Below are 144,179 nucleotides of genomic sequence, written 5' to 3'. Positions count from 1 at the left end.
TTTTGTGCCTCTATTGAATGTGCTTTGGAATTAGGGTCATTTCGATGAGTGTTCTTTTGATTATGTTATCATGTCTTGTGATTTGATCTACTTATGTTTTGATGATTCCTAATTTCTACGCTACAATTTCTTTCTTCTAAATTGAGAACTTGAAATCAGAAAAACAATTAATTGAATTATTATTTGCTTTCTCTAAAATTGGAACTCCCAGCTTTTGAGAAAAAAGAAGTTCAATTGCATTGAAAAGACTCTTTTCTTGAATAAATCAAAGAATTATCTATTTTTATCACAAATGCAGTGAATTAATTAATTCTTATTTCTAATGCAACTTGAATTTCTTATCTAAATGCATTTCAATTAAACTATAATTGGAATCTATCTTAAAGTTAATTGAACCTGATTTCTCAATTATTTCAATTAATTCTAAATTGTGCTTTTTCTTGATCCCTCCTATGAATTTATATAAATTCAGCCTTCAACTCTCATTCAAATCACCCCAGAGATACTTGAGAAACACCTTGGAGATTATTATTATGCTGATTTTACTCTAGAGTCATTGAAGATATTGTGCTCGCTTTTTGAGATTATTTGCATCTTAGTTTAGCCTTTTTCCATACTTAGTTTATTCCATTATTGCTTGAATCACTATTGCTTGAATTATTCATCCATATTGCATCCATTTAGCTTAAATATCATGCTCATATAGATTAAATCCTTTGTCTTGGTGTAGTCTAGTCACTCGTATTACTTATAAAAATTTGAGAGCAATCTTATACTCGCATCTTTTAGAAGGTAATTCGCTTTGTTATGGTTTATTATTTATTGATTATTGATTTACTAACCATACATGTAATGAATTAATTGAAGTGTTATACTTGCAGCTATCATACCTTATTTCACTTTTCACACACACATTGTAGGCAGCCACCATGGGGCTGAAGACTACCTTTTTTGGCCTCCAAGACTACCTATTTTTTTTTGTTTTTTTTTGGATTTTTTGACTTTTTAGATTTTCATCCATACAGTTTTTGTGAATTGTCGAACGACATTTCCCATATGCCTGAATGATAAACTACAGATGTCGTACGATCTGGCATAGTTTATCATATGATCTAGTAAAAATTGTTGTACGATTCTGTATTTTCCTGGTTAAAAAGCAAATTTCAATCTTCTAATTTTTCTATCCAAATTGATTATATTGATGCTGACCCTGGCTAGTTATCTATTTATCTGAGAAATTTTCACAACCTAATCAGTTTTTGCAGAATGCTTGTCAAAGAATATGCTTGTCGCACAAAGACAATATGACTACTGATTCGTTGTCTTTGCAAGTTGCTTGAGGAGATTCGAGCAAACATCATGTATTCTTTAAATTCATTTTTAGGCACCTAACTTTCTATCTGGTTAAAGAACAAATCTATATTTCATATTTTAAGTAAATTCTGAGAGGTAGGAGAGTATGCTCTTGTCTGTATAGACAATCAGAAATCTAGACCCTTGAGGCATTTTCTTTAAGTTTGAGATTTGTACATCTTTAGCGGGCCTACTCTCCCGAGGAGCTAATAACTCTTAAAGCCATTATGACCGGTGAGAGGGGAATGACCCAAGTGGGAATGGCTAAATGCCAAGTACTCCAACCCACTATAAAATAAACATGATTTGATGAAAATCAAGTCAACGATAGTGCTCGGGAATAGCTCTCCTCTGCACCTTCGGGTATATTAAACCTTGGTTTTTCAGGGCTAGGAGACCTCTTAATTGAGTTTATACCTCGATGCACTGAACAGACCCCTTACTAGTTCTAGTTCAAATTAGAAGCTACCAGGTTCACCTCTGAAAGGGGGAGATAATATTTGTGCAAGAGAGATAGTAACTCTCCCAAGATACTTGTCATTCCATGCCCCCATTAGCGTTTAGAGTCAATTAATACAACATTGAGAATCCATTGCATGAGACTCAGTGGCTATATTCTGATTAGCTATTGGGTGTGTACCTAAGTCTACAATCAAATGTTTTCTTCTCTCACCAAATTCCATAGGGTTTGCATGTTGTGATTGGAGTTATTATTCATATTACATGTTTTCTGTGTTTTTCCCTGAAAGTAAAACTAAAATACCAAAACTAGAGAAAATAAGAAACAACTCAGTGATCAAAAACTCTATCCAAAACTAGTCTATCCTAGTCAAAAATATGTCCAAAACTAGTCTATCATAGTCAAAACTATGTCCATGTCACAAACTAGTATACCTTAGCTGTCAGAAACTTAGTCCACCTCTAAACTGCTCATCGTCAATCAACGAACAAAAACTTAGTCCATCTCAAATCTGGTCATACTCAGTCATTGAAAACTTAGAATTTTGCCTTTGTCCAGTAAACAATCATATGAGTCTTCTGGTTTATCATTCTATTTCATATTATGTGTTGTACAAAATTCCATCAGTCCTAACAGTTTGTCGTTTGAGCCTGCATCCTATGTCGTACAAATCCTGATTGTCTATCATTTGGTTCTAAGAATTATCATTTTATATTGAATCATGTGTCGTATAATAAACCTTTGCATTGATCAGTCTATCATTCTAGACATACCCATCTTTTGTACGGTACTAGGTACCAAATCGTACAACCACTATTGTTGTCATCCTGAAACTATTGAATTGTCGTCTAGTCCTGAGAAACTTGTTGTATGAATCTCTAATTTTGTCAGTCCAGAATAGTCAAACTTGCCTAAAATAGTCTACAACGAGCATAAAACTAGTTATCATCATCTTGAGCATAAATAGATCAAAATAGTGTACCTTTTCCATTTGTGTTGCACGATTTGTCGATCATCTTTCAACTAGTTCAATTAACTACATATCAAACCTAAGTCACTTAAATAAACATCTTATACAGGATAGATCTTTCTTGAAACCAAATTGAGTCTTAGTCACTTCTCTCAGATCAACTTAGATAAACATCTTATACAAGATAGATCATTCCTAAAACTAGATTAAATCTTAGTTGCTCCTATCAAACAATATGTTAATTGAACAACTAGATCTGAATTTGATCTTGACTTCTGCATCACAAACAACTTTAGGTCACCCCAATCAATAAAACTACCTATTGAACTAGGAGTTTGCATAGGAAAGATGCCAAAGGAAAAGGGCAACCCTTTTCATATAAAGATAATCCATTTCACGAAGAGTATCGCCTGACTGATAAATCTTCATCATCAAAGATACCAGTTTACGATCAACCTTTATCTCCCACTATACCTAGAATAGAAAAAAATGATGAAGACAACCTCAGTATTCATGAAACCGATAATGATTGATCATCAAGTGAAGCTAAAGATTTTGAACCTCCAGAAAAAGATATTCATAAATGTCAAAAGGATAAAGATTTTTGAAAAATGATGAAGGCTATCATGGCTAGAGAAAAAGAAGACTATTTTCTAGAACTAGCAAAACAAGGTGCCAAACTTCCTACTGGATATGATGTTCACTCTCATCACTAAAAAGGAAAAATCACCTATAATAATGGTCTACACACAAATACAATCTTTATGGACTGAGATCACAGAACTAAAAAACCTATACATGCCTCCATTCCCTTGACGGGTTGAGATTCCAAAATTTGACAAATATGATGGTAACTTAGATCCTCAAGATCATGTCAGAGAATTTTGTGTTGCCTACATGGAGTTCATGTACGATCAAATGTATCTCATGTGCCTTTTTTCGAGGAGTTTGGGAGGACAAGCTATGGAATGGTTCTCATGTCTACCTAAGGGGATAAAAACTTTTGAAGAACTAATCCAACTATTTTTACAACAATACTTCTACAAAATTTGACATCCTGTTACTATGATCAAACTTTGCAATACCAAATGTAAAACAGGGGAGCCTTTTATCACTTTCCTCCAACGTTGGAGAAAGATGTTCTCTAGGTATTCGTGGCCTATCCCAGATGTTGACAAAATAGATATATTCATCAACAATCTAATCCCTGAATTGAAATATAGTATCCAAATGCAAGTACACCCATCATTTAACAAAATGGTAGATAATGCTATCTGAATCGAAGATGTGCTTATAAAGAAAGGAGATATCATGCCTTGGAAAGAAACACAACCAGGATCTAGCTCTAAAAATAAGAACAAGTATTGGAAGTATGGCAAAGACAACAATAAGAACGTTATTAATGATGGAGTTGTATACATTGTTAAAACCAACTCAAAGCCCATGATATTCAACTTGGCTAGTGGCACACAAGCACTCAAAGCAACTGAAACCGCAACAGAAAATCCTCCAAAGAAAGAAAAATAGTGGTTCAAAGAGAAACCTTGGCTTTCAAAACCTAGATGTGAATTCACTCCTCTGGAAGAATCATACGAATCCACTTTCAAAACTCTATTGGCAAACAACCTAATAATGTTACCAAATAATTCTAGGCCATATGATCTAGAAGTCAAACCAAAATGGTGGAGAGAAAATGAATATTACGACTACCATCAGAATAAAGGTCATAACACAAACAACTACATGAAGCTCAAGTATGAGATCCAAGATCTCATAGACATTGGTAAAATTGTTGTCGCGAATCACTTGACAAATGTTGATCATAAAGCTTTTAAAGACAAGGTGATTCCTCAAAGACCAAAGGAGGTGCCAAAGTAAATTATACTTATACCAGCAATGACAACGTTATCAACATGATTGAGCCTTCCCAATTTGAATATTGCAATGTGATCATAATCCAAGATAAACAAAGTGAATCATGATATGCAAAGGCTATGATCGGTTCTCAAAAGAAAGTAACTCTCCAAGGAGCTAGTTCTTCAACTTCTACTCCAACAACGTCAAACCTACCAGCATTATCAAACAATAAAAAAGAATCAACATTTGATAAATTTAAAAGGCTAACTTCATCATCATCCTCTAGTTATAGCATTGTTGAACAGTTGAAAAAGACAAATGCTCAAATTTCCATCTTTGAATTACTAAAAATCTCTTCATCTCACAAAGAGATCTTGGATAATGCCTTGCTCACCACTAATGTTCCAAAAGATTTAGACATTGATCATTTTTAGTCTATAATGGGTCATCTGACTTCACCTCACTATTTAACCTTCTCTGAAGAAGATGACAACTTGATAAATCATCCACATAACTAGCCATTGCACATTGAAGCCATGATCCATAAACATAGAGTCAAACATGTTTTGATAGATGGAGGCATGGGGTTGAATATCTGTACTTACAATCTGTTACACAACTAGGATTTTTTGAAAATGTCATTGATCCAGTCAAGAAAATAACAATTAAAGCATATGATGAAGAGGAAAGGACCTCTAAAGGTTTGGTATCATTACCTATTAGGGTGGGACCTATAGAAAGAGATGTCATTTTCCATGTACTTGATCTTCCTTTGTCATACAATATCTTATTGGGCGGCCATGGATTCATGAAATGAAGGCAGTTCCATCTACATATCATCAATGCTTGAAATTTCCTTATAATGGAGTTGAGGTTAGTATTCCTACTAATACAAATGTGATGGTCTTTTTGTACAATCTTCTACTTCCCTAGCAGATGAAATAGAAGAGGATGTTGTTCTAAAATGGATTTTTAAGGAAGATAGTGAAAACAAAGAAATACGAAATTGTGAGATTTCCTCAACGCAATATGGTCTAGGCTACAAAATGATTCAACACATGGGATATTTAGGTACGGGTCCCCTGGGCAAACATCATGAGGGTATTATTGAACTGATTCAGCTACAAACAAAATAAACAAATGATAAGGTTGGACTGGGGTACAATCCAAAAAAGACATCAGAACAAAAACATGCTTCTAAGTCAAAGTGGCAGAAAAGGATATCACCTTCAACATTACAAGAAACAAACACTCAACAAACTCAAGAAGAGTGTGTAAGAGAAAAAGAGGAACCAACAATCAAGAGAGAAGAAATAGTCAGCACTCAAGTTCCGATGGTGTCAGCTACAACAATACAAGGAGTTGAAGTCCCAAAGGATATAAGAGATGAAGTAGAAAGAATTAGAGAATTGTTTGCACCACTGAAACTTCCAGTCACATACACTGGTAGGCAACAAGTAGATTATTTAGAGACTGACTCAAACGAGTATGAATGGGGTCCAGACCACCTCTGAGATACATTCAGTACAGAAACTCTAGAAGAGTCTAGTGGTATCATAGATGATACTCAAGAGCTGATGCACTTAAAGCTAGAAAAGGAGATATAGGAAATTAGACTAAAAAGACAAGCATACTATGAACAAGGGCTAAAGGAAGGAAGAATACCAAAAAGTTTTTCATCTATTATACACCCCTCTAAAAAGATAGAACAAATTAGGTATGGGATTACACAAGAAGAATTGGAAGCTATAGAAGCATAATAGGTCATCAGTCAAGAGGAAGCTGAATGGAGTAGACGACAGGGAGTCGCAGAACCATCAAGATCATGTCAATAGGTGTGTCAGATACAAATGTTAAATGAGACAAATTTTGAAGGAACTTGAAGAATTAAAGATGTTGGTGTGGATACCATACATACATTCACTCAACCACTTGAAGAAGACTTGAAAACTTCATCCAATGACTTTGAGGACTCTAACAATAGTCATGTTTATGATAATATCTACTCAACATCAAACTTTGAATCCTATGATATAAATGGCAAGAATATGTCTATTGATCTTGTTACTGTCGAACCTCGATATGAAGTTCAGCCTGGCGTAGAGAACGATGTTACAAGTAGGTCTATTGGATTAGGTTGACTAAATATTAATGTGCACTTTAATAATCATGTTCTAACTTTTCCTAGTCTCGAGATATTTATGCAAGGTATCCTTCTGGAACTTGACTTTTCGATCTGCAGTTGTGATGACAATACTATGAACTCCCTCGAACTTGTCCACACTCTATCCTTGGTACATCTTGAATTAATTGACTGTAGTCTACAAGACCAACCCATGAATGTACCTACTTTTGCCATTGACTACACACTAGCCTATTACCTAAACGCGGTTGAACCCATGTACTCTTCCGCCAACGAATAGAGTGAAAACATGACTGAAATAGATATCAAGTATCTTAGTCACAAAAATCAAAAAAATCAAAAATAAAAGATTTGATGGCGAAAACCACATTGTGGTGGTGTCAGAATCTAAAAAAGAGAAAATAAAGGACGTACCTAAAGGTGAAAACCTCTCTGAGGCACTTGAAGGTGAGATACTTGATATACTGCCAAGTCACTTCCAGGAGAGATCTTCTATATTGATTGAGCCAACTGAGCTAGTGAACATTGGGAGTCAAGAGACACCACACATCATTCATGTAGCTCAATCACTATCAGCAGAAGAATTGAAAGATTTCACTCATCTCTTTTCAGAAAAGAAGATCAATTTTGCATGGACATAGTCTAATATGCTAGGTCTGGATCCTAATCTTATCATGCATCATCTTTCTATCACACCAAGAGTTAAACCAGTCAAGAAAAAACTCCGTAAGATGTACCCTCATGTGGCACTACTAGTCAAAGATGAGTTAGAAAAACTGCTAAAAGCTAGATTTATCAGAGCTATAGACTATGCGGAATGGATTTCAAACATAGTACCTATGTCAAAGGCAAACAAATCTGTTAGGGTTTGCAAAGACTTCAGAGATCTCAACAAAGCTTGTACGAAGGATGACTTTCCATTGCCAGACATTGATATGATAGTCGATATGACTACAGGGTATGAGATGTACTCACTAATGGATGGATTATCTAGTTATAATCAGAGCAGAATAGCTCATGGAGATCAAGAAAAGACAACTTTCACTTGTGCATGGGGAACCTTTTGCTAGAATGTCATGCCATTCGGGCTGAAGAACGCAGGAGCAACTTACCAAAGAGCGGTGACTACTATCTTTCACGACATGATGCATAAGAATATGGAATATGATATTGATGACACTTTAGTAAAGACTATGAAGAGATCCATGCATATTCAAGAGCTAGGCCCTATACTAGATAGAATGGAAAAATTCAAACTCTGACTAAATCCAAAAAATTGTGCATTCAGAGTGACATCTAGTAAACTACTTGGCTACATCATTTCAAAGAAGGTAATAAAGGTTGATCCTGAGAAGGTCCAAGTTATAATGGAAATGCCACCTCCGAAGAACATCAGTCAAATGAGAAGTTTACAGGGATGTCTCCAATCAATCAGATGCTTCATTTCTCAGCTGGCAGACAAAGCTCAACCTTTCACAAAAGTATTAAGGAAAGGAGTAATATACAACTGGGATCAAGATTGTGAACAACACCTTTAATAGATCAAAGAGTGCCTGTCCAATCCACCAATACCGATCCCACCAATTTAGGGGAAACCATTGATCTTATACATATCAGCCTCTAATTCATCATTGGGGGCACTTCTAGCACAACAAGATGAAAATAAAAGAGAGAGAGCTATATACTACATTAGCATAACATTGGTGTCTTATGAAATGAACTACACTATAATAGAAAAAGCATGCTTGGCATTAGTCTTTGCATCACAAAAATTGAGACACTACATGTTGGCACATTCCATCAAGCTAGTAGCTAAGATTGATCCGCTCAAGTATCTTCTCAACAAAGCAACACTCATCAGAAGATTGGCAAAATGGGTCATGGTACTTACAGAGTTTGATATTGAATATGTGGAATGCAAAGCCATCAAAGGATGGGTAATTGTAGATCAGCTCGCTAAAGCTCCACTTGAAGACACTCAACCGCTGCATATAGAGTTTCTAGATGAATCAATAATACACCTTACTCAACAATCATGGAAGATGTTCTTTGATGGATCTTTCACCCAAAATGGTTCCGATGCTGGAATACTATTTGTTACTCCTCAAAAATATTCAATCCCAAAGGCTTACAAGATTATTTTCCCTTGCATAAACAATATTGTAGAGTATGAAGCTTTGGTAAATTGTATCAAGCTGGCTATCGAATGGAAGGTTCTTGAGTTACATATCTATGGAGATTCTCAACTAATTATCAATCAAATCAATGATACATATAAGACTTGAGATGAGAAACTGATGCCTTATAAGAGAATGGTTGATGATCTCAAAAAAGTATTTTACGTTTGTATCATTCCAGCAGATTCCCAGATCAACAAACAGAGCAGTGGATGTTATGGCCACCTTGGCATCTATACCTGAGTTACAAGAATCTAATTTTCACTTTGAATTCATGGTGGAAGAGTTACATTACCCTGCCTATGATTCTCCTAATTCCCAAATAGTCTATTCTATTATTGGACATGACTCATCTCAATATCACCACATTTACTCTTATCTACGTGACCAAATTATCCTTGAAAATCATACTCGTAATGAGAAAAGGAACTTAACCCGAAACGCTTCACGGTATGTCATCATTGCTAACGGTTTGTTTAGGCGAGGTTTAGATGGTACATTGCTTAGGTGTCTAGAAACTAAAGAGTCTAAATGTGCATTATCAGAAGTCCATGAAGGTATTTGTGGATCTCATTCAAATGGTCTTACTTTAGCTTGGAAACTACTAAGGGTTGGCTACTACTGGCTAGACATGGAGAAGGACGCAATAAAGTTTTTTAAAACTTGTGAGAAGTGTCAACTACATGGAAATCTCATACATGCTCCAACAAAGGATCCCATACCCTTCATCACACATTGGCCTATTCAATAATGGGCCTTTGATCTCATAGGTTAGATCTATCCCCCATCATCCAATAGACACAAGTTTATCATAACTGCCACTGAGTACTTCACTAAGTGGGTAGAAGTGGTTCCACTCATCAAAGCAACCGATAAACAAGTAGCTCTGTTCATTTTAAACCATATCATTTGTAGGTATGGGATACCTTCATCCCTCATGACTGAAAATGGAGGATAATTCAAGCTTAAAGATCTAGATGAGCTCTATGAGAAATTCAAAATTAAACAACACTAGTCATCTGTATATTACCCTCAAGGTGATGGACAAGCTGAGGCATCTAACAAAAACCTGTTGACTATCTTACATAGAAAAATAAATAAATCTAGGAAGGATTAGCATCTGCAACTCAATCCTGCATTATGGGCTTACAGAACAAGTATCAGAACACCTACTAGGGCTACACCTTTATCTTTGGTGTATGGGTCCAAAGCAGTATTACCCATTGAAGTAGAAATACCATCTCTAAGAGTTTCTTTGCAAGGTCCTGTTACTGATGAATACTATAGGATATCTAGATTGCAAAAGCTCAAATTGTTGGATGAACATAGGCAAGTAGTGTTTGATCATCTTAGAGTATATCAAAAGAGAATGTCTAGAGGATATAACAAGAAGGTTTGACAAAGATAATTTCAGGTTGGTGACCTAGTTCTGAGAGAAAATCCCAAAAATCAACAGTTTCGAGACAACAAAGGGAATTTTGAACCCAACTGGCTGGGTCCCTACATCGTTACTGTAGTATTTGGCTCTGGTACCTATCATCTCTCAACATCGGAAGGAGAACAACTCCGTGAACTGATTAACACCATCCATTTGAAGAAATTCTTCACTTAGCATTCCCTTCTCTAGCAATCTGTATAGCTGAAAAAAGTCTTGAAAAATACCATAAAAATCATAAAAACCTCTGCCAAGTAGGTGAAAACTTGGCAAACATGCGCCTCTTGTACTCAATGCTCCATCTATCAATGCAACATTGGCATTTCCCACTTTCATGCATCTTTATTATCGCTTGTACATATATTTCAGTCACGTTTGTGACATTCTGGTTCGTTAGAACCCCCATGGCTTGAAACTGATTAATGTCCTAGTCTTAGGGTAATTAACTAAGAAATTTACATGTCGTAAGTATCAACTAAGTCATCTTTCCATTAGTGAAACCTAGCCGTCCACTCTGATTCAGTCACCTGTCTTCTAACTACCGAAGAGTTTTATCACTGAGTACAAAAGGAAAACAACATAACGAAAAACAATCACTAAACAGTTTGAGCTATGCATGAAAATTTTTCTTTGTATGTTGTCTTTTATATTGGTTTTCGATTATTATTCCCTCTAAGTAACTCGAGGAAGTCTATCTTGACTAAGAGAGCAAGGATTGGGGGCATAATATTTTCTTTGTTTTCTTCTTGTAGGAATGATTCTGATGATCTGGAAACATCTAATCTGTTGGGTGTCTATGATAAGAGCCTTCACATCAAGGTGAAATCGCCACACATACCTCGACTCCACTTATTTGTATGCTACAGAGAGGTTCCCATCATTTCTTTGTCTATTTTGAGGGAATTTCTTTATCATGCAATATGGGTCCCTACATAATCTATCTAAGGATATGAACAAAAAAAGGGTCATTGCAGATAAGATAATTAATATTGCACATGAAAAGAAAGGAACTCTAATCTGCCTGCTATGTTTGTTATGCTCAGTGATGAAACTTAAGCATTTTAAATCCAGTGACTAGGTTTAGGTTGCATCTCATTTTGCATTTCATTCTGTATTTTGTGAATTTAGAGTGATTTCATTATGGTAATAATCTCTTTATCTTCTGAATGAGAGTTGAATGCATCATCATTTCTTAGCTAATTGGTCTCTTCTTCATCATTTCTCTGATCGAGTATTTGTGTATTGAGATGTTAGCTGCATACATAAGCATCTTATATAGATTCATACATTTCATTATCACTCATTTGTATTCATCTTATTGCATGGAAAAAAGGAAAATAAAAAAATTTGCATTACTCATTACTCATTTTCATCATTTATTTGCATATAAAAAGAAACAAAAACAAGAATTCATATTCATTTGCATTTACATACATCCATAATTTAAAAAATATGCATACATATAGAATAAAGCATATAGAAGACATCTCATAATCGATCGACACAAGTACTATGTAGTCCAATTAGATCTCGTATATATATAATCATCAATGTCTTGGGGTACAAATAATGTCAACTGACATGTACAAAACTCCCATCAGAGAAAGAATTGTAAGGGCTATAAAAAATGAGTGTGTCTACAAAATATCTCAGAGCTACAAAAAGAATATCTAGCTCTCAACCTCTCCCTCATCACCTGGTGGAGGAGGTGGAGCCTACTGACTTGGATCTTGACAAGGTGCCTGAGCTCCCTCTGATCGAGCCATATACTGTGAATATGGTACAACCTGCTGCACTACTAGAATTGCTATACTATAAGCCGCAACATAATAGGCTTCCCAACTCATCTAATGAAGGACCTCCTATTGCAAAGAGTCTCACTTTGCTCTCATCTCTGTGAACTAACAATCTTGCTCCAACAGTTGAGTCTATGCCACTGTCAGCTATGACTGTAACCTTGCTAGGCATTCTCTCATCGACCGTGCTGTGTCGGCCCCCTCATCCCTCGCAGGCTCTCTGCCTCCATCTCCTCCTCTATCTCTTCCTCCATCTCCTCCTCCATCTCTGCCCCTTGCTCCCTCCTGCTCCTCTCTCCTTTTCTTGACCTGTCTCGGCACTACTCTCTCCTCCTCTCCTTCACCCTCTGACACTCTCACTCTACCAAGTCTCCCTCCAACCATCCCTAGGGATCCAACCTCTCCTCTTTACTACCTAGCACCAGCTGGTACCCTGCTACTGCTAGCACTAGGATCACCACCTACCCACCTTAGAGCCTCAACTCTCTATCCCTACCTCTGTCCATGTCCCTATCCCTATGCGGGGGCATCATCCTCTACCTCCTCTAAGCAAGGTGTCTGCTTAGCCGGATCCATAAATCTTGGGAATGGATGCTACTGGAACCGATCCTTCCTTATACTAGGACAAGACCCCTGCATCTGCAACATCATCCATATAGTCCCATCAGAGACGCTTTAACCCAGTTATCTCCTGCATGCTCAAGGCATAAGATAATATTGGTGCCCATCCCTACCTCTCCTCATTTGCATAACATGCATATATAGTGAACTCCTGTGAGATTCCCTAAGGTCTACCATACTGCCTCATCACTTGGGAAACAATGAATTTCTCAACTACTATTTGTGATCTGTCAATGTGTGGTTGAGTCATGAACAAATCCCTACAAACAATCCTTCAATCGTCCCATGGCTCTAGACCCTTGTGCGGTCTCTATATCACGACTATCATGTCATCCAGCTATTGTCTCCAAAAAATTATCTTGCCCAGATGGGGCTGGGTAACATATCCTAAATATCTATATACAATAGGTTGACCAGGATCCTTGTCATCATTTACAATCGGCCTACAAACTGGGAGGTGCTTCCAGGCCCATACTTGTAAAATCAAAACTCTTGCATCCATACTCTTCCCCTCCCTATATAAAATCTCATGCATATCACGATACATGTGTGCTAATATACAAGAACCCTAGCCTAATCTTTGAGGCCTCTCAATAAGCCTCTCTAACATCCTACCCCATCCACACAAAAATCCCTGTTGTCCCCTATCCAGCATTAGAAAATAGTCGATAAAACCTGCCAAGATGCAAGCAAGTGGAAAGTCCTCATTGTACTTGCCCATCATCACATCCCAACTAATAGAATGTGTCAGAATATCAGGATCCCTAAAAACATGTCTAACAGCTAGTAACCCAGGAAGCTGCACTGCATCATAATCAACCTTATCCCCAGAAAAAGGGATATAGAGAATCTTGTACACATCCTCGGGAGTGATGGTCATCTCCCCAAATGGAAAATAAAATGTGTTATGCTCTAAGTGGAATCTCTCAACAAATGTCATGAGCATACCATGATTCACATGGATATCAGGTAAATCAAGAAGGTGGGTCAATCCACACAAATCAATATGTGCCTGGTCAACCTCTGACAATTGACGCACTAAGGTCATCATCGGTGGATATACACATCTAAATAACACATGGGGCAATCAAACCTGCAAAAATCAAACAATGGAGCATCAGAAAACATTTCAAATTAGCCTATAAGAGAAGCAAAACATCACACAAATCCAACTACATAAATTGCACAATCAAAATTTCAAGTTTGCACCTTCAAAAATGCTCACTGTTTTCCAAATGACAAAACATCACAGGGGCAGAACTCGTACGAGTCAAGAATAGGCCTAGTATGACAAAAGACTCTCATATGACACAAGACTAGCTGTAGGATGACAAAATGGGCTATTTTTAATGTTATCGTATGACACAAAGGTAGTTTTAGTACGACAAAACTAGTGGACTTAATGATAAAATGGACTTAATCAGTTTGTCGTATGAGACAGGATCCTGTCTCACATGACAAAATGAGAAAGCTTGACTTCAACGTGCTAAAAATTAAAAAATTCAATAAAAATATTCAAAATTGAAATGATTAACATGCTTAAGATCGATCTCTTACCGCTGGCTCATAGTCTCGAGGTCAATTATGTCATCTCTGGTGTTCGTATCGATGCATATGAGTGGGAACCACCATTTTTCTTCATAGAAGGCTTTTTGAATTTTCAAACTTGGAGGGTTAAAATGATTTGAAAATGACACTTTTACCCCATATAGCCAAAACCCTAATTTTTCAACTTGCTTCGATGGACATGAAAATCGTACCCTTAGCTAATTTGCCCGTTCTAATTCCATTTTTAGGATCAAAATCAAAATATGAGATCATTTTCCTATTCAATTTCACAATTTAGACCACTTAGCACTTTTTTTGTCAAATGCTCATTCTCGCTTCAATTTGCGCTCATCAATCAAAACTGAATCTCAATTCAATTCTCATCAATCAATGCTAAATCTACAAAATAATTATCATCGCTAAACAATTGCCTAATCATCATGTACCCTCACTATCTTTTGATTTCGCTCCCGAGGGGGCATACTCATTACCTTATGACCTCACATCTTAAAAGTTGAGAAAATTTTCAAATCTTCATCAAAGTCGAGCAAAAAAATCTTTTTTTCAACTAAAAATTAAATTCTTATTGCTAAGGGGCATCTCAGCTTCATCACTTCACATAAAGTTGAGATCTCTTGATCATCCGAATTGAATCAATCACTAGGGCCATATCAGTTTCATCGCTTCAAATCAAGCTGATATTGTCTTCATCTAAATTGGTCTCTTAACGTTAATCAGTTTCATCACTTTTCATCAAGCTGATTATTCATTTAAACTCAATCAAGGGTTTAAAGAGTATCTTCAATCACATGCTCAATCTAAACAGGTGTTCAGTTTCATCACATCAAATCAATATGGACAGTTTATCTTCAATCATCGTATCTTGATCCATCAAGTTCAAGATCGATTTTATCTTTTCTCGCTGTGTCTAGTTCAATCAAGTTCTAGATTAGTAAGATCCGCTTCTTGATCAATCAAGTTCAAGTTCGGTATCTTTGATCTCTATCATTCCTAGTTCAATCAAGTTCAGGATTGGTATTGCTTTAATCAACTTTGTTCAGCTTCATTTCTTCAAATCAAGCTAAACACCTTGCTTTTCATCTAGTTCGTGATCAATCAAGTTCTGAATTGGCATCTCCTAGACATCAACTATTCATTGAACCAATGCGTTGCTCGCACATTTATTCAAAGAGGGGAAAATGTAATACCCTAAAAATAGTCATCTAAACCATGGGCCCCTAATCTCGATAACATCACCAAGGTCCTAACCAAAGGCAATTAAATCAATCTTGAGCACATTAATTAATTTTGTAATCATCAAATATCACATGGCAAGTGAATTACTCAATATTAATTATATATTTATTTAATTAATTGAATCATTCCAATAAAATCATTTTGATGAATTATCCTGTTTAACTTATTAAATATCCTAGCATATTTAATTAATTAATAAATTTGTCATTTAATCATGCAAAAAAGGAATTAATTTATTACAAAAGAGGAATTAATCACAAAGAAAGAGTTAAATTGAAAATAAAATAAAATAATTAAATTGAGAAAGAAATAAAACTTGAGATATTATTTCTTTCTTCTAAATTGAGAACTTGAAATCAGAAAAAGAATTAATTGAATTATTAATTGCTTTCTCTAAAATTGGAACTCCAAGCTTTTGAGAAAAAGAAGTTCAGTTGCATTGAAAAAACTCTTTTCTTGATTAAATCAAAGAAATATCTATTTTTATCACAAATGCATGGAATTAATTAATTGTTATTTCTAATGCAACTTGAACTTCTTATCTAAATGAATTTCAATTAAACTATAATTGGAATCTATCTCAAAGTTAACTGAACCTGCTTTCTCAATTATTTCAATTAATTCTAAATTGTGCTTTTTCTTGATCTCTCTTGTGAATTTCTATAAATTCAGCCTTCATGTCTCATTCAAACCACCCTAGAAATACTTGAGAAACACCTTGGAGATTATTATTATGCTGATTTTGTTGTGGAGTCATTGAATATATTGTGCTCACTTTTTGAGATTATTTGCATCTTAGTTTAGCCTTTTTCCATATTTATTTTATTCCATTATTGCTTGAATTCATTATTGATTGAATTGCTATTTCTTGAATTATTCATCCATCTTGCATCCATTTAGCTTAAATATCATGCTCATATAGATTAAATCCTTCGCCTTGGTGTAGTCTAGTCACTGGTATTGCTTATAAAAATATGAGAGCAATCTTATACTCTCATCTTTTAGAAGGAAATTAGTCGCTTTGTTATGGTTTATTATTGTTGATTATTGATTTACTAACCATACATGTAATGACTTAATTGAAGTGTTGTGCCTATAGCTATCATACCTTATTTCACTTTTTCACACACATAGGTTCCTTTAGGGTTCCTTTTCTAGTTCCTATAGCAGGTTTTAGGTGGAATGAGAAAAGTGTAAAGTCCCCTTGCAGAGCAAAATAGAATGAGTCATGTGTCTTAGCTTTTGCAGGTTCTTGAAGGAATCAGATGTAAATTGTTTTATGATAGAAATAGAAAATCTATTCAATAGAAATACAATTCTGGTCTATTTCTCTCTAGTGTACAATTATATTATCTTTTGAAAGAAGTAAATCAAGGGTTTCTTTCATTCAGTACATTGTTGTGATATATGTGATTTTTGTTTATGCTTTGATCCAAGGGATCAATTAAATGCTAAAACAAGATTGCAGAGTGGTAGGGATTGTTAAGGAATTTGATAAGTAGTCTAGGTTAGGATTGTAGATAAGAAATATTATAAGGAAATACTTTCTTAGATCTGAATGCTATTAGATATAATTTTGTTATAAATCATTTCATATCTTATGAATTCAAGCACTTAATGGAATAAGGCACTAATCCTAGCTTGTTTTAAGTCTTTACAGTCAACCTATGGTTCATTCATCTATATTTGTTACAAATTATTGATTATCATAATACTTTTCAATTTATGTTTTTTATTGTGTGTTCTATCCATATCATTCTCCAATTAGGTTGAGGATCACTGAAGGATTTGCCATCCTTGAGCATTCTCCCTATTGTTGAGCCTGCATATGAGATCATCTACTTTGTTTTAGTGAATCTTTGAGTATGGTGTAGAGGTCATAAAACTCACTAAGGTATCACCCTCCCAGGTTTTACAGAGCCCAAAGTGTAGAAGAATTTGTCTGAATCCTTGTCAGTTAGTCCAAGTTCTTGAGGATTTTAATAGTTGGAGTTGGCTTATCCATAGAAATTTGAAGAATCAACTTGGTTTTTGCCTCTCACTATGTAAACCCATTTGGGAACCAACAGGTTGTTTAGAAGAGGAAGAAATGGGAATATCTTCTGAAGTTGGAGAGGGAAAGAAGAGAAGATGACCCCAACTTCCAGGGATTCTGCTATAACATACAAAATGATTTTGCTAGGATGCTATGAAAAATAAGGTCTTTTGAAGAGATCATTACCTTAGAGTGAAAAAGAAAGAAAATAGGGTAGTCAGGAGAGATCCTTGAGGAAAGACCTACTTATGAGCCACCTACCTCTTCAAGGTAAAGTGTGCGGCAATTTTGACTAAGGGATCTTCTCAAGATGCCCCTACATAGCCTCTTTCTTAGGAGAACCATCCTGCAATAGTTTACATAAGGAGAATTGAAAAAGGTAAGGCTAAGATCTCAGATTTTGTAGATGTAACTGAAAGTAAGATTGACACAAGTGTGCAACCCCCTTCTCCTCCCAGAGAAACATTTAGAAATGGTGAAGTTGTTAAAGTCCTTATGGATTTAGACAGGACCACCCTTACTAATGTTATCCCAGAGGAAGATGCCAATGATGAGAGAATAATTGCATCAATTCAATTCATGGCAAATGATAATTTTGTAAATACCCTAGAGTTTAAATCTTTTTGGATGAGAGAGAAGCTAAAGGATTTATCTAAAGAGGAGATTCAAAATTTTGATAAGTGTAGCATCCATTGTGCCCACATGGGGCGAAGGAGCTTGTAAATAAAAGTGATATGATTCTCATCCTAGTGTGGGACTTGGAGAAGACTTTTGTATTAGATCAAGTGATGAGTCCGAAAGACCCTATTTATGCTCAATAATTTGGGGAGCATGGGTCTAGATTCAACCCTAGTGTGAAAGCATTTTCTTTGTGGACCAAGGCCAAAAATATTGATAACCCTATTATTTTGTATGGAGTCGATAAAAAGGTTGGAGATGCCATTGTCAGGACACTGATAGATACAAATACATTAGATGTTGCCACCATAACTAAGCACACTACACAATTTGCAAGGGAAGAAGAAGAAGATTTGGGAAAGAAGAATGAAAGACTTAAGAGGATGCATGTAGATTTACAGGTCGATCATGACAAAATATATATTGAAAATGTCAATATGAAGAAGGTAATAACTACATGAGAAGCCACAAAATTAACAAAGAAGCAATTGGAATAAATGCAGAGGATGTTGGATGAGTTGCAAAAGCTCAAGGAATCAACAAATAGATATCTAGAGATAAAGAAAGAAACAATCTTACAATTAGAAAATAAAGTTAGTTCCAAATTAAATGATGTGCATTCTTCCTATTCTTTTGTGGTCCAATTCAAGGCCTAGTTGGATGAAATTCTTTCATTATTTTGTCCTTTGAGGGTCACATGGTTCCCTAAAGGTCCAATACTAAAGGAAAATATTTTAATACTTAAGGAAATTCTTTTAGCAATAAAAAATATGCCAAATGCTTCTCCAGTCATGAGTGCCACATGGAAAAATTATAATTGATTGATTAAGGAGTTGCCTCATGTTGAGGAGGAGAATAAAAAAATGTAAGAGAAATTGGACTCCTTTAAGGGTCTACAAAAGGATTGCATTCCTTGAATTTTGACATGTGAAGGATAGATGAAGGATCTTGATAGGTGGTGGGGTGATTTTTAAGAATCGCTTGATGTAAAATTTAAGTTGCTTTTTGGGGATCCCAACAAGCAAAATTCATATCATTTAATCGTTGATAAGATTCTTGATATTATTTCATTGTAGAGGCCACATTAGTACCTGCCACCAAAACCAAAGATGCCATGAATAAAATTCAAAGTTGGAAATGTTTTGTCTAGCCGACAGATGAAGTGGATGGGTGGCACAAGAAATACTACTCATTAGAAGAAGAGCAACTAGAGGAAGAAGAGGAGTAAATGTTATGCCTTTTTTGTGCCCCCTTACACTTTTGGAAATAGTTGTGCTCACACAAACATCATTAACATGATATAAAAAAGTACAATTTCCAGTGTCAGAGTTTGAAAGTGATAGGTGATACATCTAGAAAGTGTCCCAGTTGCACTCCTTCAAGACTGGCGCTTAAGTTTCAAGAAGTTAGTTATGGCAGCCACCCCTAGCCCCCTTTTCTAGGGTTATTTTTAATGTACATGCAAATGACACCTTTTCGCATATTCTATTTTATGAAGCAAAAAAATTTTGACAAGTGTCTTACTCGGCCTAAGGCTTGTTTTTGCTCCCTTGTCTTATAAAAGGGAAATCAGGGGCAATAAGGATGATTTTGAAAATTTTCTTAGTATGTATTAGGAGCCTGAATAAATAGAAAAGGAGGAGTTCTCTCTACAAGTCTTGTGAGAATAGTTTCATCTAATGTATCTTATACTTTTCTGAATATCAATACAAGATCGATGTTGTTTTCTCCTACCTTTTGTGTATATGTTGTATGGATTGTAGTATTAATGATGCTATAGTTTGTCTTCTTTAATGGATAATTTATGTTCTTGGTGATGGGTTTCATTTCAACTAAATGAATTAAAATCTATATTAAGAATACTACATCATATGTATGCATTGGTATGAGAGAATATCTTGTGATTTCTATTGAATGTTGTATGCAAGGCATATGAGGTTCAATGAGTGAATGAAACGCTAAGATAGTATATTTTTTGTTCATAACTAGTTTGTGGTCTGACTTTGTTTTCCTAGGATAGGCACTGATCATATCTTCACATTCAGAATCATTCTTATTTTACTTTTTTTATTCTGCAATAGGAGTAGTGTTAGTTTAGAAACTAGTCTCAATGTATGCATGAATGATAGAAACTAAGGTTATAGCCATAAATAGGAGTTTATCCATCTTTCCTTGGTATATCTACATTAAGATAATTTATTGAAGCATGCAATGTTTGAGTATAAAGTTATTGTAGGTCATTAGGACATTGTAAGAGATACCCACCTTGGTTTTACAGAGCCTAAAGTGTAGAAGATTTTAGTCTTTGACTGAATCTTGTTTGTTGACCAAGTCCTATTCTAAGTTTGTTGACAAGTTATTGGCTCTTTATTTAGATATTAGAATCTATTGATTTGTGAACCAATAGATTGGTGAATCTGTTGGGGAGTTTAGAAGAAAGTATGAAATATTACCTTAGATTCCTTGGTTAAGACCTACTTGATCAGGAAGAATCCTCAAAAGAAAGTTTAGTAAAGGAAATCTAAGTGACTCTACTGTTGAATCTGAACCTAGAAGTATTGAATATTGTTCCTCTACAAGGAGGTGGCATCTCTGATAAAAGAAAAGACAAGTAGTTTCATTTTGGGAGTGAAAATATCTCATGAGTAGTGAGAGAAGTTAGGACACTGCTGCAAGAAGTGTGAGGGTCCAAAAACAAAGATCTTCAAGGAGCTTGTAGGACCAGAATCAAGAAGTAGGCAAAACAAGAAGTGTTGATCATCTCTTTAGCAAAGAAACCACAAGAAAGTGGTGGACTATTAAAAACAAACGTACCCCTAGATCTTTATCAACTTTAGACTTGGTAAATAGTATCTCTATGATTCCTATATCAAGTTTAGGGGCTAGTTTGTATTTGAAAAATAATCAAGGAGAAAAGGGGATTATTTTAGTGACTTATGTTTCTGCTTGTTATTTTTAAAGTACCAGTAGTGATGATTTATCTCCTAGACAGACCCCTTCTTTTTCTCAAATACCCCCAATAGCGTGGGAAAATCATCTTAACTCATTCTTTGAGGACCCTATTCAAGATAAAATAACCCAAGATAAGATATATCAAAGTTTTAAGCAGGATAGTATTGAAGCAAAACGTGAGGCTATGTATGCCCAATAGCTTGCAAATGATCAGGGAATGCATAATCCTGATGTGTCTATCATTGTACCTATGTCAACAAGTCACCCCAATAATCATGTTCCCCATCAAGCTAGGTTCATAGATGCTAATGCTTTCTCTACCTCTGGTACCATTCATGAGAATCCCACTAAGCAAGATTTGTAGTTAGAATTAGAACAAATGAGGGCTGAGAAAAATAGATAATAGCTTCTGAGAGAAAGAGAAAGAATGGCATGGGATATTCTAAACTTAGCATTACAAACAACTGTTTCTTTTCCTACCCCTTCCAGTGGGTGTAATGTTTTGGGAACAAGTCAGATACATGGTGTTTCAAATACTATAACTTTCCCTTTAACATTATCTATCCCATTTTCAAATATTCTTCTTGTCTCGATCTCCATTATTGTGGGTACTAGTGCAAGAGCTCCTATAGTCAGTGCTATTTTGAGACAATCTATGAGTGGCTCCCAAACTAATACTTTGATGAATATGTCAAGTGTTGTTATGAGCTCATTGTCCATGTCGGTGCCTTATACCACTAGAATGCCTAACATGTCATCATTTCTACTACTATGAGCTTGCCCCAGATAAATGTTCAACACAGTGTTGTTGGCCAAGAAGGAATTAGCTAACAAAAAGATATCTAACAACAGCAACAAAATTTGCAACAAAATTGGTCATGGATTTTATCCTCCTCCCCCAAATTTTCCCCCAAACAATTCTATGTGAGGGAATAGTGCATATCAGCAATACCTACAGTATTTGCAAAACCAACAAATAAAAATTCAATGACAATAGTTCAATCAGGTCCCATATCATTTTCTAAATAAAGGTAATCTACAACTGTGAGATTCTGCAAGAAGCAAGAATCGAGCCAAGATCTGATGTCGGTTGTAGATCACATGCAACTCTTCACACAACGGATGATCGAAGATCAAAATAGCTGAATGAAGATAATTTCAATATGAGAGAGAAATAGAGACAAAGAGGAGAATTTGGAGAAGACTCTCACTGAGCTATCACTCCACTTGTGAAGGTGAGAGTATAGTGCTTATTATATAGAAAAATATAAGCATATACATCCAAGGGGTGCATTAACTCCTATTCCCCATGAAAAGTGGGAGGTTTTACCTTCTTGGTAAATGCCAAAACATGTGGCATAAGCTCCTTACATGAAGACAAAAAATGAGTTGAGAAAGTTGGCACATAAGGCCAAAAGAGGGTGTGAAACCCAACTACCCCATAACCCACTTAGGAAATGACAAAATAGTGGTTATGAGAGGTGGCACAACAAGCCAAAAAAGGGTGTGTAACTCAACTACCCATGTGAGGTGGAGAGTTACACATGTAGATGAAGTATTTCACCACGTGTCCTCATATAAACCACTCCTATTAACCTAAGCAAGCTTAAATAATATATGTGTAGGAAAAATAAATACCCCCTAACATAAGGAAAACAAAAAACCTACACTAACACCCCCCCTTAAGCGTAGCTTAGGTGGGTGAAAATATGGGTCCTGGCAAATGCAACCATGTTAGGTACCCATGTACATAGATAGCCCACCCAAAAGAAGAAGCCCCCCATAAGAGGAATAACCCCCACCTAAATAAGGAGAGAAAGAAAGAAGGACTAAGAAGTCCCTCCTGAAGTAGACACCTATCGTATCCCAAGCAGAGATTGCAAATGAAAGAACTTGCTTTCGGTGAAGGGTTTGGTGAAGATATCCACAGTTTTCTCCATTGTAGAACAATACTTAAGATCAATGATGCCTTCCTGAATGAGATCCCAAATATAGTGCATATGTATCTCAATGTGTTTCATCCTCTGGTGATGAACTGGATTTCTTGAGATCTGTATAGCACTTTGATTATCACAAAAGATGATAGTAGGCTTCCTAACTAGAATACCAAACTCAGTGAGAATATTCTGAAGCCAAATAGCCTCAGTGGTGGCATTAACTACCCCTCGATACTCAGCCTCTATTGATGAAAGAGAAATTGCAGACTACTTCTTACTTGACCAACAAACTGGACTAGAACCAAGTAAGAAGCAATACCCTGAAGTGGACTTGCGATCCTGAGAATCACCCACCCAATCCGAATCTGTATATCCCACCAAGTCAATATCCATGCCTGTTGCATACTGAATTCCATAATTGTGAGTACCCTGAATGTAGTGGAGAATTTGCTTAGCTGCTTTCCAATGCAACTCATGTGGCTGCTGCATGAATCTAGAGACCATGCCCACCGCATATGAAATGTCAAGTCTCGTATGAGTCAAGTAGATGAGGCTACCAACAATTTTTTGATATAAAGTGCTATCAACCAAGGGTGAAGAGCACTTAGCCTCAAGTTTTACCCTAGACAAAAAAGGAGTAGGTGTAGGCTTACAATCAACCATGCGAAATCTAGAGAGCATATCGAGTGCATACTTGGGTTGTCCAAGGAAGATGCCTGAAGAAGATTGAGTAATCTCAATTCCAAAGAAGTAATATAGAAGACCCAAGTCTGACATCATAAATGTATCATGTAGAGTAGTTTTCACTTCCTTGATGGTGGATGAGTGATTTCCTGTGATCAACAAGTCATCAACATAGAGAACTAGAAATGTGAGAGTATCATCCTGGTGCCGAATGTAGATGGTCGGATCAGAATGGCATCGAGTAAAACCAACTGTCAGAAGGAAGGAGTCCATCTGGGCATACCAAGCTTGAGGAGATTGTTTTAGGCCATAGAGAGACTTTCAAAGTCGACACACAAGTGAAGGATCTTGAACAAACCCTTATGACTGCTCCATGTAGATTTCCTCCTGAAGGTCACCATGAAGAAATGCACTCTTGACATCCATCTGATGAACTTCCCAATGATGGGTTGCAACAATAGCAAGGACAAGCTGGATGGAATTCATCTTAGTAACTGGAGCAAAAGTCTCAGAATAATCAACCCCCAGAACTTGGGAAAAGCCTTTTGCTACCAAGTGAGCCTTATACTTATCAACCGACCCATCTGCTGCAAATTTTGTTCGATAGATCCACTTGCATCGAACAAGTTTCCTTTCCTTAGGAAGAGGAACTAAATCCCATGTGTGATTCCTTTCCAAGGAATTAAACTCTTCTTGCATTGCAGCATCCCATTCGGGAACACCTATAGCTTCTTGAAAAGACTGTGGATCAGAAGCTGAAGCAATGAAGAGATGTGGAGCTTGCTGAAATTGTGACCTAGTTCTTCTAGTATCTGATGGATCACCAAGATAATCTCCTACTGACTCAAAAGTTTGTCGAGCCCAAAGAGGCACTGAAGTTGGAGAGTCTGGGGGAGAATCATCAACCTCTGAAGGATGACTATGAGAAGAATGTGAATCGTCACCATCACTGTCACCATCTAAAGTGGAGGAAGAAGACTCCTCATCCGGATTAGGAGGATTAAGATCCTCAGAAGAACTGTCATCATCATGCAATGTCTCCAATGTGATAGTGGATGGAGAAGCGGTATGAGAAGAAATAGAAGAACTCTCCTCAAAATGAACACTCCTCTTAATGAACAACTCATGTGTAGAGGGATGGAGAAGTCTATACCCTTTGACATCATCTGGATACCCAAAAAATATGCAAGGCTTGCTCTATGGATCCATAGCCTTGTGTTTCTCTATTGGAATGTGGGCCCATGCAAGAGAACCAAACACTTTGAAATGCTTAACTATAGGTTTTCGACCGGTCCAAGCTTGAAAAGGAGTTACCCCCTTCACAACTTTATGAGGAACTCAGTTCTGGATGTAACATGCACAATTGATGGCCTCTACCCAATACTGAGGTGCCAAAGACTTGGAGTGAATCATACAATTTCCCATCTCCTTCAAGAACCTATTCTTCCATTCTGTGACACCATTCTACTAAGGACTGTATGGAACTGTGTGCTGCATGTTGATACCTTCTGAAGCACAAAATTGTTCAAACTGATTATTAACATATTCACCCCATTATCTATATGAAGAATCTTGATGAACTTCCCAGATTGTTTCTTTGCAAAAACTTTGAAATCTAGAAAATTCTCAAATACCTCAGACTTTTGTTTAAGAAAGTAAACCCATGTAAATCTAGAAAAGTCATCAATAAATGTTAAGACATATCTAGCCCTGCTGAAAGATGGTTGTGGAAATGGTCCTGCCAAGTCACCATGTACCAACTCCAATAGTTGTGTAACTCTCCATGCTTTGCCTTTATCATACTTCTCCTCAAGATGCTTACCAAGAATACATCCCTGGTAAACTCCATCAAAAAATCGAATAGAAGGCAACCCTGAAACCATGTCTTGTTGACTGAGTTGTTGCAAGTAACGATAGTTCAAGTGGCCAAATCATTGATGCCACAAACAACTAATCTCATCTGCATGAGTGAGTAAAACTATCAAAGGAGATTCAAGAACAAAGTGAGAAAACTGATATGATCTGGATTGATGATTTGCTTTTCCCACAATAATAGTAGACCCATTATGCATTTCACTGATTACCACTGTATCTGGTGTGAACTCAACTCACTTGCTAGAACTAGTGTGAGTGATCTGATAAATAGATAGGAGATTAGTTGATAAAGATGGAACATAAAGGACATCCTTAAATGTTCCTTTTCCCATATCAATAGACCCTCTCCCATGCACTTGAACAGAAGTGTCATCACCCATTAGTATGGAAGGCATAAAACATGGCTCTAAAGAGGTGAAATCATCTTTTGAAGAAGCCATGTGGTGCAAAGCACCCGAGTCAATTATCCAAGAATTGGGTTGTGAAGTAACAACAACTAGGGCCTTACCTTTTCCTTTCCCTTTACTCTTATTTGTATCCTTAGAAGATCCTTCTGATGAACTCTGTTTCATTGAATCAAGCACCTTGATATTATTCTTTTCAAGAAGATTTGAAAGGTGATCAATTTGTTTTGTTAAACACTTATGTTCATCATGACCAGGCCTCTTACAATAAGAACACTTGACCTTCTCCTTCTTAGGTTGTTCACCTCTTGATGAAGAGATCTGATTTTCTGCTTTTGAAGTAGCAGATTTTTGATCTTTTTTCTTCTCTCCTTGGTTCTTTTGTTTCTTATCTTGCTTACTAGACCCTTTTTGTTCTTATGTGCCTTCATTTACAACTAAGGCATGTGACTTAGAGGGTTTTATTATACCCATTTGAACCAATTTGTCTTTCTCCCTAGTGAGTTCTACAACAAATTCATCCAGAGAAGGCATTTTGAATGTGGTACCTAGGGCACATTTTGTAGCATAGAATGTAGAAACAAACACTAAATAGTTAGGACCAAGCTTAGAAAGAATACTCAAGATCAGTTTTTTATCATCTTTCTTAGTTCCACACCATTCCAACTGCAATCTTATAGACTTAAGTTTAGTGAAGAAGTCTTGTATAGTATCAAAATTGGTTGGATTCAACCCTATGAGTTCATTCTCTAACTGATGACTTCTTAGCTCATCCTACTTACCAAAGAGGTTTTCCAAAGTGGTCCACGCTGTATTTGGTGTAGTGGCAAATTCAATGTGAAAAAGAAGGTCTGGAGAGACTGACATACATAGAGTACCAAAAGCTTCATCACATTTATTAAACCATTTAATCTTTTCTGCAGCATCTTGAGGTTCAGTTTCAAGTCCCATAGTAGCACGATGATATCCATGTCTTTTCAGATATATTATCATCTTAGATTTCCATTCAAAATAATTATATGGTGTTAAAAGTGGAACTATAGATGCATCCATGATAGTGGAAAAGAAGATTGCAAAGAATCAGGAAAAATGCAAGAAAGAAGGCACAAGAGACACCCCCCCTTTTCACTAATCTCAGAAATCACTCCCCCCAAATATTACAAGGTTGGCACTTTATAATTAGTGCATTTACAAGGATTTTTATCAGATTACAACTCTTTTAAGAAACTAATAGAGATTTTAAATACAAATGATTTGAGACAAGATCTGAAATAAATTAGCCTTATAACTGCTTAATTTATCTCAATACCTTTTCCAACAACATTAGTTTTTGAAAAACAGAGTTGTGAGGAGAAAGATATGACTAATTGAAGAGAAAAAGAAGCAGCTGATACAACCTTTAATATCTAATAGAAAAAGGCAAAAAATTTCAGTTAGACCTACAATAATGGAGATTTCTCATTTCCATCTTTCCATCAAGTATTTGTTTGCAAAAATTTGACACCCAAGGCAAAAGTTGTGCAACTTTTAAGAAAGGTTGTTGAATTTCCCTGATAGAAAAACGGCTTAAGAACTATTCAAGCTCGATTTCTGAAAATTTTATTAATTTTCTAGAAATGCCATCCAAAACCCAAAATTTTTTTGATGCTGGAAAGAAAACCCAGAAATCATTTTTTGTGAAAGTGAACAGAAGTTGGAACACTAAAGCCAAAATGAAAACAGCTCCAGTAAAAAGATTTTACTCTGATTTTTTACTGTGTCCTCCAAACTCAGATTTTGGTGAAGTAAAAGTCACTTTTGACTTTGTCAAGCCTTATGGACACTCTAGAAATTCTTATTAAGCTTCCAATATTACCACAAAGCTGCAATCACCCAGATCTTACAAGAACACATACATGTAAACCAGATTTAACTAGAAGATATTTTCCTTTAAACTGTTCTGTTTCTCCAGATCACATGAGAATGCAGGAGAAGAGAATAATTAGTTTTTAAGGAAAATATTAGCTATATAAAAGTCTCAAAACCCTCAAATAAATCAAAAAAAGAAATGAGCTATACCAGACAATAAGCTTTGATACCATGTGAGATTCTGCGAGAAGCGAGAATCGAGCCAAGATCTGATGTCGGTTGTAGATCACATGCAACTCTTCACACAATGGATGATCGAAGATCAAAATAGCTGAATGAAAATGATTTCAATATGAGAGAGAAATAGAGACAAAGAGGAGAATTTGGAGAAGACTCTCACCGAGCTATCACTCCACTTGTGAAGGTGAGAGTATAGTGCTTATTATATAGAAAAATATAAGCATATACATCCAAGGGGTGCATTAACTCCTATTCCCCATAAAAAGTGGGAGGTTTTACCTTCTTGGTAAATGCCAAAACATGTGGCATAACCTCCTTACATGAAGACAAAAAATGACTTGAGAAAATTGGCACATAAGGTCAAAAGAGGGTGTGAAACCCAACTACCCCATAACCCACTTAGGAAATGACAAAATAGTGGTTATGAGAGGTGGCACAACAAGCCAAAAAAGGGTGTGTAACTCAACTACCCATGTCAGGTGGAGAGTTACACATGTAGCTAAAGTATTCTGCCCCATGTCCTCATATAAACCACTCCTATTAACCTAAGCAAGCTTAAATAATATATGTGTAGGAAAAATAAATACCCCCTAACATAAGGAAAATAAAAAACCTACACTAACAACAACAACAACAACAAATCCCAAACCAACCTTATAATCCATTTGCTAGAAGACCAATGTAACTGGATAGATATAGACAGATTGACTTCACTGGGATTCAAGGTTTCCCCAATGCCATTAGCAATGAATTGAGAAATTATTTTCCAAAATTCTTTGGGAACAAAGCAATCACTGGTGAAGAACACAGTAGGGAATTTCAAAATGTCATGGATAACTTTGAAGTATAAAATGAAAATGTATTCATGAAGCTTTTTATACAATCCCTCAATGATGATGCCCGTAAATGGTATAGGAGTTTGCCTGATTTATTAATAAGATTCTTTGTTGATTTAAAAATGATGTTCAAGGATTAGTATGGAGACCATTTAGATCCTAAATTCACGCTACATGAGTTTACTAATATTAAGAAGAATCAGAATGAGGTGGAATTCTTCAACAACCAATTCATCAAAGTATTTAATAAGATCCCTCCCTAATTGAAGCCTACTGATCACATGTGTTTGGTGTTTTACCATGATGCTTTTGACCTGGAAGTTGGATATGAGTTGAGGTCTATAGGCATTCCTACTCTTAGTGAGGCATTCAAGGCTACACTTACTATAGAAAACACCAGAAAGGCTTCTGGTAAGGCAACGAGAAGAGATTATGTTAGAATTATGTAGAACCCTAGAGGGCATCATAACAAGCAACCCAAGGAAGAATACAAAATGGATAAGGTCATGACTACCCTTAAGGAGTTAAATTACAAGATTGTAAAGAATGAGAAGGGTTTACCTCATGATAGGCCCAGTTATTAGAGGAATTGGCATTTGATGTTGTTTCAGTGATTCTCTAGTGAAGATTGGTGATATCTTATGCATGTAGATTCTTAGGAGTTGTCATTGATGGAAACTCATCTTTCTGATCTTATCCGGTATGGAGTTTTGGTTAACCGGATTCCTTGAGTAACTTTTCTGGTATCAAGTCTACCCGATGAAGCTTGGTGTACAGTTTTGTGGGCATTTCTCATTTTTGGTGAAGCTGATTTTGGTTTCAGTGATCAAGGTTAGTTGATCAAATATTAGAAGAATATTATCATGCAAATCCACCCTTCAATATTTCTTCCTAAGCATTTATGAAGATCCAATATCTGATAGAGCAATAAAATAGTGTTATCTTCATTATTACTAGTATAACGTGTGGTCTAGATTTCTTGGATAGATTTTGATGATTGGTGAGACCTATAGGAAGTGTGTGAACATGTATTTTGGGTCCAAAATATGTTTTGGAAAGGATTTGAGTTGACTTGCAGCATTACATGTTTCATATTTTGATATTTTGTGAAGCCGACTTATGAGAAATCAATTTTGTTTGTGTGGGTATATAAGATTGACTTGGCTAGTATTTTTATGAGATGTTATGGTATGTGCAATGGTTGTAGGAGAAATTGCACATAGTTTCATGTGTGCATCCTAAGTTGTGTTGATCCAATAAGCACAATGGAGTAGAACGGAGCATTTTAGCATATCACTCATAGCGGATCACTTTGTGCCTAAATGGAACTGATATTTGGAATAGTTAGATGTTGTTTTCCAGTTCATTGTTCATTGAATCATTTTGTAATTATTAGTAAGGTAGTGAGCCTTCCTCCAGGGTTGTAGCCCTATTTTTGTAACTGATCAGTGAACTTTAGGAAATGTGCCTGAATGCTTTGTAATATTGTTTTGCTACTAGCCATAGTGGAATAATAATGTGGGTTCAAATCCCACCATGGTTTTTCCCTTTTGGGTTTCCACATAAAAATCGTGGTGTTATGGTTGCATTTTTTTTTTTTATGTTGTTGCACCTTACTTTCTTTCTTATGCATCTAGTGGTTAAAGAATCAGTATAATAAGTTTGAAATTTGTAGAAAATTGATTCACCCCCCCTCTCAGTGTTCATTGATTCTAACAATTGGTATCAGAGCCTAGTTCCTCTAAGGAAGACTAACATCTTGAGGAAGATCCAGAAGATTGAATTAATAATTTTTGGTTTGCAAAGATAGCTTGATGTGGCACTTGATGATCTTGATGTAGCAATGAAGGAAAAGAGTAGCTTGAAAAGAAATCTGAATGTAGCTAAGGACTTCATTGAAACCTTAAAAGATCAATTAAACACTTCTTGGGAAAAGAGAAAGGAGCTGATGGACAAGCTGAAGGAAAAAGAAGAACAAAGTGTTGACAATCAAATTATACAAGACAAGATAGATGAATGTGAGAAGTTGGCTAGGGAAAATGTAGTTTTGAAGGATGAGATGCAATCTATTGTTATGAAGCTGAGTAAGAAGATTGAAGACCAAAATAAGAATGAAGAAAGATTGACTTAATCTTTGAAGGATAGATCTAATGAATGTTGCAGATTGGCATATGAGAATGATCAGTTGAAACTTGAATTAGGGAAGACAAAGAATGATGGACAACTTGAAAGGCATATCATAATTCTGAGAGATGAGCTTACTACTGCTAATGAGTACAAAGAAAAGTTCAAATCTACTTCATCCCAGTTGGATGAGATGTTGGATAGTCAGAAATATGGAAAAGATAAAAGAGGACTTGGAATTGAGAAAGGATAATCCTTTGGTTTTGGAAAAAGAAATTCAAAACCTAATCATCAGAAGAGAAAGAAACCTCCGGTAAGACAACCTAATGCCCATAAATTTAATGGTAGATGCTTTAATTGCATTAAATTTAGTCATATGAAAAATCAATGCACAAGTAGGATGAATAATGGGATGATTAATACTGTGATGAACAATGGTCCTAGCTTTACCATTCAATGTTTCATATGCAACAATTTTGGTCACAAGTCAAACATGTGCAGAGCAGTAATGAATAATTTTCAAAATAAGAGATTCAATTCTTGTAGAATATTTGGACACATCTCTAACCAATGCAGGATGAGACCAAGCCAAATGAATTTTAGACGTATGCAGAGAAATGTTGTCTGCCATACATGCAACAAAATAGGTCACACTACAAAATATTGTAGAAGCAAGAATAATGGTTTGGAAAACAAAAGCAAATTAGATGAGAAAGGAAAAGCAAAAATAGATGAAATCAGATATCAACATAAGAAGATTTGGGTTAAGAAAGAAGATTCCAATATGCAAAATGGCTCCATGCTTGAATCTGGTGATGGAACCTCATTCAGTAACTAGGGCTTTTTGGCCTTAGGGGGAGTTTTTCATGCAAGTCAATAGAACCCTCTCTTTGGAGATCTGTAACTAGTTGTAGAAGGTTGCAGAAGATTAAGATCGAGCATGCAATTGATATCTGAAATATCTTGTAGCAGTTTGGCAATTGGGTGAAAGAATTGATGAAAAACAAGGCAACCAGAAGCTTAAAGGTTGAAGCATTTATTACAACTTAAAATTAGGTTTTCAGATGTTAAAAAGGTATTTCAAAAGTTCATTCTTCATAATGCGAACGAGAGAATAGAGTAGACCAGCATGAAAAGGTGATTTGCAAGCTTAAATCGAGCTAGTGGCGATCAATGAGCGATTTCTTACACCTATTTAAGAATCAAAGGTGTCGTGCTCTATGAAGTGTACCCGTTCCTACAAACACAATGCACTCAATAAATCATTACAAGCAATGGTTAGTGAATTAAAACAATGAAATGTAAAACCATAGCTAATCGACTTATTGCCTCCTAGTAAATGCAAGTATAAAAAATGCTCTCAGATCTGATTATGCATATTCTAGTGACTTGACTACACTTAGATGGAGGATTTGAATGATGAAAATGCATGATCTAGTAAGAATGGCATGATTAAGCTATATGAGTTCATGATTATTCTAGAAAATAAGCTAGAATGAAGATGCAATTAAGCTAAAATTGAGCATGATAACATTGCTAAAGAATGATAAGCTATAAACTAGATGCCTATAGTAACAATGCATAAGATGAGAATGAGATGGGATCAATAGGGATGCAAAAATGATATGAAATTGGGACCCTTTTGTGCTCCAGAATGAGGTCTATTTATAGGATTTCCAAGGCTAAGGATGATGTGGCATGAATCAATGGTCAAGATTGATTTGAAAATATCAATGGTTAAATTGGAGGAGGATGGCAAAGGGGATTGGATTAAAGGGAACATCTGTCATCTCTATGGTGACAAGTGTTAAGAGGCTTCTAGAAGAGGTAGGATGAAAGGTAACACTTAGTGACAAGTGTCACAAAGGTTCTAGAAGATGTTGGATGAAAGGGGACATGGTGGTAGGTATAATGGGTTAGGTTTAAGAATGGTTAGGTTTAGGAGTTGTAGAAGTTAGGAGAATTTGAATTTTAAAAAAAATAAAATAATGGGAAAAGGCTAATTAATCTCAACAACTCATGAATTTGATTTGTTTTAATTAATTAGGGGATTTAGAAGAAATGATTTTGATGGGAGGAATTAATTAGTTTGAATTAATTAATCAAAGGGTTGAAATGAACCTATTAAATAATTCCTTAGATTTATTAATAAGTAGATGAAAAGGGGAATTTAATCAAATTTCTTAGTGAATTCAATTAAATTGGGGAGGGAGATTAATTAAATAATTGCTTATTTAATTAATTATCTTCAGACCATTTTTAGGTGTATACATTTTGCCCCTCTTTGAAGCGAGGTGTGATGACATGTTGATTCAAAGAATAATCTCATTTTGATTATGATATTGGTTTGATAGGATGCCCCAGCTTTTGATTGCTAAATTCTGGTACGATGATGCCCCCTCGGGAGATCAATCAAGATAATTGATCTTTGGAGTTTTTGCAAGATTGATATCCCAATAGATTTGATTTGATTTCTACAACTATGGTTTGATGAAAGTGCGAGTTCTTTGATTAGCTTGATTGCTTAGATTGATGAAATTGAAAAATATTGATTGATTAGATTGATAATATTGAAATTTAGTCTGGTTTCAGGAAGGATTCATCCTGTATAAGACAACGATTATCAAAGTGTCTAGTTTCAGGAAGGATTCATCCTGTATAAGACATGATTGGAATGTCTGGTTTCAGGAAGGATACATCCTATATAAGACATGATTCAAAATCGATTAGGTTTGATTGATTGATTTGATTTGATAAGGTTGATTAGATAAAGAACTGACATTTTGTTGATATCAAGTTGCTCAAATTTTTGGATATGCTGATTGTTGATTTTGTTGAGGGAGATAGCATAAGATTTGGGCTAGGTCGATAATAGCTAAAGATATATGAGTCATTCTTCTGATTGCTTATACACTTGTGATGATACTTTGATGATTCCTATGATAGATTTAACCTTGGATAAAGGAGCATGCAGGATCCCATGCAAGAATGAAATGTAAGCTAAATGTAAATGAAAAATGCAATGAGATGCAAATTATGACCGGACTAGTCACTGGATTATTTTGCATTTTTGTCATCATTGATCTTTTTGAAATGTGGGAAGTGAGTACAAACATCAATGGTATAATTAAACCATGATGACCTGAGCACTTCTTTCCTAGATTTTGATATAGCAAGTTAGCACAAGCATCGAGGTATAATTGAACCGAGATGACCTAAGTGTTGTTTGCGTAAATAGACAGTATTAATCATTTCAATATGAAAATCGGAAATATCTTCAATGATACTCTAATGATCATGTCCCGAGACAAATTTGCACATATTAATGATTAATTTTCAGACAGCAGGCAAGAAAAATATCATGTTCCTTCCTTGTTCCTCTAGTCAAAGACATCTTGGAGTCACTCAGAAATCATGATAGTGAAAATCAATTATAGAAAAGTTGAACAATCATGTTAAAATCATTATCCAAAAGATATCATCCATTGAAAAGTGTGTGATTTTGTGATAGTGTGATGGTTGATAATTTGATCTTGTGTTCAACGTTGGATATGTCTCAGTTTTTGCTTGATAAAAGTTGTCTAACTGTTTGTTCTACCTATTTGATTAAACTCAAAATGATCCATAGTTTGCCCCCAGCTAAGTGCAGGATTTTTCCCCAAGCCTAGAAACAAAGTCGTTATGATATATCCAATGATCCAAACCATGGTGAGAGAGCAGATGCAATGCCTAAGTATGTACAAATGCTTAGGATGGTCAGCACTGATGGAAAATGAATGCAAGCGGAAAGAAGCATGAACTAATAGATGGAAGAGCTAGCAGACAGATAGCGTCTGTTTGCCAAGTTTTCACCATCTGTTTTTATTGCACTTTTTCTCATATTTGATTTTTTTTTTGGATTTTGATTTTTCACAGTTTTTTATTTTTCTAATTTTTCACTGTTTTTGATTTTTTTGATTTTTCACTGTTTTTTATTTTTTTGATTTTTCACTGTTTTTTTTTTTTTTTTGATTTTTCAAACATAAAACTTTTTCAGATTTATGCTATTGATAGGTTCCTCAAGTTGATCTCCATCCTATGTTGATAGCTAATATGCTCCTAATCCAAATACTGTTATGACCATAAATGGACCTAACCAGTTTGGTTCAAATTTTCCTTTCTTTTCTCGATCTGCCTGATTGTGTGGATTTTCTTTCAACACTAGTTCATCAACTTGAAAGATTCTTGGTTTGACCTTATGATTATAGCTCTGACACATTATTTGCTAATATACCTTTAAAAGATAAAAGGCATCTTGTCTTCGTTCATGAATTAGTTCTAACTCTTGTAGCCTAGATACTCAGTTTTATTCATCTAGGATGAGTCCTTTTAGTGATACACATAGAGAGGGTATCTCTATTTCAATTGTCAATATGGCTTCTGATCCATATACAAGAGAGAAAGGTGTGGCACTTGTCTGTGTGCGGATACTGGTGTAGTATGCCTAGAGAGCAGGGTTTAGTTGAATATGCCAATCTTTCCCAGCATCATTCACTGTCTTTTTGAGGATTTTTAGAATATTTTGTTAGATGCTTCTGCCTGCCCATTTCCCTATGGATAATATGGTATGGAGAATCTATGCTAGATTTTGAACTTCTCGCATAGCTCTTGTACATCCTGATTATTGAATGGTCACCCATTATCAGTGATAATGGTCATTGGTATTCCATAGTGACAAATGATGTAATTCAAGATAAATGCAACAATTTGTTTTCTTGTGATATTGATGAGAGGTACTGCCTCAATCCATTTTGTAAAATATTTTGTAGCTACAAGGATGAATTTGTGACCATTAGATGAAGAAGGATTTATCTTTCCTACTAGATCAAGACCTGATTGGCAGAAAGGCCAAGATGTTGCTAAAGCATGAAGTTCTTGTGTTGGTGCATGAATCAAATTCCCATGGATCTGACATTGTTTGCATGTTTGAGCTATCTGAAAAGAATCTCATTCCATGGTTGCCCAATAATAGCCCAAGCATATGAGTTTTTTCGAAAGGGTAAGACCACTTGAATGAGTGCCACAAATGTCGTTATGGACTTCATGTAAGGCCTTCTCAGATTCTTCTTGTTCAAGACATCGTAACAGAGTACCGTCTAGACCTTGTTTAAACAAGGTATCTGTGATAAGAGTAAAATGGGATGATTGGCGAATAAAGTTTCTCTTTTGATTCTTTGATAAGTCAGGAGGTAAGATGTTATCTTTCAGATATGTGTAAGTTTGGCCATAGCGGGAGGAATCATGTCCAATAATTTGACAGATGATTTGGGAATCAAGACAATTAAAGGCAGGATGAAACAACTCTTCAACCAAGAATTCATAACGCTATTGATTTTCCTATGTCTGTAATAGAGAAGCAAGTTTAGCCATGGTGTCTTCTGCTTTGTTATCATTTCTTGGGAGTTGTTTAAAAGTTATTTCTACAAAGTACTTCTTGATATAATCAACTATCTTTTTGTAAGGCATGAGTTTGTCATCTTTTTTTTGATAGTCATCATTAATTTGATTAATGATGAGCTGAGAGTCTCCAAAGACTTGAAGTTGTGTTATATTCCATTCTATAGCCATTTTGATACCTGTAACCAATGCTTCATACTCTACTATATGGTTTGTGCATGGAAAGCTTAATTTGTATGCTTTTGGGATGGTATGACCTTGTGGTGTGATGAATAGAATGCTTGCTCCTGATCCATGTTGTGTTCCTTTATTGATGTCTCCTCCTGAACTGATATTCGGGTGATGTATTGTAAGATATGGATCAAACCCTGGAATGTCTGTATATGAATAGGTAAAATTGACTTGCCATCTTTTGAATGGTTTCAAGTATTTTTGCCTTGCTAGTTTTGATAGAAAGATTGATGGATGTAGATCAGCTGTGCCAATGATAATTGCCTCTATTGGTTCTATCAAAATGGATGACCTTTCTTGATAAAATTTAGGTAAGGTGTCAAATCTCACATCTTCTGGTGTCTCGAGGGGGTTTTCATTGTTAGATGCATCCTTTATTTTTACTTTTTTATGATCTAATGTTGCCAATAAATGGTTTTCAGCATTAGACCTGATATTGTTTTCTTTATTTTCACTTTTGCGACTAGGAGATTTAACACCCACTTGACTGGAAGATGTGTTAGTGGAATCCCTGGTGAAAGTTGTTGTGGGTTTGATTTTATTAAGATATAAGGATATGGCATGGTCATTAGGTAACGTATCAATAGCAGTAGATTCTTCATTTTCCCAGTCCATAGGTTCATGGTGGATTAGAGGTAGAGGGTCTTCAGGTTGGTATGTTTTGAGGGTTTCAAGGGTCATGATGGATTTATCAAAGTTTTCAATATGTATGTTGATGTCTAGAATGGTACTCTCATCAGAATGACCTCGTATAAGAAAATCTTGATCGTCCTTGGTTAAGTCCATGTCATTCGAATGTGATTCTGATTCAAGTAAGTTAGTTCCTAACGTTTGTCCTACATACATGTGAACTACATCAACTACTATATTTGCTTCTCCATCCCTCTCAATTTGAAGTTGCTCTTGTTTGTTTTTCCCTGATAGCAAATGTTCTTCATTCTCTTGATCTCTTTGCTTCTTTTGTTTTTCCATGTTTGACATAATTGATTCAAATGATTGTTCCTTGGATTGTATGCTTGAATATGATGCTTCTCTTTATGTGAAACTATGACCTCTTGAGCTGATTTCAAATTATTACAACACTGCAATGAATTTGAGTCTGCTGATATTGTGATTTCCTATCCATTGTATGGAAATTTCAGGCACTGATGACATGTTGTAGTAACTTGTATGTCCTGAATCCATGGTCTTCCCAAGAGTATGTTGTATGGTAGGTCCAAGTCTAGAACTTGGCATGCTGTGTCTTTTTGCAAAGGTCCCACTCTGAGGGGTAATGTCACCATTCCTTTAGAGTAATATTCTTCTTCACCATATGCTTTGAAAATGATCTTTTTCAGGGGATCAACTACATCTTCTGAATAACCCAAAGCACAAACAAGACTCAAAGAGCATATGTTCAAGCCAACTCCCTCATCTATCAAGACACATTTAACAAGCATTCTATGAATGAGGAATTCAATTTGCAAGAGAGCATTGTTGGTATTTTGGTATGGTTTTGTCATTGATTTCAACACCTACTAAACACTTATCAACTTTGGCACTTTGGAGAATCAACAACATTCACCAGCAAGCAAGTGACTCATGCACAGTCACCAGTATCTGGTACACTGGCATGATATAATGATCACCGACACTTGGAATGATATGGAAAACACTTGGTAATGTCAAAGACATCATGTGGACACTTTGTCCTAGAGTTTTGTTTATTAGTATACTCATATTTGCATATTTGTTGTTACTGAAAAATAGGTCCAGGGTTACACCGACGGGTTTATCTTTTCCAGATCAGCACGAAACGCTATGGAGATGATTAAATATTATTGTAAATGCATTAAGCCGACATGTTGAATTGGTTATTTCATCAGATATTGTATTGTTTGTAAAATGTTTTTATTGTAATATCTTGTAGAGCCAACCTACTAAAATTGGTCCTAGGTTATGATAGAAATGTAAGATCTTATTTGTAAGATCAGATGTGGAATGTGGAAAAGGATTGTGTGAAGGTATATGTGAGAATAAGTAGAGATATACACGTAGACATCATTTGAATATTGAAGGAGGGTTTTTGTGAAGACAATCAGAACTACACTAGTACTGAATCCAACATATAAAAGATGTTATTTTGTGTAGTACATTCTTATTGGATTTAACCATCCAACTGTAGTTAGTGTGACTCCCATTTTGTGATTGAGCAGTGAGCTCTAGGCACTTGGCCTTTCTGCATGTGTAGACCCCATTTATGTACACTTACTATCTACAATAGTATCATCTGATTGTGGGTAAGGTTTCCCATCATGGTTTTTCTCCTTATAGGGTTTCCACATACAAATATTGGTGTTATGTGTTGTGGATAACTTTGTCTTTATGTTTCATGCACTAATCCTTACCGGTATAGCAATTAACTATTAAATCTGTCTACCTGTCACGAATCGTATTTTTAATAATGTGCATTTTAAAGATTTAATGTGATTTTGAAATTAAAATATATTAGATCATTCATAATCTAGTGTGAGGAAATATTGTATGCATTTTAATTCCTGCAATTGATATGAAATTTGACATTTAGTGTTCTTTTATTTGGTTTTGTCAATACTGATAAACTATCAAGTTCAAGTGATGCAGGATTAGGTGAACGAGGTTGAAGGCGAGAACATGACTTAGGTAGAATTGTTTTTAACTAAATGACTTAGATGGAAAAGGGGATCTCACACACACCACATTTGCATATACATTTATCTTTGCATTTATGAATGAAATATTATGTTAAATTTGACTATATAGGATGAAAAATTGATTAATGATTGAATTATATAGTGATTCTATGATTTCATTTTCTTTGTGTGGAAATTATCGATTATGTTTGGTTTTCGGAATTACATTTTAGATTGTACGTATTTAAAATTAGGAATAGATTATAAACTTGTATATTCAAAAGTGAATATAGTTCATGTTTAATTCATTCGCTTATGTATTTATTTTATAGGACTAATTATATTGAATATTTTAATATGATTAATTAGTCGTTGAATAAATTGAATTATATGACCTAGTATATAAAATGATTAGTCATTTGTTATATAGATGGTAGACAACTTGAAATTATCGATTGCACATATACGTATTTATATTTAGGTGAAATTGTAAATTTAATCAATATGAAAATCATCATATGCTATAAAAATGATTATTCATAAAACATATTTATAAATATTAGCATGTATTAAATTATGAATATATATTATATAGTTAAAATGTCTAAAGTTTAATATTAACATAAGGTCGCATGTAAAATTATAACTTAACAAAAGGTGGCAGGTTAGTTTTAATTTGAAAAGCGACTATGTCGCATGACCAAAGGAAGACCGATTAGACTCCAGTCGACAGATGCATATCAACTAACTTGGAGTTAAAAACAACGACTACTATGAGTCGATTGACATGGCATAAAACAAATGTATTAGTTAACACATAGAAGATAGAGGTTTTAATGTAGAAATTAGGTGGAGTTGATGGCATGCAAACGTTTGAAACATAGCATGCAACATCTTAAACTAAGTTATAACTAAACGTAGACTAGTGGCATCATAAACATAGGAACATGGAGATCTTGGATAGATTTGGTAGCATGGGCATTAAACTCACCAAGATAGAAGACAAGTTTCAGATGCCAACCACTTCATATGAGCGATAAATCTGCTATAATGCATGATAACTAAAGGTTTATTTCTCCATTCCACATAGCTAGAAGAAGACCCTTAGTGGTGGCATAAACCAAGCAAAGTGAGCCTCAACGTGTATGCTAAGGCATAGACTTGGAAGATATAGCAAGGAAACTGCTAACTACAAACACCATTTGTAATGATAAGCTGCTGTAATCATGATAAGGGAGAGTAGAAACAATAGATAACTTAGAGATGAACTAATTTCGTGGAGTTAACATGGAGATAGACTTATAGCATTGTAAAGAACTGCAGGAAAAGAATGATTTATAAACTACAATGACCATAAGATAACTGATACGTAAGTGCCTTACCATATTAATTCTGTAGTTAAACTCCCTATCTCACGGTGGTAGGAGAAAGACCTGTCAACCGTAGAAGCTTGTTAGATTGCCAAGTACACATCAAAGAATGCCATATCTTTTAGACGTGGAAGAATAAGGAGAGTGAAAAGAAATAGAATCCTAAACAATTGCAATCACCAAGCCCTTGAATAGGGATAAATCGTAGGGAAAAATTGGATAAATAGAGGTAGGAGGTAGGAAGGAAATACATTCATTCATTCATTTTCACAAGCAAAGAAGGACGATAAACTCTCGAAGGGAAGAATACAATAGAAGAGAGGAGAAGATACTTTGATAATATCGAAGAGAAAGATAGAGATAGATTTGATATAGAGATAGGAATAGTTTGGAGAGAGACTTGCGAACAAGGCATGGAATTATTTGACGAAAGAGCATCAAGGTCGTACAAACCAAACCAAGTTTACAAGAGGTCAGAATTCTTTTGTTTTTGGTTATTATTTGTTATTAATTGGTATAAAAATGTATAGAAATGGAAGTTTAGATATTAGGTACGATTATCCAAATGTGTTGCAATTGTCATTATTTTATTGGAAATGCATTGTAAATCATTTTAGAATAGAAGAAAAGAACATAGAGAAAAAGATGTTAACTAATTATTAATAACGTATTATGTCTAAATGATTAGTTCTAATTCTATTTAAGAATGTGTTTGCATACTTTTTGTTTATATATGAGAGTAAAGTCATGCATGCATAACACCTTCTTTTGCATGTACCTTATTTAGTCGAAAGATTGATTATGAGACTATTGCTTATGAAAGATTGTCTTCAATAGATATATTAGACAAGTAATGTTAGTAAGGAAAAATGATATCTCTATTTTTGCTTAAAAAGAAAGATTGTATTCTCAATTGAATTGTTTTCAAGGGAACCAAGCTAGGGACTGGCTTGAGTTAGAAAATTACCTTTCGGGATGGGTGCCAAATGTGGATTTTTATTTTAGAGAGAATAGTTGCTTTTTCCAACTATTATTTTGTTGTGCATGGCATTATACTCGACCGAGTTATTATTCGAATTATCCATAGAAAATGATGGAAATTCCCTATTTTATGCTCTCTACCACATCCTTGAATAATAGTGAATGCTTGTTTCTTAGAATGAAGTAGAAAAATGAAACTGCATATATTATCTAGGCATGCACTAGATTCCCTCTTGCTTTCGAATTCTTTGGTTAAAACAATTTGTGCAGGGTCGGGTATTCTTGATTGACCAAGAATTCCTGGGAAGCGTAAGCTTCAAGGTTGGGTAGAAAAAGTGTCTGGATCTTGTTCTCATCTTCATTCAAAGGATTGAAGGAAGTGACTCAGAATGAAGATCAACGGATACATCTTATTGTATATATTTAAGACAATTCGAAGCCTAAGTAGGGTATAAAAGGATTATATGTTGTGAAATTTGTATTATTCATTTGGATGACAATATTATATCTATGAATGTTTTTATATTTATTTATGTTGTTTCCTATACCTTGTATGAAATAGGCTTAAAATTTGAAATATATAAGTTTATTTATGAATAAGCATAGTTTAGATTAGATCCTAGATTGACATCTTTACACTATCGGCATATTAAACTGGTTTACCGCTATTAAGCATTTAAGTTGGTTAAGTTGTTTTTGGTTTGAATTTATTTGACACCTGATTCACCCCCCCTCTTAGTTGTCTCCAGGACCTAACAATTGGTATCAAAGCTTAGTCCTCTTTTGCAGAAGTTTAATAGCTTGAGGAGATCCAATGTCTACTAAATATTTTAGGAAGGATAGTCCTAAACTTGATGGAACCAACTATGGCATACAGAAGATGAAAATGGAGACACATCTAAATTGCATTGGAAAGGACATCTGGGATGTTACAAAGAATGGTTATACTGCTATTGTACAAGGTCAGCACAATCCAGCTAACTTGACTAAAGATGAGGAAAATGATTGCAAAGCAAGAGAAGCACTTTTGAGCGCATTATCAGATCAACAAATCAAGGGACTATCAGATAGGTCTACTGCTAAAGCTATTTGGGATAATTTGGAAACACTGAATGAAGAAGATTCCATAGTCAAAATTGCAAAACTTGAAAGCTTCTAGGTCAGGTATGAACATCTGAAAATGGAAGAAGATGAAAGGATTTCAACTTTTATGGAAAGCATAAATGAGATTGTTTTGGGTATTAAATGTTGTGGAGGAACCTTAAGTGAGGATGAAATTGTTTCAAAAGTTTTAAGAGGATTGCCACTGACATATAAAATGAAAGTCACTGCTATAAATGAGTTAAGAACAATGCCTAATACATCAGTTACTAGGGATACATTGATTGGGAAACTTTCAGCTTTTGAAATTGAAGAATTTGGTCCTGTTGCTACTATAAAGATAGATTTGGCCTTTAAAGCATCAACATCATCTGCTCCATCATTTGATAAATCTGATTGGAAAGCCTTTTATGCAAGAGAACTTGAAGAAAGTAGGAAAGAGAATGAAGAACTTGAAGCACTATTTGCAAGGAAAATGCCTAAAGGTCCAGTTGAAAGTAAGTATGAAGGTAAAGCACCCTTTAAATGATTTAACTGCAATAAGATTGGTCATATAGCTTCGAGATGCCCTAATAGACATGCTAGACTAAGAGAAGAAGCTAGAAGAACATACAAGCCTAACCCTAAATATAAGAGATACAGATTTAAGAAGAATAAAGACAAATCTTGTTACATTACTGATGAAGGTGTGACCGATGATTCTGCTGAGGATCCAACAGACAATGGATGGGTTTTTGTTGCTATAACAGAAGATCAACTGGTACCTACTTCTCAACCGGTAGTACAGGCCTTGGTAGCTAAAGATGAAGTAAAGGATGAATGGATCATTGATTCAGGATGCTCACATCATATGAAAGGAGACAAAGGTAAATTCTTGAACTTTCAAGAATACAATGGAGGCTTAGTAAGATTTGGAGATGACAAAGCTTGCTCAATCAAAGGTAAGGGTACAATATCTCATGATGGTAAGCATAACACTGACAATGTTTACTATGTTGAAGGATTAAAGCATAATCTTTTGAGTGTTGATCAATTAGTTGAGAAAGGATTTCAATTACAATTTAAAAATGGAAAATGCAAAATCATGAACAGAGCTGGTTTGGAAATTGCAACCGGTAATCAGACTAGAGGTAATATCTTTCATTTGAATAATAGTGAAAAGACATGCTTGATTGCACATATAGATGAAATTTTGTTATGGCATAAGAGACTCTGTCATGTAAACTTTGATTGCATGGTGAAAATCAGTACTACTAAGGCAGTTAGAGATTTACCTAAAATTGTCAAACCTTAGAATACAGTATGTAAGGAATGTCAATTTGGAAAACAAGTTAGAGCTAGTTTCAAAAGTATTCCAGAAAAATCTAATAATGCTCTTGATTTGATTCACACTGACTTATGTGGTCTAGCTAGAAGTAAAAGCTTACAAGGTGATAGAGATTTTATGCTAATCATTGATGACTATTCTAGAATGTGTTGGGTTACTTTTCTCAGAGAAAAATCAGAAGCACTTGGAAAGTTCAAACTGTTCAAAGCAATGGTAGAAAATGAAACCGGTAAGAAAATCAAATGTCTAAGATCAGATCAAGGAGGTGAATTTACATCTAAGGAATTTAATGCATTCTATGAAGTGAATGGAATCAGAAGATAGCTATCAGCACCTCGGACACCACAGCAGAATGGAGTTATTGAAAGGAAAATAAGAACTATCTTGGATGCAGTAAGAAGTATGTTATTAGAAGCAAACCTACCACATGTATATTGGAGAGAAGTAGTCAGTACAGTAGTCTATAAATTCAACAAAGTTCACATCATAGGTGAAACCAGTAAGACCCCTCATGAACTATGGTTTGGTAATACTCCTACTCTTAAGTATTTCAGAATTTTTGGAAGTAAATGTTATATCAAAAGAGATTAGTATATTGGCAAATTTGATCCTAGAAGTGATGAAGGAATATTTCTTGGTTATTCATCTAAGAGCGAGGCATATAGATGTTTTAACAAAAGATTGTAGAAAATTGTTGAAAGTACAAATGTAAAAATTGATGAACAATTAAGAGGAACTTCAAGGTATATAGACTCTAAACCGGAAACCGAAATTTTGGCAAATGAACCTACTCTAAATCCATCGGTATAGAATGAAGATCCAGTTACCCCAATATCATCTAAGGATTCCACAGTAACTAAGGAACAACAGCAAACAAAGACACCCCGGTATGTAAGACTGAATCATTCTGAAGATCAGATCATTGGAAATAAGTTTAAAGGAGTTATGACAAGAGGAAGATTGGCAAATGAAGAGGCATGTCTTATTTCTCAAATTGAACCATCATCTGTTAATGAGGCATGTGAAGATAAATTTTGGATTAAAGCTATGGAAGAAGAACTAGAACAAATTGAGAAAAACAACACTTGGACATTAGTGCCCAGACCTAAAGATAAAAATGTAATTGGAACCAAAAGGGTATTTAGAAACAAACTTAATGAAGATAGTAAGGTTGTCAGAAATAAAGCAAGACTAGTGTGTAAAGGATATTCTCAGAAAGAAGGAGTTGACTACAATGAAACCTTTGCACTAGTAGCTAGAATTGAGGCAGTCAGTTTATTTTTGGCTTTTACAGCACACAAGAACTACAAAGTTTATCAAATGGATATTAAATGTGCATTTTTGAATGGAGATCTTGAAGAGGAAGTCTACATTGAACAACCTGATGGATTTTCTTTGATAGATGACAATGATATGGTTTGCAGGTTAAGAAAATTTCTGTATGGATTGAAACAAGCTCCAAGAGCTTGGTATGCAAGATTGAATAAGTATCTTTTAAAGATTGGTTTTACTAAAAGAAATGCAGAAAACAATTTATATTATAAAGTAACTAATGATGACATCTTGATTATAAAAGTATTTGTTGATGATATAATCTTTGGAGGAAAAGATGGATTATGTAAAGAATTTTCTATTAAGATGCAGCAAGAATTTGAAATGTATATGATTGGAAAAAAAAAATTCTTTTTAGGATTGCAGATTTCATAGACTAATAAAGGTATATTCTTGAGTCAATCCAAGTACTTAAAAGAGTTACTAAAGAAATTTGGGATGGAAAACTTTAAACCGTAAGCACACCTATGACAACAAATGACAAATTATCACAAAGGGATGAATCTACACCTATTAATCCAACTAGATACAAATCTATGATAAGAGGTTTATTGTATTTGACACAAATCAGACCTGATAATATTATGAATGCAGTATGTATTGTTTCAAGATTTCAAAGTAATCCTAGAGAAAATCATGAATCAGCAGTAAAAAGGATTTTCTAGTACTTACAAGGTACTATAAATCTTGGATTATGGTACCCCAGAGATGAAAACTTTGAATTATGTGCATACACAGATGCAAATTGGGTAGGAGATGTGGATGATAGAAAAAGAACCACCGGCAGCAACAACTAACTGTACACAGGTACTATGGCTTAAGCAAATGTTGAAAGACATAAAGGTAAAATGAAAGGAACCTATTACTATCTATTGTGATAACACTGCAGCAATTGATATATCTAAGAATCTGGTATTACATTCTAAAACCAAACATGTTTCTATCAAACTGAATTTTCTAAGGGAAAATGTTGAAGCAAAGGAAATAAAACTAGTTTATGTGAATACTAAAGAGCAGATTGTAGATATTTTTACTAAATCTCTACCTAAGGAGACTTTTGAATATCTCAGAGATCATCTTGGAGTCATACCCCCACCAGTAGAGACTTAGAAAGTTGATGATTGTCATCAACCGGCAAAATTAACAGAGAAATCTTTTGTTCCATCTTTAATGGGAAGCTACTTCTCAGGGGGAGTAGTTGGTATACTAAATTGATTGGTATTTTGTATAAGAACTTGGTTTTGTTGTAACTTTGGCATTTGATGTCAAAGGGGGAGAGATTGGTATGGAAAAACTTTGAAAAACACAAGGAAAACACATGTTGCTCCCACGGGGAGAGATTGTTGTTTGGGAGAGATTATTACTCTTTATCTATATTTTGATTTCTAGTTATGATCTCTTTTTGGAGATTGTTGGTTTTTGGTATTTAGCATTTTTGTTTTGGCACTTTGATGGTTTTTCTATCTTGTGTTGCCATCAATGCCAAAGGGGGAGATTGTTGGTATTTTGGTATGGTTTTGTCATTGATTTCAACACCTACTAAACACTTATCAACTCTGGCACTTTGGAGAATCAACAACATTCACCGGCAAGCAAGTGACTCATGCATAGTCACTAGTATCTGGTACATCGGCACAATATAATGATCACCGACACTTGGAATGATATGGAAAACACTTGGTAATGTCGAAGACATCATGTTGACACTTTGTCCTAGAGTTTTTTTTATTGGTATACTCATATTTGCATATTTGCTGTTACCGGTAAATAGGTCCAGGGTTACACTGATAGGTTTATCTTTTCCAGATCAGCACGACATGCTATGGAGATGATTAATTATTATTGTAAATGCTTTAAGCTGATATGTTGAATCAGTTATTGCATCAGATATTGTATTGTTTGTAAAAGGTTTTTATTGTAATATCTTGTAGAACCAACCTACTAAAATTGGTCCTAGGTTATGGTATAAATGTAAGATCTTATTTGTAAGATCAGATGTGGAATGCGAAAAAGGATTGTGTGAAGGTATATGTGAGAAGAAGCAGAGATATACATGTAGACATCATTTGAAGATTGAAGGAGGGTTTTTGAGAAGACAATCAAAATTACATCGGTACTGAATCTAGCATATAAAAGATGTTATTTTGTGCAGTACATTCTTATTAGATTTAACAATCCAACTGTAGTCAGCGTGACTCCCATTTTGTGATTGAGCAGTGAGATCTAGGCGCTTGGCCTTTCTGCATGTGCAAACCTCATTTATGTACACTTACTATCTGCATTAGTATCATCTGATTGTGGGTAAGGTTTCCCACCATGTTTTTTCCCCTTACAGGGTTTCCACGTACAAATATTGGTGTTATGTGTTGTGGATAACTTTGTCTTTATGTTTCATGCACTAATCCTTACCAATATAGCAATTAGCTATTAAATCTATCTATTGGCATATTAACTGGTTTATCGATATTAAGCATTAAGTTGGTTAAGTTGTTTTTGGGTTGAATTTATTTGACAACTGATTCACCCCCCCCTCTCAGTTGTCTCTAGGACTTAACAAGTGTTATTAGGATGCTACAATGAATTAATGCTTGGATATGAAGGAGATGAGCTTTGAATATGATCCTCTGAAATAGGTTTGATGGCAATTATGGATATCCCTTGGGGAACTTCATCTTTGGATGTATTCATTGGTGATGGTGCTATGAAAGATTCTTGCAAGCTTTCAAGAGGTGCAGGAATAGATGCCTTTGGAGAATCAATTTTTTTATAGGGGGATGAGCCATTGCTAGACATAGGTGCGCGATCTTGATCTTTCTTAGCTAAATCTTTTGGAGATCTCTTTAAGAGGTGCATAAAAGAACCACTTTTCTTTGGAGATGTATTTGAATCCTTGTGAGGTTTTAACATAGTTTGATTTTGAACTTGTTCGATTTCTCTGATATGTTGGTTTGTCATGTTTTCTTCTTGTGTTTTGCTTTGGTATGTCATGTAGATATGATTTTCAGCTATTGCAAGTGTTTCTATTTCTATTTCAGGGGTTTGATTGTCTAAATGTTGTTTTGATAAGTGATCAATTGTCAATGTAGATATGATAGAGTGATAAGACATGCAAAGATAATTCAAGTGTTTTAAAAGTTTGCAATTTTTTCGATCTTCAGTTTAGGAGTGCAATGATGATGACTTGATAGGAACCAAGTCCAGTAGGAATGATATATCCTACGATGTCAGACAAGATTATCCTGACCAAACATTTCAGTTTTGTGATAAAGGATGATTGATCCTAATGAGAAACTATGTTTGAGTGATCAGTTTACCAAAGAGGGTGATAATGCACTTTGAGATGTTTAGATCTTGAACTTGTTGAGGGTAAGAACTTTGAAAATCTTAAGGTGTTTATCTTCTAAAGTTTGATTTTGACAGATGATAACTTGACCAAGTGAACCAAGAAGACAATTTAAGCACAAAATAACAGATAACATGTGTTTATGTTTACTGCAAATTGATCAAGCAAAAATGACAAATCTAAAACAGGCATGCAGGACACAGCTCTAGATTGACAAATGTAGAGTTTCGTACGACAAGATATGTAGTTTAGATTGACACAAGATATGAAACTATGTGATAAAGCAAAAGTTTTCATTTAAAAAGCAAAGGCTTGTATGACACACTTTTCTGAACCATACGAAAAAATAGTTGACTCGTACGACACATAATATTATGTAGTATGACACAAGATTTAATACAAACAGGCTCATATGAAAAAGATCCTAACTCGTACGATAGATAACAGAGCAGAGATAAAATATTTTTTTGGTGGAATTTTTGATAACTGAAGTTTAATGCTTTGCTTATGTCTTCCAATTTTTTGGATGTCTAGTTTGTTGATTTAGGGATGAATACACAACAAACACATGATGTGATAAGTGACTCCAAGCATGCTAAACCCTAAGGAAGTTGGCTAAGAATGAAAACCTTTCCTTGCTGACTTAGGTACACACCCAATAGCTAATCTAAATATGATCCGTGAGTCTCACGCAATGGATTCTCAACACCGTATTATCCGACTCTAAATGCTAATGGGGGCACGATATGGCAAGTGTCTTCGAAGAGTTACTATCTCTCTTGCACAAAGATTATCACCCTTTCAGAGGTGAATCAGGTAGCTTCTATTTTAACCAAAACTAGTAAGGGATCCGTTCGGTGCATCGGGGTATAAACTCAATTAAGAGGTCTCCCAACCTTGAAAAACAAGGTTTGATATACCCGAAGGTACGTAGGAGAGATATTCTCGAGCATTGTCGTTGCTTTGATTTTCATCAAAAAAACATTTATTTTATAGTGGGTTGGATTACTTAGCATTAGTCATTCCCACTTAGGTTGTTCCCCTCTCACCGGCCTTAAGGGATAAGAGTTATTACTCCTCAGGAGGGCAGGCCTGCTAAAGAAATGCACTAATGAAAGAAAAAGATGAGTCTAGCTTTTTGATCACCTAAGAAAGGTGAGAGCATACTCACCTATAATCAAAGTCATGAAATACATGATTGTTCATTTCCTTTAGCAAAATTGTAGTGTGCCTAGAAAACTTTAATGAATACACAAAGTTTAGTTGGATTCATAGGCAGCCTACAAAATAGATCCATTAGTAGTCATTGATTGGTTTATGAATTATGTCTTTGACAAGCGTATCTTCGTCAATCATCCTGCAGAAAAGAGTTAGGCTACCAACAATCTCACAAACCAGTCAAGGTTAGTGTTAGAAAATCTCATATTAGAATCAAAAAACCCTAACTTGCTGTTTATCAAAAAACTTATAGATGTAGAAATTCGTATGGCATGATTTATTAGATAGAATGAGAAATATTTAGATTTTGCACAGAGACCAAAATGAACTTGTACGACATAGGATTTTGCAGCCAGAAATTCATACGACACACATTTAACTTTCGTACGACATAGGATCAACTATCTTGCAATGAGTAAAATGATTTCGTACGACAGAAGAATCACTTGATATGAGTTAAGATGGCCTATCCTCCCGAGCTGAAAGGAAGTTCGTACGAGCTGAAAAAGCAACTTGTATGAATTTTTGAAATAGAGCCGGACAGAGGTGAAGTTTGCTGAAGATTAAGAGGACAAAAATGATGATTTTGACCCCATGGTGGGCACCAAAATGCCATGCTCTGTGAAGTGTACCTATTCCTACAAACACAATGCACTCAATAAATCATTAGTGAATTAAAAAAAATAAAATGTAAAACCATAGCTAATCGACTTAATGCCTCCTAGTAAATGCAAGTATAAAAAATGCTCTCAGATATGATTATGCATATTCCAGTGACTTTACTACACTTAGATGGAGGATTTGAATGATGAAAATGCATGATCTAGTAAGAATAGAATGATTAAGATATATGAGTTCATGATTATTCTAGAAAATAAGCTAGAATGAAGATGCACTTAAGATAAAATTGAGCATGATAACATTGCTCAAGAATGATAAGCTATAAACTAGATGCCTATAGTAACAATGCATAAGATGAGAATGAGATGGGATCAAACGGGATACAAAAATGATATGAAATTGGGACCCTTTGTGCTCCAAAATGAGGTCTATTTATAGGATTTCCAAGGCTAAGGATGATGTGGCATGAATCAATGGTCAAGATTGATCTAAAGATATCAATGGTTAAATTGGAGGAGGATGGCAAAGGGGGTTGGATTAAAGGGAACTGTCGTGCCCAAACTTTAGGGCACAAAAACGGAACAAAAATTTTTATTTTTTTTTACGTCATAAACTCGCTATAAATCCTAATACATAACAACTGTATTTAAAGTTTGTCTTATCTAGGATGTAAATAAACTTACTTACTAAGGTTAAGTTAAATAACCAACTCGAGCGAGCGACTTGTTTGGTGGAGATTAATTTGCATCGCGGATTAGTTAGCTAGCTCAATTACCTAAGACAAATTGTCGCTAATTAAATTGAGGGATAATTGGTTACCTTAATGTATTAAATCACTCCAGGTCATATAATGATATTGCTAATGATTATTTGATGCTCATATAAAATTTATTATACACATCCACCCGATGAGGGTTTCGAATTACTACAATGTCATTTGCCCACTAAAACCGACCATAAACTAGGGCCAATTCTAATTTTCCCTAAATCCCTTGATTTTGTCAATTAATTTTCAATCTGACCAAAAATCGGTCTCAAGGGCTTAAGGTTCATAAATTTACAAATTCCTTCTTTCAAATTTTCCTATCATCCAAATATATGGGAGGGGTAAGTCCATTGATTAATTAAATATATTGCTGGATTTAACGTATAGTTTATCCAACTATAGTAATCCTTTATTTTTATCCCCCTTGAATTAATTAAAATTTAAATTCCTAAAGAATGGGAACATATAATAACTCAGTTATTAAATTAGTCCCCAAATATATACATTAAAATCGAGGTTTAAAATTCCATAATATTTCAATTATAAACTTAACCCCAAATTTTATACTAAAATCTAGCTTTAAAATTCCAATTTAAATTCCAAATCACAAATATAAATTCTTAAATACTAACCCTCATTATAAATTAAAAATCAATTATAATGCTCCAATCTGAATCTCCCATATATATATATATATGAAAATCCCTAAAAAGCTAACCCTAACCTGAAATTGGGTTAGGGTTGACTTCCTATATTTTATTCCTTGTTTTGCTATTCTTTTTTTTATCACTTTATACCCTAACCCAAAATGGGTTAGGGTTTATTTAACCCTTTATTTTATTGTTTGTTTCGTTTGAGAGAGAGGGAGATTGCAGGTACGGAGGCGGAGGGTTTCATGCGGGGAGAGGCGGTGGAGGAGGAAGGGTTTCGAGCGCCGCTATGCATACGCACAGTGGCGGCAACACCGCCCACTGTGTGTACACACAGTGGCGGATGGCATAGCCGCCGCCCACTGTGTATACACACAGTGGCGGGCGTCGTTCACTGTGCGTAGCATAGTGGCGGCCGCGACCGCCCACTGTGTTACACACAGTGCGGTGCCCTTCGGTGCCACCCACTATGTGTAGCACAGTGGCTCGGCCGTGGCCGTCCACTGTGTTACGCACAGTGGCCCGCATTTTCCATTTTCCCTTTTTTTTTAAAAAATGTTTAAATACATAGTTTCGTGGGGGTAAATATTATGTGATGTATTTTTTTTGAATGTCAAATGTATATTATGTATATTATATATATATATATATATATATATAATATGCACAATATCATTTATGAATATGAAAATATTTTCTTCTACAGGCATCCACAGAGTATATTTTTTTTGATGTAGAATATATATATATATATATATATATATATATTTATATATATATAGGTATATATTTTCAATATATATACTTATATACCTATAGATATATATATATATATATATATATATATATATATATATATATATATATATATATATATATATGACTAAATGTTGAAGTAACAGGGCTAAATACCCTTATATTGATTTGAGATTTTAACCATCTACATTTTGTTTTTTAGTCTTCTAACAGCATTTAGAATAGGTCTATTTTCTTCTTCCTTTTATTTAAACTTTCTACAGAAATAAAACAATTCTGGTTCTCTTTTTTTTTTTCTAAACAGTCATAAAATAACAGAATTTAAACTATGCAAGTAAATAGGGGATCCTAATGCATTTTTCTTTTCCTTTCTTTAACATTGCAGTAAATAAACTAGTGAATAGTAAATAAGGAATCCTAATGCATTTTTCTGTTTCTTTTCTTTAATATTGCAGAAAATAAACTAGTGAATAGTAAATAAGGAATCCTAATGCATTTTTCTGTTTCTTTTCTTTAATATTGCAGTCAATAAACAAGTGAATGGACCAGATTAAAATGTAGACTACAACCACACAATAGACATCATAATATAATAAAAATTTACATTACTTTCCAGAATGATAAGTTACAATAGCCCAAATATGAAAATGGGTAGATAATCTAACAGTCCCTTTTTGTTTTTTTTGTTTTTTTTTTAAACTTTACACAGAAAATAAAGAATACATTTATTTAAACAGGAAGAAAATCAACTTAAGCCCTATATCTACATATGCACTTCCCTCTTCTTTTTTTTTTGCTACAAATCATAAGGTTACATTTCTTTCTTCTTTTTTGCATTTAAATAAAAATAAGAAATCTGAATAGAAGTCTGCAACACAACAATCTGTAACTCCTAGTCTTTTTCCCCAAGCCACCTGCAAGTAAAGTTTAGGACTGTGACCATGGGATGCTCACCTCCCAGCCTAGGCTTACCAGAAGCCACCCCCGAGCTAGGAGAATCAAGACCTAGAAGGGGTAACAACCAAGCAATACAACACAACAATAGGGCAAACACACAACACATACACTTTCCCATCCCAAGCTACACTTTCACCACACTTTGTGATGATCAATCTATGGGTGGAAGTGGACCAAGTACCATTAGGGAGATTGCAGCCAAAATATAACACAAGCCACCTCATGGCAACACAAAATACTCAACAGAATTAATCCCACACACCTTATGCCCCCAAAAGGCTCAAAGCCATTTCTCTCCCCTTATGACCCCCAAATGCATACACAAGGCTATGCAGCAAGGGTCACAAAGGACACCCTTGAGATCACTCTCCTTAAGGAGAGCCTCTCACCCAAGGCTGTCATGCTTCTTCCACCCCAAGATCATCCTACTCTCCCAAGAGTAAGAGATCTTGGACACTCCCAAAAACAAGAACACAAACACAAAAAGAAACAAATATAGAAATGAAACCTACACATTATCTTTCTTCCACAACAATTTACATAAACACCTTTTTTTTACAAGCATTTCTTTCCTTCAACAAAACAACATAACTAACAAGAATAGCATAAACAAGATGAGATAAAAACCAACCTTATTCTGCCAATAGGTATGCTAAATTTAGTTGGAGATGAGCTGCCCAATCCACACTACTTTCTGCAATTCTTTGGCCCCCAAATTCTTCTATTCCTAAAACTGGTTTTTCCTTCCCAGTTTTCCCAAAAATCTCCAAGGATGGAGAGTGGGTGATTAGCTCACTAAGCTTCCATTCTTAGCCTAAGAAGGCCTCTCTCACTCCTTCCAACCTCTTGGATAGAGTGAGAGATCTCCCATTGGGTTGGTCTTCCCTAGGTCTTACACACTCCCTAACCTAGGTGTCTAGAGAAGGGAAAAGAAATGGGGAAGAGGGATTACTATCTCCAAGAAGGTTATCCTACCAAGGATGGCACTCCTATAGATGGAATTCGTCCATCTTGGGAAAACCACTTTTTTGGGTGGTTAAACAAGTCCTAAGGGAAAGACACATGGCCAATTTTGGCCTTCACCCATAGGTACCCCATGAGGCCTAATAGAAAAGCTCTAAAATTTACTCTAGGAGTTGATTTGACCTTCAGAAAGTCCACCTGAAGTTAACCTACGGGTCAACTCTGAGTTGACCCTCCCTTGTGGCTCTCTAACCTAGATTTCTTGGTTCCTTCAAGGATAATTAGGAGATATAACAATTAACAAAAATAAAACTTTCAAAAAGGTGACATGACAAATTGCCAACACAACATACTACATAGGTGTCAAGTGACACTACAAAATAATTCCACATCACATTACACACATGGCAATTGTCCCTTAAACAATTAAACAATCCAATAAATACAAATTACACTCATGCAACATTTTACATTTACGAATAAAATACAGTACATACGGGGTGTTGTCTCTCCAAATAGACAACCCCTGGTTTTACTAACGCACATTGGCCTAGGCTTGATTCTCCCTAATATTTCCATGGTCACATGGATATTTTCCTGCACATCTCAATTTAAACATTAGTACTTCCCAAATAGCCTCATATAATATATAATCACATAATCAGAATACAATACATTCATTCTGCAAAGACTTGACATTATAAAATACAATTTGTCACAAATCAAGGCAATTTCCTCATAATCCTCAAAATTTGATCCATCTACAAGATATGCAAACATTTTCCTAACATTATATCAAATCCTGAAATTCAGATAATAACCTGCATCATCACAATATTACCCTAATCTAGAATCATATAATATTCTATAATCCACAAGGCATAGAAATGAAGCATCCACATATATCAATGTTACCAAAATCGCGGAACCATGAAAAGTTCTATATCCATAGTGTGTCAAAACTAGCATCCAAAATAGTTCCAAAATAAAAATAGCTGAAGAGATAGGATGGGTCGGGGTAGGGCCTCATAGGAACATCTATCATCTCTATGGTGACAAGTGTCAAGAGGCTTCTAAAAGAGGTAGGATGAAAGGGAACACTTAGTGACAAGTGTCACAAAGGTTCTAGAAGATGTTGGATGAAAGGGGACATGGTGGTAGGTAGAATGGGCTAGGTTTAGGAGTGGTAGATGTTAGGAGAATTTGAATTTTTTTTAAATTCAAATAATGGGAAAAGGCTAATTAATCTCAACAACTCATGAATTTGATTTGTTTTAATTAATTAGGGGATTTAGAAGAAATGATTTTGATGGGAGGAATTAATTAATTTGAATTAATTAATCAAAGGGTTGAAAAGAACCAATTAAATAAATCCTTAGATTTATTAATAAGTAGATGAAAAGGGGAATTTAATCAAATTGCTTAGTGAATTCAATTAAATTGGGGAGGGAGATTAATTAAATAATTACTTATTTAATTAATTATCTTCAGACCATTTTTAGGTGTATACAAAAGGTATTTATCTATTTTTCATGAGCTATCTATATTAAACCCTAAATTTGATATGGCATTCGCATCCAGTATTTCTACCCCTCTGGTTGTTGATATTTTTGATAGAGAAAGGCCTATTTTTAAGAAACACCCTTTCAAATCCATTGAAGACAATCCAGAAGGAGCCTTTTCTTTAGTTTTGTAGGACGTTCTTCATAATGAAGACATCAGGGCATATATCCACTATTATATTGAGGATCTTGGTAGTGTAGATATGTTATCCCTTTATAACAAACATTTGATAAATAGTTTGTAGAATTTGAAGTCAGAACACAAAATTCTTGATGACAAGGGTTTCATGCAATTCATTCATTTTTCCATATTCGATGAAGTGGAATGGGTTCGATATGTTCTCAACAAGGTCCATCATGAATTCATTTGACTAGACAAACCTTATAAAATCACCAAGAAATATATTCAATAAGTCACATGCTTAAATGCATCCGGTGAAGTGCTCGGACTAAGAAAAGTACAGAATAACACTGTGATAGCTGCTACTGGTTCCAAATTGGATGATAGGGAAATGACTATCAGTGATATCTTGGAGAATGATGTTAGATTTTCCTCAACAGTGGTAGGTTATAGAGTTTATCAATCAAGTAGGCAGAACTCGGTCTTCAGTACTACAATATTTTCAACATATCAGATGCTTAAGGAAGATAAAAGGTATGATTTATGCACAATTTGATAACTTAATACCCAGTTAAGGGTTAAACCCTATTAAAGGTTACCTTGTTAGAGGATTTCAAGAACTCAATGGTTTTGAGTCACCCTATTAAAGGATTTACAGTAAGCTGATTAAAGCTGCCCTATTAAGGGATTTCCCAACTATTGAGGTGGTTAGAGATCAACAGGTATTACAATGATCTAGTAACAACACTCAATGCCAATGCAGATCTTCTTTAGCTCCTCTTCACCTTCTGCACTTACACTCTGTAGGTATCACTTCTCTCCTCTGGTCTAGCAAGAATCACGTATCTCATCTCTTGGATACACACACACAACTTTTTCCAACAACCTCAGAAAGAAACATAACATCGACCTTATAGGAAATAGATAGGTCGGTAGCATAAACCCTAAACCTTAAACCTGTTAGGTTAAGCAATTCAAATGGTTCAATCCTGACCATTGATCACATTGCATTAAATGCAACAGTCTTGAACCAATCTCAAGACGTTCTCCATCATTCATTTTCCACTGATTTCATGGCAGCAAATAACCCATCACGTGTTATCATCGTTTAAAGACTTTGTACATTCCCAAGGTAGATAGGAACAATCTCCTTCATGCAAGATCCTTCACGTGCACAAGGCTGACATGGAAACATAATCTATTATTCATTACAATGCTAACTCATTACACAAAGTCATCGATTGAGTCACACAGGCTTGAAGTATTTCAACCAGAAACCCTGAAGTTGAGACTACCAACCGGTAGTCATACAAAGCTTCTATGTACCAGTTCCCATAACCACATGCTGGTTTACCTAGAACAAACATACCGCTTCACTTTGGCACATATACTGGTTCATAATGTTATATCGATTCTCACATATACCGGTTCTCAGTAACATACCAGTTCTCTCTTCTTTAGCATATTGACATCAATGACAACATACAATGTCATCATGTCCTGATACCGATTCACATAATGCCAACACAGTTCTCTTGAATGAATTGATGAGTAACTTGAAGAAGATTAAACATGACAGGAAACACACTTTCAAGTTTGGGTCCCTTCTTATTTGTTTGACATTATACTTCTTGAATGAGATCCCTAGAATAAAAGGAAAATTCCAATGGGCCTATGATAAACTGGTGGCCATGCAAATCAAGGAAGGATTGATGGGTATTGGTGATAATGTAATGAGGATATACACCTTATGGGGATACTTCAAGAATTTCCAATCCACTATGAAGAGTAGATAAATAATTCCCAAAGCCATAGTGGAGAAATATGAGAAAACTATTTGCTTCATGGTAGATAAGGATCAATGCCTGATGGAGGCTTTAGAGTCGAGGACAGTGTGGATCATGCCCATGGGGTATGAGTTCGATGCAGACACACTTGAAGTATGTTCACAACATATATTGAGCCAAATGGTAGACAAGAAGGAGCCAAGCTTTGGAACCTATAAGGAGAAGAGCCTTGACTTGCACTCCAAATTCTCCAAACTGGCTAAGAAAAGAAAAATTAGGAAGGAAGTGGAGGCTCTTGCAGAAAAAATGGGGTTGACAAAGGAAGTTGTGCATAGGGAAATGACACAAAATGTACTCAAGGAAGAGGATCTAATCAAGTCACAACCCAAACTGGTATCCTCTCCCCAGCATCCCAAGGCCGAGCCTACCAAATCTACACCCACTTCCAATGTGCAGAAGCCAGCACCTCAACCCAAGCCTAAGTCTATAGCATCTACCAATGGAGTTGAGAAGAAGAAAAAGGAGAAGCCTATGAGGCAATATGGAGCAGTTGAGGAGGAGACAGAGTCAGATGAAGAAAGTTAGAAAGGTAAATAAGACTTCTACTTATGCAAGAGTAGTTAGAAAACCATCCAGTGATGCTCCACCCTCCAAGAAGACAAAGACTCAAGGAGAGCCATCTAGAAATCCCAGAGGAAGTAGGAAGAAAAAATTAGAGTTAGATGAAGCTCTGGAATCTGGTAAGCTTGAGATTCTTTAATCAATGTACCTCCCAAATCATTGAATTAAATCAAAGATGAGATCATTCAGGACAAAAATCTGAATAACTTAGCTGTATATTATGAGAATGTGGATGATAAAAAGAAAAGAGAAATTAAAGAGGTAGTTGTACACTATATGAATAACTTCAACAAAGCTATCATTAAGCTATCATCCATGATTCCTAAGGAATTATATGACATTTTGGATGTCAAGAGGAATGCAACATGTAGAAAATATGAAGAGAGATGCAAGAATATGTATTAGTAAATACTTGTTCAATTATATCAAAAGATGAAGTTGATAGGTTATTCAACTTGGCAAAAGAAAAATTTAGAAGAAAAGAAGGATTAATAGAATAATGCTTGGTAAGATAGATGAAGTAGCAAAGGAAATTGAGAAGATTATGAATTAATTTTTGTTAGAATTAAGATATGAATTGAATCAAGAGGTTGAAACCAATTAGGTAGAAGAAATGCCTAAAGACACTTTCATTTTGAAAGTACCAACAACAGTCTTTGGTGAATAAAAGGATAAGCCATCCATTGATATGATTTTGTAGGATGTTGCAAATGACCCCACTAATGATTAGGAATTCAATGTTTCTAATGATGCCACTTAGGATCCTCCAAAAATTGAGATTATAGCAAAGATGATAGCAGAAGAGTTTGGTGATGCAGGGAAAGAAAAAGGCAATGAGGAGAAGGGAGAAAAGGATGCAAGTGTTGAGGGATTTGAAAAGGAGAAAGGTGATGTGCAGATAGAGAAAGATTCAGTGACCATGAGTGTACCCAATGTTCCATACAAAGGCAAGCAAATTGATGTTTAAGATGATTTCTCACATGGTCTGGTTGACTTGAGCACCTTGTCCCTTCTTCAAGCACTTAAACTTGCCACTCAAGATCAAATTAAGGCAAGTGAAGATTTGTTAAAATCACAATCTGAGGATAAAGAGGTCATTTCTTTTGCAATTAAAGTTTTGGAGAATATTTTGCCTAATTTTAGTTAGGACTCTAATGGCTCTCCCTCCGGTAAATTAAAGAATATATTAAGTGCCATTAACACTCATTTTGAATCATTGGAAAAGGCCATGGATGAGTTTTCACAGAAAATATTTAATGAGATGCAGTTGCAGCAAAATTTGAAGGTAGTTGAGAGAGATAGAGTAAGTTTAAAAACTATCATAAAGAGTGTTGAGGATGAACTAAGTGAAGGATATAAAATATTTAAATCATGTCTTTTTTTGCCCAAGTTTACTACAAACATTGATTGGCAAAAAAGAGATCTTGGGGATAAATTAACTAGTATTGGTCATTCTTTCACCCCCTCATTCAATTTTTTTGAGTTCCCTTGAAGCACAAATTTTGGATTATACTGATAAATTAAAGGGCGTGAATAAAGAAAAGGAGCAAGTGCTAAGAAGAGTGGGAGGACTAAGAAGCCTAATTACTCCTCAGATGGACACCTTACTTGGCATCCAACAAGAGTAATCAATGCCTTAGATAGACCGATGCCTTCAGATCTCAAAGGTTTGGAGGTCCATATATTCATGTTTAGTGCATTAATAAATGTTTGTATTGTTTCTCTAGAGGTTGCAATGAGTACCTAAAATCCTTAAAGGTTACTTATTCAGATATTTTCAAGTTCATATAACTTATTACATTCATTCTTTCATTCATAAGTTTTGACCAATACCTGCCCTTTTCCATTGATGTCAAAGGGGGAGAGAGCAGTGAAAAATGGAGAGAGTTGGGAGAGGGCAGTGTAAATTGGTGCACATTTTTAGGGGGAGTTAGTTAGTCAATTGGGTGATTGTACAAATGTTCAGATTGCTAGATTGCTTGCAGTTTTTGGAGTACTTATCATTTTTCATAGTGTTGCCATCAATGTAAAAGGGGGAGATTGTTGGAATTTCATGTTGTTTTGATGAAGATTGGTGATATCCGATGCATGTAGATTCTTAGGAGTTGTCATTGATGGCAACTCAACTTTCTGATCTTATCCAGTATGGAGTTTTGGTTAACCGGATGTCTTGAGTAAGTTTTCTGGTATCAAGTCTGCCCTATGAAGCTCAGTGTGCAATTTTGTGGGTATTTCTCATTTTCGGTGAAGCATATTTTGGTTTTGGTGATCAAGGTTAGTTGGTTGAGTATCAGAAGTAGATTATCATGCAAATCCACCCTCTGGTATTTCTTCTTAAGCCTTTTTGAAGATCCAATATCTGGTAGAGCAGTAAAACAGTGTTATCTTCATTATTATTGGTGTAACATGTGGTCCAGATTTCTTGGATAGATTTTGGTGATTGGTGATGTGTTCAAGATAATTGGTGAGACCTATAGGAAGTGTGTGAACATGTATTTTGTGTTCAGAATATGTTTTGGAAAGGATTTGAGCTAACTTGTAGCATTACACATTTCATATTTTGATATTTTGTGAAGCCAACTTATGAGAGATCAATTTTGTTGGTGCAGGTATATAAGATCGACTTGGATAGTATTTTTTTGAGATTTTATGGTATGTTCAATGGTTGTAGGAGAAATTAAGCATAGTTTCACTTGCACATCTTGAATTGTGTTGATCTGGTAAGCATAGCATAATAGACAGAGCAATTTATGAGATCAGTCATAGTGGATCACTTTGTGCCTAACCGGAACTGATATTTAGCATAGTTAGATGTTGTTTTCTAGTTCATTGTTTAGTGTAATCATTTTGTAATTATCAGTAAGGCAATGAGCCTTCCTCTAGGATTGTAGCCCTATTTTTTTAATTAAGCAGTGAGCTCTAGCCAGTGTGCCTAAATGCAAGTGCATTCCTTTTCATAATATTGTGGGTTCAAATTCCACCATGGTTTTTCCCTTTTGGGTTTCGACATAAAAAATCTTGGTGTTATTGTTGCATGTTTATTTATTTTATGTTGTTGCACCTTTCTTTCTTATGCATTCGATGGTTAAAGAATTAGTATAATAAGTTTGAAATTCACAAAACACTGATTCACCCCCTTCTAAATGTTCATTGATTCCAACAAATATGCCTTATAATACAAATTGGAAAGATGAAAGGCTGTAGAACAATCAATAGAGACCAATGAATAACAAGGAAACTCATGATCCCTTGAAGAAGCCAGGAGTTATTTTGTAGAGGAAAACCCTTTGTTTTCTATGCATAGTTTACCATATTCCCAAGCTCAATGTGCCATTGCCAGAGTGGTAGATGAAGATGAGGCTTTTTCTAGTTACATGGAGGATGGTTTTGAACCTGACCATATGGTAAATATGTTGTCACTTTATAATAATGATATAGGGTATGCTTCCTCTGAGGAAGATGGGTCAGAAATTTATGTGCACAATTACAGGCGATGGAAAAAGAGAGAATTAAGAGGTCTTCTCTGATAATAATGACATGGAGGAAAATAGAGTGAATGCCTCTCATGATCAATCTATGGATGTGAACTTGAGGAGGCTGACTAAAGAAGAAATCAAGGAACTCATCATGGCTGCAATTTCTTAGGTCAAAAGTGATTATAATTTGAGATCCAAAGGTGCTGCACCTAGTCAAGGAAGACCAGGAGGGTTGTTTATGAAGGAAAAACAATCAGAACCAAAAGTCCAGCCAACTTCACCAAATGTTGAAGACAAGGGTAAGGCTCCAAAGACCCCTCAAGCATATCAATATGTCCCTAGAGTTAATCCTAGAGGGAAGAAGTTGGACAAAGGAGTTGTTGCAGAGGCCCCTCAGATTCAGCCTGTAGCTCTGATAAATAAATGCAACCAAGAGAGATGTCCTACAAGCATGCTATTCTAGGTATTCCTTGTACTCCTTTATTTGATATGGTGCATACTTTATCTCAAATGAAAGTATTAGTTCCTTTATTAAAAATGATGAAAAGACAAGAACATAGGGATAATACTTTATCTTTAATATCAAGTGCTACCAATGCATCTCAAGGTGTTAAAAGTAATGACTATGTTAAACAAGTAAATGATCTCAAGTCAGAGACCATGCAAATCTCAGAAGTATATTTGGGAATTACCATAGCTAAAAGTCCTTCCTAGGTGGATCCTTTTTATTTTATATTGTTAATCAACAAGAAATTTGTGAAGAAGTGTATGATTGATTCTAGAGCTACTTGATGTAGGAGCATCCTTGGTTCTTGGTAATCTTTCATAAACCAAAAAAAATTTCTTTCATTTTGTTCTTATTTTGCAGTTTCAACATTTCTTTCTACGTTTCTTTGCATTTTCTCATCGGATCTTGCGGAGATGGATTTTGATTGTGGACATGTTCATCTACCTTATCCTAAGTCTACAAGATGTTTGGATCATTTTCCAGCAAGTTATTGCTTCCATAATCTGAGAGAGTTTTCTCACTTAGAACACCAAAACCACTTGGACCTATTTTTTATTGGCAAGTCTTGCGGATAACTTTCATAGCTTGTGAAGATTCAGTTCATTGTTTCCAACGTTCCTTGGCATGTGGCCAACCTTCACTTGGGTCCACACTTCATTGTAAGGATTTTCTTAAAGGATCTCTTTGGTAGAGACCGACCTTATTTTACACATTACATCTTGATCATCGATATTTATTTCACCTTGGGCCAACGCAAATCATTCTTGATCATATCAATCAATGTAATTAAGCATTTAGAAAGTAGTGAGGAGAACATAGAAGAACAATCCTAAGGTTAGGAGCTCTGGAGTTGGCTCTGTTGGCAATTTAAACTCAATTGGTTGGTTTCACTATGTTGTAATTGATGGCAACATGGTATTGTGTTCCGGCTTCATGGTTTGGTTCAGTGGTGTACCGATAGGCACGTCACAGATACTTCATCGGCATCGACACCGACACCGACACCAGCAAGACAGGAGGATTTCTTTGGTCACTGGCAATGCAAGCCGACATGGTTTAGTAAAAGTTATCAGTATTGGAGGCTGACATACCTTTGATCCGACATCAATAATTAATTTTAATATTTACGCATTTATGTTATCTAGCCAACATTTAATTTGATATTGTATATATTTTTGTAAGCCGACATAAGGCATAAAAATTTGTATAGGGCGTATAGGTCAGTTTGATAGATCATTTTGATATAGACATGAGATAGGAGATTATGGATATGTGAATGTAATATGATGCAAAATATATCAGAGAGATCATGTATGTGAGAAAATTAATGTAAGGGTTATTCTGATAAAGGGTTTAGGGTTTCAAACTAGAACAGATAGAGTTTAAACCAAAATTGTATTCTGGCATAAAAGATGCTATCTTAGTAGTTCATACTTTTCTGGATTTTAGTCTGGAATTTTATGTAGCCAGCGAGGCTCCTTTTGTGATTGAGCAGTGTTCTCTAGGCTGTAAGCCTTCCTGCAAGTGTAGGCCCCTCATATTTTGTAATATCTCTTCATATGGCCAGTGGATTGATATTGTGGGTAACAAATCCCACCGTGGTTTTTCCTCTTTGAGTTTTTCCACATATAAATCTGTGTTATGGTTCTCATTTACGTGATTGTCTTATTGGTTGCTTTACTTCTTTCAATTCTGTATGTACCGGTATACTAGTTGGAGTATGCATGTTTTAAAAGGGCTAAAATTAATCATTCTGGTATAACATTGATTCACTCCCCCTCTCAATGTTATTGGTTTCCAACAAGCTCTCATTCTTGCTTGAGCCCAAATGTTGTATAACACGCATGTTTTGTCATCAGGCTTGTGAGTTGAATCTTGTGAACCCGCATGTTGTCAGCAGTTTGTAATTGATTTTCATGATATAATACAATTTGTTTCTACATAGCCTCTATCACATTGAGTTGTTTCAGCTATGTAACTCTTATTACATGGTCTTGACTGTTCTCTTTGAGGACTTCCCTGGCATGACTACACCAAGTAGTATCAGAGTGAGTTTTCATTTTAGAGATTGCAATCCTATAAGATTTTGTTGTAGGGTGGAAGATTGAGGGTCTGACCTACAACTGCAGAGGACTGACATAAGGATGGTGCAAAGAGGAAATGTTAGGAATGGTGGAGCACATGGAAGTGCAAACCCTATTGTGATGGAAATGTTTAGATGAATTGTAGCCTAGTTAGAAGCTATTGAAATGGCCCAGAGAAGAGTTTGACATGTTGAAGATGTGAGTGATGATGAGGAAGAAGAAATAGCTAGAGGACAATTAGCAAATCCACTAATGAATAATCCAGATGAAGAAGGTTTACAAGAGCATTGTCTCGAGTGGATACCAGACTACATTTTACCCCACTCGATTATGATGGCAAGTTGGATTTGGATGAAATGCTCAATGTGATCATGAAGGTGGAAAAGTACTTTGATTTTGAAGGCACTGCTGAAGATAGGATTGTAAGATATGCTTGCACTAAGTTGATAGGACATGCATCTCTTTGGTGGGAACATTTGTAGGTAGATAGACAGAGAAGATCAAATCTTGGGAGTGGATGGTTAGCGATTTGAAATAAAAATTATGCCTACTGATTATCAAGTGAATATGTTCTAGAAGTTGCAGAACCTAAAGTAAAAGGAATCTAGTGTGAAGGAGTATACTGAAGCATTCTACAAGTTGAATATCAGATCTAGACATACTGATGATGAGATTGAACAAGTTGCTAGGTATATGAATGGGTTGCAGATGTCAATACAAGATGAACTTAGTCTAATCAAGTTGCAGAGTGTTGATGAAGCTTATCAATATACCCTGAAGGTAAAAGATAAGTTCAACAAAAGACATGAGCAAAAGAAAAGAGGCAGAGGTGGATGGTTTTCCAGAGGAATATTTCAAGGAGGAAGAAGCTATTATAGAGGAAGAGGACCCCGTACAGACCTAAACAAAGATAAGGAAGTTAGCAGAGATGGTAGTTCATACTAGAAGGATGATATAAATGTTTACTGGAGAAGAGAATTTGATGGATACTAGAATGAGGGTTATGGAAAAGAAGATAGAAGACAAGATAAAAGAGTGTTTAGAGGAATTTTCTTCAACTACGGAGGAGAATTACATCATGATTTTGAATGTAGGAAGGTAAAGAGTAGTGAGAGAGAAGAATTGATAGAAGAAGACCATACTAGATCAGCTAATAAACCAGAAGATGAAGAATTGATGGTGATGATGAGAGCTTTGTGTCATACTAGAGAGGATGAATAACCCTTGTAGAGGAGGAATTTGTTCAAGACTAGATGTAAGGTATCCGGTAAGTGTTGTAAAGTTATAATTGATAGTGGTAGTTTAGATAATCTTATTTTAGAGGAGATGGTGAATAAGATGAATTTGGAGAGATTGAAGCATCCTAAGCCTTATCAGATAGCATGGATTCAGAATGATCATAAGATACTATTAAGTGAACAATGTTTGGTGAAATTGAAGATTGGATCTTATCATGATGAAGTTTTGGGTGATATTATGCCTATGGATATATGTCATATCTTGTTGGGTAGACCTTGGCAGTTTGATAGAAAGGCAATACATAATTAGAGAAAAAATATACACTATTATTGCAAATGGGATGAATCAAACCTTGTTACCCTTGGAGGAGCCCTTGAAGAGTGAATTTTGTACAAGTGCTAGAATTTGTTTGGTGGATGGAAGGAAATTCCTGGATGGGATGAGACATGAGAAACTATGTTCTGTCATAGTTCCTAAGAAGACTGACAATTTGGAGCATGAAGGAGAACACCCAAAAGAAATAAAGGAGTTGATAACAGAGTATGGAGACATCATTTTAGATAATGTACCAGATGGATTACCCCTTGTGAGGAGCATTGGTCATTGCATGGACCTGATTACCAGAGCTAGTTTTCCTAATAAAGCAACATACCAGATGATACTAGAAGAGAATAAGGAGTTGAATAGACAATTGTATAATTTTATGAGGAAAGTTTTGGTCAGGGAAATCCTGAGTCCTTGTGTAGTGCTAGCAGTATTAGCACCTAAGAAGGACAAACAATGGAGGATGTGTACTGATTCTAGAGCAATAAATAAGATCATAGTGAGGTATAGATTTCCCTTCCTTAGAATAGATGACGTAATGGATTGTTTGACTGGAGCCAAATACTACACAAATATAGACTTGAAGAGTGGATATCATTAGATCAGAATTAGAGAAGGAGATGAGTGGAAGACAACATTCAAGACAAATGAAGGACTATATGAATGGTTGGTGATGCCTTTTGGACTGACTAATGCACCAAGTACTTTCATGAAATTGATGAATGAGGTATTAAAGAAATTCTTGGGTAAGTTTGTTATTGTGTATTTGGATGACATTTTTGTTTTCAGTAAGAGCAAGGAAGTATATATGTTGCATTTTAGACAAGTTTTGCAAAGGTTGAGAGAAGAGAAGTTGTTGATAAACATTAAGAAGTGTAGTTCCATGAAGAAAGAGTTAGTCTATTTGGGATCTGTGATATCTTTGAATGGATTGAATATGGATCTTGAGAAGGTAAGAGAAATTTTTGAATGGCATACACCACAAAGCATTGAGAAGATAAGATCATCTCATGGACTGGCTAGTTTCTACCATAAGTTTATCATAAATTTTAGTTCAATTTGTAGCCCTATGATAGAAGCAAGGAGAGGAGATAGAAAGGATTTCAAGTGGACAACTGAAGAAAATAGGAACTTTGAATTGTTGAAGTAGAAGGTGATAGAGTAGCCTATGTTAGCTTTACCAGATTTTAGGAAATTATTTCAAGTGGACTGTGATGCAAGTGGGAATGCAATTGGAGAAGTGTTAAGTCAGGATGGGAAACTGGTAGCATATTTCAGTGAGAAGTTGAATGATGTAAGGAGAAGATATGCAATATATGGTCAAGACTTTTATACCATAGTACAAGCATTAAAGAAATGGAGACATTATTTGATGCCTAAGGAGTTTGTGTTGTATACTGATAATCATGCTTTACAGTATTTGAACAATGAGAGTAAGCTAAGTCAGAGACACATGAGATGGGTAGATTTTTTGTAGAGTTATACCTTTCTTTTGAATTTGTTGTCACAAATGTTTGCACCTTGCGATGATTAGACTTGATCATCAACCTTGTGAAATATTGAATCAATCTCTCAAGCATGGGACCTTGTGAAATATGAGGTTGAATCTTCGGAGAAGGTCAGCTTCCTTTCCAATCTGAGTGTAGGTGTTGGAACAACCCAACACAGATAAATCCTAATCAACTAATCTGACAAGGAAAAGGGAGAGAGAGAAGGGTTACTTGAAAGAAGGGAAATAAGATTTTCACCTAGAGTGAAAGTGATCATCCTTGCCTATGACTGCACAAAACACAAATAAGACCACCCAAGACATGAACAAGATTCTATCCTAAATAGCCTCTAAAATGTAGTGTGAAGGATGGAATTTGTGAGATAGCATGAGGAACTGATCCAATTCATAGATGATATCCACAAGGAATCCACACAATCATCTATACTAAGGAAACAAATTAAAATGCATTCAGATAAAAATGTAAAAACATTACACAAGTTGAAAGAACTGAATGAAGTAAAAATAGGTGAATTGTATTCATGCAAGGGAAAATAATTTTTTTTACAAGTGCAGAGAAATATTAATTTTATTCCCAAGAAAAGAAAGAAGATCCTAGGATAATATAAAAAAATTGCCTTTATAGTTGAGGCATCACCCAAAATTGGTTCACAACTGGAAACCCTAACCCTCCTAGGGTTAGGTTGGAAAAAATCTATAAGAGGGAGGAGATCAAATCGACAAGAAGGATCTAATGGCATACAAAATATCCTTTGTGTTGTCTTCAAAATCTGATTCACCTCAACATCCTTATAATAAAATGATTTAAACTCTTTGCAGAAGAGATATTAAAGGGAAGGAAACTCTTAGAACAAAATATGACAAGGTTTGATTTAACCTTCTACACTTCAAACTTACTCAGAGTCCAGGCAGGTATACCTTTGTGAACTAAATTCACACTTTCAAAAGATAAATCCACAGCAAACCAGTCTCGAAAACCAGTGGATCTAATCACCTTGAAACCAACTGAAACAAAGGAATGAAAATTGTACTCATATTTAGTATTTTGATCTACAAAACATGCAATAGACAACCTTGATCTATACCAGTACCTTATCCAAGGTCACGGAGTCATCAAAATTCAAACAATACTCCCCAAATAGAATATCTCTACACATCCCATTGGCTCGGCTTTTGTTGATCCCTATATATGCCTGACATACATGAGAATTTATGCACAGCAAATCAAACTATGCTCATCAAGATTCAAAATATCCTATGAAGAATTTATTGGTAGAGGCGATCCCTGCATATTTAATTTCCCTCCTAAAGAGAAAAGCTAGCGAGCACATCTACTGAAAATTGCCTTACAATCCCCATTCAAACAAAATAACCTTGGATTATTTAGAATGAAATAATAAACAACTGCAAGCACATTCGAAGATGACACAAAGTTTTACTCAAAACCGATGGTCTGTATATTGATATATTTTCAAGAAAAGTATTACAAAAACTTTTGAATATTTTCCATTACACTTAGAAAAGCTTAGATTAATTTATGTAGTATTTTCTTACAATTCTTTGCGATCCTTTTTCTCTTAGTCCTGGTATCCATTTATAATAATATGGATGCACATAGCTTTGGAATTTCCTAGGAGAATTTGTTACAATTGTTGCTTCTCAAGAAGAAGTTACAAAACCTTTTGCAAAATGGTTACAAGTCCTTTTCGACCTCTGCAACTTCTTCAACTTGTTGTTCGGTTACAACCTTTTCTAACTATTTAGGAGCACCCTCTAACTCCTCTGCATGCTAGATTGCATATTTTGTTGTCCATTCATTGTACACATCATCAGTTGGCCATGTGAAATCAATCACTTTTGTCTTAGCCTTGGTCAACCTTTTCCAGGAATTTCTCATCTTGTTGACTTCTGAATTGAGAAAACCATAATGAGATTTGATTTTCTCTATCTCCTGAATTGTCACAACAAAGAAGGAAGTATCATCTAGATTAACAATTCCTTTAATCCTGGCTGACATTTTTGCCTCTAATTCCTTGAGCCACACTTGTTTGTCCTTCAGTTGATCTGGGCTAGCAAAAACTCCTGGGAGCAACTCAAAAACCTAATCAGTATACTCCTTTTTGTACAAGTTAATTTTCCTATCAGCATTATCCACCCCTTCTGCTAATTTCACTAGATCCTTGGTGGTATCACAAGTGGATTTGATGATAGGATTGGCCCTTGCTTCATCATAAGATGCACAAATAGACTCCAAGTCCTGCTCTCTAGGCCTCCATTAGTCAAAAATAAGAGTCAGAATGGCTTTATCTCCATTGAGCTCATTCCTCATATCAAAAATCTTGCTTATGTTATTATATAGCAATGAGGCACTCATTGTATCTGCAAAACTTGAAATAGTAGCTCTTACTTTATCCTCATATTTCTTGGCATATAGGGCCTAAGCCTGTTTCAAATTCTCTAGCTCTTGAGGAGTAATCTCAATCATCTGGGAGCTGGAGGGTGTTGGAGATGGTGGGAACTCAATGATAGGACTGCTAGGTGGAGGTCTTGCAGGAGAAGAGGAGATCATCAGCGTTGAAGACTCACCTTGATGGTACTGTCCTATCAACTGGCTTTGCAGCTTAGAAATGATGCTATCTCTACCTCTTACCTCTTCCTTAACACTGTTATAGGCCTTTAGAATTGTCTCCAACTTGACTTGGAGGTCTGCTTTCTCCTTGGCCTCCTTTTCTACTACTGCAACACTGAATTTTATAGTCTCTAACACAGTACTAGCAGCTTCTACCACCCCTATGCTCTGTACTCTCTTTACTATCATTCCACCAAGGTAGCGTGACCATTGGATATCTTTGTTTTTCTTATTTTCATCTCTCTTGAGAGACCACATGATGAGTGCAACATTATCCTTGCTGAAAGTGATTCCCTCCATGGGCTTAGTTTCTTTCCTCACTGCCTCTAGTACCAGGGCATCACTGGCTTGCTTTATCTTAGGATCCAACTCCTAGCCTTTAAGTTTAGTGGTAGTAATATTCATTTGAGAAGCAAGGGGTTCTTCTACCATTCCTTCCTCTACCTCATCATATGTGTAGGGAATTTCCCCTAAACTGCCCAACTATAAAATTTGCTCAGCTACTGCTTGCTCATCTCCTATGTGGATAGGGGATTGGGATGGAGAGTACAAAGGTGTATCAAATTGTACTTCTTTTCCTACTCTCTTCTTTTTTAGAGCTCTCTTGGATGTCAATGACATCTTGTATCTTCCTCTTTCCATTGGAGGTAGAGGGCTCCCCTGTGGTAGGCATCAACACACTATAACTAGATTTCTTGTGCAATGTGTAATCACCAGGAGGGATTGCCTTGGTGGAGGTAGACTTGCTTAGAATCATTCTTTCTTTTTTAGGTTTGCTTTTAATCACAGTTTCCCTCTTCTCCTTCAAGGTCTGCATCACATCCTCAAAGAAAACAATTAAAAACTTTATTTTCTCCTCAGGAAACTGAAATTGATGAGGTCTTCCTCTGCACACTACCCTCTTTCTGAATATGCCATTGAAGAAATCTTCTGGATCTGCACACCTAGATATTGTAGTTGACAAATGATAGGGTTTGAGAAAGTCTTCAAAATAATTCCAACCTCCCTTGGTTATTATAAATTGATGGGCTATGGTAACCATAGGTAAAATAGTCCCTTTACCCCTGCCTATCAGCTCTGCCTCTTGTACACTACCAATTTGTCTGAGGACTTCTGCAATTCTCACTTTGAGAGGGACCTGATAGGGCAAAAAGAATGGAGTGCCTTTAAAACCAAAAACTCTGAAAACAGTTGAGACTAGGTAGAAATAAATGTCACCCCAATTATGGACAATCTTTATATTCTTTGCAAATTCTTTTGGTCTAATAAATTCCAAAAGAACCTTCGGGATTCTTGGGTTCTCTGAGCAAAGGAGAGTCCTAATCTTGGATGCAAAATATTCATCAAATTTCAAGAAACTAGCATCCTCTCTATCCCATGACAAGACAATACTCCATAGTTGCACCGACATCTTTTCTCCTTCTTTCTCTTTGATGAGGTCTAATCCACTAGCAAAGTAATCACCACCTTTGAACAGAAATAGATGCATAACGAGTGAATACCATCCAAAAGGCCTATCCACCTTCCCATTTTTTATTCCTACTAACCCTCCATTGATAGCATCAGCAATGAAAGAAGCATAATCAAATGTTACTGCAAGGGAAGGATTTAAAATCTGAGCAATCATTAGCAAGTAGTGATTCGGCATATTTGCTTCAACATCTTCTCCCAAAACTTGGCAGAGTGACCAATACATTCCCTTAGCCCTGAGGGTGAAAAGATTCAATGAGAAGGGCTCTTCTATATTGGGTCCTACAACTGTCAACCTTCTTATCTTCACAAAAATTTCTTAAAGAGGCCCACTCCTAAGGTGATTCCTTTGTGCGCTGTATATTTGAGCTAATGATTTGAAGTTTATGGGTTCAAGAAAATTTGTAAGCTCGTTGAGCCCAAAGACACTTCTGAACTCTTCAGTATTAATTTCAATAAGGGCTTTTCCATTTATATCCCTAATGCTTCTTGTAACTGGATCATAATTAAGTGCAATCTGAGTCAATAGATCCATGTCCATGAATACCCCTAGAACTACCAACTTCCCTACATCTAATTCCCAGATGCTATTTTTTGGGGCCAGAGAATTACTCATTCCAAATCCAACCTTGAATAACCCCAACCCAAATAATCCGACCTATGGATCTCTCAACCAGTTGCCCTTATCATATAGCCCTTCTCCTATCTTCAAACAAGGAGCTCTAGGCACTAACTCTTTTACTTTTGATGCCTGGTTAGTTGACAATGTCATCTACTCAAGAAAATTATCACAAATGGCCCTCTCCTAATAATTAACCTTCCCAAAAAACTCTCTCTTAGGTGCCATTTTGAAAATGCAAGCAATCAAAATACTACCCCCAAATGGTTCAGCAATAAATCAAGACCTAAATTAAAACACTACAAAGCAATTACCACACAGGAGTATAAGAAAACCTGATTTTAGCTCGAAGGAATCTTCTCTACAACTGAATTGACTCGCTCTGTATCTGAAGACAAAAACTCTATATCTCCTCTTGTGCAACAATTCTTTTGAATAATACCTTTACTCAATCGACACGAGATCATATATGGTACCGAGGGTCTTAACTACAACATTGATTCTGCATGCTTCGACCATCCCTTCAGAATTGAATTCATGAGAGAATTCATATTTTTTGCTCCAATGGGCCACAACATTCCTGCAATTCTTTCCTTTCGCTCTTTCTTTGTTTTGCAAAGCATAACCTTTAGGCAATTTTGATAAGCGAAATCACGCCAACCGTCCGATCAAAAGAAACTTGATCGGCCATTATACTGACTTAATTGTCTTACCTTCACCCTGGGCCCCACCTCCTTTTTGCCATTTCATAGACTTTATCTTTTGAGGACTTCTCCTTTGCGAAAAGTGCTAGACGTTAGATGGAAATCTAACTGCTTGGCATTTAACTCTCACCGTGACCGCCGACATCTTTACTTACCGCGCCTTTACCTTGACTGCTAGTGGTTTTTTGCCATTTCGCAGAGCTTAAACATCTGTCAACTTTGGGCTGTGAAACAACACGAAGCATTGGATCAAATTGGAGATGACCATCCTTTAAGGGGAGCCTCTTATGCCTACTTTGCTTATGCCACCTTTTTATTGGTTATTGATTACCACGTGGCACTCAACCATTGGTTTTAGAAAACCGTTCAAGCCTAGTTCCACGTTGGCCACGTGTCTCTCCCTTTTACCGTCGGTTACACCTTGGTGGGCCCTCAGCTTCTTCTGAAACCACGTGTCCACCGACATGTCACCATCTATCTTGACACCTAGATGAACCTCTTTTACTTTCACTATTTTGCGAAGCATATCCTTCAAGCATCTTGCAACTGTGAAATAGCGTCGGTCGTTGGATCAAAACAAAGTCAATCCTCTTTTAACCTTATGTTTTATCTGCCTTTGGGGACAAAAAACCTTTTCACCATTTCGCAAGGCATAAAGCATGAGCATCTTACCCCTGCAATTTCACGTGGGCCGTTGGATTATTTTCTACTTGCTCGGTGCTTAACCATCTAAACAGACTCGAGAAAATGTGGGCTCTCCGACTCAACCTTAAACACCTAGCATCTAGTCACTTTCAGAGCTGACATGTCAGTCTTTCATTAGCCGAGAGAAAACACTGGGTTCCAATTAATTTTTACCACCTACATCTGCGAGGTCACCTCTTATCCCGCGGCATGACTCACCTCTGGGATCCACCTTCTTTTAACCCTAGGACCCGCCTCGCTGACTATTGTGGCCTCTGCCACATGCAACCATTTCACTCGCTCTTTAGACCAGTTGGATTGTCTACTTGGAGTGCCACATCATTTTGCTACTTCACGAAAGATAACTGTTGAGCATTTTCATCCTGCAAAATAGCACGAACCATCGGATCAAATGGAACTTGATCTCCTTTTAGTCACTTAGAAAATCCTTGCATGCAGGGTCCCACCAAACGCTTTCACCATTTTGTGAAAGGTATTTTGCTTGCAAGTTCAGGCTGTGAAATAATGCTAGTCATTGGATCTTGGACAAGATGAGACCTCTTTAGACCGAACCAAAATTGCCATTTAGAACACAAAGCCTTTTCGCCATTTCATGAGTCTTATACCATGCGCAACTTCACCTAGAGAAATAGTGAAAACCATAGATCTTCCTGAGAGATGCGCACCACTTACTAGGCCCGACAACATTAGGAGGAAAAAATATATAAGGCATTAAAATTTTACAGTTAATTCAAATGACTTCTTAGGCAAATGACAAGGGGGGACACTTTCAATGAACCTGGGACCCATTACTTAAGTGGATAAAGTAACGAAGAAATAGAACTAGAGAGTTTTTGATAAAACATTGAGCGATTTTTAAACTAAAAACCCTAAACTCTTAAGACCTAACACAGAGCTGAAGCAATTGATAGCATGTCTAATTCAAAATTTCAAAATCATAGCCATTTAAAAAAAAGGAAAACCCATTTTTTAAACAGTGATAACACTTTGTTATTGTCATCATCTCTAAAAAGAGGTAAAAAGGGGTCCAGGAGATGATTTCTCTATAACATATGCATCATAGTAGCACGACAGAGGCAAGAATGTCTCCAAAAGGTATTAAATAGGCATGGACGGTATCCAAAATGGCCCTGTAGAAGTCCAATCTACAATAATAGTGAAGAAATATGGTGGTTGGATTAAATCTGATTGGATTTGGGGCACTAACCAAGAAAAGAAGATCGTCTCAACCATTGGTTCAACAACCACCTGTGTGTGAAAAGTGGAATAAGTATTTGCAACCTGTAAGACGCAACACCTCAATTAATTCATTGCATGCATGGTTAGATAGATATAATCATGAATATAAAAACCATAACAAATCGACCTATTTCTTTCTAAAAGATGTGAGTATAGACTTGCTCTCAGATTTCTCTAAGCAATACCAATGACTAGACTACACCAAGATGAAGGATTTAATCTATATGAGCACAAGAATAAGCTAAGTGGATGCAAGATTAAGCTAGATGAATGAATAGTAAACTAAATGAATGAATATTAAGCTAAATAAATTCAAGCAATCATGATTAAACAAAATATGCAAAAAGCTGAACTAAGATGCAAAAGTATCAAAGCACAATATCTTCAATGACTCCAGAGCAAAAACTGCACAATAACAATAAATCTCCAAGGTGTTTTGAATGAGAGATGAAGGCTGAATTTATAGAGGCTCAGAAGAGAGACCAATGGTCAAGATCGATTAGCAATGAGTGGTTGAGATTCCTCAAGAAAAAGCACAATCTTGGTTCATTGAAATAATTGAGATATTAGATTAAGTTAATCTTGAGATAGATTCCAATTATAGCTTGATTGAATGTATTTAGATTATAATTCTTAGTTTGCATTGGAAATAAATTTAGTTGACTCCATGCACTTTTCTTTAATTTGCTCAAGATTTTTATTTAGAAAAAGGCTTTTCAATATAACTGAACCTCTTTCCTCAAGAAAAGCTTTGAGTTTTATTTTTAGAGAAAATGATTAATTCAATTTAATTGCTTTTTTTATTTTTCAAGTTATCTCAATTTTAGAAAAAGCAATATCTTAAGTTTGATTTCTTCTCTCAATTTAATTCTTTTCTTTTGTTATCAATTTAACTCTTTCGTTTGGAGATTAATTCCTCTTTTTGTGATAAATCTCTTTTTGTAAATTAATTCCTTTTTTATATTAATTAATTCTTTTTTTTGTGATTTAAATGGTAAATTTATTTGTTAATTAAATATGCTAGGATATTTAAATAAATAGGATAGTTGATCAAAATGATTTACTTGGAATGATTTAATTAATTAAATAAATATTTAATTAATATAGAGTGATTAACTTGCCATATAACATTAATGATTGAAGAATTAATTAATTAGGTGCTCAAGGTTGATTTAATTGCCTTTGGTTAGGACCTTGGTGATGTTGTCAAGATTAGGGGCCCATGGTTTAGGTGACCAGTTTTAGGGTATTACATTTGCCCCTCTTTGAATTAATTTGTGAGCAGCGTGTTGGTTCAAAGAATAGTTGATGTCAAATAGATATCAGTTCTGAACTTAATGGATCACAAACCGATGAAGAGTGAGATGTTTAGCTTGATTTGAAGTGATGAAATTGAACAGATTTGATTAAAGCGATATCGATCCTAAACTTGATTGAACAAGAATCAACAAAGAGTGAGATACCGTTCTTGAACTTGATTGATCAAGAAATGAGCATCGATCTAGAACTTGATTGAACTAGATTGAGCAAGAGATGCAACCAATTATGAACTTGATTGAACAAGAACCAACTGAGCAAGAGATAAAATTGATTCCAAACTTGATTGCACAAGAATCGACTGAGCAAAGCGAACCAATTCCGAACTTGATTGAACAAGAATCAATTAGCAAAAGAAAATGTCCATCTTGATTTGATGTGATGAAATTGAACATCAATTTGAAGATTGATTTAGATAAGGACAAATATTCATATGCCCCTAGAGATTGCTTTATTTGACATTGAACAATCTCAACTTGATACCACGTGATTTAGTTAAGATGCCCCTAGTAACAATGTTTGGTTGATTTTCTTTGTTTGAAAATATTTCTGCTTGACTTTGTGAAGAGGATTTGAAAAATTTCTGAACTTCTGAATAATGATAATGAGTATGCCCCCTCGGGAGTGAAATAAAAAATTAGCGAGGGTACAATGATTTTAGGCAATTTTTAGCGATGATAATTATTTGAGCACAAAGATTGACGTTGAAGATTAAAATCAAAGTTGATTTGAGAATTTAAATTGAGATTTAGAATTGAAGTGAGCATAAAATGATTAGAAAATTGACTTGAGGATGAAAGTGCTAAGTGGTCAACATCATGAAATTTCAACTAGAAAATTGATGTCAGATTTTGATTTCGATCCCAAAAATGGACTTAGGATAGTCGATTTAGCTTAGGGTACAAGTTTTATGTCCATCGGAGCAAGTTTAAAAATTAGGGTTTGGGCTATATAAGGGGTTCAATGTGTCATTGTCAATTCATTTTTACCTATCAAAGTTTAAAATTTGAAAAACCTTCTGCGAAGAAAAATGGCAATTTCAATTCAGGAGCATCAATTCAAGCACCAGAGACGTCATAATCGACCGCGGAACTACGCCCCTGTAGTAAGTGATCGAACTTTAGCCTTTGCATTTCTTAATTTTTGAATTTTTGTTGAATTTTTTCATTTTAAAATCCGTTTAAAGTCGTTTTTATCATTTTTTCATGCGGTGTTATACTGTTACTCATTCGAGTATCTGTCCTTTTGTGTTTTGTCATTTGAACAAGTAGGGTTTATCATCTTATGTATACCCTTGCTTCGTGTGAAAAATGTTCTTGATAGACCGTTTTGTCGTGCAACATACTATTATTTGTTGTATGATAGTGTTTAGTTTTTTGGCTCATAATATTTTCTCGTATGAGATTTTGCTTGTCTATGAAATCTCATATAAAAAACAACAAGTATTTTTGAGAGTGTAAACAACATTTTTTTATTTTGAATGGTGTATATTTGGATTCTATAGTATGTTTATCACATTCTTAGCACAAATTGGGTCATGTACTGACGATTGGTATGCTCGAATTTGCAGATTCAGTTTCAGTGTACATTTCTGCTGATGATGAGGCTGGTTCGTGAGTTATCAAATGTAGAGAGAGGTCATATTGGTTTGTGTGGATTAGGATACCTATTACAGATGCTCGATATCCATGTGAATCATGGTATGTTGACTCCTTTAGTCGAGCGTTTTCATTCGGAGCATAACACCTTCCATTTATTGGTTGGAGAGATGACCATCATGCCAGAGGATATATACAAGATTATGAGGATTCCATTTGCTGGAGATAAGGTTGATTATGATTCTACTCCACGACTAGGTATTTTTGCATTGAGAAGGATATTCCATGATGAGACTATTCTTGATCGTGCTATTACCTAGGATGATTTGATGAGAAGATATGGTGCACAATACCCCTCGCCTTGCATTTTGGCCGGTATGATTGGTTGTTTTGTGATGCCTTATAGGGGACATCAGGGATTTCTATGTGGTTGGGGCAGGATGCTTGAGAGGTTGTTGACTCATCTAGTGAGATTAGGGTGGGGATCATGCTTACTCACTCATATGTATCATGAGATGCATGAGATTGTGTATCGAGAGGGGAAGACCATGGCAACAAGTGTGTTAGTTTTACAGATATAGGCATGGGAACACATCCCAGTATGCAAACCTATAGTATATGATTCTAGAGAGGTGCAATAGCCTATTGTATGTTGTTATTTAGGTTATGTTACTCAGCCCCACCTGGGCAAGACTAATTATTGGAGGAGATAGCTGGATGATTTGATTGATGTAGTATGGAGACCGTATAGGGGTCTAGAGCTATTTGATGATTAGAGAGTGCAAAGGAAGGACATTTTTATGACTTGACCTGTCATTGGTAGATTGGTAACTATTATTGAGCAGTTTGTAGTATCTAGGATAATGAGACACTATGGGAGACCATAGAGTATATCCCAAGAGTTCACAGCCTATGGTCGATATGGAGAGGAGGAGAGATGAGGATGGGCACCAAGACCATCATATGCATTGATCATACAAGAGTTAGCAGGTTTACAATTGCAAAGATGGGATTATCTAGATGATGTAGCAGACATAGGGGAATTGCCCCAATATAGAGATTAGTTTCAAAGACATCATTTTCCTCAGTTTATAGATGTTGGAGAGCATGCACCTCTTATAGAGGAGGTTGAGGATGATGCACCAACATAGGCATAGGTACCAAGTCAGGTACAAGGATGAGGATAGGTACAAGAACAAAGAGAGAATGTACCTAGGCAGACAGGAGGTGATCTTGGTGCTAGTAGTAGTAGGGTAGCAACGGGAGGTTGACAATTATAGAGAGGGGAGGGTGGATCCTTAGGAGTTGTTGGGGTTGAGGTAGGAGGAGAGAGTGACTCCTAGGTTGGTTAGGGAGCAGAGATATGAGCAGGGCGGCGAAGAGGGGTTTTTTGGGAGAGAGCAGGAAGTACTAGACATAGTATGGTCTTTGAGGGTGAAGTTAAAAGGTTTGCAGTCACAATTGACAGTGGCACAAACATAGCTGATAGAGAGAGACCGACAGCTTGTTGAGATCAAACTTGAGCATGATCAACAACTTGCACAAGTGAGAGAAGAGAAAGATTGACAACTTGCAGAGGTGAGGGTAGAGCAAGATACTCTTCAACGAGATGTTTTGCATCAAATGAGTTGTGTAGCTTATTATGTCGTAGCTTATAGTGCAGTGGTCCCATTAGCACAGTAGGTTGTTCCATATTCTCAGTATATGGCTCAATCTGAGGGAGATAGGGCACCTAGATAGGACATCGGTCAACAGGCACCACCTCCTCCACCCATGCGATGAGGGAGAGGTAGAGAGCTAGATTTTCTATATCTCCTATTATTTTCTATATACCCCAATTTTGTAGCCTATACAATTCTTGCTCTAATGAGACTATTAGGATTCCCAAAGATACTTGGGGGGGTGAATCAGTATCTAACCGGTTGGATAATTTTCTTAACTTAAAACATGTAAAGCATATCAATACTATATACTGGTAAACAAAAGGTAATGCAATAAACAGAGATAAGAACAACCACATGAAAAGAACACCATAACACAATAGTTTAATGAGGAAACCCAGTGTGGGAAAAACCTTGGTGGGATTTGTGACCCACAATATTCACTTATTGGCCAATAAGAGAATATTACTGCTACAATAGGGGCCTGCACATGCAGGAAGGCCAAGTGCCTAGAGCTCACTGCTCAATTACAAAATGGGAAGTATCACTGACTTACAAAATGGATAATGCAAATCCAATGTCTTGTACTACTTCAAAATAGCATCTACTATGCCAGATCCAGTGCCAGTTTTAGATCTGCTTCATACATAAACCCTTAACCTATAATTCGCATAATAGGTCTACCTTATTTCACCTATCTTCTTTCTTACAAAATGTTCTATATTGATCTCATACATATATGAGTCATTTTACAACTTGCCAAGTTGGCTTACAATGATTTTACAATTAATTACAAAATATATTATAAACAAAATTCCTGTCGACCTGGGTGCCGGTATACTTCCTTTTACTATCGGTGTTCTATTTGCCAGTGTAGAGTTTGTTGTTGTTGGTGCCAGTATATTATCTTGCCGGTATCATATGATTGCAAGGTTGTCATCAATGACAAAACCTTCAATCACCTACAATATCTCATTGGAGTGTGCATTTGCCGACAATCTCCCCCTTTGGCATTGATGGCAACACTCATGAGAAAAATCCAAAAAGTGTCATCCAAAAAGAATCTGCCAGAATTGTCTTACCAAAAATTGTGTACCCAAAACAATATGTGCTCCCCCTGAGCTGATGAGCCATTTGCTGATTATTTTTCTAATTACCACTACTCCCCCTTTGGCATCAATGACAAAGGTTGTCAAAGTGTCAATTGAGTGTGGTTTCCAGCTTCATCCTTGTAACCAGTTGGTTACAATCTGAAAAAGGTCTGCCAATACCAGATTTAGGCTCTCAGTGAACAATTCACTATCCTTTAATGTGGCCTCTATCCTCTGAATTGTACCGGTGAGGTTTTTCATTTGATGTTCTGATGTTTTCTGTCCTTGAACTATAGCCTCAGATATCTCTTTTCTCAAGGAGGTGAGGTAGTCCAATCTTGGACTAAGTTTCCATTTTAGATCTTTTTCCTTTCCTTTTATACATTCCTTCTCTCTTTTCAATTTAGAAGTTCCTCCTCAAAACCTGTTGTTTTCTGCTCAAAAATTGATAATGGTTCAAATGAATTAATGAAGTTGTCAGCTAATTTATTTATTTCTTCATGTACCTTGCTGATCTTCTTGTCTATATCTACTGTCAAAAAGTTTGGTTTGCATGTATCTCTGTACAAAGTTTTAAACTCTTTTAGTGTATAACATAGTGCCGGTAAAAGAGTGTCAAATTGTCTCATGCACTTCTTTATTTCCTCTTCAAAGAATTTGCATTTTTCCTTCTCTAGTTTCTCTTTGAATGCTTCCTCATTTATTTGTTCAACTATCACAATGTGTCAAGTTGATTCAAAAAATCTTTATTATCCACATTACATTTGGGTGCAATCATTTTCAAAATTGGGATTGTATAATCAATAGCTTTGTATGCTTGTGAGCTACAATTTGTTATTTTCTTGATAGAATCCAAAAGAACTTTTGTCACATTTATTGGTTTGAATTATGCATTGGAAGAACCAACAATCTGTATTTCGCTGGTGTGAGTAATTTCTTTGCTTGTAGTGACCTCTAGTAGGTTAGTTTTTGTTTACATTTCTCTAATCAAAGGTTTGGGTTGCTCAACTATTGCTAGTGGCACTGTCTCTGCATGAACCTGTTCCTGTGAGGGAGCTTGTTGCTCTACCTATTTCTCAGTATTGTCCATTGTCGGTTTTTCTTTTGTGCTACCTATTGTTGGTGGCCTAGTTTCCACATCTGTTTTCCCTGTTGATTCCTTATCTTCCACAATATTGACTTTCTGAGTGTCAATGTTCATTGTATATAACACCTTAGAATCATGATTTGTGTCCTCATGTGGTATGTCCATACTCTCACTAGCTGAAGTATCTAGAGGTGGTGGGGATAAGTTGTCTATTATTTTTATGTTGGGTGGTCCACCAACCTTTCCTTTTCCTTTATCATTTTGATATACCTTGAGGGGTTTAGGACTTCGATACTCTTCCTGCTTTTCCTTCTCTGCAAGGAATATGTCCCATGCATTAGTTGTTTCTTCTATTACCTCATTCACTCTCCCTGCCATTAGTGCTACATGTTAGTGAGCAATTGAAAATACTGACCAATTAGCCTCTGAGATCAATTTATCTATCTCATCAGGTGAGTTGATAGGATGTACAACAAGTAATTTTCAATTTTTATTTTCTTATCAAGTTCAATAATACCTACTCTCCTAGCTTCAAGTCTATTGTAGAGATCTGCAGGTATTTCATCAACAACTTGCATCAAAAATTTCTTTAAAATATCTAAGTGCAATATTACACTGTTCTCTACTTTATCTTTGTCATCATCTGATAATGTGTTATACATTTTGCTGATATTTTTTAATTTACCATCCTTAGTAATTTCATCTAGTAATTTATCAATAGGAGCTATGGACTTCTTCTTAGGAGTCACCTTTTTCTTCTTCGGAGTTAATTTCTTTGTTGGGGGCCTTACTGCCTATTGTTTATGTCTTGTTCTTCTAGGAGAAGGTGAATATACTGGTGAAGATTTCCTTTTTCTCACAACTCTTTTGAATGCAGCTGGTATGTCACTTTCTGAAGAAGTTCCAACCGGTGAAAGGTGAATTTTTGGTTGAAGTGCTTCTAACTCATCTTTAGTAATACCAGTTTGTTTAAGTACATCTTCCTTAATAGCTTTTGCTTGCTTGGATCCTTTTCTAATTGTTGCCTCAACCTTTTTAACATTTTTCTTGGATTGAATTTATTTTTCAATAGTCTTAGCACTGCCAAATACCTCTTCTTTAGGTTCCTTAGGTGCTTCTAGGAGGGATTTTGCATATGTTTATATTATGTGGTCATCAGTTTCATACCCCATTTCAGTGTTCCAGATGGTTCTTGGGATAATTGCCTCCATCCAAATTTCATCCTTCTTTATTACAAAACAAATTTCATCCTTATACTTGTCCACAATTGCTTGTGACAATCTAACTTTGGTCTTCATTCGGGCCTTCAATGCCTGAAAATATTCATTTATGTTCTTTTCTCTGCTCTCTCCCATGTTGTTCAGTAAATCTAACAACAGTTTGCCTACCAGCATATCAAAACCAAAATTTCTAATACCAATACTAGGTACTTGTTTGGTTATGTGCAACATTAGACAAACAAGTAGGTTTCCAAATCTGAATGTTCCCTTTTTGTCTTTCTTTATCTTTCCCAAATTGTCAATTAGTTCATCGTTAAGCCATTCACACACATCTATTCTTTCATTATCATTAATCATATCATAGGCACTTTTAATCCATAGGCTAGAGACTGAGTTTAACCTATTTGCATGTGTAGTTTTGTAGCCTAAGATCATACTAATGAATTTCACATTGATATCCATTACATCATTTACCCTTAAAGATCTCTTATCAGATGTTGCACCGATTAGGTTTATCACTAGGTCATTTGAGACCTTCTTTGTTTTGTCAGGTCTGTTACCAGTGGAAGGTAACCCTGTCACAGCCTTTGCTACTTCTTTTTTGATTTTGTGAATTGAGTCCAACCAAAAGAATGCACCATGTACCCTGCTTAGTACTATCCTTATAACATCCTTGGGAAAATCCAGGATACTAAGAATTTTAGTGAAACCTAGGGTTTCAACTATCTTGTGTTCAGGATTGATATTTCTGGATTCATCACAAATTACAGATTTATACATATTCTTAATTTCCTCATCACCCAATTCCTCTATATGACAATGTATATACATTCTAGGGTCTTCAGCAAAAACTACTCCCTTAGGAATTTTAGAAAATGCACCAATGTTATCATCTTTCTTGGCAATTTTAGGAACTAACTGGAATACGGGTCTAGGGCATTTAATAACTTCGACAATAGTAGGGTTTGCAATGAATCCAGGAGAAGATGAAGAAGCCATGGATATAAATACCTTTATCTGCCTTAAGGAATGATTGCTTGATGAATTGATTCACTTCTTTGCTTGGAATGCCTTCGCTCTGGAATTTTCACGCTCTCGAAGATTTGAATGCTTGGTGAAATGAAAATGGAGCCAAAACACTTCCTTTATAGTGTTAATTTTGCCAACCACCACATTTAATGCTAGCCGGTTAAGTAATGACTTAACTTATCTATTGGTATAGAAGTAATTTCAACTTCTCACCATCAACCGAGGGAATAATAGCATGTTTCACATTTGGTTGCTAAACCCTCAAAGGAATTTTCTTCAATTAGATGAAGAGTCTCCTACCCGTGGAGTGTTACTCTATTCTGTCAGTGGAGGAGTATTTCTATCAGCATTTAGATCTGACTTTCTGATCCATTGTTTTGAGAATTCTTTCTTTACCTCTTCAACCTTTTCTTTACCTTTCAAACTAGCACCATCATTACTTGTCAGTGATGCCTTACTTCTATAGAATTTTGCGATATGTCCAATCTTGTTGCAAGCACAATAGATCACATTATTTTTTTCTGAATAGCTTTCCCATATCCTATGCCGGTTTGTGTTCTACATTGATTAGATAAGTGTCCAAACCTTCCACAAACATAACATCTTACATTCATTTTGCAATTTTCTGAATTATGACCAATTTTGTTGCATTTGGAGCATTGACTGGTGGGTGTAATAGTGCTCTGATAATTTATAGATCTACACTGATTTTCTCTATGACCATACTTGTTACAGCTAAAGCATTTGCCATTAAATTTATAAGCATTTGGTTGTCTTACCGGTTTGCTATGATCATGTGTGTTTGCAGTACTGGAGCTTTCACCAACTTCAAAGCCAAGGCCATTAGTGTCACCATTTGGTTTTTGATTTTTCAGCAAGTCGCCAAGTTCTTCTGAGCTTTTCTTGAATTTTTCCTTGTGTTGATTTGCAACAGCTATTTCTCTTTCCAAGATACCTTTTTGTCTCATGAGTTCATTTGAGTCATTTTGTGCATGCATCAGATCTGTCTTCAACATATCATTTTCATAACTAAGTCTTGTGTTTTCATTTGCAGCATCATTCAGTCTTCTAGTCAAGTCTTCTTTATTCTTCTTTCTATCTTCAATTTATTTACAAAATCTCATAGTCATATCCTGCATCTCATTCTTTGTTGTCATGTTTTCTTGTTTCAACTTATTCATCAGATCACTAAGAGTTTCTTTTTCATCATTCTCATTTTGCATTTTTTCACAAAGTTCTCTTCTCTTGTTTCTTGCAATGGTAAGATTTTCTTGAAGTGCTTGAATAATATCCTATGCAGCCTTTAGATCATCTTCAAGTTTGATATTTTTCAACTTTTCTGTATCATAGTCTGAGAGATTTACTTCTAATTGCTTCATCAAGTTTTCCATCTCTACCAGTGTCAAGATATTCCTCAAGTTGTTAGGCTTCTGAAAATAGAGGACCAAGCTCTGATACCAAATGTTAGGATTCCCAAAGATACTGAGAAGGGGGGGTGAATCAGTATCTAACTGGTTGGATAATTTTCTTAACTTAAAACATGTAAAGCATATCAATACTGTATACCGGTAAAAAAAAAGTAATACAATAAATAGAGATAACAACAACCACATGAAAATCACACCATAACACATTAGTTTAACGAGGAAACCTAGTGTGGGAAAAACCTCAGAGGGATTTGTGACCCACAATATTCACTTACTGGCCAATAAGAGAATATTACTACTACAATAGGGGCCTGCACATGTAGGAAGGCCAAGTGCCTAGAGCTTACTACTCAATTATAAAATGGGAAGTCTCACTGACTTACAAAATGGATTATGCAAATCCAATGTCTTGTACTACTTCAAAATAGCATCTACTATGCCAGATCCAGTACCGGTTTTAGCTTTGCTTCATACATAAACCCTTAACCTATAATTCACATAATAGGTTTGCCTTATTTCACCTATCTTCTTTCTTACAAAATGTTCTATAATGATCTCATACATATATGAGTCATTTTACAACTTGCCAAGTCGGCTTACAATGATTTTACAATTAATTACAAAATATATTATAAACAAAATTCCTATCGGCCTAGGTGCCGGTATACTTCCTTTTACTGTTGGTGTTCTATGTGCTGGTGTAGAGTTTGTTGTTGCTAGTGCTAGTATATTATCTTGCCAGTATCATATGATTGCAAGGTTGCCATCAATGACAAAACCTTCAATCACCTACAATATCTCATTGGAGTGTGCATTTGCCAACAGAGACATTGTATTTGATAGTTGATATCATTTGTACTCTTAGATGCTGAGATTATGACGAGATATACGAGCTCTTGATTTGATTTCATCATACTTGTATTGATTGATTATGAGATGTTTTTCTATATGCTTTATTCTATATGTATACATATCTTTTTAGTATGGATGAATGTAATGTCAAAGAATATGGATGTTTCTTTTTTTTCATATGCAAATAAATGATGAAAATGAGTAACTAGTAATGCAAATGTTTATTTTTCATGCAATAATATGAATGAAAATAAATATATAATATAATGTATGGATCTATATAATATTCTCATGTATGCAGCTAACATCTCAATACACAAGTACTGTATCGGAGAAACGATGATGAAAAAGAGACCACTTAGCTGAGAAATGATGATTGCTTCAGACTCTCATTCAAAAGATAAAGAGATCAGTGTTATCATGCCAAAATCACTTGAAATGAATAAAATTTAGAATGAATGCAACCTAAACTTAGTCACTAGATTTGGTATGCTTAATTTTCATCACTGAACATTTTACAAACACAACAGGCAAAATAGAGTTCATTTCTTTTCATATGCAATATTAATTATCTTGTTTGCAATGACCATTTTATCGTTCATATCCTTAGACAAATTACACATGCGTCTAGATTGCACATTATAGAAATTCCCTCAAAACAGACAAAGAAATAACTCCAACTTACCTATAGCATACAAATAACTGGAGTCAAGGTATGTCTGGCGATTTCACCTTGATGTGAAGGCACTTATCACTGACACCCAGCTTATTAGATGTTTCTAGATCATTGGAATCATTCCTGCAAGTACAAAACAAAGAAAAGTATTATGCCCCCAATCCTTGCTCCTCTTAGTCAAGATAGACTTCCTTGAGTTACTCAAAGGGAATAATATTCAAAACCCAATGTAAAAGACAACACACAAAGAAAATTTCAATCATATCTCAAATAGTTTAGTGATTGTTTTCAGTAGTCTTGTTTTGCTTGTTTACTCAGTGATAAAACTTGGCGGTATTTTCGAGACAGGTGATTGACTCAGAGTGGATGACCTAGCACTACCAACAGAAAGATGACTTTGTTGATAATACTTAGGACATGTAAATTGAGTAGTCGATTACCCTAAGACTAGGACATTGATTGGTTTCAAGCCATGAGGGTTCCAAAAGAACTAGGATGTCACAAAAGCAAATAAAAGATATGTACACATGAAAGCAAAGATGTAGGAAAGCGAGAATGAAAACACAAAATGCCAAATTTGCGTTGATAGATGGAGCACTTGAGTAAAAGAGGCGCATGTTTGCCAAGTTTTCACCTGCTTGGCAAAGATCCTTTCTTTTCTTTTTTTTTCTTTTTCTTTTTTTTTTCTTTACTTTTTTTTTTTTTTTTTTTTTAAGTTATACAATTTGCCGAAGTAGAGAATACTAGGTGAAGAATTTCTTCAAGTGGTTGATGTTGATCAATTCATAGAGTTTTTCTCCTTCCAATGTTGAGAGATGATAGGCACTAGAGCCAAAGACTGCAGTAACAATGTAGGGACCCAACCAGTTGAGTTCAAACTTCCCTTGTCTCGAAACTGTTGATTTTTAAGATTTTCTCTCAAAACAAGGTCACCAACCTAAAATTCTCTTTGTCAAAATTTCTTGTTATAACCTCTAGACATTCTCTTTTGGTAGGCTCTTAGATGATCAAATGCCACTTGCCAATGTTCATCCAGCAACTTGAGTTCTTACAATCTAGATATTTTGTATTCTTCATCAGTAATAAGACCTTGCAAAGAAACTCTCAAAGAAGGTATTTCCACCTCAACAGGCAAGACTGCTTTGGATCCATACACCAAAGAAAAAGGTGTAGCTCCAGTAGGTGTTTTGATACTTTTTCTATAAACCCATAGTTTAGGATTGAGTTGCAAATGCCAATCCTTTCCAGATTTGTTTATTGTTTTGTGCTAGATAGTCAAAAGATTTTTGTTAGATGCTTTAGCTTGTCCATTACCTTGAGGGTAATATATAGATGACCAGTGCTGTTTGATTTTGAACTTTTCAAAGAGCTCATGTAGATCTTTATTTTTAAACTATCATCCATTGTCAGTTACAATTGAAGAAGGTATTCCATACCTACAAATGATATAGTTAAGGATGTACAGAGCTACTTGTTTACCAATTGCTTTGATTAGCGAAATCACTTCAACCCACTCAGTGAAGTACTCAATGGTAGTTATGATAAACTTGTGTCCATTAGATGATGTAGGATAGACTTGGCCAATGAGGTCAAACACTCGTTGTTGAAAAGGTCAATGTGTGATGAAAGGTATTAGATCCCTTGCTAGAGCATGTATGAGATTCCCATGTAGTTGATACTTCTCACAAGTTTTAGCAAATTTAATAGCATCTTTTTCCATATCTGGCCAATAGTAGCCAGCCCTTAGTAGTTTTTGAGCTAAACTTAGACCATTTGAATGAGATCCACAAATACCTTCATTGACTTCAGATAATGCACATTGAGACTCTTCATTTTATAGACACCTAAGAAAAGTACTATACAAACCTCGTCTATATAGATCATTAGTGATGATGACATACCGTGAAGTGTTTCGGATTAGGTTCCTTTTCTCATTATGGGTAAGATTAGCAGGAATAATCTGGTCATGCAAGTAAGAGTAAATGTAGCTGTAGTGAGATGAGTCATGTCCAATAATAGAATAGACCATATGGGACTCAAGGGAATCATAAGAAGGATAGTGTAACTCTTCCACCAGGAATTCATAGCAGAACTCAAATTCTTGTAGTTGTGGTATAGATGCCAAGGTAGCCATAACATCTGCTACCTTGTTTGTTGATCTATGAATCTGTTGAAATGATACAAAGGTAAAGTATTTTTTGAGGTCATCAACCATTCTTTTATAGGGCATAATTTTCTCATCCCGAGTCTGATATATATCATTGATTTGGCTGATAATAAGATGAGAGTCTCCATAGATGTGTAGCTCAACAACCTTCCATTCAATAACTAGCTTGATTCCATTTACCAAAGCTTCATATTTTGCAATATTGTTTGTGCATGGAAAGAGAATCTTTTAAGCCTTTGGGATTGAATATCTTTGAGGAGTGATAAAAACTATTCCAACACCAGAACCTTGTTGAATGAAAGACCTATCGAAGAACATTTTCCATGATCGTTGAGTAAGGTGCATGATGGATTCATCCAAAAATTCTATGTGCAAAGTTTGATTGTCTTCAAGCGGAGCATCAACAAGTTGATTTGCAATGACCTATCCTTTGATAGCTTTGCATTCTATATATTCAATATCAAATTCTATAAGAACCATGACCCATTTAGCCAATCTCCCTATAAGTGTTGCTTTGCTGAGACCGTATTTGAGTGGATCAATCTTAGCCACCAACTTGATAGAATGTGCTAGCATGTAGTGTCTTAATTTCTGTAATGCAAAGACTAATGCCAAACAAGATTTTTCTATGATAGTATAGTTCATCTCATAGGACACCAAGGTCTTGCTGATATAATATATAGCTCTTTCCTTTTTATTCTCATCATGTTGTGCCAAAAGTGCCTCCAGTGATGTATCAGTTGCTGATATGTAGAGAATCAATGGCTTGCCTTGAATTGGTGGCATCAATATAGGTGGATTAGAAAGATATTCCTTGATTTTCTTTAGATGTTATTCACAATCTTTATCCAAGTTGTATTTCTATAATGACTTTGTGAATGGTTGAGCCTTATCTACTAACTGAGAAATAAAGTGTCTTATTGATTGGAGCCACCCTTGTAAACTTCTCATTTGACTGACATTCTTTGGAGGTGGCATTTCCATGATAGCTTTAACTTTTGTTGGATCCACTTCAATTTCTTTCACTTAAATAATATATCCTAGGATCTTACCAGATGTAACCCCAAATGCAGATTTCTTGGGATTTAATCCGAGTTTGAATTTTTCCATCATGTCTAATATTGGACCTAGTTCTGATAGATGTGTTGATCTTTTCATAGATTTAACTAGAGTATCATCAACATAATCCTCCATGTTTTTGTGCATCATATCATGAAAATATGTTGTTACAGCTCTTTGATAAGTAGTGCCTGCATTCTTTAAGCCGAAGGGCATTACATTCCAGCAGAAAGTTCCCCATGCACAGGTGAATGTTTTTTTCTCTTGATCCTCGGGTGCAATTTTGATCTGATTATATCCAGAAAAACCATCCATCAAAGAGTACATTTCATAGCCATCAGTCATGTCCACAATCATGTCTATGTTGGGTAGTGAAAAATCATCTTTTGGACAAGCTTTGTTTAAATCTCTGAAATTTGTGCAAAAACATATTGATTTGTTAGGTTTGGAAATAGGTACAATATTAGATATCCATTTGGCATAATCAATTGCTCTGATGAATCCATCTTTTAGTAATTTTTCTAGCTCACCCTTAACAAGTAATGCAACATGAGGATGCATTTTTCAGAGTTTTTTCTTAACCGATTTAACTTTGGGAGTGATAGAAAGATGATGCATTATGAGGTCAGGATCCAGAACCAGAATATCAACATATGTCCATGCAAAATTGATCTTCTTTTCCATGAAGAAATCAATAAATTCTTTTAGTTCTTTGGCTAACAAGGATTGAGCTACATGTATGGTGTGTTGAGATTCTTCTGTACCAATGTTTATTGGCTATGTAGGTTCAATTAGCACTGATGATCACTCTTGAAAGTGATTAAGAAAATGTCAAGTATCTCACCTTCAAGCACCTCAGAGAGGTTTTCACCATTGGGTACATTCTTGTTTTTTACTATTTTTGATTCTAACACCGCCACAGTGTGGTTTTCGCCATCAAAACATTTATTTTTTTTATTTGATTTTTGCGACTAAGATACTTGACATTTTCTACTGTGATGTTCTCACTTTTTCCATTGGTGGAAAAGTCCATTTGTTCAACTACATTAAGATAATAGGCTAATGTATAATCATTGGCAAAGGTAGGTATATTAAAAGGTTGATCTTAGAGAGTACAGTCAATAATCTTAGAATGTATTGAGGATAAATATTTAATAGGTTTAAGGGAATTCACGGTATTATCATCACAACCTCAAACCGACAAGTCGAGTTCTAGAAAACTACATTGGTTAAGCATCTCGAGACCAAGAAGAGTTAGAAGATGATTATCAAAGTTTATATTAGTATTTAGGGAACCTAACCAGATAGACCTACCACTAGCATTGTCTTCTACTTCAAACTAGACTGTATATCATGGTTTGACAGTAACAGGTTCAATAAATAGAGTTTCGACATTCATGACAAAGTAGTCATAGTTTGGTGTTGAATAGGTAATGTCATAAATAGATCTTATGTCAGAGTGATCAGAGTTAGAAGATGAAGCCTCTGACTCTTCTTCAATTGGCTTAGTGAAATCATGTATAGTATAGATATCTAGATCTTTGATGTTGCAAGTTCCTTCATGATTTGGTTCAATGATCACTTGTATTTTAAATACATGTTGACCTAACCTTGATGACTCTGTTAATCTCTGTCATCTTTTCCATTCAGCTTCCTCTCAACTAATGATTAGCCTTGCTTCTGTAGCCTCCAATTCTTCATTTGTAGTTCCATACCTAATTGGCTCTATCTCATTAGAGGGAGATATAGTAGGTACATAATTTTCTTGTCCTCTTTCTTCTTTCAGTTGTTGTTCATAGTCTTCTTGTCTTTTTAGTTTGATTTCCTCTATTTCCTTTTGTAGTTTTAAGCGCACTATCTCTTGTGCTTCATCTATGATATCACTAGGTTCTTCAGGAGTTTCTTAAATAGATGCATCTAAGAGAGGATCTAGACCCCATTCATACTCATTCAAGTTGGTTTATGAATTATCTATTTGCATTCTACCTGTGTATGTGACCGGAATGTTCAATGGTGCAATCAACTCTTTAATTCTTTCCATTTCTTCTTTCATATCTTCTGGGATTTCTACTCCTTGTCACTACTGATACAGTTGGAACTTGATTTCAAGATACTTCTTCTCTCTTCATTGCCAATTCTTCATTGTTCTTTTTCATACTCTTCCCAAGTTTGCTGAGTATTTACTTCCCGTGATGTTGAAGGTAGTATCTTTTTCCTCCACTTAGATTGATGATGATAAGTATGTTTTTTATTTGATGTCCAAGTCCTGCTTTATCTTTTATAGACTTAGTTGGTAGTTGAATAGGTTCAATAATACCTTCTTGATGCTTGCCTAGAGGACCAGTACCTGAATATCCCATGTGTTGAATCATCTTATAGCCTGGACCATATTGTTTGAGGGAAATCTCATACTTTTGCACTTCTTTGTTTTCACTATCCTCTTTGAAAATCTATTTGAGAACAACATCCTCTTCTATTTCATCTACAAGGGAAGTAGAGGACTATACAAAAATACCATCTTAAATGACATTTGGAGTTGAAGTTTGTAGCTTCATAGCCTCTGATGATTTTCCATACTGTCTTGGCAATGGAGGAAGAGACATTAGTGATAGTACAGGTCCTATCTTGTATCAATCCATGCCAGTGTCTGTTATTTTCAATTTCTTTTCTAAATCTTTCATCAAAATTTCTGAACTTTCAGCTACAAAGGCTGCTCTGTTATGAGGAACAAAGGTATTAATATATTGTTTTAATTCACTATAGGTGTAACTTGTATCAGTAGGAATACTAACTTCAACTCCATTATAAGGAAATTTCAAGCACTAATGATAGGTAGATGGTACTGCTTGCATTTCATGAATCCATGGCCTACCCAACAAGATGTTGTATGAAAGAGGAAGGTCAAGAACCTGGAAAATAACATCTCTCCATAGGTCCTACCCTGATCCATAATAGTACTAGACCCTTAAAAATTCTTTCTTCTTCATCATAAGATTTGATTGTTATTTTCTTTGTTGGATCAATGACATGTTCAGAAAATCTCAACTGTGTCAGTAAACTGTAGGTACAGATATTCAACCCAGCACCTCCATCTATCAAAACATGTTTCACTCGGTGTTTATGGATCATAGCTTCGATGTGTAATGGATAGTTATGTGGGTGATTAAGTGAATTGCCATCTTCTTCAAAGAAGGTCAGGCAATGAGGCAAAGTCAGGTGACCCACCATAGATTGAAACCAATCTACATCTAAATCTTTGGGGACATTAGTATTAAGCAAATCTTTGTCCAAGATCTCTCTATGAGTAGAAGAGATCTTAAGTAGTTCAAAAATTGAGATTTGAGTGGTGGTTCATTTTAATTGTTCGACAATGCTATAACCAGGAGAGGATGGTGAAGCCAATTGTTTATATTTAGCCATGATTGTATCTAGTTGTCTGTTTGAAGAAGTCGGTAGATTTGATGTTGTTTGATTAGGAGTTGAGGAACTAGCTCCTTTTAGAGTAAATTTCTTTTGAGCGCGTGTTACAACATTTGTATTTTGTGTTTTATAATGTTTATCTTTGATTATGGTCATGTTACAATACTTAGTGGGACTATAGTTCACTAGAATACGCTATTTTAAGATTCAATCATGTTGATCACATTGTCATTGTTAGCATAGGTGTAATTGACTTTGGCACCTCCCTTGGATTTTGAGGAATCACCTTGTTCATAAGCAGGCAAGGGATCTTTAAAATCTTTGTGATTAGCATTAGTCGTGTGATTTTTAAGAATAATTTTTCCAGTATCGATGAGGACTTGAATCTCATATTTGAGTTTCATGCAGTTGTTTGTTGTATGACCCTTCTTTCGATGATATTCACAGTACTCATTTTCGCTCCACCATTTGGGTTTAACTTATAGATCATATAGTCTAGAGTTGTCTGGCAATGTTATCAAATCATTTGCCAATAAAGTCTTAAGAGTTGATTCATACGATTCCTCCAAAGGAGTGAAATCGTGTTTAGGATTTGAAAGCCAAGGTTTATCTTTAAACCACTCTTTTGATTTCTTCGAAGGGTATTTCACTGCAATTTCAACTGCTTTGAGGGCTTGTGTGTCGCTAGCCAAATTAAATATTGTGGCTTTTGATTTTGGTTTAATGTTATCCACCACTCCATCATTAACAACATTTTTGTTGTTATCTTTTCCGCATTTCCAGTATTTGTTCTTTTCTTTGGAACTAGAGCTTTATTATGTTTCTTTCCAAAGTGATATATCCCCTTTCTTTATAAGCACATCTTCCATTCCGAGGGAACTATCTACTATTTTTTTCAATGAAGGGTATACTTTCATTTGGATATTGTATTTCAATTCAGGGATCAAGTTATTGACAAAAATATCCATCTTCTCAAAATCTAGAATAGGTCATGAATATCTAGAGAACATCTTTCTCCAACATTGAGGAAAAGTGAGAAAAGGTTCTCCTCTTTTCTATTTGGAATTGCAAAGCTTGATCATAGTGACTAGATGATGAATGTTATAGGAGTATTGTTGGAGAAACAATTTTATTAATTCCTCAAAAGTTTTAATCCCCATAGGTAGGCTTGAAAACCATTCCATAGCTTGTCCTCCTAAACTCCTCAGGAAAAGGTGCATGGGATATGTTTGCTCATGCATGAACTCGATACATAAAGAACAAAATTCTTTGTCATGGTCTTGAGGATGTGCATTACCATCATATTTGTCAAACTTAGGAATCTCCACTCTTGAAGGAAATGGAGGCATGTGAAGGTTTTTGTCAAATGGGAACAGGGGGATTGTGTCTAAAGAATATTGTTTCGATGATTTATCATTGTTTTTCATTTATGTGATTTCAGTCTATAACTCTTGCAATTGTTTGTTTACCAGCGGTAAGGGTGTCTCTTCCTCTTTAGTGATAAGGGTTTCAAAATTATAATTAGTAGGAAGTTTAGTGCCTTGTTTTTCTATCTCTAGAAACTAATCTTCTTTTTCTCTAGCCATAATAATCTTCATCATTTTTTGGAAATATTTATCCTTTTGACATCTATTTATAATAGCCTCCATAGGTTTAGAGGCTTCAGACTTTGTAGATGAGGAATCACTATCATTAGCATGGCTGTTGATATTGTCATAAGTATCATGTTTAGCAGCTTTTCTTTCTCGCCTTTCTCCAGACATGGTGGGACATAATGATTGATTAAAAAATGGTATATTTGATGATGAAGGTTTATTAGAGATAGGGTCCTCTATGAATAATGAATTATCTTGTAATGAAAAGGATGATCCTTTACCTTTTACAGCTTTCTTATGGGAACTTCTAGTTTGAGCAGGCATTTATGACTGATGGGACCGAGAACTAGATGTGATGCAGAAGTCAAGATCAAATTGAAGCTAGTTATTCATTTGATGTAGTGATTTAAGAGAGGTGACTAAGACTCGATTTGGTTTTAGGAATGATCTATCATGTATAAGATGTGATCTAAGTAACTTAGTTTGACAAGTAGTTGATTTGAACTAGCTAAAAGATGACCAACAAAATCGTGCAACACAATGACAGGGGTACCCTATCAAGATTGTTTATGCGTAGAATTACAATGACTAGATTTATGCTTGTTATAGACTGATTAGGAAAGTATGACTATTCTGGAAAAGTGTGTAGTGTAGACAGACAAGTTTCTGGACTGACAAAATTAGGAATTCGTATGACAGAATTTTTAGAACCAAATGACAATTTAACAGTTCCCAGACGACACAGACAGTTTCTTGTACGAGTTGCTGCCTAAAATCACACAATAGTCTATTGCTCTACAGACAATAATCTGATGAGTATGATGATTTTTTATGACACTAGACTCAAGGCTAGATGACAATTCTCTAGTAACAAAATGACAATTCTGTAAGCCCGGATGACAATTCTGACATAACCAAATGATAAACTGACAGGACCAATTAGATCTCGTATGACAAAAAGTATATAGCCAGATGATAATAAAGTAGACTCACACGATAGTAAAGTAGACAGAGACGAGATTCTGACACGGACAGAGTTTTGATGACTAAGAAAGACTAGTTTTTGACATGGACGGAGTTTTGATGACTGACAGAGACTAGTTTTTTACTAGGACAGATGATAATTAAGTAGACAGATATGATAGTAAAGTAGACAAAGACGAGATTCTAACACGGACAGAGTTTTGATGACTAACAAAGACTATTTTTTGACACGGACGAAGTTTTGATGACTGACAGAGACTAGTTTTCTACTAGGACAGAGTTTTGATCGCTGAGTTTTTGATGTTGTTAATTGTTTTCTCCAGTTTCAGTATTTCAATTTCAATTTTAGGGATGAAAACACCAAAAACACTTAAGATGTATAATGAATTCAAGCACAACACACTAACCCTACAAAAGTTGGCTTAGAGAAGAAAACCTTTGCTTGCAGACTTAGGTACACACCCAATAGCTAATCAGAATACGACCGCTGAGTCTCATGCAATGGATTCTCAACACTGTATTAGTCAACTCCAAATGCTAATGGGGTCACGAAATGGCAATTATCTTGGGGGATTTACTATCTCTCTTGCACAAAGATTATCCCCCTTTTGGAGGTGAATCGGGTAGCCTCTAATAGTTCTTAGTCAGAAATTTTGTTTGAAATTACCCCTTGAAGTCACACAAGCATGATTGAGGCCTATAGCCCAACAAGGTACCAAAATAAGTTGTAGTCACGTAAACATGATTGAAACCGTGAGGCCCTACAAAATACTCAATATGAGAGATCTCAAAGAGAAAACTCAAATAATCCTGTCCTTTGAGACTTTAATCACTAGAGGCCTATTTATTATAGTAAGTTGGAATGCTCAAGTCTAGTTATACTCACTTGGGTCATTCTCACAAGGTGATTAATTGTTTCCACTGTGACATGCCCGCTAAAGGTACACAAATGTCAAACTTAGAAAAAGCTTCGAGGGTCTAGATTTCTGATTGTCTGTGCAGACAAGAGCATACTCTCATACCTCTTAGATTTTTCTTAAAACACAAAAGACAAATTTGTTCATTAACCAGATAGCAATTTAAGTGCCTAAAAATGAATTTAAAGAATACATGATGTTCAGTTGAATCTCCTCAGGCAACCTACAAAAACCAAGATTTAGTAGTCATATTGTTTTTGTGTGATAGGCATGTTCTTCAACAAGCATTCTGCAAAAAACTGGTTAGGTTGTCAAAATCTCTTAGGCAGACAGACAACAAGCCAGGGTCAGCATTAGTACCATAAAAATTCAACAACAAAAAAAAAAATCCTTAACAAATGCAGTTTGTTTTAATACCAAAATCCAGAATACTATACGAGTATTATCACCAAGTCGTACGATAATTCGTGACAGACCATACGATACTAGTAGTTTGTCATTCGGTCCTTTGTGAAAACTCATACAATTTTTTGCAAAAAATATAGGGAAAAAATATGAAAAATAAAAGTAAGCTAATCTATGAGGCTAAAAGATGTAGTCTTCTGCCCCACGGTGGGCGCTAAAAATGTGTGTGTGAAAAGTGGAATAAGTATCTACAAGAAGTAGGACACAACACTTCAATTAAGTCATTGCATGCATGGTTAGATAGATATAATCATGAATATAAAAACCATAACAGATCGACCTATTGCCTTCTAAAAGATGTGAGTATAGACTTTCTCTAATATTTGTCTAAGCAATACTAGTGCCTAGACTACACCAAGATGAAGGATTTAATCTATATGAGCCCAAGAATAAGCTAAATGTATGCAAGATAAGATATACGAATGAATATTAAGCTAGATGAATGAAAGAAATAACGATTAAACTAAGTATGCAAAAAGCTAAACTAAGATGCAATAATCTCAAAGCACAATATTTTCAATGACTCCAGAGAAAAATTTGCACAATAACAATAAATCTCAAAGGTGTTTTGAATGAGAGATGAAGGCTGAATTTATAGAGACTCAAAAGAGAGACCAAAGGTCAAGATCGATTAACAATGAGTGGTTGAGATTCTTCAAGAAAAAGCACATTTCAGGATAATTGAAATAATTGAGAGATCAGATTAAGTTAATCTTGAGATAGATTCCAATTATTGCTTGATTGCATGCATTCAGATTATAAGTCTAAGTCTGCATTGGAGATAAAATTTAGTTGATTCCATGCACTTGAGATAAAAATAGTCAATTCCATGCACTTTTCTTTAATTTGCTCAAGATTTTTATTTAGAAAATGGCTTTTCAATATAACTGAACCTCTTTCCTCAAGAAAAGTTTTGAGTTTTATTTTTAGAGAAGATGATTAATTTAATTTAATTGCTTTTTTTATTTCTCAAGTTATCTCAATTTTAGAAAAAAAACATCTTAAGTTTGATTTCTTCTCTCAATTTAATTTTTTCTTTTGTTTTCAATTTAACTCTTTCTTTTGTAGATTAATTCCTCTTTTTTTGATAAATCTCTCTTTGTAAATTAATTCTTTTTTTTTTTGTAAATTAATTCTCTTTTTTTTGTAAATTAATTCCTTTTTTTGTGATTAAATGGAAAATTTATTTATTAATTAAATATGCTAGGATATTTAATTAAATAAATAGGATAATTGATCAAAATGATTTACTTGGAATGATTTAATTAATTAAATAAATATTTAATTAATATAGAGTGATTAACTTGCCATATAACATTAATGATTGAAGAATTAATTAATTAGGTGTTCAAGGTTGATTTAATTGCCTTTGGTTAGGACCTTGATGATGTTGTCGAGATTAGGGGCCCATGGTTTAGGTGACCATTTTTAGGGTATTACACCACCACCCGCAAAAGAGTTTAATTGCTAATGGCTCAAAGAGAATTGAATACTAATCATCAATCTATGAGATTCATGCAAAGATGGATGGACGATATCTCTCCATGTAAGCATCTATTAGTCCCAATGCAAGAATAAAACATGGTCATCAGATCAGGCCTTTGTGAAGATCCGACAGTCGCATATGACTAACATGGTGCCCTAGGCACACGTCCTTTATATTTGTTAAATCCTTCACGACACCATGTTGTGCTTTTTCTTTTGTGCAGGGTAACAAGGAAACACATTTGCAAGGTGGGCCCCACATATGCTTGTCTCCATGCAATATTCTTGTTGCGAAATCAAGTGAAAATGGAACATCAAAACAAGGGAAGCTTGTTCCAGTCAAAACAAAAAGGGAAATAGAACACTATCACATGATATAGGTCTATTGAGGTCGCATGCACTTTGACAATTCATTGGTCCACAAAATGAATGAGTTGGCCCTGCCAACTAAGTAGCCACGTTGCCTATCGTGCGATCATACAAAAAATGGAAAAATAGAAGAGCTAAAGCAAGGGTGGATGGGCTGAAACATCTCGATAGAGCAACAAGCCAAAGGAACCACTGCCAATGCCACCCAGCCCCACATCGCCTATCATGTGCCATAAGAAAAATGGAAAAAAGAAAGAAAAGAAGCTTGTTCTATTTTGATCCGATGTCACAGTAAGACAAAGGGAGAGCCCTACAACCAAGATGTAAAGGGAAAGAGGAAACCGGCCCCTCCAACCTAAAATCCTCCATCTGGTAAGCTTAAGTGATTTTACCACCCCAAGTGGTGAATTTAAAAATAGAAAACGGAGCCTAAAAAGATGAAAAGACCCTAACTGCTTGTTGCCAACATAATACGCAGGTTATGCAAAACTCAGATCAGATATTTGCATTCCTAAAGTTGTAACAAAAATGGTAAATAAAAGCATAGAAGTGGAAAGTCAAATAGAGTTATTGATGCATTGAGTAGAAGGAGGAATTTTTTGATAGAGATGAGAGTGGAGGTATTAGGTTTTGAGGAACTAAAGAACTTGTATGTGTGTGTGTGTGAAAAGTGGGTAAGGTCTGCAAGCTATAAGACACAACACTTCAATTAAGTCATTGCATGATTGGTTAGATAAAAATAATCATGAATATAAAAACCTTAACAAATCGACCTATTGTCTTCTAAAAGATGCAAGTATAGACTTGCTCTCAGATTTGTCTAAGCAATACCAGTGACTAGACTACACCAAGATGAAGGCTTTAATCTATATGAGCACAAGAATAAGATAAATGGATGCAAGATTAAGCTAGATGAATGAATAGTAAACTAAATGAATGAATATTAAGCTAAATAAATTCACACAATCATGATTAAACTAAATATGCAAAAAGCTAAACTAAGATGCAATAATCTCAAAGCACAATATCTTCAATGACTCCAGAGCAAAAACTACACAATAACAATAAATCTCCAGGGTGTTTTGAAAGAGAGATGAAGACTGAATTTATAGACACTCAAAAGAGAGACCAATGGTCAAGATCGATTAGCAATGAGCGGTTGAGATTCCTCAAGAAAAAGCACAATTCTGGTTAATTGAAATAATTGAGAGATTAGATTAAGTTAATCTTGAGATATGTTCCAATTATAGCTTGATTGAATGTATTCAGAGTATAAGTCTGAGTTTGCATTAGAGATAAGTTTAGTTGATTCCATGCACTTGAGATAAAAATAGGTGATTACATGCATTTTTCTTTAATTTGCTCAATATTTTCATTTAGAAAAAGGCTTTTCAATAGAACTGAACCTCTTTCCTCAAAAAAAGCTTTGAGTTTTATTTTTAGAGAAATGATTAATTCAATTTAATTGTTTTTTTAATTTTTAAAGTTATCTCAATTTTAGAAAAAGAAATATCTTAAGTTTGATTTATTCTCTCAATTTAATTATTTTCTTTTGCTATCAATTTAACTCTTTCTTTTGCAGATTAATTCCTCCTATTGTGATAAATTTGTTTTTGTAAATTAATTCCTTTTTTTGTGATTTAATTGGCAAATTTATTTATTATTTAAATATGCTAGGATATTTAATTAAATAAATAGGATAATTGATCAAAATTATTTACTTGGAATGATTTAATTAATTAAATAAATATTTAATTAATATAAAGTGATTAACTTGCCATGTGACATTAATGATTGAAGAAGTAATTAATTAATTAGGTGCTCAATGTTGATTTAATTGCCTTTGGTTAGGACCTTCATGATGTTGTCGAGATTAGAGGCCCATGGTTTAGGTGACCATTTTTAAGGTATTAAATTTGCCCCTCTTTGAATTAATGTGTGAGCAGCGCGTTGGTTCAAAGAATAGTCGATGTCAAATAGATATCAGTTCTGAAGTTGATGGATCACAAACCGATGAAGAGTGAGATGTTCAGCTTGATTTGAAGCAATGAAACTGAACAAATTTGATTAAAGTGATATTGATCTTGAACTTGATTGAACAAGAATCAAAAAAGAGTGAGATACCATTCTTGAACTTGATTGATCAAGAAACAAGCATCGATCTAGAATTTGATTGAACTAGATTGAGTGAAGAGACAAAACCAACTTTGAACTTGATTGAACAAGAATCAACTGAGCGGGAGATAAAATTGATTCCAAACTTGATTGAACAAGAATCGATTGAGAAAAGAAAAAGAACTGATTTCAAACTTGATTGAACAAGAATCGACTGAGAAAAGCGAAAGAACCAACTCTGAACTTGATTGAACAAGAATCGACTAGTAAGAGAGAATGTCCAGCTTGATTTGATGTGATGAAACTGAACATCAATTTGAAGATTGATTCAGATAAGGACAAAATTTGATATGCCCCTAGAGATTCCTTTATTTGACATCGAAGAATCTCAACTTGATACGATGTGATATAGTTAAGATGCCCCTAGTAACAAGGTTTAGTTGATTTTCTTTGTTTGAAAAGATTTTTTTTCTCAACTTTAAGAAGATTTGAAAAAATTCTCAACTTTTGATGATGATGATCACTTAAAAGGTGTAATGAGTATGCCCCCTCAGGAGTGAAATTGAAAGATAGTGAGGGTACAACAATTTTACACAATTTTTAGTGATGATAATTATTTGAGCATTAAGATTGATGTTGAAGATTAAAATCAAAGTTGATTTGAGAATTAAATTGAGATTTAGAATTGAATTGAGCGCAAAATGATTCAAAAATTGACTTGAGGATGAAAGTGCTAAGTGGTCAACATTGTGAAATTTTGACTAGAAAATGACATCAAATTTTGATTTTGATCCCAAAAATGGACTCAAGATAGTCGGTTTAGCTTAGGGTACAAGTTTTATGTCCATCGGAGCAAGTTCAAAAATTAAGGTTTGGGCCATATAAGGGGTTCAATGTGTCATTGTCAATTCATTTTTATCTCAAAGTTTAAAATTTGAAAAACCTCATGTGAAGAAAAATGGCAATTCTGAGTCAAGAGCATTGATTCAAGCGCCAGAGATGACATAATTGACCAAAGAACTACACCCCAACAATAAGTGATCCATCTTAAGCCTTTGCATTTGTCAATTTTTTATTTTGTTTGAAGTCATTGTGAATCGTTTTATCGTGTGATGCATTACCGTTTATCGTACGAATTTTTTTCCTTTTGTATTTTTTTGTATGGGCAAGTAGGGTTTATTGTCTGATGTCTACCTTGGTATCGTACAAGAGTGTTCTTAAAAGACCATTTAGTCATGCAACAAGATATTGTTTGTCATATGAAACTGTTTAATCGTTCAGCTTGTAATTTTTGCTATTACAAGTTTTTGCTTGTCTGTGGAAACTCGTATAAAAAATAGCAAGTATTTTTAGGGTGTAAACAATAATTTTTTATTTTGAATGTTGTATATTTGAATTCTATAGCATGTTTATCACTTTCTTAGCAAAAATTTGATCACATGCTGATGATTTGTATGTTCTATTTTGCAAATTCAGTTTCCTGATATTCAGTTTCGGTGTACATTTCCGCCAATGATGAGGATAGTGCGAGATTTATCAGATGTAGAGAGAGGCCATATTGGTTTGTGTGGATTCGGATACCTGTTACAGATGCTTGATATCTATATGAATCACAGTATGTTGACCACTTTAGTTGAGCATTTTCATTCTAAACATAACACCTTTCATTTACAAGTTGGAGAGATGACCATCACGCCAGAGGATATATATAGGATTTTGAGATAAGGTTGATTATGATGCTACTCCTCGACTAGGTATTTTGGCTTTGAGACAGATATTCCATGATGATACTATCCTTGATTGCACTATTATGTGGGATGATTTGATGAATAGATACGGTGTGCAGTACCCCCTGGCTTACATTTTGGATGGTATGATTGGTTGTTTTGTGATGCCTGATAGGGGACAATAGAGATTTCTATGTGGTTGGGGCAGAATGCTTGAGAGTTTATTGACTCATCTAATGAGATTAGGGTGGGGATCATTCTTACTCGCTCATATGTATCATGAGATGCATGAGATTGTGTGTCAAGAGGAGAAGAGCATGGCAGCTGGTGTGATAGTTTTACATATCCCGGTATGCAGACCTATTGTAGACGATTCATGGGAGGTGCACCATCCTATTGTATGTTGTTATTCTAGTTATGCTACACAGCCCCACTTGGGCAAGACTGACTATTGGAGGAGGCAATTGGATGATTTCATCATTATAGTATGGAGACCGTATAGGGGTCTAGAGCTATGGGACAATTGGAGAGAACAAAGGAAAGATATTTTTATGACTTGACCTCTCATTGGAAGATTGGTGTCTATTATTGGGTGATTTGTAGTATCTAGCATGATGAGATAGTATGGGAGACCGCAGAGTATATCCCTAGAGTTCATAGCCTATGCTCGATATGGGGAGGACGAGAGACAAGGATGGGCACCAAGACTATCATATGCACTAAGCATGTAGGAGTTAGAGGGTTTACATCCATAGATATGGGATTATCTAGAGGATGTAGCAGTCACGGGGGTATTGCCCCAGTATAGAGATTGGTTACTGAGACATCCATTCGCTTGATTTACAGATCCAAGAGACCGTGCACCTCTTATAGAGGAGATTGAGGAGGATGCATCAGCAGAGGCATAGGTACCAAGTCACATACATGGATGAGGGCAGGTACTGGGACAAAGAGAAGATGTACCTAGATGGGAAGGAGGTGATCCTGGTGCTAGTAGCAATAGGGCAGCAACAGGAGGTTGACAACAACAGAGAGGGGAGGGTGGATACTTAGAAGTTGTTTGGGTGGAGGCTGGCAGTTCTAGGGCAGTAGAGGTTGGAGGTGAGGAGGAAGAGAGTGGCTCCTAGGAAGGTTAAGCAATGGAGAGATGAGAAGGGAGGTGGAGAGGTGAATATTGGGAGAGAGCGGGTAGTACCAGATGTAGTATGATCTTTGAGGTCAAGGTTGATAGGTTTCTAGTCACAGTTTACAATGGCACAAATGCAACTAGCAAAGCGAGACTAACAACTTGCAAAGGTGAGAGCAGAGCGAGATCGAGAAGTTGTAGAGGTGAGATCAAAGCATGATTCTCTTTAGCAAGAGGTTTTGTATGAGATGAGTAATGCATCTTATTGCATCACAGCTTATAGTGTAGCAGTCCTAGTAGCGCAATAGGGTGTTTTGTATTCTCAGTATATGGCTTGATCTAAGGAATCTAGGACACCCAGACAAGACATCAGTCAGCAAGCACCACCTCCTCCACTTGGCAATGAGGGAGAGGCAGAGAGCTAGATTTGTTACATCTCCTAGATTTTGTTATATACCCCATTTTTGTAGCCTATACGATTCTTGCTCCGATGAGACATTGTATTTGACAGTTGATATCATTTTTACTCTTAGACACTGAGATTATGATGAGATATACGATCTCTTGATTTGATTTCATCGTACTTGTGTTGATTTATTATGAAATGTCTTTCTATATGCTTTATTCTATATGTATGTATATCTTTTCAGTATGGATGTATGTAATGCAAATGAATATGGATGTTGTTTTTTTTTATTTCTTTTTTTCATATGCAAATAAATGATGAAAATGAGTAACGAGTAATGCAAACATTTATTTTTCATGCAATAATATGAATGCAAATAAGTATATAATGAAATGTATATATCTATATAAGATGCTCATGTATGGAGCTAACGTCTCAATACACAAGTACTAGATCGTAGAAATGATGATGAAAAAGAGACCACTTAGCTTAGAAATGACGATTGTTTCAGACTCTCATTCAAAAGATAAAGAGATCATTGTTATCTTGCCAAAATCACTTAAAATGCATAAAATTTAGAATGAATGCAACCTAAAATTAGTCACTGGATTTGGTATGCTTAGTTTTCATCACTGAGCATTTTACAAACACAATAGGAAAAATAGAGTTCCTTCCTTTTCATACGCAATATTAATTATCTTTTCCACAATGACCCTTTTATCATTCATATCCTTGGACAGATTACGCATGCATCTAGATTGCACATTAAAGAAATTCCCTCAAAATAGACAAATAAATGACTCCAACCTCCCTGTAGCATACAATAAGCGGATTTGAGGTATTGTAGAGATTTCACCTTGATGTGAAGGCAATTATCACAGACACCTAGCCTAATTAGATGTTTCTAGATCATCAAAATCACTCTTACAAGCTAAAAAACAAAGAAAAGTATTATGCCCCTAATCCTTGCTCCTTTTAGTCAAGATAGACTTCCTCGAGTTACTTAGAGGGAATAATTGTTGGAAAATGCACACTCCAATGAGAAATTGTAGGTGATTGAAGGTTTTTTCATTGATAGCAACCTTGTAATCATATGATACCGGCAAGACAAATATACCGGCACTGGCAATGACAAACTCTACACCGGCACACAAAACACCAGCAGTGAAAGGATGGATACCAGCACTCTGGCCGACAGGAATTTTGTTGATAATATATTTTGTAATTAATTGTAAAATCATTGTAAGCCAACATGGCAAGTTGTAATATGACTCATATATGTATGAGATCATTATAGAACATTTAATAATAATGTGATAGGCAAAATTATGCAGACCTAATATGCGAAATATAGGTTAAGGGTTTATGTATGAAGCAGAGCTAAAACCGGTACTAGATCTGGCATAGCAGATGCTAATTTGAAGCAGTACAAGACATTGGATTTGTATAATCTATTTTTGTAAGTCAGTGTGACTTCCTATTTAATTGAGTAGTGAGCTCTATGCACTTGGCCTTCCTGCATGTGCAGGCCCCTCTTGTAAAACAATAATATTCCCTTATTGGCCAATAAGTGAATATAGTGGGTCACAAATCCCACTGAGGTTTTTCGTACACTGGGTTTCCACATTAAACTATTGTGTTATGGTGTGCTTGTCATGTGGTTGTTGTTATTATTATTTACTGCATTATTTTTGGTTTACCGGTACACAGTATTGATATGCTTTACATGTTTTAAATCAAGTAAATTCATAAACTGGTTAGATACTGATTCACCACCCCCCTCTTAGTATCTTTGGGAATCCTAACAATAATAATCAAAAAGAAATGCAAAAGACAAAACACAAAGAAAATTTCAATCATATCTCAAACAGTGTAGTGATTGTTTTCAGTTGTCTTGTTTTGCTTGTTTACTCAGTGATAAAACTCTTCAGTAGTTTGGAGACAGGTGACTGACTCAAAGTGGATGACCTAATACTACTGATAGAAATATGACTTGGTTGATACTTCTTAGGACATGTAAATTGATCAGTAGATTACCCTAAGACTAGCACATTGATCAGTTTCAAGCCATGAGGGTTCCAAAACAACCAAGATGTCACAAAAGCGACTAAAAGATATGGACAAAAGAAAGGAAAGATGCAGGAAAGCAGGAATGAAAATAGGAAATGCCAAATTCTCATTGATAGATGGAGTGCTTGAGTATAAGAGGTGCCCGTTTACCATTTTTTCACCTACTTGGCAAAGATCCTTTCATTTTTTCTACCAAGGTGCTTTTTTACCATGTTTTCACCAAGGCATTTGATTTTTCTTTTTTTCATTTTTTTAATAAGATTTTTTTATTTTGTTTTCCGGACTTTTTAGTTGTACATGTTGCTAGAGCAGAGAATACTAAGTGAATGATTTCTTCAAATGGATGGTGTTGATCGGTTCACGGAGTTGTTCTCCTTCTAATATTGAGACTTGATAGGCACTAGAGCCAAAGACTATAGTAACGATGTAGGGACCTAGCTAGTTGGGTTTAAACTTCCCTTTGTTTTCTCAAAACTGTTGATTTTTAGGATTTTCTCTCAAAACAAGGTCACCAACCTGAAATTCTCTTTGTCAAACTTTCTTGTTATAACCTGTAGACATTCTCTTTTGGTACGCTCTCAAATGATCAAACACCACTTGCTGACATTCATCCAACAACTCGAGTTCTTATAATCTAGATATTTTGTAGTCTTCATCAGTAACAAGATCTTGCAAAGAAACTCTCAAAGGCATTTACACCTCAATAGGCAAGACTACTTCAGATCCATACACCAAAGAAATAGGTGTAGCCGCAGTAGGCGCTTTGATTAATTTTTCTATAAGCCAATAGTGCAGGGTTGAGCTACAGATGCCAATCCTTTCAAGATTTATTTACCATTCTATGCAAGATAGTCAGTAGATTTTTGTTAGATGCTTCATCTTGTCCATTACCTTGACGGTAGTATATGGATGACCAGTGTTGTTTGATTTTGAAATTTTCACAGAGCTCAGCTAGATCTTTGTTTTTGAATTGCCCTCCATTGTCAGTCATAATTGAAGAAGGTATCCCATACCTATAGATGATATAGTTAAGGATGAATAGAGCTACTTGTTTACGTTAGATATTTGGTTAGTCCCAAAGACACTGAGAGGGGGGGTGAATCAGTGTCTGACTGGTAGATGAAATATTTAAACTTATTTACAACTTTACAACCAAAATTAATATACCGATAAGCAAATAATAATGTAGTAAAGAGAAGCAAAAGAACAAGCATCTATTGGGACTCATTAAAATTGAGTCAAGTTTTGAGGCCCAATTCAAATTTTTGCTTTGCATTTCCAAATGAGTCAGTTTGAATGGCCTAGTTAGAGAGAGGGCAAAATGGAGCCAGTTGATTTTCAGAGGGTAAGGTTTGGCAAAAATTTCCTACACCTTTCATTTAGTCTATTCAATGATGTGCAACTTTCAAAATCTAGTTTGGATAAGTTTACAAGGTACCCATTTCGAGGGGTGAGCTGAAAGTGCATTTTAGGCACAAATGCAGATTTTATTGAGTAGCTTACTTTGAGTGTTTATATCTTTTACCCTGTTGATCGTCATGGAGAATTTAAAAATGGATTAAATTGTATGCATAAATGTGAGTTATCTTGTAAAATTTCAAGTCCTAATGAATCCATCTGCTCAGTTTTTGAAGATCAATCCATTTGCAGTTAGTGTGTTTTGGCAAGTCCCTGTTTCGACAGCTAGTCGGATCCTTGTTTTGCACAAGTGTAAAAGTTGCCTCAGTGAGTGTCATGCCAAAATGTTTCTTCTAGGTTAATGCTGGTATAAATGACAAGCTATGTTTCAAATTTCAAGCCTCTACCAATCCATTTGATCGATTTTCAGAAGGGTTCATTTTGCCATCGTTTTCAGTTATCCGTACTTTCAGTGCTAAATCAGTTGAAGTAGCCATTTTCATGAGCGCGCCATTTGCACCCAGTCAGACTTTTGGTCCAACTGAGAACTTGAAGATTTAATATGCACTTCAAGGTACCTATGTTTCAAATTTGAGGGCCTACAAAGGTCGTTTAATATTTTTGAGAAAGGCATCATGTGTTGCCAGAACATTGACTTCGTCAGATCCGCAGTTGCGACAAAGCCAGTTGGTCATTTTCACCAATTAAAATCTCTTTTCTCAGGACTCTTCTTAAGAAAGTGTTTGGTAGAGTTCATCCTTGTATAGCAAATTACACACCTGTCAGATGGCGAGGTCTAGAAAGGTGTTTTGACAATTTTGAAAATTACGTCTTCGCGATTAAATGCGAAAATGTGGCATAAGTGCCTGAAGGTTGCAAAATTCAGTCCAACGATCCAAAAATGATGCCGGTCATTTCCAGAGGTATGTTTGAGGTCCGTGAGTCATTTCAAAGGTCTGTTGAACGAAAACAAAAAAAAAAATTAGTCGGACCCACTTTGGGGCCCGACCTAGCTCATGCTTGTGGATTGTTTTTATAGGCGATTTTTGTTTACTGGGGGAATTTCAGAATGCTTAAATGAGGATTGTAATCGAGACCTATCATTGTTCTTCCTCTAGCCAGTGTCCAACTAGTCTATTGTGAGCTTACAGAAACTGAGAAAGATTTCTATGGGGTTTTTTTTTTTAAAGGGTGCTGAACTCTTCAAACACACGAGATTTCCTCCATTCAATTCAAAGTAACAATGAAGGCTTACAACAGCAGAATGAAAAAGTGTTCATGGCCAAATTTGGTGGCTAAATATGGTTGAACATTAAGACCAAAGCAGATGAGTTCCATGTAGATGAGATTTTTAAAGATAGTTTGATTGAAAGACGAAGGAGCCTGTCAGATAAGGATTCCTTGCTTTCAAGAAGAGGCTTAGTAGGCAATATGTCAAACAAAATTGAATCTGAGGCAAGCAAGTGTTGAACTAGACATATCCCGAGTCACAGATGTTCAAAATTTAAGGGTATTTGTAGGAACATGGAATGTAGGGGGTAAAGCTCCTTACAATGGCCTCAAGTTGGATGATTGGTTACACGCATCGCCTCCTGCAGATATATATGTTCTGGGGTTCCATAAAATTGTGCCTTTAAATGCAAGGAATGTCCTAGGCATAGAGGACAATGGTCTTGCAGAGAAATGGCTCTCCCTTGTTTAGCAAACACTTAACAACAACAGAAACCACTGTCCCAGTCCATTACCTTCCAGTCGGCATGGGTCAAGAGAGGCATTAGAAGCAGTTAATAGCTTTGATTCTAATTTTTGAAGATTCTAAACTTCATATCAACGCTGTTCCTTCACAGAGAGAATCATTTGAGGCCTCAAACTTACTTTCCAAAAGGATTGGTGAAGCAAAAACTTCTCCATTAAAACTGAAGCGAAAGATCACCCTAGCTGAACATCTCTCCTTGGGAAGACTAATTGACAGGGCAGATTCTAGTAGTTCTTCTCGATCAATTTCATCAGAGCATGAAAGTGGTTTGAGTGGGTTAGGTTCACCCCACAGTGTTTTCCATTCTCCAATATCTTGCAGTCCCCTATCAAATAGATGCAATTCAGGTGAAATAAGTTACATATTGAGTTCAAGTCAGCCAAATTATTTTTTGGTAGCTAGCAAGCAGATGGTTGGCATATTCCTATATGTGTGGGTGTGTAGTAAGTTTGATTTCCTCCATTTGAGGTGGCACCCAGTGGGGCTATCTTAGAAACAAGGGTTCTATTTCAATCAGCATATTATTTCATTAGACAAGCTTTTGCTTTGTTTGCACTCATTTGACATCAGGACAGAAGGGAGGTGATGAGATGAGGAGGAATTTTGATGTCATAGAGATCATAAAAAGGACATGATTTCCACAAGCCCGTGAGTCTTTGGTAAAGAAATCACCTGAAAGCATTTTGGAGCACGATCGAGTAAAATGGCTTGGCGATTTGAATTATCGCCTTTCACTTCGCTATGCTAAAACTAAAAGACTAATGGTAATGAGTGATTGGGAGTCTCTATTGGAGAAAGATCAACATTGCAAAGAGAAGAAAGCAGGGCGTATATTCATAGGATGGAATGAAGGGAAGATTTATTTCCCTCCAACTTACAAGTATTGCAGAAACTCAGACCGCTATATAGGAGATACTCTCAGATCAAGATCAAAGAAACGCACACCAGCTTGGTGTGATCGTATACTATGTTTTTGTAGCAGAGGTGGTAAAACACTCAGGAAAAGCCTTCAGAAGTGCATTTCTAGGCAAAGTCGTTTATCCCACATTCGCTGTGGAGGGGAACATTTTGATATTTATATGTAAAACCTTACCCAAGTATAATGTCAAAGCCTCAAGGCTTTTGACGGACGATGCCCATTGGGCACCCAAGTGGACCCCACGCGCATGGGTGTGGATCCCAAGGTGATCAAAGAGGTGACAGATGGTGACAGGTGGACACCACGCAGGCACGGATCTTGAGGCAAGCGAGCAGATTTTGCAGAGAAGGTTCAGCTTAACTAGTGAGCAAGTTGCAGATGATCTGACGAAGCGCGTTGATTCACAGGCCAAAGATGCTCGCCAGTTAAACCCTGCAAAATAGCTAAAAGAGGTAAAGATCATGCAGGTTCCAACCAATCCGATGGTGCGTGCAACTTCACAAAGGCAAGATGCATGTGAGTTAAGGGCTGCGAAATGGCAAAAAGCCCAGGGTGAAAATGCAGCGAGTTAAAGATCGAGCAAGTCCGATGAAGATCAACGGCTCACGTGACTTCGTGACCCAAAGATGCACCAAACTTACCCATTGCGGAATAGCAAAAGACAGGTGGTGCACAGATGGCAGGTACAGTCAGTGGTGGACACCATGCAGGCACGGATCTTGAGGCAAGCGAGCAGATTTTGCAGAGAAGGTTCAGCTTAACTAGTGAGCAAGTTGCAAATGATCTAATGAAGCGCATTGATTCACAAGCCAAAGATGCTCGCCAGTTAAACCCTGTAGAATAGCTAAAAGAGGTAAAGATCATGCAGGTTCCAGCCAATCCGATGGTGTGTGTGACTTCACAAAGGCAAGATGCATGCGAGTTAAGGGCTGCAAAATGGCAAAAAGCCCAGGGTGAAAATGCAGCGAGTTAAAGATCGAGCAAGTCCGATGAAGATCAACGGCTCACGTGACTTCAAGACCCAAAGATGCACCAAACTTACCCATTGCGAAATAGCGAAAGACAGGTGGTGCACAGATGGCAGGTACAGTCAGTGGTCCAACAAGTGGGCCCCAGTGAGGTGGTTGTCTAGTGGTGCATAGGTGGAGCTTAGGTGGCGATGGTGTGGCACCAAGGTGATGCTGAGGTGGTCGACAAGCAAGCGGACACATGGCTGAGTGATGAGGTGTCATTCAAGGTGGCACCCAGTGGACCCCATCAACCAATCAAAGATCATTCGTGGCAAGGTGTCAGGCTAAAAAGGAAGCCAAAAATCAAAATTAAATTCAGTTAAATGTATAGTGCAAACTATATTTAAAAAATTGAAAAATTTAAATGATGTGCACATAAAGATGATTAATTCGCCCAGCGCTCTATTTTTGGCCAAAATACTAAGTATTATATATTGTCGGAAAGCTCTCAAGATGAAGAATGTAGTTATGAAGTTTGTTTCAACAAATATCAGATCTTTTAATAGAAATTACCATGGGAAAGAAGAAGAAAGTGAATTCAATTGGAAAAGAGACACTTAGCAATTTCAGTTGCAGACCTAATATTTTCCCTCTTCCTTCTTATTCCAATTTTCTTCTCATTTGTAAAGGTTCCAAAATTCTGTGAGAGTGACTCTAGATTTTCATGGCTTCCAATTTTGAGTTCTCTTCAAGATTGTATAGGGTAGGGCTTTTCTTTTAGTGATAGAGTATCTTCTTGTTGTAAATGTTTTTGTTGTAGGTCATGTATGTGTAAGGCATATACACAGTTTATTGGATTCTCTCTAAGCATTCTTTGTCTTCAATAAATCTAGTCTTCAAGGGAGTTTGGGTTTGTCCTCTCAAGTGGGAGTGTAAGGCTTGTTTTCAGGTACTCTTCAAGGAAGAGTTTAAATTCTATGAGCAATCATTTAGGATTCAGGATAATGTTTAGATATGTATGATCCTCTTTCTGAATTTAGAATGTATTAATGTCAGGCATTAATACAGGGATATCTTTCTTAATAAATTGGATTTGCAACGGAGGTGTTCATTTTCAGTTTGATGTATGACTCTATTGCCCTTAGATAAGGCACTGATCTTACAGATTTTGGGGTTTTCTCAAGGATTTAAAATCAAAAAAATCAAAATATCTACTTTTAATTTTATGTTTGTAATGTTAGTTTTCTCTATCCATCTCAAGATTCAAACATTATTGAGTTGCAAGTGTGGATCTAGCCCATCTACAGTAACATCTTAGTTTTTGAACCTTTTGAGATCCATCTGCTTTTGTTGATGCAGTCTTGTGTGTAATGGGTGTGATTAAATGCATCACAAGTACACTCACCTAGGTTTTGCAGAGCCTGAAGAGTAGAAGGATTTAGGTCCTTGTTATGTTGTCTAAGCCCTGAAGTGTTTCATTGATTGAGATTGGCTATCTCAAAGAAAGATTTGTAGGTGTCCTTGGGTTAACCAAATTTGGTGAACAACAAAAATGGCTACTCTATTGGGGATCTAAATAGAAATTGCATAATTTCATCCAGTTTGTCAGTCCATTGAGAATGCACAGAGTTGAAAATGTCTTTTATGGTTGAGGGATTTAGTATTATGTTCTAAGGTTGTAATGGTATTGTCTGCTATCAGAGAAAGTTTCTTGTGAAGAATTAGAGAAAATATACATTGTTGAGAGTTGTAAGAAGTTCTTACAGCTGTTTATGAATTCTCCCTAATGTCATAATTGGGTGGCGACTCTACTCTTTGTACCGGTGCTTGCAAGAAGTTTTTATTCCAAGATTTTCACAAGATTAGTAGATAATCTGATGAGTCATATTAAGATGCAGATGATTAAATTAGTTGTATGCTCAGACATAATATTTTCATCATAAAAGCTTGAGAAGAAAAGTGAGGTAAAAGATTCCAGTTCACACATGAATCTGATGTATTTTCTGGATTTGTGTTTATATCTTGGAGTGAATTGGTTGCAACGAGATCGAAGGAGTAAACAAAGAATTAAATAAGTGTTCAATGGTATCCGTTCAAAATATCCTTTGTGCAAGAGGTGGTGACTCTGTGATAAAAGACCGTGTTGAAAGTGGAAGTTAATCTTCAGATCTACAAGTTTTGTACAACTGCAAATCTCCAGGTATTTTCAGAGGTTTTAAATGCAAGATATCTCTTCTAAAATTTTGAATGTGTAATGTAGTTTTCCCATTAAGTGAACAGCACTAGTAAAGAGGGAAAGAGAGGAATCACAAAATTAATTTGCATACCTATGATGCTAAAATATCCAGTGTATATGATCTTCCGTAGTATGCAAATTTGGAAAACCTTATGTCTAGCAATGTTAATGAATAGATTTGAATAAGGATATGTGCTTGAAGTTTTTTATCCAAGATTGTATAATCATTTGTGGGAGTAAGAAGGAAAATGAATAGTGAAGTTTTTCAGCCTTGTGTATTTCCACATATGGCCATGCCTAGTAAACCAAAACAACCATGTAATAGGAAGGGTTTCAGTATGAAGTATTATGCTGCTCTAAACTTTGGAGATATTTTGGGTTACCCAAATCCCATACCCACAGAAATTAGAAAATATTTGCCAATTTTCAGTGGGAAGAAATCAGAATCAACATGTCAACATGTGAAAAGATTTTCAGATTTGATAGGAGAGTTTGAAATTTGTCAGGAAGATGTATGCATGAAATTGTTTGTTCAGTCATTGAAAGAGGATGCAAGGGATTGGTTTTCCTTTTTGCCAATAGATTGTATTTCCTCATGGGAAGAATTAGTTTCAGATTTCATAGACCAATTTGATGAAAAGATGAGTGATTGTGATTTGCTGAAAGAATTCACTTATATACAAATCAGGGAAGATGAATTGGTACCAACATTTAATATCAGATTTTCACAAGCTTTGTCTAAAATTTCCAAAAAGTATAAACTTGATGATAAAGTATGTCTGGATGTTTATATGAGTGCATTTGATGAGAAGATGGGTTTCTTATTGAGAAACAAAGAACCCAAGACTTTGTATGAAGCGTTTAACACAGCCAGGGATATGGAAAATAACTTGAAGTATGGGATCTCGAAGAGATTCGTGTCTGCTATTGTTTCATGCCAAAGTACCTTCAATGGTGAAATACCATGTGAAGCTGAGCAAATCATTCCTTGTCTAGGTGCATCAAGCTCTACAATTTTGAATGGTTTTGTTGATGCATGTGTTTCATATTTAAATGAGAGTCAAGAACCTCTACTGTTAATGTCGGTTGTCTCTCACAGTAATGATGGAATGATCAGTGGGAAGTGTTGTGAAAATGTTGATACAGAGGTAGATATATACAAGGGATATGTACCATTTGATTTGTATGCCGATTATGTTGATTATGTGACTGCCAATTACCAAGTAAATCATGCATCTCTCAAGGATAATGACAATGAAAATAATGATGGTGATGACCATCGATTTTTACATGTTGCTGATGTATTTGATGTTGAAATACCAAATACAGAGGGATTACCAAGTGTTGTGGTTTGTGCAAGTGAAAATGTGCAATATGATGAAAATCAGAGTTGTTTGGTGCAAATAATAGTTGATCCTCACTTAAATATTGATAATGTCACTTGTGTTGAGGATGAAGTAAAAGTATTTTCAGATTTCACTTCTTATAATCATGTTGATGATCTTTCTAATTTGAAAGTTATGCATAAAGTTAATTCAGAAAATCTCAATGGTACACATGATTGCAATGAAAATATAGCACACATGGATGGACGATTTTTTATGGAATCTCACATGGAACAGCAAAGTGTAATACAATTTCAAAAGATTGCAAAACTTAGGAAAGCTCTTGAAGTTGTGGACAAGAAGGTTCAAATGTTCGAGAGCCTTCGAGTTGTTAATGAAGACCCTCTGCAATATGGTGAAGAGGATTCTTCAAAAAAGGACTGTGAACTGAATGCTTGTACGCTTGATGAACAACATGCTGATCTAACAGATGGTTTTATGACAGAAAATTTTAGTGAACATGCTGAAAACTCATCAGATGAAGTAAATGGCATCGATATTCATCTTTGTTCTTTGGCTGATAAGGAGTGTTCTATTGGTGAAGAAGATCAATTGTGGAAAGATAAGTATGATCATCTTGATTTTTAGAATCATGGTCATAGGATGAAATCTTATGGATGTGAAACATGGAACACTGAGGATTGTTCCCACCAAGTTTCAATTTCTTCTTTGTCTGATGAAGATGATTATGATGATCGAATGGATGGTATCTTTAGCAATTTTACTAATGTTTTATTCAATGTTGATATAGATACGGACCAACCACTTTAGTGTCATAATGTTAATAAGGGGATTTTTCATTTGGTTTCTAACCCTTTGTATGAAGAAATAAATGATCAGCCAGATGTTGTAAATGATGAACCAATCCATAATGCTGATGAAATTCCAAACAACAGTAGCGTGTGTTGTAAAAAATTACTTCATGATGAAGGTAAGGGGCATGGGTTGTGTGATGATTACTCCAGACCACAGATGGAAGTTTTTCAAGTGGATATAAGTTTGAATGAAGAAAACTTAGCTGAGGATTTGCTTCAGCCAGAGGTATGCATTCTTTTTCATGAATGGGATTTTGAGAATGCGGAGGTTTTGAGCTTGATGAACAAGGATGGTAAAGAGTGTGATCAGCATAGGGAAGTATCACATCTGAACCAAAATGTTTATGTCCCTTGTTTGCATCAGTTGGTTAGTAGTGTCCCTCATTCTATTAATTTAAATGGTAATAAGGCATGTGCTAATGAGAATTACAGTGTTGAAAATGAATGTTTTACTTTTGAAGTTCAGCATGATGATGTCCTTGCAAAAGATAGAATTGATTGGGATAGTGAAATGTATGATATCTTATGGGAAGACCTCAATGGTGAATTGTCTCATGTTTTTACTTTTGTTGAGATAATGTGTGACCGTAAAGTTCAGAATCAGACAAGAGGTATGCACACCAACTGTTACAGTGATGAGATAAAAGAGGTTGATTATAATGATTATGCTCAGTTGTTACTGGAAGGTTCCTTTGTTTGGATCATGATATCAAGAGATGAAAATCATGTTTTTGACAGAGGTAAATGTTTAGGAAAGTGGAGCAGTTATAATCAGTTGTAAGTATGTTTGTATCTCTTGTACAGTCGCTTTGCTTTCAGTTGTGTGGTTTTCAATAAAGTGCCCTGTTGTTTGGGTAGAATAAGGAGCCCTGTTTTTGAGAAGAGAACAGAATGATCCATTTTTTGGGTGGTCTGCTTAACCATAGATTCTGGATTCCTGTGTTGATCTTGCAAACAACCATCCCCAGTCAGAGCCATTGTTGGGACTCATTAAACTTGAGTCAACTTTTGAGGCCCAATTCAAATTTTTGCTTTGCATTTCCAAATGAGTCAATTTGAATGGCCTAGTTAGAGAGAGGGCAAAATGGAGCCAGTTGATTTTCAAAGGGTAAGGTTCGGGAAACATTTCCTACACCTTTCATTTGGCCTATTAAATGATTTGCAACTTTCATAATTTAGTTTGGATAATTTTACAAGGTACCCATTTTGAGGGGTGAGCTGAAAGTACATTTTAGGCACAAATGTAGATTTTATTGAGTAGCCTACTTTGAGTGTTTATATCTTTTGCCTTGTTGATCGTCATGGATAATTTCAAAATGGATTAAATTGTATGCATAAATGTGAGTTAGCTTGTAAAATTTTAGGTCCTAATGAATCTATTTGCTCATTTTTTGAAGATCAATTCGTTTGCAGTTAGTGTGTTTTGGCAAGTCCCTGTTTCGACAGCTAGTCGGAGCCCTATTTTGCACAAGTGTAAAAGTTGCCTCAGTGAGTGTCATGCCAAAATGTTTCTTCCAAGTTAATGCTGGTATAAATGACAATCTATGTTTCAAATTTCAAGCCTCTGCCAATCCGTTTGATCGGTTTTCAAAAGGGTTCATTTTGCCATCATTTTTAGTTATCCGTACTTTCAGTGCTATATTAGTTAAAGTAGCCATTTTCATGAGCACGCCATTTGCACCCAGTCAGACTTTTGGTCAAAATAAGAATTCAAAGATTTAATATGCACTTAAAGGTACCTATGTTTCAAATTTGAGGGCCTACAGAGGTCGTTTGATATTTTTTAGAAAGGCATCATGTGTTGCCAGAACATTGACTTTGTCAGGTCCGCAGTGTCAACAAAGCCAGTTGGTCATTTTTGCCAATTAATATCTCTTTGATCAGGACTCGTCTTGAGAAACCGTTTGGTAGAGTTCATCTTTGTATATCAGAGTACATGCCTATCAGATGGCGAGGTCCAGAAAGGTGTTTTGACAGGTTTGAAAATTACGTCTTCGCGATTAAGTGGGAAAATGTGGCGCAAGTGCCTAAAGGTTGCAAAATTCAGTCTGACAATCTGAAAATGATGCCGATCATTTCCAGAGGTATTTTTGAGGTCCGTGAGTCATTTCAAAGGTTAGTTGAACGAAAACAAAAAAAATTTAAGTCGGACCCACTTTGGGGCCCGACCTGGCTCATGCTCATGGATTGTTTTTATTGGCCATTTTATTTTACTGGGGGAATTTCAGAATGCTTAAATGAGGATTGTAATCGAGACTTGTCATTGTTCTTCTCTACCCAGTGTCCAAGTAGTCTATTGTGAGCTTATAGAAACTGAGAAAGATTTCTATGGGTTTTTTTTTTAAAGGGTGTTGAACTCTTCAAACACACAGGATTTCCTCCATTCAATTCGAAGTAACAATGAAGGCTTACAATAGCAGAAAGAAAAAGAGTTCATGGCCAAAGTTGGTGGCTAAAAAATGGTTGAACACTACGACCAAAGCAGATGAGTTCCATGCAGATGATATTTTTGAAGATCGTTTGATTGAAAGATGGAGGAGCCTGTCAGATAAGGATTCCTTGCTTTCAAGAAGAGGCTTAGTAGGCAATATGTCGAACAAAATTGAATCTTTGAGGCAAGCAAGTGTTGAACCAGACATAGCCCAAGTCACAGATGTTCAAAATTTAAGGGCATTTGTAGGAACATGGAATGTAGGGAGTAAAGCTCCTTACAATGGCCTCAAGTTGGATGACTGGTTACATGCATCGCCTCCTGCAGATATATATGTTTTGGGGTTCCAAGAAATTGTGCCTTTAAATGCAGGGAATGTCCTAGGTGCAAAGGACAATGGTCTTGTAGAGAAATGGCTCTCCCTTCTTCGGCAAACACTTAACAACAACAAAAACCACTGTCCCAGTCCATTACCTTCCAACCGGCATGGGTCAAGAGAGGCATCAGAAGCATTTAACAGCTTTGATTCTAATTTTTGAAGATTCTAAAATTCATATCAACGTTGTTCCTTCATAGAGAGAATCATTTGAGGCCTCAAACTTACTTTCCAAAAGGATTGGTGAAGCAAAAACTTCTCCATTAAAACTGAAGCGAAAGATCACCCTAGCTGAACATCTCTCCTTGGGAAGACTAATTGACAGGGCAGATTCTAGTAGTTCTTCTCGATCAATTTCATCAGAGGACGAAAGTGGTTTGAGTGGGTCAGATTCACCCAGCAGTGTTTTCCATTCTCCAATGTCTTGCAGTCCCCTGTCAAATAGATGCAATTCAGGTGAAATAAGTTCCAGATTGAATTCAAGTCAGCCAAATTATTTTTTGGTAGCTAGCAAGCAGATGGTTGGCATATTCCTTTGTGTGTGGGTGCATAGTAATCTGAGACAGCATGTTCGAGATTTAAAAGTCTCCTGTTTTGGCCGTGGGCTAATGGGATATCTTGGAAACAAGGGTTCTATTTCAATCAACATGTTATTTCATCAGACATGCTTTTGCTTTGTCTGCACTCATTTGACATCAGGACAGAAGGGAGCTGACGAGATGAGGAGGAATTCCGATGTCATAGAGATCATAAAAAGGACACGATTTCCACAAGCCCGTGAGTCTTTGGTAAAGAAATCACCTGAAAGCATTTTGGAGCACGATCGAGTAATATGGCTTGGGGATTTGAATTATCACCTTTCACTTCGCTATGCTGAAACTAAAAGACTAATGGTAATGAGTGATTGGGAGTCTCTGTTGGAGAAAGATCAACTTTGCAAAGAGAAGAAAGCAGGGCATATATTCATAGGATGGAATGAAGGGAAGATATATTTCCCTCCAACTTACAAGTATTGCAGAAACTCAGACCGTTATACAGGAGATACTCTTAGATCAAGATCAAAGAAACGCACACCAGCTTGGTGTGATCATATACTATGTTTTTGTAGTAGAGGTGGTAAAACACTCAGGAAAAGCCTTCAGAAGTGTATTTCTAGGCAAAGTCATTTATCCCACATTCGTTGTGGAGGGGAAAATTTTGATATTTATATGTAAAACCTTACCCAAGTATAATGTCAAAGCCTCAAGGCTTTTGACGGACGGTGCCCATTGGGCACCCAAGTGGACCCCACGCGCGTGGGTACAGATCCCAAGGTGACTGAGGAGGTGATAGATGGTGATAGGTGGACCCCACGTAGGCACGGATCTCGAGGCAAGTGGATGAATTTAGTAGAGAAGGGTTGGCTTAACCAGTGAGTAGGTTGCATTGGATCCAACGAAGCGCGTTGATTCACAGGCCAAAGATGCTCACTAGTTAAACCCTGTGAAACAGCTAAAATAGGTAAAGATCATGCAGGTTCTAACCGATTCGATGGTGCGCGTGACTTTGCAAAGGCAAGATGCACACAAGTTAAGGGCTGTGAAATGGTGAAAAGCCCAGGGCGAAAATGCAGCAAGTTAAAGATTGAGCAAGTCTGATGAAGATCAACGGCTCGCATGACTTCGTGACCCAAAGATGCACGAAACTTACCCATTGTAAAGACAGGTGGCGCATAGGTGGTAGGTCGAGTCAACGGTCCAGCAGGCAGGCCCCAGTGAGGTGGTTGTCCAGTGGTGCATAGGTGGAGCTTAGGTGGCGATGACGTGGTGCCAAGGTGGCGCGGAGGTGGCCGACAAGCAAGAGGACATATGGCAAAGTGATGAGGTGTCATTCGAGGTGGCGCCCAGTGGACCCCATCGACCAATCAGAGATCACCATGTGGAAAGGCGTCAGGCGAAAAAGGAAGCCAAAAATCAAAATTAAAATCAGTTAAATGTATAGTGCAAACTATATTAAAAAATTGAAAAATTTAAATGATGTGCACATAAAGATGATTAATTCACCCAGGGCTTTATTTTCGGCCAAAATACCAAGTATTATATATTGCCAGAAAACTCTTGAGATGAGGAATGTAGTTATGAAACAAAGATCAAATATTTTGAGAGAAGTCTCCACGGGAAAGAAGAAGAAAGTGAATTCAGTTGGAAAAGAGACACTTGGCTATTTCAGTTGCAGACCTAATATTTTCCCTCTTCCTTCTTATTCCAATTTTCTTCTCATTTGTAAAGGTTCCAGAATTCTATGAGAGTGACTCCAAATTTTCATGGCTTCCAATTTTGAGTTCTCTTCAAGATTGTACAGGGCAGGGCTTTTCTTTCAATGATAAAGTATCTTCTTGCTGTAAATGTTTTTGTTGTAGGTCATGTATGTGTAAGGCATATACATAGTTTATTGGATTGTCTCTAAGCATTCTTTGTCTTCAATAAATCTAGTCTTCAAGGGAGTTTGGGTTTAACCTCTCAAGTGGAAGTGGAAGGGTTGTTTTCAGGTACTCTTCAAGGAAGAGTTAAAATTCTATGAGCAATCATTAGGATTCAGGATAATGTTTAGATATGTATAATCCTCTTTCTGAATTTAGAATGTATTAATGTCAGGCATTAATACAGGGATATCTTTCTTAATAAATTGGATTTGCAACAAAGGTGTTCATTTTCATTTTGATGTATGACTCTATTGCCCTTAGATAAGGCATTGATTTTATAGATTTTGGTGTTTTCTCAGGGATTTAAAATTTAAAAAATCAGAATATCTACCTTTAATTTTATGCTTGTAATGTTAGTTTGTTCTATCCATCTCAGGATTCAAACATTATTGAGTAGCAAGTGTGGATCTAGCCCATCTGCAGTAACCTCTTAGTTTTTGAACCTTTTGAGATCCATCTGCTTTTGTTGATGCAGTCTTGTGTGTAATGGGTCTGAATAAATGCATCACAGGTACACCCACCTAGGTTTTGCAAATCCTAAAGAGTAGAAGGATTTAGGTCCTTGTTATGTTGTCTAAGCCCTGAAGTGTTTCATTGATTGAGATTGGCTATCTCAAAGATAGATTTGCAGGTGTTCTTGGGTTAACCAGATTTGGTGAACAATAGCATCAATGCACTTCATAACACATATTTTTAGTGAGGAAACCCGGTAAGGGAAAAACCTTGGTGGGATTTGTGACCCACAATATTTACCCACTAGCCAATATGAATAAATATTACTTAGTACAATAGGGGCTTGCACATGCAGGAAGGCCAACTGCCTAGAGCTCACTGCTCAATAACAAAATGGAGTCCCACTGACTACAATTGGATGGTTAAATCCAATAACAATGTACTACATCAAAATAGCATCTGCAATGCTCGATTCAGTACCGGTTTAAGCTTTGCCTAATACCTCTGCCAAAACCTTGTTGGGAAATGATTCTTCTTACATAGAATAGTCTTTGTTGGCATATGCACACTTCAATGAGACATTGTAGGTGATTGAAGGTTTTGTCATTGATGGCAACCTTACAATTCTATGACACCGGTAAGGCATTCCACCGGCACTAGCAAGATCAGACTCTACACTGGCACTCAGGTCACTGGCATCGGCAGTGAAAGGTAGCATACCGGCACAAAGGCCGACAGGATTTTTGTTGTAATATATTTTATTTATTATTTGTAAAATCATTGTAAGCCAACTTGGCAAGTTGTAAAATGACTCTTATATAAGAGAGATCATTATAGAACATTTTAAGTAAGGAACAAGAATGTAATTAGGCAAAATAAGGCAGACCTATTATGTGAATTATAGGTTAAGGGTTTATGTAAGAAGCAGAGCAGAAACCGGTACTGGATCTAGCATTATAGATGTTATTTTGAAGCAGTACAAGACACTAGATTTATATAATCCATTTTGTAAGTCTTTGAGACTTCCTATTTTGTATTTGAGTAGTGAGCTCTAGGCAGTTGGCCTTCCTGCATGTGCAGGCCCCTCTTGTAGCAATAATATTCTCTTATTGGCCAATAAGTGAATATTGTGGGTCACAAATCCCACCAAGGTTTTTCCCACACCAGGTTTCCTCGTTAAATCCTTGTGTTATGGTCTATTTTTCATGTGGTTGTTTTTATCTCTGTTTATTGCATTACTTTCTGCTTATCGGTACACAGTATTAATATGCTCTACATGTTTTAAGTTAAGAAAATCTATTAACCGGTTAGATACTAATTCACTCCCCACCTCTTAGTATCTGTGGGAATCCTAACAATTGGTATTAGAGATTGGTCCTCTATTTTCAGAAGCCTAACAACTTGAGGAAGATCTTGACACCGGTAGAGATGAAAAATTTGATGAAGCAACTTTAAGGAGCTCTCTCAGACTATGATGCAGAAAAATTGAAAAATATCAAACTTGAAGATGATCTAAAGGCTGCTCAGGATATTATTCAAGCACTTCAAGAAAATCTTACTATTTCAAGAAACAAGAGAAGAAAATTTTGTGAAAAGATGCAAAATGAGAATGATGAAAAAGAAACTCTTAATGATATGATAAACAAGCTGAAACAAGAGAACATGACAACAAAGAATGAGATGCAGGATATGACTATGAGATTTTGTAAAGAAAATGAAGATAGAAAGAAGAATGAAGAAGATTTGACTAGAAGACTAAGTGATGCTGCAAATGAAAACACAAGACTCAGTTATGAAAATGATTTGTTGAAGACAGATCTGATGCACACTCAAAATGACTCCAATGAACTGATGAGACAAAAAGAAGTCTTAGAAAGAGAACTAGATATTGCAAATCAACATAAAGATAAATTCAAGAAAAGCTCAGAAGAACTTGGTAACTTGCTGAAGAATCAAAAAACTAAAGGTGACACTTGTGGAATTGGCTTTGAAGTTGTTGAAAGCTCTGGTACTGCAAACACGCAGGATCATAGCAAACTGGTAAGACAACCTACTACTTATAAATTCAGTGGAAAATGCTTTAACTGTAACAAGTATGGTCATAGAGAAAATCAATGTAGATCTAGAAATTATCAGAATATCAACACCCCCACCAGTCAATGTTGAAAATGCAACAAAGTTGGTCATAACTCTGAGAATTGCAAAATGAATGTGAGATGTTATGTTTGTGGAAGATTTGGACACCTATCTAATCAATGCAGAACACAAACCGGCATAGGTTATGGGAAAGCTATTCAGAAGAATAATGTGACTTGCTATGCATGTAACAAAATTGGGCATATTGCTAAATTTTTTAGAAGTAAAGGATCATCGGCAGAGAACAAAGGTCCTAGTTTGAAAGGAAAAGAAAAGGTTGAAGAAGTTAAGCAAGAATTTTCAAAACAATGGATTAGGAAATTAGAACTAAATGTGGATAGGAATACTACTCCACCAGCAAAATAGAGCAACACTCCACCAGTAGAACAAAGTAGCACTCCACCGGCATGAGTCTCTTCATCAAATTGAAGAAATTTCCTTGAGGGTTTGGCAATCAATGTTACATATGCTATTATTCCCTCGGTTGATGGTGAGAAGTTGAAATTGCTTCTATACCGGCAGACAAAGTTAAGTGATTACTTAACCGACAAGCATTAAATGTGGTAGTAGGCAAATTGACATTATAAATTAATGTTTTTGGCTTCATTTTACTTCATCGAGCATTCAAACATTCGAAGAGCATGAAATCTCTAAAGCTAAGGCATTTTGAGCAAAGAGGCAAGACATTTCAGCAATCAATCCTTCCTAAGGCAGGAAAAGGTATTTATAATCATGGCATCCTCCTCTATACTTGATTTCATAGAAAACCCTATTGTAGTCGAGGTAATCAAATGCCCTAGGCTCGTATTTCAGCTAGTTCCCGAGATAGCTAGAAAGGATGACAATGTAGGTGCTTTTTCCCAAATTCCCAAAGGAGTTGTTTATGCAGAATATCCTAGAATCTATATCCATTGCCATATAGAAGAATTAGGAGATGAAGAAATCAAGAACATGTACAAATCTGTTATCTATGATGATTTTGATAAAGTAAAACCTACCACCAAATTATTGAAACCCTAGGATTCACTGAGATCCTCAGCATTCTGGATTTCCCCAAGGAAGTTATTAGGATAGTATTGAGCAGAGTACATGGTGCATTCTTTTGGTTAGATTCAATCCATAAAATTACCAAGGAAGCGGTGAAAGTTGTAACAGGGTTACCCTCCACTGGTAGCAGACCAGACAAAACAAAGAAGGTCTCAAATGACCTGGTAATGAACCTAACTAGTGCAACATCCGACAGAAGGTCTCTAAGGGTTAATGATGTGACTGACATAAATGTGAGATTTATTAGCATGATTTTAGGATACAAAGCAGCACATGCAAATAGACTTAACTCAGTTTCCAGTTTATGCATAAAAGTGCACATGATATGGCAAAAGAAAATGTGAAAATTGATATATATGAATGGCTAAAGGATGAATTGATTGACAATTTAGGGGAGATCAAGAAGGATAAGAAAGGAACCTTTAGATTTGGTAATTTACTTGTATGCTTAATGCTACATATAACCAAACAGGTGCCCGGTATAGGCAACAAGAATCTTGGATTTGACATACCGATAGGAAAACAATTATCAGACTTATTTAACAACATGGGTGAAAACAAAGAAAAGAATATTGATGAGTAGTTTGAAGCACTAAAGGCCAGAATGAACAAAAGAATCAGACTATCACAGGAAATTGTTAACAAATACAGGGATGATATATGTTTTGTAATTAAAAAGGATGAGATCTGGATGGAAGCAGTTATCCCAAGAACAATTTGGGTTACTAAAATGGGCTATGAGACTGATGACCACATCATTGAAACATATGCAAAATCTCTTCTGGAAGCACCAAATGAACCTAAGGAAGAAGTATTTGGTAGTGCTAAGACCATTGAAAGACAAATTCAATCTAAGAAGAGAGTAAAGAGAGTAGAAGCAAATGTGGCAAGAGGTTCAAGGTAGGCCAAGGCTATAAAAGAAGATGTTTTGAAACAAACCGATATCACTAAAGATGAGTTACAGGAACAACAACCAGAAACTCACCTGTCACCGGTAGCAACTTCTTCAAAGAGTGACAAACCAGCCAAATTTAAAAGAGTTGTAAGGAAAAGACAACCTTCACCAGTATCCACACCCTCGCCTAGAAGAAATAGACAAAAACAACAGGCAGTGAGGTCTCTGGTAAAGAAGACAACCCCAAAGAAAAAGCTAACACCTAAGAAGAAAAGGACTCAACAAAATATTTCTCCAATTGACAAACAGTTGGATGAAATCACAGAAGAAGGAAATCTCAAGAACATAGAAATATTATATGATACACTATCAGTAGATGAGAAAGAGCAAGTTGAAAACAGTGTCATTTTACACCTGGATATCTATAAGAAGTTTTTGATGCAAGTTGTAGATGAACTACTAGATGAATTATTCAAGAGACTGGAAGCAAGAAGACAATCTGTTGTAGAACTTGACAAGAAAATCAAAATTGAAAAATTACTTGCTTTCTACCCAGTCAACTCTCTAAAAGAAATAGATGATTTGATTGCAAAGGCCAACCAGTCAGTATTCTCTATTGCACACCAGCATATTGCACTAATGGCAAGAAGAGTAAATGAGGTAACAGAAGAAACAGAAAATGGATGGGATATATTCCTTGTGGAGAAAGAAAAGAAGGAAGAATACAGGAACCCCAAGCCTATCAAAGTCTATCAGAAAGACAAAGATAAGGGTAAAGGAAAGGTTGGTGGACCTTCTAGTATCAAAATAAAAGATAACTTATCTCCACCACCTCTGATTACTCCACCGGTAACAACAACAGAAGACCAACCAGTGGATGAAAGTATGGATGTATCACAAGAGGATACTAATCCTAATCCTGAGGTACTATACACAGTGGATGTTGATACTCAAAAGGTCAACATTGTGATAGACAAGGACACAATTGGTAAAATTGACATGGCTAGTGAGCCACTGATAGCTGACAACACTGATAACACTGAAGGTAAACCGGCAGATGGGAAGAGAGAGACACAGATAGAGAAACAAGCAGAGCAATAGGCTCCGGAACAGCAATAGGTTCATATGGAAACAGTGCCACCGGCAACAGGAGAGGAACAAAAACCCTTGCTTAAGGAAATGGAAACACAGATTGACCTACCAGAGGTCACTACAAGCATGGTTACTTCCTCCACCGGTGGAATTCAGAATGTTGGTTCCTCCTCTGCAGGCTATAAATCAACCAATGTAACTAAAGTTCTTTTAGATTCTTTGAAGAAAATAACTGATTTTAGTTCACAAGCTTATAAAGCTATAGATGACACAATCCCAATTTTGAAGATGATAGCTCCAAAATGCAACATAGATAATAAGGATTCTTTGAGTCAACTTGACACTTTGTTGAAGTATATTACTGACAACACAGTGACAGTTGAACAAATAAAGGAACAAGCATTCAAAGATGGGTTGGAAATTGAAAAACAAAAATTCTTTGAGAATCAAATAAAGAAGTGTACTAGGGAATTTGACACACTTCTACCGAAACTATGTAACATATTGAAGGAATTCAAAACTCTATAGAAAGATACTTACAAGACAAACTTCTTAACAGTTGACAAAGATAAGAAAATGAGCAAGGTACAAGAAGAAATAAATAAACTTGTAGACAATTTTGTTAATTCACCTGATACATTATCAGTTTTTGAGCAAAAGATAACTAGTTTTGAGGTAGAACTACTGAAGCTACAGAGAGAAAAGGAGAGAATAATAAACAAGGCTAAAAATCTAAGACTAAGACTAAGTCCAAGACTGGACTATCTAGCATCCTTGAGAAAGGAAATATCTGAGGCATTAGTACAAGGACAGAAAACATCGACAGAGCATATGCAGCACCTCACCAGTATAGCTCAAAAAATAGAGGCAGCAATAAAAGACAGTAAGAAATTTATGGAAAGCATAAATTTGGTTTTGGTGGATATTTTTCAAATTGTAACCACCCAGTTACAAGGTTGAGATAGAAATAATACAACTCTATTGACACCTTGACAACCTTTGTCATTGATGCCAAAGGGGGAGTAGTAGTATGAGAAAATAATCTGCAAAAGACTTATCTGCTCAGGGGGAGCTCATATATTTTTGGTACACATTTTTGGATTACAAGTTTTGATTACACTTTTGAAATTTTCTCATGAGTATTGCCATCAATGCCAAAGGGGGAGATTGTTGGCATATGCACACTCCAATGAGACATTGTAGGTGATTGAAGGTTTTGTCATTGATGGCAACCTTACAATCCTATGACACTGGCAAGGCATTCCACCGGCACTAGCAAGATCAAACTCTACACCGGCACTCAGGTCACTGGCACCAGTAGTGAAAGGTAGCATACCGGCACAAGCCGACAGGATTTTTGTTGTAATATATTTTGTTTATTATTTGTAAAATCATTGTAAGCCGACTTGGCAAGTTGTAAAATGACTCTTATATAAGAGAGATCATTATAGAACATTTTAAGTAAGGAACAAGAATGTAATTAGGCGAAATAAGGTAGACCTATTATGTGAATTATAGGTTAAGGGTTTATGTAAGAAGCAGAGCAGAAACCGGTACTAGATCTAGCATTATAGATGTTATTTTGAAGCAGTACAAGACACTGGATTTACATAATCCATTTTGTAAGTCAGTGAAACTTCCTATCTTGTATTTGAGTAGTGAGCTCTAGGCAGTTGGCCTTCGTGCATGTGCAAGCCCCTCTTGTAGCACTAATATTCTCTTATTGGCCAGTAAGTGAATATTGTGGGTCACAAATCCCACCAAGGTTTTTGCCACACTGGGTTTCCTCATTAACTCCTTGTGTTATGGTGTGTTTTTCATGTGGTTGTTTTTATCTTTGTTTATTGCATTACTTTCTGCTTACCGGTACACAGTATTAATATGCTCTACATGTTTTAAGTTAAGAAAATCTATTAACCGGTTAGATACTGATTCACCCCCCCTCTCAGTATCTGTGGGAATCCTAACAGTCTTTTCTCTGCTCTGCTCTTATTCGCTCACAAGATAAATACATCAAAATGCATATACAATTATTCTCTCTCATATACCGCTTACATACATACTTTCCTACATACTTTGCATACTTCTACTACCAAAATGACCTACAAGATCTGATACATATATGAGTCTTTACAATACATCATGTCGGCTATACAAATATAATATTACATTACAATATATTTCGCATAAACAATATTATTTCCAAGTCGGCTTGGACTTCTGGTATAATCTACTACTGGTGTAACTGGATGCCAGTGTGAATAACCCTTGTAGTGACTGTCGGTACTGGTAGGTGAAGTCTATTGTCAGTAGAACCTTTGAACCCTGTTACCAGTTGATTTCCATCAATGACAGCATCAACCATTCTCATCTGAGTGTATAATGCCAACAATCTCCCCCTTTGGCATTGATGGCAACACTCATGAGAAAAATCCAAAACTGATATGCAAAATGAAGTCCAAAAACTGAGAGTGCTCCCCCTGAGCAAGTGATCTCCTTATGTATGTTTTTCTCATTAAACCACTCCCCCTTTGACATCAATGACAAAGGATGTCAAAAGTATCAAAAATTCAAAATTTACCTAGAAACCTATAGCCGGTTATGTACAATCTGAAAAATGTCTACCAAAACAAAGTTAAGACCTTGCAAAAACTTTGTACTATCAGAAATTACTGTCTCTATCTATTAGATCATCCCGATGAGATAATGCATTTGTTTCCCCAGTGATCTTTCTCCTTGAATAGTTGTCGTAGATATCTTATTCCGGTGTTTTAACAAATTATCCAATCTAGGACCAAGTTTGTTCTTTAACTCCCAAGTTTTCATCTTCAACCTTGCTTTCTCTCTTTCCAGTTTCTCAATCTTCTCTTCATAAATTGTCATCTCTTGATCCAAAACTGATGTGAGTTCCGAAGAACCAATCATATTGTGTAGTGCCCCTACCCTAGTCAGCTTTGTAAAATTGGTTTGACCTTGGTTGACTTTTTATGTGGCATTCTTGAATGGTTGATTTACCATGATGTAATGTTGTAGTAAGATATTATGATTATTGTACGTACCTGTTAATGTGCTTTCACATTGATTATTATGTAAGTTTAATTGTTTCCCTGATTCTTGTTATTGATCTCGAGCTAACACCTTCACTATATATATATATATATGTATATATATATATATATGTATATATATATAAATATATATATACATATATATATACATATATATATATACATATATATATATATACATATATATATATGCTTGTGTGACTCTTGGTTGTAGGAGATTGCAGAAATAATACCGCCTAGGTGCGAGGTTCATCTTCATCGGGATTCGCAGGGTTGAGTATACCTCTTTCATCCTTATATATATATATATATATGCTTGTGTGACTCTTGGTTGCAAGAGATTGCAGAAATAATACCGCCTAGGTGCAAGGTTCATCTTCATCAGGATTCGCAGGGTTGAGTATACCTCTTTCATCCATATAATTTGGGTTAGGTGGTCGTAAAACTCTCATTTTACCCTAGTCATGCTCAAGTGAGCGTCACCTATGGACCGTCAATTTCCCTTTTCATTTCAGTTTGTGGATCATGTATTTGGTTGGCTTTCCTGGTTTGTGTGCCTTGCGTGTGGTAAAAACTGAGTATTTTGTCCTAAGTATTTAATTTTATTTAATGCGTTAATTTACACATTAGTAATTGAGGAATTAAAATAAATAGGTTCTTTTATGTGATTAATCATTAATTAAAAAGATTGCTCTATATATGTTGTAGCAAGTTTAATTTAATGGTTAATTTAAAATCGTGAATTTATTTTGTTTATACATTTTTGAAAAGGGAAGATTTAAAGTTATTCGAAATAGAAATAATTCAATCCCTTTTTTGCTTTTGGAATAGAAAGGTTAATTTTAGTTATTTAAGAAAATCAATTTTTATTAGAAAAGTAAGTTTAATTTATATATATATTTGATATAGTGTGAAAGATTGATTTTGGAAATTTAATTTAATTAAAATATTTTACACTCATTAATATTGTGAAATATAAATGTTAGTTTTCTTAATATTGAGAAAATTAAAATTAAATGAGAGAGAAGTATTTTAATTTTATTAGGAGATTAGGTCAAATTTTATTCCATTTAACCTAGGTTGGAAAATATTTTTAGGGTTGTTGATTTTTTGGGGGAAAAATATTTTTGGATGGAGAAAATTTGGGGATTTTGAGGAAGGAAGAATTTCTACAGCTCCAGGTTGGGCTCTTCTTCAAAATCTTGCTAGGAATGCTAAAAGAGGTAGGATTCTTGTTGATCTTTTTATTTTGTTGTTAAATCAAAACTTGTGTTTGGTTGTTCTTCATGAAATGTTGGTTTAAAAATCCATGAATGTTCTCAGATTTGAGCTTTAGCTTTGAAAAAATTGGTTTGCATTGTTTTGTATTGTGGAAAGATTGTTAAATTAGTTGGAGTTCATGCTTGTAGATTAAGTAGGTTCACTAATTCTACCCTGAGAGGGGGTTATGCTGGCGAAAGTTTGCCAGAATGGGTTGCCTGGGAATGAAAACGTTTGTTTAAGATTGGCTGAATCCATTCTCTATTTGTCTCAGAAAATTTCTGAGTCTAATTTTATTGGGGGTTTTAGTTTATTATTGTTTTACTTTTTTGGGGTTTTGATTTGATATAAAATCTCAAGATAAACTGTAAATCGGAATTTATTCTCAGAGAATTTTGAGTCTGTTACTACAGAATTGGGGTTTGTTTTTTTATCTTTATTTTGGAAGATATTATTAAAAAATAAAAATTTATTTAAAATTAATTTTGGGCGTGGGGAGCTTTCGCTCTACCAATGGCCCTATGGAAACCCAGGGTTGTGGTTCCACGTTGTGGAAACCACATACCGTGGAGTCCACGTTTTGTGGCTCCACAACATGGAGGTCGCGGTTGTGGTTCCACACTGTAGAAACCACACTTTGTGGTTCTCCACGGCTGTGGAGACCACAGTCCGTGGAAACCACAACTGTGGTAACCACAACCCGTGGGATCCACGGCTATGGTAACCACTGTGTGGGGGCCACCATGTGGCAAGTTAAATTTTTTTAAATAAAACAAAAAAATATATATATATTAAATTTTAAGTTTTGTTTTTTTTTTCTTTAAAAAAATAAACAAATAAAATAATAAAACTTATTTTATGTAAAGTTTGTTTTTATAGTTTTTTTTTAATTATTATTAATTATTAATAATATATATTTTTATTAATGAAGATTAATAAATATATATTAATTAATAATTAATTTTGGAATCTATGTAGTATGAAGTACCCTTTTGGGTATAGATAGAATAATTACTTTTATTGGAAATTTTTGAAATAAAATATGTTTATTATTTGGAAATTTTAAATAATATAATATTCAGGAATATCTTATTTGAGAAATTAAATGATAATAGGTTATCTGGAAATTTATACGAGTAAAAAAAAAAGAGAGAAATGTTTATCATTGGATATTTTGAAAACTTAAATGATATGCGATTGGAATTATCAGAAAATTTAATAATGTATCGATTGGAAAATTGGTAAGTTAATGATATTTTCATTTAGCGAAATAAATGGTTTATTTATAATTTTCCTCTGTAATGAGAATTAGACAAATGACATTATTGCAATTGTGGTATTGTATTCACCTTGTAATGGTGATTTTTCTGTTAATCAAATTTTTTAAACTTAGATCATTTAGAAAACTTGATCGACTTTATTGTTTAAACCAATAGTAAAGAAGACTGTCTGTTCCTGGTTATTGCCTATGCAAGTTTAATTTGTGTATTCACTTTTGTTAAAAGTAATGGCAAGGCCTTTATATGTTTGTTGGACATTGTCATGTGGTTGATTTGGGGTACCTATTATGTCTTCGGTCTCTAGCTGGATTGTTGCCTTATGATGGTGTTATAACTGGTCTGGCCTTTTATGCGGGAGTAGTGTGTTGATTTGTGGTTGACCATAGTTGGTCAGGTCTCTAGTTAGAGTACCATCAGGCAGTGGACCTTTGTAATTGCTTTTTATATGTTTAGTTGGATCTATTTCTATGTAGGATTCATTTATGTTTGTATTGACCGAAGTGGTCGTTTGTATATTGGTTATGTTCACCTAAATGGCAAGTATTGTAATGATGTGAAACTTAGGTACGGTTAACTTATTTAATGATCAGAGGGGTCTTGTAGTTGAGAAGACCTAGAGATGTAGCCCTTTAGGGGTGAACTCTGATATCAATTTGGTGTTATGTGATGCTTTTGTTCTTATGTTTCATTTTTTTTGTGTTAGCATGTATGGATGGCATTTTGATAGGATGTATACATGGATTGGATGAGATTTATCGTAAATGCATGTATGCAGTCATCCCTTAAATACAGTAAATTGGATCATGAATGAATGAATTCTATTATCATTAATGAGAATAAGTATGCTTGAAAGGATCTCACTAGTTATGATAAGATTAACGTGTGTTTTGGAACAAGGTGCATGGCATGTGTTTAATGTAAAATTGAATGTAATGAATGGTATAAAATTTATTGGATGAACTTCATTTTGTTATCTACATTTTAACCTTAATAAATGAACTTCATCTTATTAGCTATATTTTAACTATAATGGATGAACTCAATTGGTTATCTACATTTTAACCTTAATAAATGAACTTCATCTTATTAGCTATATTTTAACTATAATGGATGAACTCAATGGGTTATTTACATTTTAACCTTAATAAATGAACTTCATCATATTATCTATTTTGGTATCTAAAATGGATGGACTCATCCAGTTAACTATATTTTAACCTTAAGGGATGAATTCCTATGTTACCTATGTTTTAACTTCTATGGGTAAATATCCTCATGTTAGACTCATCTTCAACCATAATGGATGAGCACATCCTACTATCTATAATGTTAATTTACTGAACAAATTATATCCATGTTTTAAGTAATAATATGTAATTAAGATAACTTGCTTAATTGGATCTAATGTCGCGAATTGAGTTAGGTGTTAAATTACGTAATCACGTTGGGAAACCCTTTAGGTTTGTTTAGGTCTTCTACTGTGTTATCGAAGCTTTAGATAACTCCAATGTATCTTAATGTTGTGTTTAAAACTCCTAAAATAAAAAATAAAAAATATTGCACTCCTTGAGTGTGTTTTAGCTTTACGCCTTGGGGGTTTCCTGGTGGGGCATTGCATTTGGTATCAAAGCCCATGTTGCAACACTGGGATCTATGGTTTCGCTTTTGCCCTAAGTTGGTGTGAGGTGTATCTACCTTATCTTGTATGCTTGTCCTCCTTGTTGTATGAGTGTGATTGAGTAGACTTTAACTTGTGTGTAATGTGTGTGTTCACAACCTATTTCCACCTTCTTGATATGGATGCTTTAGAGTGATTATATGTGCTTTGTTTGCTTATTGATGTCTTGGTCTACAATTACTCATATTTTGAAAGAGAGTTGTATGTACCTTCCTTTTTGATTCATTGTACTCTTTTGACTAATCCATTTAGGTTGGTTAGTGTTGTCTTGAATCTAAAGTATGAAATGTGCTTGTTATGGTTATGATCTATCTTAGTGTTGTTCACATGAAGGACTAGTGTGGTAGGTATGGAATGCTTAGTATGTAGCAAATTGAATGATTATCACCCTTCCTCCTCTCTCTCTCTCTAGAAATTAAAATAATTTTGATATGTGTAATTATCTCTTATTTGAGTTTTCTTTTTTGTGAGAGAAGGTTGTGACTTCTTGAGCCCTTGTGTGAGCATTATAATGCTTATGTGTATTTAGATTATGAGGGCTTTGGTTTGAAATTTCATGTTGTTTATTGGGAGAAAATTGTATGTTTACATTAAGGATTCTCCATGTGTATTGTAGGAGTAACATAATTAAATTCTATCTTAAGTAATGTGCATTAGTATGTGAATTGTTGTGATGTGAAATTACTTTGTTTGTAAAAGAAGTATAAAAAAATGGGACATGTTATAGTAGCTTCGAGAGTGTATTAATGTGTTCCACGAAAGATTGTTTTATGTGCTTCATTAAACCAATTTGATTGAGGATCTATTTTAGCAATGCTCCATTGAACTTTCCTTTGGATATATGTAATTGCCTTATTATGTTTAGAAAGTGCAAATAAAAAGCTTGTTTGATGTGCATACATAAATGTGTATTATTTAGTTGATAGCTCCTTGCTTATCTTCTTACCGTACCTTGAATTTTCAATGATAGGTTGTAGATTTTTGATATGTTTTGTTTGAACTAAGAATAGTGAGTGTTCTCAAGAGGTCTTGCATTATCGATAAGATTACCTGTTTTGATATCTATTGTTTGGAAAACTAGAACATTCTATGCAACCATAATAATTGTAAATGTCATGTTAGGTTGTTTGGTACCCTCCTAAAATGGTAGTGAATGAAAACCATGCAATTAGAATGATAGACATAGTGATAAATTTTAGATTGTAGTGTGATCTTGTTGATCTTGTGTCTTTGTCAGAAATAGTTTGATTTTCAAAATGTCCTTCCCTCCTCTTTTCCTAAATCATAAGATTTATAGAAATGCTACTAAGAATGCATTGGTTTAAAAAGAATTCTTATAACGCATATGAAATTGTATGTTTTTTTTTGGGCTTCTTATGGAAAATTGAAAGTATTAAGCTTCAGAAAGGAAAATTACATAGTTAGTAATGTGAATGCGAATGCTTAGTGGAATTTGAGAAAGATATCGAAATGATGTTATTTCCTTATGTAATTTTGAATGGTTAAGAAGAATTTCAGTACTTGTATCTAGAATAAACTTTATTCAATTATTCATGTGAAAAGCATAATTAAAACCTTCCTTGGGTAGATGATAGCATACTGAAAAGTGCTCCCTGTAAATGTGACTAAACCAGTATTGGTGCTATTCCTTGTGTATTGTAAGAAACCCGTGCTTGCTATGTGTACCCATGGGATCGTGAAGTAATCAACCATAGAGGATATGTTTACTTATGAGTATGGGAAACCATACTGTTTATGTGATGTTGCTTATTTGTTTCCTTACTGAGTGCCAACCCAAGGGTTGTTGATAAGTCAGTATGTGAAGGGGTAGTACTAGAAGTCACCATTCTTGGAATAGTATGGAACGATGTACGATTAATGTCAACGCGAAGCGACTTTAGCTTCTCTATTTCGAGGAAAAATATAGTTATATAATGAAACTGTATTATAGGTGTACTCAATACTTTCCCTTATGATGAACCGAATCATAAGGTTCATGTGTGCCAACCTATTCCTATCCTTTATTTGAGCATATTGATGTCAGTTCTTGAGCAGAATGATGGGTTTTATTGGAGGATCTTTTGCCTTGTCTTCATGAAAGGTGTGTTATTTTTCACATGAGCTGCCAATTGACTAGCATTGGTAGACTTGTGGGTAGACCTTAGCCATGTATACCTCTGGCTTACAGTGAGTATCTTGAGAGGTACGTCTCTATGCGGGGAGTGACATGCACATGCCCTTTTCCATGATGTACACTGCCATGCGGGATACGTCCATTGCGTGCCCTTTCCTCTTGGAGTATTGCCATGTCATGTTGAGACACGATGCGGGATGTAGTAGACATTGCCATGCGGCCTACCGACAAGTTTAGGGTAGAGCCATGCCGTGTGACGACGTGATGAGGGGTGATGTCGAGGTGCACATTGTCATGCCATGCGGATGTGTGACTAGGCCACACCACATGATGAGCTACTGCAATAGCTAGATGATTGTTCCTTTCTTCCTCGTTAGTGGCTAGATGCTAGTCACATAGTGATGTTATGTGCACTTATGATAATTCTTTATTTTTATTTATTTATTTCCTTGTGGGCTAGCAATTCATTTTATTTTGACCTCGAAGGTTTAGCCACAATTTTGCGATCTTTTGCTTACTTGATTTGATGTTGCAATTCCGGAATTATTTTCTTGCCTTACTGTTGGAATTGATGATTATTATCTTTATTCTTCTATAGTTTGGTGGCTAAAATGGTTTATCCTTGTTGTTTTCGTATGCTGGTCTTGTGTTGAAATGTGAATTCCTCTCCAAGAACATAGGAGACGGTCTTGGTTGAGTGTATACAAGGAAGTAGATGTAGGGAACCTTGAGGATGGGGGTATGTGAGGCTGTGAAATAGCTAGGATCCACTACCTACCTATGAGTGGTGACTATCTCTTGGAGGCTAAACACCTTACGCAACAAGGGATGTTCACGAGGATCTTGTATGGAGGGTAGCACCACTATGGTGTGCCCTAGCACCATCAAGCCCTTGAGTGAGATGTTGGATATTTATGATCATGTTATTTGTTCTAAGATTAGGCATAGAGATGTTGATCATGCATGTTATCTTTGACCGAGCATTAGACATGCTCACATGTGGCCTTTTGTGTTGTGCATTTCACTCACGTGGATGGTTATTATGTGTAATCATGGATTAAATGGTGTTAACTTGTCACTATGTTATGGGGCATAGTCATTGGAAAGGTTCTTATATGCCTGGAAAGTGTAAACAATTGAGTTATTTATGTTGCTCTTATTTATCAAAAGTTAACTTGGTTGTAGAAATTGATATTTGAAGCCAGTTCTATGCGATAAAGTTTTGTAAAAAGATGAATTGGTAAAAGAAATTGATCATGATGGCATGTTTTCTTGTCCTGCTTGGTAGAATGAGTATGGTAATTATTTCTTACCTCTTTTAATGCTTTAATTTGGTATAATGAAAGGAAGAAAATTCTTGTTTTTCTGCTATGATTGTGGATAATTCTTAGAATATTTTAAGAGGTGTATGGTTTTAGATGTAGCTTGCCAATGGATAATGACATTCGTAGAGGATTTAGCAATAATATTTCAACTGGTTGTGAAAAGATTCATATGTGGAAATTGATAATTGTTAATTGAGTTTCAGGGCTAATACGTGTTGCATGAATTTCTCTTAGCCTTACAACTTCCAGGAGTAAGTCGAAGCCTAGGGGGGAGAATGTAGTGCCCCTACCCTAGTCAGCTTTGTAAAACCGGTTTGACCTTGGTTGACTTTTTATGTGGCATTCTTGAATGTTTGATTTACCATGATGTAATGTCGTAGTCAGATATTATGATTATTGTGCGTACCTCTTAATGTGCTTTCGCATCAATTCTTATGTAAGTTTAATTGTTTCCCTGATTCTTGTTATTGATCTTGAGCTAACACCTTCATTAAATATATATATATATATATGTATGCTTGTGTGACTCTTGGTTGCGGGAGATTGCAGGAACAGTACCACCTAGGTGAGAGGTTCGTCTTCATCAAGATTCGTAGGGTTGAGTATACCTCTTTCATCCTTAGAATTTGGGTTAGGTGGTCGTAAAACCCTCATTTTACCCTAGTCATGTTCAAGTGAGCGTCACCTATGGACCATCAATTTCCCTTTTCATTTGGGTTTGCGGATCGTGTATTTGGTTGGCTTTCCTAGTTTGCATGCCTTGCGTGTGGTAAAAATTGAGTATTTTGTCCTAAGTATTTAATTTGATTTAATGTGTTAATTTACGCATTAGTAATTGAGGAATTAAAATAAATAGGTTCTTTTATGTGATTAATCATTAATTAAAAAGATCGCTCTATATATGTTGTAGCAAGTTTAATTTAATGGTTAATTTAAAATCGTGAATTTATTTTGTTTATGCATTTTTGAAAAGGGAAGATTTAAAGTTATTCGAAATAGAAATAATTTAATCCCTTTTTTCTTTTGGAATAGAAAGGTTAATTTTAATTATATAAGAAAATCAATTTTTATTAGAAAAGCAAGTTTAATTTATATATATATTTGATATAGTGTGAAAGAATGATTTTGGGAATTTAATTTAATTAAAATATTTTACCCTCATTAATATTGTGAAATATAAATGTTAGCTTTGTTAATATTGAGAAAATTAAAATTAAATGAGAGAGAAGCATTTTAATTTTAATTAGAAAAGGAAGTTAGATTATTTGAATAGTTGAAAAGAATGATTTTTCATTTCTTTTATTTAAAAAAAGTGTTTAAATTCAAAATTAGGAGATTAGGTCAAATTTTATTCCATTTAACCTAGGTTGGAAAATATTTAGGATTGTTGATTTTTTTGGGGAAAAATATTTTTGGATGGAGAAAATTTGGGGATTTTGAGGAAGGAAGAATTTCTACAGTTGCAGGTTGGGTTCTTCTTCAAAATCTTGCCAGGAATGCTAAAAGAGGTAGGATTCTTGTTTACCTTTTTATTTCATTGTTAAATCAAAAATTGTGTTTGGTTGTTCTTCATGAAATGCTGGTTTAAAAATCCATGAATGTTCTCAGATTTGAGCTTTAGCTTTGGAAAAATTGGTTTGCATTGTTTTGTATTGTGGAAAGATTGTTAAATTAGTTGGAGTTCATGCTTGTAGATTAAGTAGATTCACTAATTCTACCCTGAGAGGGGGTTATGCTGGCGAAATTTTGCCAGAATAGGTTGCTTGGGAATGAAAACGTTTGTTTAAGATTGGCTGAATCCATTCTCTATTTGTCTCAGAAAATTTCAAGTAGTCTAATTTTATTGGGGGTTTTAGTTTATTATTGTTTTACTTTTATGGGGTTTTGATTTGATATAAAATCTCAGGATAAACTGTAAATCAAAATTTATTCTCAGATAATTTTGAGTCTATGATTGCAGAAGTGGGGTTTGTTTTTTTATCTTTATTTTGGAAGCTATTATAAAAAAATAATAATTTATTTTAAAATTAATTTTGGGGGTGGGGAGCTTTCGCTCTACCCACGGCCCTATGGAAACCCACGGTTGTGGTTCCACACTGTGGAAACCACAGACCGTGGAGTCCACGTTCTGTGGCTCCACAACATGGAGGCCACGGCTGTGGTTCCACACTGTGGAAACCACAGTTTGTGGTTCTCCACGGCTATGGAAACCACAACTGTGGTAACCACAGCCCGTGGGATCCATGGCTGTGGTAACCACGTTGTGAGGGCCACCATGTGGCAAGTTAAATTTTTTTAAATAAAACAAAAAAATATATATATATTAAATTTTAAGTTTTTTTGTTTTTTTTTAAATAAACAAATAAAATAATAAAATAATAAAACTTATTTTATGTAAAGCTTGTTTTTATAGTTTTTTTTATTATTATTAATTATTATTTATATATATTTTTATTAATGAAGATTAATAAATATATATTAATTAATAATTAAGTTTGGAATCTATGTAGTATGAAGTACCCTTTTGGGTATAGATAGAATAATTACTTTTATTGGAAATTTTTGAAATAAAATATGTTTATTATTTAGAAATTTTAAATAAAATAATATTTAGGAATATATTATTTGAAAAATTAAATGATAATAGGTTATCTGGAAATTTATATGAGTAAAAAAAAAAGAGAGAAATGTTTATCATTGGATCTTAAATGATATGCTATTGGAATTATCAGAAAATTTAATAATGTATCGATTGGAAAATTGGTAAGTTAATGATATTTTCATTTAGCAAAATAAATGGTTTATTTATAATTTTCCTCTGTAATGAGAATTAGACAAATGACATTATTGCAATTGTGGTATTGTATTCACCTTGTAATGGTGATTTTTCTGTTAATGAATTTTTTTAAAACTTAGATCATTTAGAAAACTTGATCGACTTTATTGTTTAAACCAATAGGAAAGAAGACTGTCCATTCCCAATTATTGCCCTATGCAAGTTTAATTTTTGTATTTGCTTTTGTTAAAATTAATGGCAAGGCCTTGATAAGTTTGTTGGACATTGTCGTGTGGTTGATTTGGGGTACCTATTATGTCTTTGGTCTCTAGCTGGACTATTGCCTTGTGATGGTGTTGTAACTGGTCTGGTCTTTATGCAGGAGTAGAGTGTTGATTTGTGGTTGACCATAGTTGGTCAGGTCTGTAGTTAGAGTACCGTCAAACAGTGGACCTTTGTAATTTATTTTTATATGTTCAATTGGATCTGTTTCTATGTAGGGATCATTTATGTTTGTATTGACCGAATTGGTCATTTGTATACTAGTTATGTTCACCTAAATGGCAAGTATTGTAATGATGTGAAACTTATGTACTCTTAACTTATTTAATGATCAGAGGGGTCTTGCAGTTGAGCAGACCCAGAGATGTAGCCCTTTAGGGGTGAACTCTGATATCAATTTGGTGTTATGTGATGCTTTTGTTCTTATGTTTCATTTTTTTGTGTTAGCATGTATGGATGGCATTTTGATAGGATGTATAAGTGGATTAGATGAGATTTATCATAAATGCATGTGTGCAATCATCTCTTAAATGTTGTAAATTGGATCATGAAAGAATTAATTCTATTATCGTTAACGAGAATAAGTATGCTTGAAAGGATCTCACTAGTTATGATAATATTAAAGTGCATTTTGGAACTCGATGCATGGCATGTGTTTAATGTAAAATTGAACGTAATGAATGGTTTAAAAGTTATTGGATGAACTTCATTTTGTTATCTACATTTTAACCTTAATAAATGAACTTCATCTTATTAGCTATATTTTAACTATAATGGATGAACTCAATTGGTTATCTACATTTTAACCTTAATAAATGAACTTCATCTTATTAGCTATATTTTAACTATAATGGATGAACTCAATGGGTTATTTACATTTTAACCTTAATAAACAAACTTCATCATATTAGCTATTTTGGTATCTAAAATGGATGGACTCATCCAGTTAACTATATTTTAACCTTAAGGGATGAATTCATATGTTACCTATGTTTTAACTTCTATGGGTAAATATCCTCATGTTAGACTCATCTTCAACCATAATGGATGAGCGCATCCTACTATCTATAATTTTAATTTACTGAACAAATTATATCCATGTTTTAAGTAATAATATGTAATTAAGATAATCTTCTTAATTGGATCTAATGTCGTGAATTGAGTTAGGATTTAAGTTACGTAATCATGTTGGGAAACCCTTTAGGTTTGTTTAGGTCTTCTACTATGTTATCAAAACTTTAGATAACTCCAATGTATCTTAATGTTGTGTTTAAAACTCCTAAAAAAAAAATATTGCACTCCTTGAGTGTGTTTTAGCAATGTCAGCAATCTCTTTCTGCGTTTTCCTTATTTTCTCATCAATATCTTTTGTTAGATGATGAGGTTTGCATGCTTCCCTGTACAATTCCTTGTATTTGAGAATGGTGGAATCCAGTGTTGGTAACAATGAATCAATTTGTCCTGTACAATCCTTTATTGTTTTATCAAAGAAATTTTCCTTTTCCTTATTCACTCTTTCTTGGATGGTCTCCTCATTTAGCTTATCTATAGTTTGAATGTTAGAAGAAGTGAAGATGGCCAATGTGTCCAATTTACCTATAGACCCAAAAATCTGATCCACCTTGCACATCGATGCAATCATTTGCAAAATTGGTAAAGAATCATCAATAGCCTTAAATGCTAAGGCATTGCATTTTGTTATCTTCTTAATGGAATCTAATAATACATCAGTAACATTTGTTGATTGGTCTGTAATCTACAATAGAAGTACTGGGAGGAGTGCTAGGTTCTGCAATAATTTTCCTGTCTTCTCCAGATACATGTTCAATTACCTTAACCTCTTCTTTATCCACTTTCTCTTCCTTAATTTCACTCTTATTCTCATTCTTATTCTCTATCGGTTCTGATTGTGTCTGTTCTTTTTCTTTTTCTGCTTCTGTCGGTATCTCAATATTCTGCTGAGTGTCAACAGTCTTGACCGGTGATTCAGAGATCTCAACATTTATAGCTTAAGATTTCTTCTACTCTGCAATTTCTTTGTCCAATACAATATTGATGTCCTGAGTGTCAATATTCATTGTGAATATACTGTCTAACTCGGGATCAACATCATCTTCTTTCACTTCCTCTAACTTCTCTTCTTCGGGCTCATTTTGCATTTTTGTTGGTGCCTCTGTTACTACTGGTGGGGTGTCCTATGCCAGTGGCGGTAAGTTGTCCTTAATTGTGATGTCAAGTACACTGCCAACCTTACTCTTACCCTTATCTACTTTCTAATATACTTTAGAAAATTATTTATCAACTTTATGTCTATCTTTCTCTTCTCTCTTCTCTTTCTCAATAAATAATATATCCCTTATCCGCTATTTCATCTACAATCTCTTTTACTATGTTGGCCATAAGACTAACTTGCTGGTGACCACTCACAAAAACAATCCTGTTAGCTTTAGATATTAAATCATTTATTTCTTGCTTAGACTTAACAGGATGAACTGCTAATAGAGCCTCAACCTTCAGTTTCTTATCTAACTCCATAATGGACATTCTCTTTGCTTCAAGTCTCAAGTATAGATCATTAGGAAGAACATCAATAACCTCAATAAGAACCTTCTTATATATATCCAGATACAAA

General features: G+C 35.4%; 1 protein-coding gene and 1 pseudogene across 1 annotated transcript; both read left to right on the top strand.

Annotated features, from left to right (window-relative positions):
* The first annotated feature begins 59,814 nt into the window (after nt 1–59,814).
* LOC131043695 (type IV inositol polyphosphate 5-phosphatase 6-like) lies at nt 59,815–111,633 on the top strand (annotated as a pseudogene).
* Nucleotides 111,634–119,253: 7,620 nt separating this feature from the next.
* Nucleotides 119,254–120,874, top strand: LOC131043684 (type IV inositol polyphosphate 5-phosphatase 6-like). The gene is made up of 2 exons (XM_059222036.1): nt 119,254–119,768; nt 119,899–120,874. The coding sequence occupies exons 1-2, from the start codon at nt 119,254–119,256 to the stop codon at nt 120,872–120,874; spliced, it is 1,491 nt and encodes a 496-aa protein (XP_059078019.1).
* Nucleotides 120,875–144,179: the final 23,305 nt, after the last annotated feature.

The sequence above is a fragment of the Cryptomeria japonica genome, chromosome 6 (assembly GCF_030272615.1).
Source record: "Cryptomeria japonica chromosome 6, Sugi_1.0, whole genome shotgun sequence".
Taxonomy (NCBI): domain Eukaryota; kingdom Viridiplantae; phylum Streptophyta; class Pinopsida; order Cupressales; family Cupressaceae; genus Cryptomeria; species Cryptomeria japonica.
This window is presented reverse-complemented; position numbering and strand designations above follow the sequence as displayed.

Coding starts and splice junctions, on each gene's coding strand:
- LOC131043684 (XM_059222036.1), top strand. CDS start 119,254: ATGAAGGCTTACAATAGCAGAAAGAAAAAGAGTTCATGGCCAAAGTTG. Junction 119,769..119,898: donor AGTCCATTACCTTCCAACCG/GCATGGGTCAAG, acceptor ACTTTCCAAAAG/GATTGGTGAAGCAAAAACTT.